Genomic DNA, 141,792 nt, shown 5'->3' on the forward strand with positions numbered 1-141,792 from the left:
GCCCCCTGCCCTGCCCTTAGAAAGCCCATCATTAATTCCTGCGGGAGCTGCCACCGCCCCCGTCTCTCCTTTGGCATGGTGTTGGCAATCTCTTAAGGAGAAAGGAATAATTTTGTCTCCTGTCACGTAGCAAAATCAAAGCGTTTGGCAAGCACGAAGCTGGGAGGCCTTTACTGCCACACGTATAATTAGAACTTTGGGCTAAACCCATCCCCGAGGAGCAAAACATTACATTTTAAGGCACATGCTTTTGGATTTATTTATTTTTACATTTTTTTTTTTTTCCAAAAAAGCCGTTCCCTTCATTCCCTCGGATGACATCACGACTGAACACAGCACACAGTTCTGCACCGCTTTAGAGGGGGAGCATTTTGCATGCCGTCTTTCACTTCAAACCCTTGTGAACCAGACCTTCACCAGGAGCCCGGGATGGGTATTCTCCTTCAGGGGCAAGGATCATTACAAGGCAAGCATTCTTAAACCGGGTCTGCTCCCAGCACAGCATTTCCACATATGGATATTAATTTATGTGATCACTTGAATACAAACGCTCAGCTGTCTCCATAAGTTATAGAAGCAATCATCCCAGGGAGCATGGGAGATACCGAGAGTCAATTCCTGTGTAATAATTTCATATTCGAGCCAGGGATGCCAAATCACGGCCCCTTTGGATAAAATGTGAGCCTGTGGAAACACTCCCCTCCCCCTTTTTATTATTGTGCATTTTATTTCTCCATAAAATACGTTTATGCCCTGGAAAAACAAACCAACCCAGGGGGCCAGGCTGACAGCGTGATGCAGGAGGTGCCTGCTTGGGGCTGCCCGAAGCTTCTGACTCAGCCACTAGCAGGCACCGTGATGAGGGAGTGTGTGCCGGAGCTGCTGAGAAAGCCCTCCTGGGGCCGGACCTCAAGGGGGCAGGTGGCTGAAGATCGCCAAACCCTTGGAATAGAAATCACCCAGCCTCGGAGTGGAAGGAGGTCATCCAGCCCCAGTTCCAGCTCAGTTCCCATCTTGGGAATCCCTCTTTTTTTTTTTTTTTTTTTTTTTAAGATTTATTTATGTATTTGAGAGAGGGCAGGGGGAGAAGCAGAGAGAGAGAACCTCAAGCAGACTCCCTGCTGAGTGTGGAGCCTGATTCGGGGCTTGATTCCATGACCTGGGCTGAAACCAAGAGCTGGGTGCTTGACCCACTGAGCCACCCAGGCACCCTGCCTCTATTCCTTTTTTTTTTTCTAAAAAAGCTTTATTGAGAGATAATTCACATGCCATACAATCCACCCATTTAAAGTGTACAATTCAGTGATTTTTAGTACATTCACACAGAAATGCAACCATCATCACTTTTTATCATCCCCCAAAGAAACCCCATATCCATTAGCAGTCACTCCCCATCTCCCTCTAACCACTCCCCGGTCCCAGGCAAGCGCTCATCTACTTTCCGTTTCTATAGACGTGCCTGTTCTGGAGATTTCATACACACAAAATCATGCAGTGTATGTCTTTTGTGACTGGCTTCTTTTACGTTGTATGATGTTTCCAGGGTTTCTCCGTTGTGTGTCAGTTCTTCCTTTCTTTTTATAGCCAAATAATATTCCACTGTGTAGATTCACCACATTTTGTTCATCCATTCCTCAGTTGGTGGCCATTTGGCTTGTTTCCACCTTTTAACTATTGTGAATAGTGCTGCTCTGAACATTTGTGGACATATGTTTTCATTTCTCTAGGCTGTATACCTAGGAGCAGGATTGCTGGGTCATATGGTAACTCTATGTTTAACTTTATTGAGAAACTGCCAGACTGTTCTCCACAGTGGTTGCACCATCCATATCCCCACTGGCAGTGTATGTGGGCTCTGATTTCCTTTTTAAAATTTTTTAATAAATTGTGGTAAAGTACATATAACATAAAATTTACCATTTTAACTATATTTAAGTGTACAGTTCACTGGCATTAGTAGATTGACAATGTTGTGTCAACATCACCACTGTCTGTTTCTTTCCTTTTTTTGTTTTAAAGATTTTATTTATCTATTCATGAGAGACACAGAAAGAGAGGCAGAGACATGGGCAGAGGGTGAAGCAGGCTCCCCGTGGGGAGCCCAATGTGGGAGTCGATCCCAGGACCCCGGGATCACGACCTGAGCTGAAAGCAGATGCTCAACCACTGAACCACCCAGGTGCCCGCCCCCCACTGTCTGTTTCTAGAACTTTTCCATCATCCTAAAGAGAAGCCACATCCATTAAGCGCCACTCCTCATCCCCCCCGCCCCCGCCTCCTGGTAACCTTTGTTCTACTTTCTATCTCTATGAATTTACCTGTTCTAGGGTTCCAATTCCTTTTATAGTTCTCCTGACAGATGTTTGTCTGGGTTCAACTTAAATACCCCCAGCGGCAGCAGGCTCACTCCTTTGCCGGGCATCCCATTCTGGTCTCAAAAATATCTGTTGAAACATCTTTTATGCTTCTGTCCCCATCAGCTCCCATCAGATCCATCGACTGATGTTTGTGTCAGCCTCTGGATATAAGACATGTTGGACAAGTTGACCTCCCCATCCACAAGATAAGCCCGTCCTTTTCCAAACAAAACCAAGGGCTTGTAGGATCTAGCTCTGGAAAGAGTCTTCGCAGGATAAGAAGTGAGCAGCTCTGACCTTGGGCCCCCCAGAGCCCCCTTCCTCTGGGGGATCCTCACTCTGAGATCCACTGATACCACCAACCAGTGTTGCCCCCTCCCCAGGTTACGCTTGGGGCCCCTGCATGGAGAACGCTCTCTCCAGCCTGGCTCCTCTTGAGACTTCTAAACACTAAGGGAGGTCCGAGGGACATTGACCCAGAGGCCACAAAACATAAAAGCAACCTGGCTTACATAGCCAGTCCCACAGAGGCTGCCTCTTGCAGCACCGTCCTCAGCCACAAGGATTGGGATGGTTTGCAGGCTCTTTCCCTCGTCTTCGCTAGGCTTTCTTTCTGAAGACCCCGCTAGTCCTCCCGTGTTGCACCTCCCGGACAATTGTGTATGTCTCTTACCTTCTCTCACGCTTTCTTTCATCGTGCTCTGTGTTCTGGAATAATCTCTTGATTTTTTTCTTTCAGGCCATCAATCAAGTTCTCTCACTCTGTCCCCCTATTTTATTTTAGATTTTAGATTTTATTTATTTGAGAGAGAGAGAATGTGCAGTGGGGAGGAGCAGGGGGAGAGGGAGAAGCAGACTCCCCGCTGAGCAGGGAGCCCGACATGGGGCTCGATCCCGGGACCCCGAGATCATGATCTGAGCAGACACCCAACCGACTGAGCCACCCAGGTGCCCCTGTCCCAGTATTTTAAATTTCCAAGGGTTCTTACCTTCTCTGATTGTTAGGCTTGCTTTGTGGATGCAATAGCTTCTCACATCTGAGGGTAAAGCTTTCCTTCTCCCTCTCCTCTTCCTCCTGCTCCCCACCCCCCGCCTCCTCTTGCTCATCTTCCTTTAAATTCTCCCCTGTTTACCAAATTATCTGTTTCCTCCAGGATCAGTCTGCCTCATGTTCTTCCCTGTCTTTGTCTTTGAAGTTGCAGGCTTTCCTCAGACGAACAGCCGGGGAGGGCGTCTCTCCCTGTGTAGCAGGAGGAACGTGGACCAGAAGTGTGGCGTTGCCTAGGTTGGGGATTGGTGGTTGGGGAACTCCACTTAGGTGAGCCTGTGGGGAGCTGGGGTCTCCCAGATGATGGATTGTGGGGGGCTTTCGTCCAATCCCCTTATGTGCACATGAGCCACTCCAGTTCTCCTCAGAAAATGTGTCCCCTTTCTTTGGAAGAAAGTCTTTCCTGCTGTGGCATGAATACCAATGTCAACTCTAAGGAACCAGGAAGTTTGCTCATGGCTGTCCTACCCCCGAAGGCGGGGACGGTGGTGGTGGTGTGGTGGTGGTGGTGGGCGGCGGCGGGGGGGAGGTAGCGTGTGACAGCAGGTCTGCCTGTGGACCCTCAGTCCATCCTGTTTCCAGTCCTAGTTCCTACTCCTGCCCTTGGGGACCCCCATAGGCTCAGCCTGGAGCCTCTTCCTTTTGCTTCCCTGCCTGGGAGGATTCCAGCTGGGGCTCTCTCTGCTCTGTGTCACCTGTCACCACCCTTCCTTCTGCTCTCTGTCTTCCAGAAATGTGTTGAAATCCCTCATCTGGCGACACCCTGCCCCCCCTTCCTTATTGTGGGTTTATACCGTTTTTGTTCCTTCGCGATTATATTAAAGGGAGCTTGGGAGGGAGGGGAGATAAATACATGTGCTCTAAGTATGTAAAACAGATAATCTGTGCAAAGCACTCTGCACGGTATCTGCTCAACAAATGTGAGCTCCTCTTAAAATTATCACCTGGTGTTGTGCTGTCTTGGGGTGTGCGGGGAGAGGTATCAGGGCCAGGGGGACAGTGGGTTCTCGAGTCAGGGTGAGCACATAGGTGGCTAAATGGTGGTCTCTCTCTGTGAGTCTCCTGTGGCTTCTAGCTATAGTTTTTGCTCTTAAAAATTTATTATTTAAAATAGATTTTTAATTGCATTAAGAATAAAGGAGTACGTGCCTTTGTAAAAAGTGTAAAACCTCGAAATAGCTTCACACCAGTTCCAATCCCCTTCTGCCTTCTGTCTCAGCTCCGATCCCGGAAGCATGCCCTGACACAGGAGTTTGAGGGCCAGCCCTTTATGCGGGTGGTAGTCCCCAGGAAGCCCCAGTAGAGGGGTATGGAGATGAGCCATGAAAGGGAAGGAAATAAAAACCAATAAAGGCATGGTTACCAAGCAAGTTAAGCTGTGGGCAGCTGGAGCTCAGTCCCGCTGGGGATCTGTGGCCATCAGCAGAGAGCAGCCCACCCAAGGAGCCAGGGCGCTGGGGGATTTACCTGCCATGCTTGCTTCTTGGCCCTGCTCCACAGGGCGGGGGTCCTGGCCATGGCTTCTGAGGCCGCAGCTTGTGTGGTTCACTTCACTCCCACCTCCCACCGCCCCGACATTCCTCTTAGAGGTAAGAGGCTGCCAGTCACTTCCACTCCTGGAGCACATATCATGCTGCCCCCTCCACAGTCTTGGGGGATGGGAGTGGGGGAGCTCTTCAAGTCTTTCTCCAGATAGCCTGCTTCCCTCTTCCCCTCCAAAAACCTTATCCCATCCATCAAGCAGTGGCTGCTGGAACTGGTTTGAGCTGGCAGATGGTGTGCATCTCTTTCTAACTCTGAATTCAGGGATGTCACATTGGTAGCTTGAAAGCAGCCAGGGGGGAAGTATTTATACCACAGAGATTGGCCGACGCCCCAGGTGTTAAACATTTGCCACCACACGAGTGTGTGACTTCCAATGGGGAGCAAATACAGGGGATAGACAAACAAGCTAAATGGCATCACAAGGAACCTCCTGATATATCTAGAAGGTGGGACATTTTGCAGAACAACCTCTCTTATTCTCTTTGGAGCATTAAGTTCATTTAAAAAAGGAACTGGCCTGGGGCGCCTGGGTGGCTCAGTCTTTTAAGCATCTGCCTTCAACTCAGGTCATGATCAACTCAGGTCCTGGGATTGAGCCCTGCATTGGGCTCTGTTCAGCGAAGAGTCCGCTTCTCCCTCTCTGTGCTTATGTTCTCTCTCTCGATCTTTCAAATAAATAAATAAAATCTTAAAAATAAAAAATAAAAGAGGACCTGGCCAGACAGAAAAAGACTTAAGTGACATAACCAGATGCAATCCAAATTGGATTGGATACTGGTTTGCAAAAACATTTTGGGGTCCATTGAGAAGCTCTGAATATGTTCTGGGTATTAGCTGAGATGAATATTTACTGAAGTGGAAAGGTAGAGGGAGAGAACAAGGGAAAGGGCAGAGGGGGGGAGAGAGAGGGAGAGAGAGGGAGAGAGAGAGAGAGAGAGAGAAAGAAAGAAAGAAAGAAAGAAAGAAAGAAAGAAAGAAAGAAAGAAAGAGAATCTCGAGCTGAAACCAAGAGTCGGATGCTTAACCGACTGAGCCACCCAGGCTCCTTACAAATATGTCTTTACAAATATACTCGTGCAGAGAAAAATGTAGACAGATACGGTGGTGGGCAGAACCCATACCCTGGTCCCGGCACCTGTGCAAGTAAGGAGATTTCACTGCCGTGATTGTGTGGTGGGATAAGGCACAGTTGACCCCAGGCCCAGGATTATCCCGGTGGGCCTGACCTAATCACAAGAGCTGTTTAAGAGCAGAGCATTCTCTCTGGCAGGCAGAAGGAGAAGTCAGAGAGATTTGAAGCATGAGAAGGGCTCAGATGGGCTCTTTCTGGCTTGAAGGTGTGCAAGAACCAGAGGACAGCCAGAAAGGCAAGAGGGAGGCCCTCAATCATGCTGCCGAAAAGACCTGAATTCTGGTGATGACCTGGACGAACTCGATAGTGGATTCTTCCCCCAGACCTCTGCAAATAAAAGTCCAGCCTGGCTGACACCCTGACTTTGGCCTTCTGAGGCTCAGAGCAATCTACCCGAACTTCTGACCTGCAGCAGTGACAGGTAGTAAATGGATGGTATTTTAAGCTGCCAAAGTTGTGGTAATTTGCTACACAGCCGTAGACAACTAAGACAGACGTGCACTTAGGTGTTAATGGTAGTGATATCGGGGAGGTGAGAGTGTGAGGTTTTGATTTTAACCTCTCTGATGGTCTGTAGGTTCTAATGTTCTACAGTATGCCTGTTCTCCCATTATATCAAAAGGGTATATTTTTGTAAAACCCTTTTAGATTGCTGGAAGGGTGAGGGGGAAGCGCGTCCCTTCATCCCCTCCCCATCCAAGACAGCCTATTACAGCATTATTCTGTACCTCCTCCGTGACAGTTGCTGTATTTTGTGCTGCTTATGTTCTTAGTAACACCGTATTTTTAATTTAGATCATCTTTTCTTTTTAAAAAGACCAAACCAAACCACCCAAAATACTTTAGCCTCCCCCTGAGCAGTAATATTCATGAAGTCATGGGTTGATTGTACCAGTTCTCTTTTTCCCAGCACATCAAAATACATAACCATAATTATTTAAAAAAAAATACGAGTCTGTGTACCTCCAGTGGTATACAAAACAGGCTCCGGGAACGGCTGATCCCATATAATCCTTTTGCAGCTTCGGCTGCAGTTGAAAACAAAAGCCTGGGAGGGGTTGGCTCCTGGGTGCCTGGCAACTTCAGCCGTGACCCTGCCCACAAAAGCCCAAAGGCTGGGGACGCCAAGGTCTGGCCACTGTCTGGGTCACGGAGGGGGAAAGAACCTATGGCAGGAGGAGATAAATCCAGATTTGTGTTTCTGGAAACTGCCCTACCCACGGCTGGGTGTCAGAGCCCGAGGTTCAGCTGAGCCAGGCCATCTGACTCCTCAACCCTGGACTCATGCCACTTTTCCTCCCAAGGAAAAGACCAGAAGCATGAGAAGTCCCAGAAGGAATCAGGCATCAAGCAAAGACTAGTAGACACAGGGCTTTTTGTCCAGTTTTTGGTTTTACCCAGAGGAAGGAGAGAGCAGGAGATAGAGTGTCAGATAAATTTTTTTTAAAGATTTTATTTGTATATTCATGAGAGACACACAGAGAGAGAGGCAGAGACACAGGCAGAGGGAGAAGCAGGATCCTAGGACCCCAGGATCACATGCCTCTGATGAGGCCGTGGGTGACCTGAGCCGATCCCGCAGCCAGCGGTGCTGGGGTGGCGGCAGGTGGTCCTCTTCTTCCCAACTTGATCATTGGCCTGGTGATGAGAGAAGTGAATTTCTTTCTTTCTTTTTTTTCTTTTTAAAGATTATTTATTTATTTATTCATTCATGAGAGACACAGAGAGAGAGAGGCAGAGACACAGGCAGAGGGAGAAGCAGGCTCCGTTCAGGGAGCCCGATGTGGGACTCGATCCCGGGACTCTAGGATTACACCCTGGGCCGAAGGCAGGCGCTAAACCACTGAGCCACCCGGGCTGCCCTCTTTTTTTTTTTTTTTTTTTTTAAGATTTTATTTATTCATGAGGGACACACAGAGAGGCAGAGACACAGGCAGAGGGAGAAGCAGGCTCCCTGGGGGCAGCCTGATGTGCGACTTAATCCCAGGACCCCGGGATCACGCCCTAGGCCAAAAGCAGACACTCAACCACTGAGCCACTCAGGCGTCCTGATAAATTTGGTTTTAATCTGGGTAGGGCTCCTGGGGAAATCTGTGCCAGATTTTTCCTGGTCAAAGAGTTTACAAACGTGGCAAATTCAGAGTGAGTCACTTAACTTCTCTGTTTCTTTATCTTTGAAGTGGGAATAATGGAAAAGGTGGGTTTTGCCACATACTGGTGACGAAGGTGAAAACACTTCCTACTGAAATAATATTTAGTGGTACATTTGTGGTTCTCGGTGTCCGGATATGGATCATGTAACCTCTTCATGGGTGTGCTCCCCTTCTGCCCTCACCCCTCCACAGTTTGCTCTAAAACAACAGCCAGTGGGGTCCCCTAAAACCCGAGTCAGCTTCTGGTGCTTTTAGCTTAGAATCCTCCAGAGCCTTCCTATGTCACTTGAGTAAAAGTTGAGGGTGGTAGGAAGGCCCTGACCCGACTTCTCTGAGCACCTGGCCTGTTACCTCTTCTCCTTTTCTTTGGCCACACTAGCCTCTTCGCAGTTCCTGGAATACACTGGGCCATCTCCACCTCAGGATCTTTGCACTGGCTGTCCCCTCAGCCTGCTCTTTCTCCTTTACCCACATAGGGCCCTCTCATACCTCCTCGAGGCCTTTGCTGAAGCATCAACTTCCCCCCCCCCCGTCCTCAGCCCCTTACCCGTGTTCTCTATTCTCTTCCCTACGCTGTTTTTTTCCTTCCCGCTTCCCACCAGAAAACATGCCGCATGTTTTGCTTATTTATTTGTTTTCTACCTTTCTCCCCTGCAAGAACGTAAGCTCCATGACTACAGGGATTTTTAAAAAATCTGTTTTACTCACAACAGTTTTCCACAGCCTAGAACAGCGAGTGACATATTGCAAGTGCTTAGTGATTACTCGTTGCATAACGAACGAACGAGCAAGGGGCAGAGTGGGTGCACAGTGGCCTAATTTTCAGAGGGTACCGCCTCGGGCTTGTGCGGGCCTTGGCCCGGGGAGCCTGTTTCTCTCCCAGGACCCCTTGCAATTTGAACGCCAGTGGCCACGCTGTCTGCTTTTCAGCAACCATCCGGGGCAGTCCTCAGTTGGCTCCGCTTTTGCTGGATTCTCAATACGTGATTTCCCCCCATGGACAGAACAGGAATCATTTAAAATCATTCATGAGAAACTCATGGCTGTGCTTTCTGCAGGCAGCTTTGCAGGCCACGGCAGGTGAAAAGCAGAGAGGGGAAACATTGTGCCCATTTTCTCATCCCCTGTACTCTACCCTCCCAGGTTTCCCCAGGCCTGGGATGCGGGTGGGCAAACCTGCAGCGCGAAGTGCTTCAGCCGGCTCAGCGGCGGGCACGGTCATGGTGGGCTCCTCTCCCCACCGCCGCCCCCTGCGTCCCAGGCCTGCAAGCTGCAAGTTCCCCAGGGCTCGGCCTGGAGCCTCGAGCCTGCCCCGATCCTGGCCGAGGCTGCAGGCTGGGCCCCTCTTCGGCCCAGTGGCAGATCTGTCCCCAACCTGGCCTCCCGTGGCTCAGCGCAGAGGAGTCCATGTTATGCCCTCACTGGCTCCTCTTGGTCTGATTCAAATGGTTAGGGGCAGCCCCTGGGGTTCATCTGTGTAGACTCATGTGCCCTGCAGCCCTTTGCTAGTGGCTTAATCCGTGGGGTTGGGATTTTGCCACGCAGGCGGGCGGCCCTGCTCCTCCGGCTGGCTTGCCTTGACCCGCCCTTTGCAGCAGACACTTTCGGGGGGGGGGGTGCCCACCCACCTGCTGGTAGCCTTGGCCTTCGTGCTGAGGAGATTGTTTACTGCAAATGCCTGTGACTCCCTGCCCGAGCGGGTTTTCTGGCAACACACTCTTCCTGTGTGCGGGGGCACAGGGCAGGCTAGAGCACCCATGAAGGCGGGGTGGGGTCAGCGGACGAATCCCACAGTTCGCTTAGGGGAACTTTAGGGACATGTTCTATACTGTCTCCCTGAGGTCCCCAGTGGGACCCAGCCCCACCTAGTTGGCTGTACTAACCGCCTTTCCCTTCTGTGCCCTCATTTCCCTTCCTGTTATCTCTCAGGTCGTGGTAGGTGAAGACAGCCGCAAGCTCCTCGTCATTCTCCTAGCAGGAGGCAGGGTGCACACATCAGCAAAGGCACACTGAAGTCCCAACCCCCAGGGCCTGTGGATGTGATCTTGTTTGGAACCGGGGTGGTGGGAGATGTCATCAAGTTAAGACGAGGCCGTACTGGAGTAGGTGGTCCCTAAGTCCGCTGGCAGGTATCCTTTCAAGAAGAAGGAACGAAGACACAGGGACACACACGTCCACCCGCCACGTCACAGCAGAAGCAGAGATCAGGGTGGCTCGGCAGAAGACAAGGGATACCTCGGAGTATGGGCGAGCCCCAGGAGCCAGGAGGGAGGCCGGGAACACACTCTCTGAGGCCTCAAGAAGGAACCTACCTCGCTGCCGCTTGAATTTTGGACGCGTGGCCTCTGGACCTGTGAGAGAATGCATTTCTGGGCTGGCAGCCGGCAGCCTGCATCGACTTGCTGGCTCTTTAGGAAATGGGTCTTCCAGCCCAGCTGATGCTCAAATGGTAAAATTGTGAGCAAGTAAGTGATTGTTATTTATTTTAAGCCGCCAAGCGTGGGGGTGGTTGGTTGCCTGGCAATAGACAACTGAAACACACATGAACTTCTGGCCCTGAGATCCTTGTTTTAGAGCCCTACATCTTCCACGTTTCGTCTTGCAAATTGGCTGCACTTCAAACCCAGTCTGCTTCTCGCGGCCCCTTTCCAGGCCTGGTCCCCCGGGGACGGTGCTCCCACCCTCAGCCACCTGCCGACCCACACCCGGCTCCCCTGCCTCTACTGGGTGTCCCCTGCACGTCTTCCCCAGACGTAGAACCGGGACTGGTGCCCCGGCCCTGCTCCCCTCAGCATGTACACTGTCCTTAGCCCTGCAGGCTGCCTTCGGGAAGCAGCCTCCTGGAACTGGCAGGGGTGCCCCTGGGGGAAGTTAGTCTCTGCCGGTTCCTGGTTTGCAGCCCTTCTCAGCATGTGTCCCACCCCCACAGCTCAGCATTCTCACGGGGTGGCCGTCCCAGGTCCCTGTCCTTTGCCACATTAAACCGTCACCTCTGCTACAAACCCCATGAGATCCATTTTGTGGTTCTTGGCTGGCATCCACAGCGAAGTCCTGCCCTTGTGGGCTTGTGGAGGGCATGGTGGCTCAGTCCCTGATATGTATCACTCTGCTGGGTGGCCGATCTATTTATCTGGCTAGGGATCGGGTCAGGAATGGACCTGTGGCTGAGTCTTAACCAATGAGACATGATGCGGCAGGGAGGGGTGTCTACTAGGGGCTTCTGAGGAATATTGACTTAGTATTGACTTGCTCCTAAGAAAGGTACTCAGAGTCTGGCCTGCCTGTTTTTTTTTTTTTTTTTTTTTTTTAAGATCCATTTATTTATTTGAGAGAGAGAGAGAGAGAGTGAGCGAGCAGGGGGAGGGGCAGAAGGAGACAGAGACACGCAGATTCCCTGCTGAGCAAGGAGTCTGACTTGAGGCTCGGTCCCAGGACCCCGAGATCATGAGCCAAGTCAGCCGCTTAACCGACTGAGCCACCCAGGCGCCCCTTGCCTGTGTGTTTTGCTTCTGGACTTGTGTCTGTCCAAATGTCTCGTCTGGGATGGCCAGGAGCACCATATGACCTCCAGAGAACACAGGCTGAATGTGAGGCTGACAGGAGGCCAGCTGAGTGGGCAGAGGGGGCCACTCAGGTCCTTGTGGATATAACTGAGCTGATGAATGTCCCTTATCTGGAGCCAGCTGCACCTTGATACTGGAGTCATCCATTCTTTTTGTGTTTAAGCCAGCATTTTCCCACCTGTGGATCAGAACCCATTAGAGGGCCATGAAATCAATTGGGTGGGTCACAACCAACAATGAAGACAAAATGAGTTAGAAAAAGGAAGAAGAGGGGCGCCTGGGTGGCTCAGTCTGTTAGGTGTCTGCCTTCAGCTCAGGTCATGATCCCAGGGTCCCTGGATAGAGTCCTGAATCTGGGTCCCTGCTCAGTGGGGAGCCTGCTTCTCCCTCTCTGTCTGCCCCTCCCCCTGCTCCTTCTCTCTCTCTCTCTCAAATAAATAAAATCTTAAAAAAAAAAGGAAAAAAGAAACAGGAAGAAAGGAAGTGAAGATATCAGAGCATAGCCCATCCTCTAGTGCTTTGTAAAGAAACTTTTGTCTGGTGATGAGGATGAGCATGTACAGAGCCAAAATGGAGAGTATTTCTCACCGTGGACTGTGGTCAGAGTTCTAAAGCCATTGGCCAGAGACAAGTTGAGTCGAGGTTTTCCATAATTGCAGTCAAAATTGTCCCTGACACCCTCTTTTTCCATCTCCCACTCGACGCCAGCTCTTTTCTTCCTGTCCTTCCTAACCGGCCACGTGGCCTTCATTTCTGACTTAAGTCTTGGTTCTTATTCTCACCCCCATCTGCTAAAGCCCTTTGGCTCTCTCCCCTCTCTCCCTACCCGCCCGGTCTGATCTGGTCCTTCAAGTCCTGGCTCGAGCCCCACCGAGTCTGTACGTCCTGCAACTCCTCACCCCGGGTCTTATCTGCACGGTTACACATGGGCTGTGCAGCCCACTGCCTGGATTCGAATTTCGATTCTGCTGCCTATGGACTCTGTGAACTCGGATGAGTCAATGAACTTATCTGAGCCTCTGTTGAATCAGCTGTGAAATGGGGCTCATTACAGTGTGCGTTGAGTAGGGTCATAACGAGGACTAAATGAATAAACATGAACACTGTTTGCCAAGTGCTAGGACAGTGCCCGGCACAGCCATGATGCTTTATAAATGTCCGGGAGGTAAATGGCAGAACTGAAAGTTGTCATCCAGCATTTGCAATCGTATGTGTCTGCTCATGTGGCTCTTGCCTCTCCCCAGGATTGGCCTTGGGTCTCGTTCTTCCTGGATGTTGAACTTCCTTCCAGGTTCCTGGCTGGCCCTGTCCTCAGCTGTCTACCCCACATCCTCCCATCTGGCTGCTCTCACACCGGGTGACTGTGTCCATCCCCTGGCAGCACAGTGCTCAGACCTGCTTCTTCCAGCCTCAGCCTCAGCCTCAGCCCAGGAGCCTTTCTTGTCAATCTGGATGGGAACCCCGGAGGTGCCTGTCATGGGCAAATTTGATATGGAACTCCGATCTTCATTCACCAGGGGAGAAAGGGGCTTAAGAGCACTCGAGTAGAATTTCATGGCTAGACAGGTGGCATGAGGGATCCCTTCGACTGCCTAAGGTTTGAGAAGCATGGCAGTCATACTCCTGGTGGTAAGAAGACAATAATGGGACCTCTGAGCAGCCACTGAGCGTGGCGTGTGTGGCCCTGACCTGCCAGCTCAGGCTGGATGCTCCATTCAGAGCTGCCTCACTGAAGCCCGCCACCGTCCTGGCAAAGGAGGGACCACTCTCCTTGCTTTAAAGATGATGGAACTGAGGCCCAGAGAGCAGGGCCTCAAGATGGCACAGCCAGGAAGAGGCTGGGAGTGGAGAGCAGGGGACGGGAAGCCGGGAGGAAGCTCAAAACAGCTTTGGGAAGCTGGTTCCCAAAGCACACTCTGCCCTCCTCCTCCTCTGGCCACCTTCCTTGTGCACTGGCCTGAATTGTCTTGAAAGCCCGGAGCCCACCAAGCTGCTCGGGTGCCTCCTCACCCGTTCTCGGCCTGGGCTGTCCCTCCCCAGGCCAGCTGGGTTTTGCTCGAGGAAATGTGATTAAAGTTGGTCTCTCCAGAGAGGGTCTGTTTGAAAGAATCAAAGGCTCGGAGCAAGCAGAATGTTCATAATGTTGGAATAAACCCTTTGCTTGGGCGGCTGCGGAAATATTAGACCTCCCAGCAAAACCTGCAGGGTTGTCAATTCTGAGATGGGGAAGGGGAAGAGGGGAAAAAAAAAAAAAAAGCGCAAAGCCCCATCGCCAGCAAATGCTAGAATTCCAACGGCACCGGGTCCCTGGAATCCTCACGGTGTGAATTCAGGAGGAAGAAAATATCTATCTGGGAGAGCAGGCGGTTCTCCATCTCACTTTTAATTGCACCTGGAAAGGGGCTTAATATCTCAGCCAATTTCTGCATCATCTTTTGCAAATCTTGGGCTGCTCAGGTCCCCGGGGGGTTTGTGTAATAAAACGGGATGGTTAAAGGGCATGTTTCTGCATTAACGAATCTTTCCGCACTGGCTGGGCCCGAGCATTATGTAAATGTTTATTGTAATTAAGAGATGAAGTTGTCACGGTGTAGTATTTTGGTTGCTGGTGTGGGGTTCTTGCCGTGCCCCAGCCGTGAAGAGTCACCCGGGGAAGGAGGAGGACCAGAAGCAGCAAAGAGAGGAAAAGGCAGGGCACTTGGCTATCCCTGGGAATAATCCTGTGGTGGTAACGGGCCATCCAGCCCCAGCTGCAGGGGGAGCCGGGTCGCCTGCATCCCTCGGGAGGACGGGTCTGGGCTCGGTCGCGTGGACTCGCCTTCCTGCCACTGCTGTGGTGGGGTGGCCACGCTTGTGTCATGCGGCCCTGAGCCTAAAGGTAGGATTTCTCATGCTCCATCCCAAAGATAAGCAGATACTTGGAGTTCCAGGGCCTCTACTTGTTGTACGGGTTTGTTTGTTTTTGGAGGGGGAAGTGGCAGAGAATTCTGGCATTAAAAAAAAAAAATTGAAGTATAATTTTCGTAGGGTGAAACACACATCTTAAAACAAAAATATAGCTTTTTTGAGGTATAATTGACATACGATAAACTGCACATATTTAAATGATACAATTTGATCTGTTTTGACGTTTGCGTCCACCCGTGAAACCATCACCCTAATCAAGACCATGAATATACCCAGTGCCTTGTGAGGTTTCCCCATGCCCCCCTGTAATCCCTCCCGCCTGCCTCTCCCTGTTCCCCATCCCCAGGCAACCGCTGATCTGCTTCCTGTCACTGCAGACTAGCTTGCATTTTCTAGAATTTAATATAAATGGAAACATGCAGTATGTGCTCTCTGGCTTCTTTCACTCAGCATGATTATTCTGAGATTCATCCATGTTGCGTGTTTGTTCCCTTTATTGATGAGTTGTATTCCACTGCACGGATATACCACAATTTGTTTATCCATTCATCTGTTAGTGGATATTTGGGTTGTTTCCAGTTTTGGGTTCTCACAAATGAAACTGCTGTTTGTGTGCATATACTTTCATTTTTCTTGAGTAAATATCCAAGAGTGGATTGGCTAGATCACCCGGCAGGTATATGTTTAACTTTGTTAAAAAAAAAAATTTTCCAAAGTGGTTGTACCATTTTTCACTCCTAGCAGAGATGTGTGGCTGGGGTGGGGTGGGGGTTGTCCCATTGCTCCACCTCCTTTGCCAACAGCTGGTGTCATCATTCTTTTTAATTTTAGCTATCCAAGCTTGTGTCTGTGTGTGTGTTTTAATTAAAATCTCATTTTTATGTGCCTTAAAACTCTGTAAGCTACCTGAGTGTGTGCATTTGTAAAAATTCGTCAAGGTGTACACCAAAGATTTCTGCATTTTCCTGGGTGTAAATCATTTCTCAATAAAATACTATAAACAACACTGTAGGGAGAAGAGTCCCTTGAAATGAAATCATCTTCTATTTCTGTCCTTCGAAATGGTTTTCCCGACTGAGGCAGGGCCCCAGCTCTGGTAATAGGACCTTTAAAAAAGCCTGCTAGTTGTTGGTGGCAAGGTGAGGTGTGGGCCTGGGAGGTGTGGTTCAAGCTGAGGAAGGCACAGGTGACTCATCCAGTTTCTTGGATCCTGGAAAATTGTGCCCTGGGCTTTTTTTCGAGGCTCTTCTTTGAAATCTCAGAGATGAAAGCTTTGTAAGCTGTGGCCACTCCTGGCCGCTGATGGTGGTGGCAGCCCACTCCTGGCCAAGAAGCAGGGAGGCCGCTGCCCTGGGGTCGGGGTGGTGAGGTGGGCACAGGGGAGGGGCAAGATACCTCTGCAGCCCCAGACCCTGTCGCCTTCCCCAACACCTCGGTGTGAGGATGGCCTGGCTCTGCTGGCCCAGTCTGGTGGCTTAGTCATTGTTGACTTAAAATGCCACAAATGGCCCAGTGTACCCAGATCAGGGGTTCCCAACCTGGGGGTGCACTGCCCACCACCCAGGGGGTGTTTAGAAATGGTGTTTTTGTTGATCACGATGTCAGGGTGCCATATGGGTGAGTGGGCAGGGATAGTGTGTGGGACAACCCTGTGCAATGAATGACTGTCCTTCCCCAAACGCTGACGGTGTGCCCTAGGTTGAGAAACAAGCTGGTTGTTTTTTTTTGTTTTTTTTTTTAATTTTTATTTATTTATGATAGTCACACACACACAGAGAGAGAGGCAGAGACACAGGCAGAGGGAGAAGCAGGCTCCATGCACTGGGAGCCCGATGTGGGACTCGATCCCGGGTCTCCAGGATCGCGCCCTGGGCCAAAGGCAGGCGCTAAACCGCTGCGCCACCCAGGGATCCCTGTTGTTGTTGTTGTTTTTTTTTTTAAGTAGGCTCCATGCCCAGTGTGGAGCCCAATGTGGGGTTGAAATTGAGCTAAGATTGAGTCAAATGCTTAACCAACCAAGCCTCCCAGGCACCCCAGAAATAAGCTGGTTTTGGTAGGTAAGAGTTAATTGATTGCTTCAGTGGCAGATATTCCTGTTCTTTAATACCTTGAATTCATCATCATCTTTTTCTTCTTTTTTTTAGAGTAAGCTCTACGCTCAACGTGGGGCTTGAACTCTTGACCTTGAGATCAAGAGTCGCGTGTTCTACTGATGGAGCCAGTCAGGCGCCCCATCCTTTTTTTTTTTTTCAGGCGCCCCATCCTTGAATTCACCTCAGGATGTCCACTGGAGCCTTCAAATCTTGCTGGCTGCACCCATACTGCATGGCCGCTACTGATTAAGAAATACATCTGGAATATCGACAGCACAAAAACCCTCCGCAGATCAAAACCTTTCTCATCTTAAAGGTTACGAGTAAGCCTGGCCCCATCTCTAAACTTTCTGGCCCTGGAACACATAGTTTTAGGGATGTTTAAAGAGCCAGGTTGATTTCCAAAGCCATGAAATAAGTTCTCGGTCTTATTTCATTTTAATTTTATTTTTTTTAGAATTTGTTTTGCACCTAGTATTTGAAGTCAACCTAAACTGCTCTGCTGGTCTTGGTGCTGGAAGAGTTCTGGTTGGCGTGACCCATGCAGAGAAGGGAGTTGCAGTTTTCTGACATTAAATATTAACATGGGGGATTAATAATGAAGGCTGACAGTTCCTTTCTCGGTGTTCCTGAGCGTGTCTCTTCCCAGCCTGCCAGGCCCTTCCCCTGCCCGAGCAATGTGGCTGGAGCCCCCCGCTTTCCAAGGTCAGGAGAGGTAAGGACAACAGCCCTCATGTCACCCAGAGAGGCAGGAGTGCCTACCTGGACCACTGTGCACAGCTCCAGGCTAGTCCTCACCCTCTCTGGCGGCAGGAAAGCAGCTGGTGGCAAAGGAAAGAACAGGAGGTAGATGTGGGGCAGGGGGTGGGGTGAAGATGGCCTCCAGGGGGCCCAAGGTGGCTGGAGGTGGAGAGGGGCCTCTGGCTGAGAGACAAGGGGGGCTGGGGTTCCTTCCCCAAGGATGTGTCACCCTGAGGAGTGCTCACATACACCCAACGCCTCCTAGGCTTGGCCCCCACTCCCGAAGCCTTAGAGCTTCGTTATGAGCTCAAACAGCATCCCCTTCTTTTGGGCCAGGAGGCCGCAGACTGGTTGGGGGTGGGGGTGGCAATGTCAGTGCCATGTAGACCTGGGGGCCACACAGATGCTGATCTTGCTGCTCCTGGCCTTGCGCGGGCACCCCAGCTCCCCTGGACGCCCTGGTGTTCTGCCGCGCGAACTGCCAGGCCTCCTGAGCTCCGGCGACTCGGGGACGAAGGAAGGCAAGGCCAGCCTCGAACTTCCACACAGGGAGCTGGGCTGGCTGAAGTCTGTGCCGGGAGCTGGAAAATTAGGTGCCCAGTCATCTCTTACAAACATAATAGAAGTGCAAGGAATCAGATGTGAAATAGTCCCTATTTCCCACATTCCATTTATGGATGATTGTGTCTTCTCTTGGCTTTAATAAAACCTCGCCTCCCTCCATGTACGTTTTCTAGAACTTTCTGTTCTGGGCCTCCCCTTGAGCGGTGATGGTGGAAGGCGTAGGAGAAAAATAGAAGGCTAGGGGCAGAGGGAAAGCGTCCGTGTCAGGATTTGCCTTTCTTTACCTGTGGCGAGGGTCAGCGCGGCCGCCGGGCCGTAGGCCTCTGCAGACATTTGCGGGAGACCCAGGCCACTTAGAGCAGGGGCTGGAGTTTTAGGTCAGTGTCCCACCGGCTTGGCGCTAGGACCTCCCTCTGACGGAAAAGGAATGTAATCTGAGGAAGGAGCCAGCCGAGGCGCTCGGAGGAAGACAGCCATTTTCTCTGAGGAAAACTGTCCCATCAGAAAACCTCCAGGGACGCCGAGGGCTCACGGCCCTGCAGCCTGGGGAGCCAAGGCCCGGACGGGGAGCCTCTCCCGGCCTTGTGGTGGCCCTGTCACCGCTTGCCTGACTTTGCCCCGAGATAGGGCAAGGCGGCGGCTGGAAAGAAAGAGGGAGGGGGGTGGGCCGGAAGCCTCCGTCAGTGGTGCTAATTAATTGGGCTTGTGGTCGCCTCGCACCTCTCATCTGAGGCTGTACAGGTGTTCCACAGACGTTAATTAATTAGGGCCGCCGCGCTTCCTGTGGGGTTTGGACAGATGTCTGATTCCAGAGGCCCCGTCTTCCCAGTAGTAGGGCAGAGCGCAAGGGGTTTGGTTGGATGGTGAGGAGGGCACCAAGCCACCTGACCTGTCGCCGTCAGGAAAGCTGGAGCAGGTGTGGAATTCCCTCTGAGGGGTTGATTGGAAGAGATTTCTGGAAACACAGTTGATCGGTATTCCCAGGTCCAGGCTCTATTCTCAGCATCCTCCTCTGTGGAGCATGACAACTAGGCCCCAGCCGGTGACCGTCTGGTTTTGGCATCAGAATGGGGATCACTGAGAAAAAAAAAAAAGAATGGGGATCACTGCCTTCCTGCTCGCTGACTCACCAGTGTGGTGCCAGCAGGGACGGTTGAGTCCTTCTTTCGGTGGAAAGCCACACAGGGGAAGGAAAAGGTTATTTTCATGGGCAAAAAAGTTCCTGAGTAATGGTTTCTAGAATCTCTCCTCAGCGAATATAACCTCGTCAGCTCTAGGCTTCTGGCTTCTGAATAATTGTTCTCGGTAATAATACAGAATACCTTCATAATAATACATCCTTCTGTGTGTTCAGGAAAGTAGCAATTTATTCCAGGCAAGACTGAAAAAAAAAGAAAAAAGGAAAAAAAAGTTGCCTTTATTCATCTTGAGACCTGCCCACCCCAGAGATCAAGCGGTGAGGAGGCTGGCTTTTTGGAGGTCTTTAATGAGCGCCTATGGCATGCTCAGTAGTGGGGAGAGGTGCCGTGAGGGAAACAGGAAAAATAAGCCAGAAGAGCTAAGAATATTTCTGGGAAGGTCAGCCCAAACTACGTACTAAATTTGTTTTCCTTAAGTGCCCCCTTCCTTGGGGAAGATACGGTGGGTTGATGTTTAACATCCATCCCAGCCTGTGCTAAACAGTACCTTTCTCACACTCCTTTGCGGCTGGGGTTCCAGGTACGGTGAAGGTCAGCCTATCACATGCTCTGGGGCAACACTTGACTTTGGATCTTGGTTCTCAGTGACAGAGGGAGAGAAGCATGCATTTTGCTTCTGTGGCTCGTGGCTGAGGCCACAGTGTTCTCAAGCTGGTACTGGTGGCTTCCAATTACGTAATGGCTCCCTGATGGTGACAGCTCAGTTCACCCAGTGGTGTGGCTTTGGAGCACTCTTCTGGAAGCTCGACACTGGGTGGGTCTTGTCCCCCCTCCAAATGATCCTGTAAAGCCTCTTAATACCCTACGAGGAATCCCCTTCTGTTTAAACTGCCTGGAGTGGATCTTAGTCTCTGCACTGACCCCTGACCCCTGACTGACACAGCTCTGCTCTGGCACGCTTGCTCCCACACTGCCTCTGGGTCACCTGCCCCATGCCTCCACCCCCTCCTGTCCCCCCATCCCCCGAGGTCATCTTCCTTATGTAGGTAACTCCTACTCATTCCTCAAGACTCAGTTCACATGTCACCTCCTCTGGGAAGGTTGCCCTGATAAGTATGTCACCTCTGCATCCCTCGAACCTGATAGCACCCAACGCTTCCCTTCACAGCACTTTTCCCATTGGATTATCAGCATCTTTTTCTGAGCCTTCCTCCTCCACTAGACTGTGAACTGCTTTAAGATAAGGACTGTGTCTTTTCTTGGTGATTCTGGTGCTAGGCTTGGCTTTCACCAAGAAAACATTGCTATGTTGTTTGCACCTAGTAGGTCCTCAATAAAACTTTCTCATTGAATTAGAAAACAACATATGGCAAATACTCGCATGTGTGGTTCAGACCTCAATTCGGTAAAGGGAGAGGCCACCGTTGCCTAGAGCAAGTGGCAACCTCCCCTAGGAGAAGAATTGGTGACCCAGAAGCCAGGACAGCCTCCTTTCCTGGGTCTGGTTTCCTCATCTATAGAATGAGAGGTGGGCCTTCATTCGTGTTTCCTGCTGCAGATCTCTCGGAACGTTGCTTCTGTAAGGTGTTTCTTTGGACACAAGCGTTCCAGGAGCAAATGAGTTTGGGGGAATGTTGGATTCAGCAAAAATTCAACAGGTTTCTCTACTACAGAACTTCCCAGGGCCTTTACTGTACTAACGGGCATTGTGACCTTCCCGTGGAGAGTTCTAGTATGCAATGCTGTATCAGTTGTCTTTTGCTTCAACAATGCTACCAAACCTCACTGTCCTACCACATTCCAGATTTATGGCTCATGTGTCTAGAATCGCCTGGGGATTGGCCGGCCTGCTCCTGTGTCTGGTGGTGGCTAGCTGGAAGGCCACCTAAGCTGGTCCTGCTTGGGATGACTCCGGCCGGTCTCCTCTGTCCCACCTGTGTGACATCCTCCAGTGTGCTACCTGGACATGTTCTCGTGATGGCGAAGGCTGAAGAGAGCAAGCCTCAAAGTCCCAGCTCGCTGCAAGTCTGCTTCCCTCAGGCTTGCTAGCATGATCATTGGCCAACTGGTCGAGGGCTGGGCAGGTCGCCTGGCCTGCAATGGGAGGGCACTGCAAAGCTTCCTGGCATTGGGCATGGATTCCTGGAGGGGCAAAGAATTGGGGTCACCGTGACACTCTGCCTCACGGTGTTTCCCAGAGTCAGCTGACTGAGGAACTCCTCTTTACGCGTGACTGGCTCTTACAACATACCCTTTGCTGTCACAGCAAGGCTTAAAATCTTTCCCAGTTCTGATGCCCAGATTCTGCGCTCGGAGTAGCTTCAAGGAGCCGGTAGCAAATCTGGATCATGCCGGTTGGATGGGGTTGGACCAGAGGCGTGGCTGGAGGTGAGTGCCTGAGCGCCATACCATCCGGGAAGTCTCCTTCAAGATGGTTCCCTGCAGGCCATTCCCATGATGCTCCTCTTCTTCACCTCCTGTCACCACCAGACTTTTTGCCCAACCACTGTTGGGGAGGGGGGTGAGCAGAGCCCTCCCGGAAGCATCACTTCCTGAGAGGCGTAGTTCTAGGAACCGTGTGGCAGGCCGGGAAATTCATTTTTCCTGTGTTCTCTTGCTCCAGGAAGGCATTTCCCGGAGGCTTGAGTTTGGGGTGGCCTTCCTCCTCACGACCGTGATGCCTTCAGCTAGTCTTCCCTGGGGCTCCAGCCTGGGGGCTGTGTTCCTGCCATTGAAGACTCAGCCTGAACTTTCAAGGTTCGGGTTACCTGCACCCCCGTTCCCACCAGATCTGGAGGCCTGCACTGCCCACTTACCTCCCCTGGTTGGGGGGCAATCGGCCTGACCCCCTTTCCACCCGCTGGCAGAGCTGTCATGACCCCCCTGACTTCACCCGGACTTTGCCACGTCCAGGTAGAAATGACAACCGGAAGCCCCGCAGGGGACAGTGCCAGTGACGGACCACGGAGGTGGCCCTGAGCACTCACCCAGCGCTTCTAGATTTTGCAGACTTGAATCCATCCAGCAGCCCCGCCTGCCTTCCACTAGGCGCGGTGGAAATGCTTCCTGTTTATGACTCCCTGTCTTGTGTCCCCAGAACTCAGAGAGAGGTGGAGTTTCCGACCAGACATCAGGGACTGCTTGGGTTTTATCAAAGCCCACCCGACCCCCTTGTGAATGCCCTGTGGCTCTGGTGCGGGGAGGGGGGTGATGGTGGTGGGTGGGCTCTGCTCTGGGGAGGAGGACAGCTCGACAGCTCGGGTTCCCTTTGGGGTACATAAATTTGGCCTTGTTAAGGAAACCTGCAGGGACTCAGGGATGAAGGTGATCAGGTTACAAAAACACACCAGGCCTCTGTGGCTTCGCGGGAGGCCCGGGGCACACAAAAGGCCCTGGGGCCTGGGGCAGGTGGGGGTGGGGGTGGTGGCAAGCCACCTCCCACTAGGCCCCCATGGAGCTGGCCCCCAGGCCTCCCTCACTTTCAGCAGCTTAGAGGGGGTGAGGGTGGAGGTGCTGGTCCCGCCAGAAACATCCCTTTCCCCCTCCTGGGTGGAGAGCGCCTGGAAGTGTGGTGGTGTGATTTTATCAGAAATCAACACAACGAAGTATGTGCATAGAAACAATACTGAAAGGGAGCCCGGGGCTCTGGTATGGGTGGAAAATCCTCACTTGCAATTAGAGGTCATTTACATTTCTTTTTTTTACACTTTTTTGGTAGTTTCCAAATTTTCTACAGTGGTCACATGGTATTGTTAAATTAGACCAAAAAAAAAGTGAGGAAAAAATAGAATGGTGCCTTCACGTTTTTGGAGAAGTGGTTGTTTTATAATACTTTGTGCTGTATATTCAATAGAATCTCAGTTTAGTAAAAAAAAAAAAAAAGGATAAAAGGTACATAGGAAAGGCATAATATTGTTATCGGTGCTTATGTCTTGGAAATATGGTTGATTTAATTTTCTTTATTTGTTTTTATATTTTCTAAAGGAATGTATGACTTCATAAAATTAGGGAAAAGTAACAGAAGAAAATGAATGTATTTTTATTTTTACCTCTATTCCCTCAGTAAATTTGGATGGGGCATATCCAGGGACCCTGTGCCTGGGCTCCTGGAAATAACCACCGAGGGAAACCCAATCACCCGGTGACCCCCCAGGGTGTACACTTGCCATCTGCCACTGGGCCCAGACATCCAGGTGTCTGACAGGGTATAAAGGTCCTGACCGAGTCTGAGGCATCCAAGAGTCTGTCCTGCAGAAACCACGTTTGAATGGAAACTGGAAGAGTAATAAGGGGTTAACTAGATGATTGCTTAGGGAAAGGGTTTTCCAGGCTGGAAGGCTGGTACAGGAGGCCTGAGGTTGGAGGGAGAGTTCTGGAGAAAGACACAGGAGGGGGTCTTGGGGTCCTTTTCAGTTTAGAGCTTTATCAGTGGGATGCCGCCAAAAAGATTTAAGCAAGGAGGTGAGGTGGTAAATTGCATATTTAAAAACAACTGCAGGAGAACTGTCTAGGAAAGGAAGACTGATAGCAAGCATGGGGAGGCCTGTTGGGAGGCCTGTTAGGAGGCCGATCGGAGGCCAGTGAGGCCCAGACCAGGATGGGGAGAGGAGGTGGAAGGAATCACTGGAGTCTTGAGATCCAGGTGCATTTCAAGGTGCAAAGGGGCTTCTGGGTGGAGGATGGGTACAGGCCCCGGGGGTTTCTTGGAGCCCGAGTGCTTACCTGGTTCTCTCTTGCCGGCTCAATGGCCAGGGCCAAGTTGGGTCAGGCTGATCTGAGCAGAAGGAGAAGCAGCCAGCCCCCTGTAGCATGGAAGCTTGTCGGAGCTGTGGGCCCCAGAGAACGGCCAAATCTAGAGAGGAGAGAAGCAAATACGATCCCAGCTTCCAAAGCCCAAAAGAGACAGAGGTGGTAGCAGTGGACACGCTGTCCTTCTCAGAGTTGTCGCCTTACACTGCACAGTTTGGAAGGGTTGACTTGCCCCTGCCACCCCAGGGATCCAGAAAAGGTAAAGGCGCGGGGGAGGGAAATGGGCAGAATGTGTTTGAGAAGGGGTTGCTCATTAATCAAGCGGCCACAAAATGCAGCATGCCACAGCCTCCTGATGTGGTCTCTGACCTTTTTTGACATATTAAGTGCAATCTCCCACCTCTCCCGAGAGGGCTTTTGGAGGACATTTACTCCGACGGGCGTGACCCCTCCCCGCAGCCTCCGGACAGGACCTGGCTTCTCTCGGGGAGTGAGTCTGTCTGTCTGGGCCTTCTCTCCCTCCCTCAGCCGCTGGCATTCCGTGGCATCCGGCTTCTGCTCAAGGCCTAGGCGGTCCTATGTAGCCAGGGGGTCCTCCAGGCCGCATCTGGGCCGGGCCTTCTGCACGGATACAGGCTGAATAAATATTCCATCTCACACCTAGAAATACGACCGTTTTCCAAATGTCTGCAGTGCTGCTGTGTTGAGTAAAACACAGCATTTGCAAGACTCACAGAATTCCGACTTGCCTCATGTCGTTTCGTATTGTTTGTAACAGATACTGAGAGCGCAGCGAGGGGGAGAACTTTGGGGACCTTATAATGAGCGGGCCCTGTGTGTGAGAAGGCTGGGGAGCACTGTTTGCAGAGCTGACCCCTTTTGTCAGGGGACCGTGCCATGTCCATGGGCCTGCCTATTAGGCCAGCCAAGCTGTGGTCTGGGAGGGCGTTCAGAGGTGCCACCTGCCTCTCTGCGGCCGGGGCCCCTGCTGCCACAGCCCGGCACCGCACAACACCTCTGGCTCTTGGTTGGCAATGGCAGAGTTTGGATGCTGCCCCAGGGTGCTGGGATGGGTTTCACCACAACCCCTATAGGATCCGCCACCGCTGCTGGTGAAAGAGAGCAGGGCATGGAATCAGGTTCAAGGGTGCTCCCACTGTCTCTTGGACTCTCCAGTCTAATGAGTGGTGGGGGAATTCTGGTGTAGGTTTGAGAGCAATCACAGTGGCTCGGGTGGGTGGGGATATGCATGGGATCCCACGCTTTGTCTGGAATGTTTCTTTCACAAAATGAACTTTGGCAAACACTAGAGACCTGTTTTTTACTGTTAGTGTGCTCGAAGTTTTGGCCTATCTGGCATGCTAGACACCGTGGGCTGGCTCTACACACTGCTTTCTTCCTTGCCTTCCTCTATCACAGAGGCTGGAAAGCACAATTCTACGATCTCCCAGGCTCCCTTGCAGCTGGTGGTGCCCATGTGACTCAGATCCAGCCAATTGTATATAGGAGGAAGTTTTTTGTGAAGGGCCATCTCAGCTGGCATGTCCCCATAGCCCTTTGTCCACCCCCCCCCCCCGCTCCATCTTCCTGTATGGAATGCAGGCTCATGCCTGGAGGTATAGCAGCTATATTGTGCCCATGAGGACAAAAGCCACATGCTAAAGAAACCAGAGAAGAAGATAGAACATCCTTGGCCTTCAGAGATGTTGTTGGGCTGCCATACTAGTCCTGGAAAGCCACCCTCTTCATTTTTTTCTGTATGAAGCAAACAAAACTCCTACCTGTTTAAGCCATCGTTCATTAGGTTTTCCATAACTCAGCCAAATTCAAATCCAAATAACACACATGATTTTATCTTCAGAACAACTCAGTGGCACAGAACTGACATCTTTGTTTTACAGATGAGAACACTGAGGTTCAGTGGGTTCAAATAATCAAGGTCAGACTGCTAGTTGCAGATTTAAGATTTGCATGCAGGAGTGTCTGACTCCAAACCCTTTCTTTATTTTTTTTAAAGACTATTTTTTTTTGAGAGAGAGAGAGAGAGAGAGAGAGAGAGAGAGCATGCACCCGTGAGTGGGGAGAGGGAGAAGCAGACTTCTCACTGTGTAGGGAGCACGAGGTGGGGCTCAATCCCAGGACCCCGAGATCACAACCCAAGCCAAAGGCAGATGCCTAGCTGACTGAGCCACCCAGGTACTCCATGACTCCAAAGCCTCTCTATACTCTTTCTACAACACCCCCTTCCATGCAGTAGAGAACCAGCCGTATTTGCCTAGTGGTGGAAACCCATCCAGGGTATCATACATGTTGGGTTTGAGGTTCATGGGTAGCAACGAGAATTTTCCCTGTTATTGATTGGTGCTTTTGCCATGATCACAAACATGCTCTCTGTTATGAGTGGAATTGTGTCCCATCAAAATTCATATGTTGAAGTCCTAAGCCCAAGTACCCACATTTTAATACAAATGTGACCTTATGGGAGGCCTGGGTGGCTCAGTGGTTGAGCATCTGCCTTTGGCTCAGGGTTTGGTCCCGGGGTTCTGGGATCGAGTCTCACATCGGGCTTCCTGCATGGAGTCTGCTTCTCCCTCTCTCTATGTCTCTGCCTCTCTCTCTCTGTCTCTCATGAATAAATAAATAAAATCTTAAAAAAAAAGAATGTGACCTTATTTGGAAATAGGGTCTTTATAGAGGTTATCAAGTTAAAGTGAGGTTGTTAGGGTGGGCTCTAATCCCATATGACTGGTGTCCTGATAGAAAGGGGAAATTTGGGTAGAGACAGACAGACAGACACAGAGGGATGAGGACATGAACACTCAGGGAGAAGATGGCCATCTATAGGCTGAGGAAAGAGGCCTGGAACAGATTCCCTCACAGCCCTCAGAAGGAACCAACCCTGCTGATACCATGATCTTGAACTTCCAGCTTCCAGAACTGTAAGACAATAAATTTCTGTTGTTTAAGCCACATAGTTTGTGGTACTTTGTTACAGCAGCCCTAGCAAAGTAATCTACCCTCCTAGGTGAATTTCTCCTGTTCTTCCAGGCCCTTCCTCTTGCCTTACATATCAGTCAGCTATCTTTGTAATCCTGCTGTGTAACAAACCACCCCAGGATCCACAGAATTCAGATTGGATTCAGATCTGCTCCTTGTGTCTCTTGTTTTCTTTGGGCCATTGGGCTACCTGGAGCACCTTTTTCTCATGGTGATGAGAAGTGTAAGAGGCCAAGCTTGGCCCCACCAGCACATTTTAAGCCCTTTCTCATATCAGAGTCTGCTAACATCTCATTGGCCAAACAAGATCGTGTGTTCCAGCACAACAACTGGGGAGAGGCAGCAGTGTACTCTAACCCACAAATGGAGAGGGAAGGCAGTGAATATTTACTAAACTATAATTCAAATTTCCACCCTTCCCAGAGGTGCTCTGGGCTTGGAATGAACCCACATATTCTTTTTCCTCTTTGCCTTGATCAAAGGCTCCTCACATCTTCCCATCCTATGGACACTTTTGTGGCATTCCTTCTCCTTCCTGAAGGCCATTTCCTTCTTAGTCTTCTGTACCAGTTAGAATGATTTCGACTAGAGGGACAGAAAATCCAGCTGAACCTGGCTTAGACAATAAAGGGATATAAGGCTTCAGTAACTGACAAATTTGACAGTTGGATGAGCTTCAGGGGTGGTGTGATCAGGGCTCCGACTCCACTTATCTGCCAATCTCTTGGCTCTTTTCTGCTGTGTGTCAGCCTGCTCCTCCAGAAGGCTTCCTTTAGAGTCAATCTATGATTACAGCAACACAGTGGTGAGGTGAAGGGAGAAGCTGCTCACCTGGCCTACAGGTGAGGAAAGAGGAAGGGGAGAAGGAGTAAGGGAAGGTGGGAAGATGAGGAAAAGGCAGACCTCTCGGCCCCACTGGTGGGCTGGAGGGGACATCTGGAGATTTTGAGGGGAGCAAGAGAGGCACTGGGAGCACTAGGACGGGAGTGAGGGAGTAGCCGGGGATGGTAGCCTGCCCCTCACAGCCAGGGTCTCCTGGTGACCATGTGAGAGAAACAACACTGAACTATTTACCTGACCCCAAAATGGTATTTCTTTCTTACAAAATTTAGGCTCCCATCAGCAGCAGATGAAAGTTCCTGTTGCTCTATATGTTGTCAACGCTTGGTATGGTTGTAGGATCTTTTTATCTTTTTTTAATGATTTTATTTATTTATTCATGAGAGACACAGAGAGAGGAGGCAGAGACACAGGCAGAGAGAGAAGCAGGCTCCATGCAGGGAGCCTGATGTGGGGCTAGATCCCGGGACTCCATGACCACACCCTGGGCCAAGGCAGGCGCTAAACCGCTGAGCTATCCAGAGATCCCCATTTGTAGGATCTTTTTAAAGCATAAATCAGGATGTGTTTCTGTCTTACTCAACCACCTCCCCCTGCCCCATGCCTTCCTGTAACATAACAAAATCAAATCCTAACTCTTTACGTGGCCTGTGACAAGGTGCAACCTATTTCTCAAGAGGCCAAGCTTGGCCTCACCTCAGGACATTTGCATTTGCTATGCTCTTCACCCCTGCCCTTTGCCTGTTTTCCTCTTCTCATCCTTCACATCTGTATGTTTTTGGTACTCCTGCTGCATAACAAACCACTCCAAAAGTTAGGGGCACGAAACAAGAATTTTATTATGCTCATGGGCTCTAGGAGTTAAGAGTGCAGACAGGACACAAAAAGCTTGCTTCTGCTCCACCGTGGCTGGAGTCTCAGCTGACAAGACATAAAGGCTGGGGATGACCAGCAGCTGGGCCCCAGACATTTCTGGAGGCTTCTGGCACCTGTGCTGGGATGACTCAAACTCTTAGTCCATCTGAGACAGCTGGTCACAGCAGGTACATGTGGCTTCTCTTGCTGTTTGAGCTTCCTCACAGCATGGCGGCCTCAGGCTAGGCAAGCTCCTCACGCAACAGCTCAGAGCTCCAGCATGAGCATTTGTGGGAACCAAACAGAAGCTCTGTGGCCTTTTGTCACGTACTTTGGAATTCTCTTGGTGTCACTTCTGCTCTACTCTCCTGGCTGAAGCAGCTGCAGCATGCCTGGATTCAAGGGATGGGATATACTTATTTATATGTTTTTTCCTATCACCTTTGTATCACTAGTGGCTGGCACCATACCTAAAACACAGTAGAAGATCTGTTAATATTTGTTGAAAGGAGATGATTTAGTGATAAGCAATACAGGGTGCTCTGGGAGCACAGAGGCTGGCTTTTATTGGGGAGTCCAGTAAAGGGCTGCTTGGGGGAGGTGACAAGAGCCGAGCTTTATTTTTTTATTGTTTTAAAGATTATTTATTTATTTATTTATTTATTTATTTATTTATTTGAGATACAGGGAGAAGCAGAGACATAGGCAGAGGGAGAAGTTGGCTCCCGGCGGGGAGCCTGATGTGGGACTTGATCCCAGGACCCCGGGATCACAACCTGAGCTGAAGGCAGACGCTCAGCCACTGAGCCACCCAGGTGCTCAAGAGCTGAGCTTTAAAGGACTGCCAGGTGTATGGCTGGTAGGATGGGATTTGCTTATTCCACATGAAGAGATCGCTGGGGACCTGGCGCATGGGACCCAGCCGGGGCACCTCCCCTTCAGTGTGTGTGTGTGTGTGTGTGTGTGTGTGTGTGTGTGTGTGAGGAGGGTGGAGGGGTGGTGTGGGGGACAGACTGGCAGAGCTGGAGCACACAAGGCAAGTCTGGCCTTGCTCCTGAGGGCCGCAGAAAGCCCCGTGAATAATTTTAAGCTGATATTAAATGATGGGATCAGATGAGCTCTTTTCCAAAGGTCATGTCTTACAGATGGAGTGTTTTTCCCACGGGCAGCAGGGATCCAGGCGGGCACTTGAGCGGGGCCTTGCATGCAACCTTCCATCCCTGCTCCCGTCTTGGGTTCTCATTATGCCGCAGACACACCTTCTATTCAGGCTGCTGCAGGGTCCAGGTGGCCCGAGGTCTGGAAACTGATGGTTGTCCCAGGCCTCCTGGGGATGTGTTGGGCTGAAGTTCGTCTCGGTTTCACCACAGTAAAGAGGGACAGCTATGGGCAGAGGTCTTACTCCTTGACAATAATCTACCACATTATTAACAAAACCCAGGATCAGGCGGGTGAAGTCTGTGGTGTGTGTGTGGGGGGCGCTGAGATGACACAGGGTGGGTGGGACAGGACTGGCCCCGGGGGTTGCAGGCTGTTGAGGCTGATGATGCTTCTCAACAGTTCCTTATAGAATTCTCTCGATTTTTGTTTGGAATTCCCCATAATAAAAAGGTTAAAAAGACATCACAGCCACCCCAATAAAATCATAGTCTCCCCTTCTCCATCTTCCCTTTCAGAAAACCATCATGTTGGGCACATTCTGTCCCAATAATTTTAAAAGCAATAGCTTTTGACCATAATGTCAGGATAACAGCAAGATTATTAGCAACTCGCACAGGATGTGAAAGCAGTAATCTTGTTTTTCAACTTATTGGAGTGACTTAATGGTCATATATTTTATCCTGAAGCGTGGAGAATGCATATTGAAAGTGTGTACTCCAACACAAAAGCTATTATTTTTAACGCTCAACTTTATGTCGAGTACAAAAGTGTCAACTTTCATAAGGCAAGCAGGGAGACTAAACTTTATTGTTTTGGAGGATCTAGCGACAGATTCTAAAGCTAAAGGCAGCATCTTTCATACTCAGCCAAGTACACCTGGGCTCTCTGAGACTGAGAGTTTGGGGCTGTGAGGACAGAGAGCAGTAGCCCCAATTCTACAAGGAGCTCCAGGTCCACAGTGGAGCTCTCAGTGTCTGTTTTCAGACCTACCCTTTCTGACAAGGCCGCCAGTTCCAACATGGCTGCCAGTTACTGCTGTTGAGTACCCCTACTAGGCACTGCTGCTGTTCTCAGAGATCTGAGGGGGAACTGCTGTCTCAGGTTGTGAGGAGCCACTCCTCTAAAGGAGGGATCTACTAGGTTTGTGTACATGAGCACAGAGATATGCACTTCTGTGGATGCCCAAAGAGACTGGGGGATGAGGTTAAGGTGAAGCTCTAGAGTGAAACACAGCCAATCGAGGCTACAAGGTTGACTTCCCTGGCTCTGTGGGTTCCATTGCTAGCCAGAGGTTTGTAGAAGGCACAGTCAGGGCCTTCCCAGAGGCAGGCCATCTTAGAAGTGAGGGGTGACAGGTTTTTCCATTGAGGCCCACCACAAATGCTAGTAGATGGATATATAGGGGAAGAGGATGGCTCCTGGGGCAGGGCCAAGCTGTGGGTACTGCATCAAGGTTGCCCCGGTCTGCAGGTGGCCTCTCTGACAGGCCAGCAGGAGGCTGGAGACCTAGGGGTGGGTGTGAGGGCAGGCCTCATCTCAGTGCAGGGGGTTAGGGAGCAGAGGAGTCAGAGGGCTGGAGGCTCACAGTTCCCACCCTGTCAAGTGGACACTGAGGAGGAACAGTAAAGACCTCTGCTCAAGGCTTCTGGGGAAGGGAGAGGTCTTCAGGAGGTTCATAAATACTTTGTACTGTGGAACTGTGAGCATGGAACTTAAGGACTGTTCCTGGGGTGGGAAGCTCCTATGATGTGCTGGCAAATCCCAGTGCACTGGCATACCGTGACCGCAGTCATAGCAAAGGCCCGAGATAATCCTGGGCCCTGTCCCCATCCCACTTGCCCGCAGGGAAGCCTTGTCTCTTCCAGGACCTATGCCCCAGCTTGGCCTCAGGGGCACTCCTTCCCATAGGAAGGCAGCTCGCCACTGTAGCTTCCCGGTCTTCAGATGGCTCACCTCCCTTCCTCTCAGTCTGAACACATCACATTTTGCTCCAGGTCTTGCTCTGATTGACAAGGCCTCTGACCCCTTCTCCCTACCTCCCTGACCTCTATCCTGTTACCCACACCCCTCCCCCCACCCTGCTCCAGGAACACATCAGGTACACTCCTACCTCAGGACCTTTCCATGGACTATTTCCTCCTCCTGGCATGCTCTTCCTCCAGATATCTTAATGTCTTGTTTCCTCACCTCCTTACATCTCCTTCCCAGCGACCCCTTCCTTAACACACTATTGAAATGCCAACAGCCCTCCCTCAGTTCCTATTTCCTGTACTTCCCCACTCCATAGCCTTTATCATCATCTGCAGGGAGACACATTTGAAGTGTCATCTATTTCCCCTCATTCACATAGAAGCTCGGAGCAGGAAGGGACTTTTCACCTCTTTCATTCAATGCTCCATCCCCAGAGCTTAAAACAGTGCTCGGCATGTACAGGCACATGGTAAACAGTTGTTCAGGGAATGAATGACTCTACTCACTGTGGCACCTTTGGGTCCCTGCTCTTCACTTGGTCCTTTCCCACAGGCTCAAATCCACCTTGGCCCCCAGCAAACCTTCTGTCTTCTCCCTCTGCCAAGCTGCTTGTCCCTGACCCTTCTGTGCTCACTGCCCCCACATTGTGACCTCCAGTGTGCTCTTGACGCTGCTTCCTGCAGGCCCCGACAGCCCATGCGCTCAGTCCTCCTGTTCTCTTCACCGTGTCCCTCTGGCCCCTGCCCAGCACACAAGCCCTCCACCCCCCATGGGCCTCTCCATGCTCCTGTGCATCTCCTCCCCACTTTCCTTTGTGTCCACTCCCCACTATGGCTCAGCTCTCCTCCTGGCCCGAAGGTGTCCTCTGCCTCCTGCTTTTGTCTCCGGGGGCTCTCTCCCTTTAGAGGTCTACTCCATCAATCTCCTCAATCCAAAATCAATGAGGAAAAGCCCAACAGCCAAGTGCATGGATTAGCTAAAGAAAAAAAAAGCAATAAAAAAGGAGAAAAAGAATAAAGAAAAGTCTAGCTCATCAGCTTCTTTTCAGCTCAGCTTCTCCCCCGTTCCTCCCATCTCTGTTGGTAGCCTGACCATTCCCCTGGGTGCTGGAACAGAGGATCAGTATCACCTTCGGGGGGGCCCCCATCACATGCCTCTGGGAGGTCCTGCTGCGTTACCTCTTCTGAGGGCTCTTTGAGCATCTTTTCTCTTTGTCTATTTTCCTGCCACTGCCCCACTTCAGGTCGCAAAAGCTGTTAAGTGGGGTCCTCTGTAGCCGACGTGTCTTCTGAAGCCAAATTGGATCCAATTACCCTGTATTAGTGAGGGTCTAGCCAAGAAAACAGAAACCACTCTAGGTATTTAAACATAGGGAATTTAATCCAGGAAACTGGCTTCACAGACACTGGAGAAACCAAGGAGCCAAACGGGGCACAGTGAGGTAACACAGAAGTTAGCAACCCAGAAATTAGTAGCAGCAGGAAGCTGCTGGCACCCCTAGGGCTAGAGGGACAAAGGGAAAGGGGGCGTGGTAGGAGCCTGGAAGCCAGAGTCAGCTAACAGGAGCTGGAACCACGGAGAAGATGCTGGAGAAGCAACTGACGCTGGCATTGACTGGGGAGAAATACCCTGGCTTCTCCCTCTTGCTTCCCACCTAATCTCCCACCGGAATCTCCTATTGGCTAAACTGAGCTAGGGGCCAGGCACAAAGCAGCCTGGGAAATGTAGTTCCCTGCTGTACTGAGCAGGAAAAGAGAAGGGTGGAGGATGGATCTGAGGAAAGAGACAAGTGACTGTCCATGCTCCTTAGCAAAGAAGCCTTCTGTAGTTCCCGTCTCCCTATCAGATAAACTCCATCTCCTGAGTCTTTCTACATGCTCTGGGTCCCCTTCTTCTTCTTTTAAAGATTTTATTTATTTATTCATGAGAGACACAGAGAGAGGAGAGACACAGGCAGAGGGAGAAGCAGGCTCCCCACAGGGAGCCCGGTGCAGGACTCCATCCCGGACCCGGGATCACGCCCTGAACTGAAGGCAGACACCCAACTGCTGAGCCACCTGGGAGTCCCTCTATGGGTCCTCTTCTGTCCATTTTTCTGGCCTTATCTGCCATGGCCCCTGCATGCTCACATTGAATGTGAATGATATTGAGACCCCTGCCACTAGCATCTGCCGCCTCTGTCCCTGTCGTCACCCAGTATCCTCTGTCCAGGAGGCTTGCCCTTCCAGCAATGCTTGTGCAACCTCACTGAGACTTTAATGGCCAAGTGAAGTGCCACCTCCTCTGTGAAGCCTTCCTGCCCATCACTTCCAGCCCCAAACACACACAAACCTATATATTTTTTTCTTCCCCAGCACTTCCTGCATTTATTCCTTGCCTCTCTTCTCCCTGTATCATAGTTATTAATGGGCTTGTCTAAGCTCCTCCATTAGACTGTAGGCTTCCTTAAAGGCTTGTTCAAAATGAAGCCTCCACAGCCCCCAGCATGCAGCACCCTGCATCTAGGGAGGGTGTACCGCATTCTAGTGTAATAAATGAACAAGTAAGTAGCAAGCAACCCATCAGCAGGTAGCAATGCCCAGTCAACACAGGTGAATTAATTTGGACTTTTTGGCAATCCGTGCCTGGGGCGGGGGAGTGGTGACAAGGCTGGGGAGAAGTGAGCTGGGGAGTCGTTCAGGGCGGGGAGCAGATGTCCACATTCTGCCTTGTTATTACTTCAGCTTATTGTTCCAGGTTTTTTCTTTTAGAGAGAAAAGAATCCGCCCATGTTTTCATGTTGTTCTCATTGAAATCCACCCACAGGCTTTGAAACGAACCCACTGGTGAAGTGTGAGGAGAGAGGGTGGCAGGTTTGTTTCTTTAGCGTGGTTGGTGCAGCAGCTCGTGGGCCGGGGCTCCCCCAGGCTCCCTGGGGCTCCCCAGGGCTCTAGCATGGGAAGCAGAGGGTGGACTGCCCCAGCGGGCTGGAGAAACCCCTGGGCTGGCAAGCATGGCCTTGGGTAGGTGCTCCAGGTTGGGAGGTGGGTAGGGAGGAGGCTCAGACGCTGGAGCATTGAAGATGTGTCTGAAGTCATGTTCGTAGGAAGCATTTTTCAAGTGCTTACCTCTCCTGGAATGAAAGACTCTGGGATGAGAAGGGATGTGGGTGTGAAGCTGAGCACAGGGCAGAGGTGGCCCTGGGGCTTGGGGGTCCCCGTTGTAGGCCAATTATTCATGAATTGTGGTTGCCCATTCATTTATTTCATGAACACGAATTGAGGAGCCACCAACATGATCAGACTTCTGAAGCTAGCCTAATCCCCCTATCTGAAGTTGAAGGCCCAGAAAGGTTAAGGGACTTGCTCAAAGTCACACTGCCGGTTACCTGCAGTGTAAGATTTTAACCTGAGTCTCCTGCCTCCCAGTCCGGTGCTCCCAAGGATTGCCGGGCCGCCAAGAGGAGTCCAGCCTGCCCTTGCCTTGAGGCCTTATAATCCGGTGGACATTGGGTCTAAGGGTCACTTTTGGAGTGGCTTTCCAGAGTCGTGACTGGCTCTCCTGGCTGGCTGTGACACTGGGGAGGGACGGCTGTGTCTGGCACACTTTGCATCCAGCCGAGGGTCCTGCCAGCCAGTGGAGAAATGTATCTGTCTCTGAGCAGATCTTGTTAGACCCCTCACACCCCAACCTGTCCACAGCGCTGTGCCCTGCCCCCCCCCCCCCCCCCAGCGTGTATCTCTGCCTCGGGTTAGTACAGACTGCATTCTGTGCTGTGTGTTTATAAAGCCCCGTCAGCTTGGGGTGTGGACAGAAATGACCTGCACTGTCTAAACAAACCACGAGCTTCTGGCAGCCTGCCTGCCAGGGTGCTTGTGACATCCTCTGGCCCGGCAAGGTGGGTTGGGTTGGGAGTCCTGGCTTTGCTCATTTTGAGATCTCGCCAGTATAAACGCAGGTCTGAGCCCTTGGCTTCCCCGGAGTGAGTGGTGGAAGCTGGCGCTAATCTACGATGCAAAGGTGTGTGTGGGGGGCCCCCCAGGATGTTACTGCCACTCCCTCCGCCTCCCCCACGCTGCCATGCCTCCCCGACCCCACCCTTCTCTTAATCACCAAGGCACAAAGAGAAGACCCAGCGGCAGCGGAAAGAAGAAAAAAAAAATCCCAAGCAGATTTTACCAATGAGAAACCACAGGAACAGGTACATTTTAGTAAAATGAAGGCCTATCTGCTTCTTTCAGAGATTGTGCCTGAAATCATAACTTCAGTTTCTTCTCCTGGATGCATATTTGAAAAATGAGGCTTAAGTCTGTCATTTTAAACAGCTTTTCAAATGACACAGAAATTATACTATTTTTAGGTCAAACACTCTGCAAAGTTGACATTTGAAGGTTCGGCTATGTGTGAAAACATCCAAAAGGAAACGTGTGATTTCTCTCTCTCTCTCTCTCTCTCTCTCTCTTTTTTCCCCCCAGAAACAATAAACAGGAGTGGCTTTGGTTTATTTGTGTCCGTTCTAATCCCCCTTACATTTGCATCTCCAGTGTTTATTGGTGTAATTCTTCAGGCGCACACTCTACATGGCAGATGTCACCTGAAGGCCGCCCTTGGAGATGTGGTCCCTACAAATAAAAGCAGGTCGTTAGACTAGAACCGTCTTTGTTCCCTTAACTATGGCGGTTTCTCCCTCTGCACAGAGCACGCTCTATATAAAGCCATAACCATTCAGAGTCACACGTAGACTATATAAAGGCGCTGCTGAGAGATGAAAGATGTTTTTAACCCCTTCCTCTCGGGCGGCGGTGGCAGCTGCCGCTGCTCAGTTCCAGAGCGTGCAGAGTTCTGTTCTGGGCCCATGCGGGGCTGGGGGAGGGGGAGAGAAGGGGGGTGTGAGTGCAGCAGCAAGGTGGGAGAAGTCCCCACCCTCCCCCTTGCCTCGCCTTTCCTGCCTCGGTGTAGAGCGGTGGGGAGGGGGGGACCCCAAGATGGAGCCGGGCTCATATGCTGGGAGTAGGAGGAGAAGCAACCTGTTGGGGGCTTTCATCTGTGATCTTATTTGGGGATCAGTGCACTCTGCCGTCTCTGCAGGGGTGCCAGGACCCTGGGGACAGAGGGGTCAAGGTGGCAGTGCTTCCTGGAGGATCAACTGTATTTGATTTTAAGTGACTGTCAATGTCGCGTTTATGTGAAAACAAGCCCAGGGGTGTCTGATGGGACAGAAAGCAGATGGGCATGAATGTCAAAGCTAAACATGGAACACCAGAGAAGTGCCCGGGCTCGCTGAGGTGCTACTTTGAGCTCTAGCTTGAGACCCTCGGGAAGCTGTTTCGGTCCCTTTGGGGACAAAGTTTAAGCTGTATCCAAAGGGCCCCCACCCCAGGCTGGATGGCTCTGTACGTTAAGCAGCTGCCTTTGGCTCAGGTCACGATCTCAGGGCCTCGGCTCAGCGGGGAGCCTGCTTCTCCCTCTCCCTGCCCCTCCCTCTCTGCTCGTGCCCTCTCTTCTCTGTCTCTCAAGTAAATAAATCAAAAATCTAAAAAAAAAAAAAAAAAAAAAAAAGAAGCCATACTTTACCAGCACATATAATCATCTGCTAAATGCAATGCAGAAGTGGTTTAGTGCAAGGGACGTGGTGGGGGTTCAAGGCCTGGCTCTGCTACTTGCTCGCTGTGCGATTTGGGGTGAGTTTTTTTTACCCTGAGTCTCGGTTCTTTCCTTTGTAAAATGAGACAGGTCCTGGCTCCTTCCTTAAGGGACCAGGCCTGCCTACTCTTGGAGCCTCAGGGTCTTGTGCGGCCCCCCTTCGAGCTGACATTCCTGTGAGGTTGCCCTTGCATAGAAACAATCCAGTCTGAGCCCAGCTGCTGGCAGGGCCACGGTGGCCACCAGGCAGGGCAGCAGCCTTTGTCCTGTGAGAGCACAACTGTGAGCGCTGAAAGCAGGGAGGACACCCCCCCCGCCGCCACCCCGAGGTGCAGTGCAAAGTGCAGTCACAACGTGCCCTGGGTTATTAGACATCCGAGGGCTCCCCGCCCTGGGCCACCACCCGCGCCCCACGGCACTTGGCTTTTCTCACTTGTTCCGCCTGACCTACGTGGTCGCTTCTGAAACAAGCCACGTCTGCTTCTGAAACTTGCTTTCATGGATAACGTGACCCATGTTCGGTGGGAGAGGGGTCGTGAGCCCAGCTGGACAGGCAGGCGTGGGGAGAGGAGGAAACAGCTGGTGGAAACTCCACCCTGGAGTGGACACTGTGGTGCTTTGAAAGATATGTCCACACATTCTTTGACACTCTTCCCCTCGAGAGGGAGGCCAGCTGCCACGTGGTGAGGACCGAAGCCTCCTGCCCACAGAAACCCTGAGATGATAAACGTGCGCTGTTTTAAGCCACTGGGTCTCGGGGTCATTGGTTCTGTAGGAATAGATACGGACATCTCCCCTTGTCCTTCAGAGTGCCTTTTGAAAGCTGCCAAGACTTCATGGATGCCTTTCTTTTTCCTCCTGGCTTATGAGAATGTTGGAAGCTGGAAAAAGAAGGGACGTGGTTTTGGCATAGGGCAGTCATACTGGGGGGATACGTGCTGAGTGTTTTCCGTCCGCCGTCGAATCATCTCAACCATCCTGAGGGCCAGGGTTATTAGTCCCATTTTATAGATGAGAACACGAGGCTCAGATAGGCTAAGACTTTTGGTTGAGATTACACAGGAAGCTTGGCTGATGGGACATCCAAACTGTGTTTCTTCATCAGTAATGGGCTGCCTCTGCTTGGGAATAAAGCAGCTAGCCCAAGGTCCTGGCCTTGCGTCTGATGAATTACATAGCCTTTGGCAAGTTACTCTTCTGTGGGGGCCTTTTTTCTTTGTGAAATGGCCCATGTCCCATTCCTTGTAGCACAAGGGGCTGTCAATCAGAGTGGCCCACTCTCCTGTGGCAACAGGCGTGGAACATGTGTTCCTGGTCTGGCCTATCAGAGTATCTTATTCCCCTGGCCACAGTGATTAGGTAAGAAATATGCACGGGATTCTAGCCAGGCCAATCAAAAGCTCCCTCAGGGCATCTTGGCCAGAGTTACTGGTGGGGGCAGCTCTTTCTTTCTGCTGGGCTTGCTAAGCCACAAGGCTGTGGATCTGGTGCTGTGGGGCTGGTGGGCCCGCCCCTCTGCAGAGTCAGGTCAAGGCAAGCCATGAAGGGAGGCAGAACTGTGGAGCCACTTGAACTCCTGGATCCAGCTATGCCTGAAGCCACCCCTCTTTCTGGACTCCTCAGTTATGTCAGTAAATTCCCACTTTTTTGTTTGTTTGTTTCAGCTGATTTGACATGGGTTTGCATTGTTTGCGGTGTAGTGAGCAAACTTGGGAGTTGCTTTTGGCATATCAGAGCAGTAGAGCATAGGTCCTCTATATGGTGACCAAACATAGCAGGTGCTAATGGTGCCCTGCTGGCCCATGCTAGAGGTCATAGTAGACTGTTTCCTTACAGGCCAGTGGTCTCCTGTATCTTTCTGCTTGAGGTGTTCTCTGGCTTTAGGACCACGTATGGGCCGTGTGTGTGTGTGTGTGTGTGTGTGTGTGTACGCACATATACATGTGTCGGGGGGGAGGCTGTTCTAAAATGGCAGGGAGTTAATGCCTCAGGAGTGACCCTCTTCCAATGACAGATGGAGGTGGATGGATACATACTCTGGCTCTCTTGCCCCTTGAGAGGACAATTTACAGGTGTCTTCTACAGTCTCCCTGAGGGTCCCCAGCAGGACTGCACCCCAGTAGCCTGAGGTGGGACTCCCCCCACAGTAAAGCAAAGCACCCTTCACTGGTTCTCTCCCTACCTACTTTCTCCATTCTTTCACTTGTGATTCCTGGGATCACTTCCCAGATAAACTACCTGTACCCAAACCCTAGTCCCCGGGTCTGCTTTGGGGGGAAAATCTAAAGCTAGCACATCGATGAATGGGATTTTGATTTTTTCCTGGAGTTGACAGATCTGGAGATACTTCTCATCGTTGGGAAGCCTGAAACTGCAAGGTTCCTAGTCATAGCAATTTTGTGGGCTAAACAGTCCCATATGGGACCAGTGAGGACTGCCCCAAGACTGGGGCGGGGGGGGGGGGGGGGGAAGAGGCAAGACAGCAGGGGGTGAATGACAGGCTTCGGAGATTCCATCAACTTGGGGGAGCCACCCTGAAATTAAAGTTGAGGGGACAGATGAGGGCCGGAGCATTTGGGCAATTGGGGGTTGCGTCAGTCTGGCACTTTGTGGGGTGCCTGCCTTCTCCCTTGCCCCCGCCGCCTAGAAGTGTCTCTGGACAGACGGCTCTGGAGCCCTCCCGATGACAGCAAGAGAAGGGCTTGCTTTCCAGCCCTTGGGCTTGTTTGCCTTCCTCCACTGCCCCCCCCAGCCCTGCCTTTGTTCTCTCTTTCCTTTCACTGCTCTGGTTTATTTATGTTTAAACACGTCTTGTCCTGTGTCGCTGCCTCAGCGGAGTGGCAGGAGAGCAGACGACAGCGGGGTTCCCACCTCGCCCTCCCCCCGCGAGGCTGGGGCTCCTCTGTGCTCAGGCCGTTTCCCTGGGCTGGGGACAGAGGCGCGTCTGCTGGCCTGGGGATGTTTGGCTGGCGAGGCCGGCTCTGACTCCCGTCTGCTGTCGCTGCTCCCGGAGGGCGGGCCCCCTCCCCCGCTGCTCCCCCTGGTCACTTCCGCGGTGGCATCTGGGCCGCACGCACGCATTGTTTTCCTCTAATTGCATTGCAGCCAAGGAGAGCCACGCTAATAGACGGAGCGCAGGAGAGGGGCCTGGCAGGGCTCGGGCCCAGTGGCTGCGGCTTCTGCGCGGGGCTTGGATCAAGAGGGAAATAGAAAGGTTCGCTTGGGGTATTGGCCCCCCTCCCCCCCTCAGAGGGGATTTCCACTCCGTTTTGTATTTCATCTTTTCCCTTGAAGGATGCCGTGGACAAAGAGCGTCCAGTGCACTAGGCGAGCACCTTGATGGAGTTTTACATATGCCTACAGCACGCCACCCCCATCCAGGTCAAGATACAGAACCTCCCCATTGATCCAGAATCTGGTCCTGCAACGCCCCTCCCAGTTAGCATCCTGCACCCACTCTCCTGACCTTTCTCACTGGAGATGGATTGCCTATTTTGTAACTGCAAGATTGAATCATCCAGCTTTGTCCCCTTCTTCTTCTTCTTTTTTTATGTTAAAAGATTTTATTTTGGGGCACCTGGGTGGCTCAGTCTATTGGACATCTGCCTTTGGCTTGAGTCATGATCTCAGGGTCCAGGGATTGAGCCCCATGTCCGGCTCCCTGCCCAGCAGAGTGTCTGCTTCTCCCTCTCTCTCTGTGGTCTCATGCTCCCTCTCTCTCAAACAAATAAATAAAAATCTTAAAAAAAAAAGATTTCATTTCACTCAAATTCACAACCCCAAGATCAATAGTCGCATGCTCTGCCAGTCAGGCACAGGCATTGTCCCCTTCTGTGGCTTCTTTCGACCAACATTATGTCTATGAGCCTGTGTAAAAATGATCTCCTTTTTTTTTTTTTTTTTTGTTGCTGTGTTTTCTTTGATTCCTCACCACGGAGGGTACTGAAAGTTCAGACCCTGCAGAGTGTAAAGCTAGGAGCTCCAGGTTCAGATTTGGCCCCATCGGCAGTCCCAGTGGTGGCTTTCCCTGTGGGCACCTTCCCTCCCAACTGTGGGACGGTGATGTGCCGATTCTGCCAGACGCCAGCTCAGGAGGCTAATGCAGCCTTGGGCATCAGGTTCTCTGATGATTCAGGCTGCTGGGCCAGTAACCTCAGGTTGGCAACCTCACTGGCTCTTTGGGATGCTGGAGGACACTGGAGCAGCCCCAGATGTGGGGTGGGTCTCAGAAATACTAAGTTGCAAAGAGAGAGAGAGAGAGACACTAAGTTGCGATTTGCAAACATACAGACCATATGGGACTCTGCGCAGGGATCCTGCTAGCTGGTGGAAACTTCTCTCTCTGTTCCTCCTGGTCTATGGATCTTAGGAGACATTCCTTTCTATTCCATCTCCCCAGGGAGGTTCCCAGCCAACCCAGTCTACCCTGGAGAGCCTTGGTTCCTGGGGTCACTTCATGCACCAAGATGCCTGCTTCAGCTCCTGCCATCATGACTGCATTCCAGCCAGTAAGGAGGAAAGGCAAGGAAAAGGGTTCCATTTTCCTTTACAGTTCGTAATAATAATAATCATAGCAGCAGACACTTACACATCATTTACCATGTACCAACCCCTGTTCTAAGTACAATATCATCCTATAAAGTACTATTATTTGCCTCATTTCACAAATGAGGAAATGGAGACACAGAGAGGTTAAGCGATTTGTGCAAGGTCATATAGCTAGGAAGTGACCAAATCAAGATTTGAACTCAGGCAGTCTCATTTCAGCATCTGGGTTCAGAAGCCCTCTGTTTTTGTGCTTTTCTCTTCCAGATCTTCGTAGACCCTCCCCCCTCTTACAACCCATTGGTCAGAATTTAGGCACATGGCCATACCTACCTGCAAGGGAGGCTGGGAAATGTAGTCTTTGTTCTAGGTGATCACCTGCGTAGGAAAAATCTGGGGGTTTGATTGCTGGGGAAGAGGAGAGGACAGATCCAGGAGGGTGGCAAGAAGTCCCTGCCCGAGGTGGTAATTGCCATTCTAACTCTATGGCTCTGTTATGTGACTTGTTGGTGGGTACTCGGCTTGCAAGAAAGGCTCTCGCCCCGGCCCTGCGTAGGAAATGGCAGTCTTTGTCTTGCTGTGGACTTTAGGTCTAGAGAAGCTCCTTTTAGGATCCAGAATAACGCTATGCAAAGAGTGGTCCCTAATACGTCAAGTGATCCAATGCCTTTCTAGGGAAAGGTCCCATTCTCTGTTCTCTGGATGTCAGGAGGATGCACCTGGCCTAGTTGACCACCCTCTCTGTTCTGAAATGGTCTTTGGCTTGGCTTCCAGGGCACCACGGTCTGGAATCTCCTTGGACCCTCCAGGGCTCCCTCTCAGTCTCTTTTCCAGGGGCCTCCTCCTTGGCTGGCCCTGTAGGTGCTGGCTGGATCTGGGCTCAGTCCCTGGGCCCTCCTCTACATTTCCTTCAGCCTCTCTCCCTGGATGATCTTGTTTCCTTCCCTGTTTTTTTTTTTTTTAAATGCCCTCCATGTGCTGATCACTTGAGACTTGTCTCTTCTCAGAGCTCCAGATGTCCACAGCACCCCTGCCTGCTGGCATCCCATGTGGCAAGGTCATCGGTACCTCAAAACTAATGTATCCTTTTTTAAAAAAGATTTTATTTATTTTTTTCATGAGAGACACACAGAGAGAGGCAGAGGGAGAAGCAGGCTCCCTGCAGGGAGCCCGATGTGGGACTCCATCCGGGGACCCCAGGATCATGCCCTGGGCCGAAAGCAGAGGCTCAACCGCCGAGCCACCCGTGCGTCCCAAACCTGTTGCTCCTTGAGTGTTTGTTTCCCACCTTAGTCAATGGCTCTTCCAGCCCTCCAGTGGCTCCTTCCAGAAACCCGGGAGCCATCCTTGGTACTCCATGCCTCATATTCAGCTCGGGGTCTGGCCCTGGCCACCTTACCTCCAGCATGTCCCCTGAGTCCATCCACTTGTACCCAGGGCCACTGGACCCTCAGCTAATCCCCCTCCTCCCTCCTAGACCATGGAGATGCTTCCCACCTGTTCTCCCACATCCATCCCTCCAGCCCCTTCTTCACGTTGCAGACTGAGAAATCTGATCATCCATCCTCCTGCTCTTGGTCCTTCAATGACTCCCGAGAGCCTGCGCACAGCGCTCCCAACCCTGGATGTGGCCCGTAACCTAGATGCTCTGGTTCTCAACGCCTCTTCAGTCTCACTTCCAGCTGTGGTCCAGTTACTATAGCTGCAGAGCAAACCGCCCCAAACTTAGAGCCATAAAACAACCTCCATTTATTACGCTCACAGATTCTACGGGTTAGGAATTTGAAAAAGGCACAGCAGGGACGGCTTATTGCTGCTCCTCGGTGTCTGGGGACTCAGCTGGAAACCTGGAAGGCTGCGGGGTGGGACCGTCTGAAGGCTTGTGCTTGCACCTGTCACCGCCCCACCCGGTGGCTGCCGGGTAAGACTGCTGCGTGGAGCACCTGCCCTGGCCCCTGCCTGAGGCTCAGGCTTCTTCACAGCATGGCAGCTTCAGGATGGTTACATCTCCCATGTGGCCGCCCAGGGACCCACTGGGCCAATCACCAAGGTGCCAGCTGATTCCCCTTCTCTGACCCAGCCTCCAAAGTCACGTGGTGTCACTTTGGCCACACGTTGATTGCGGGCCAGACAGAAGCTCACCCAGATTCAAGACAAGGGGACATAGATCCCATCTCTCCATGCTTTGGAAAATGCTCTCTGCCCCGTGGCCCTCCCTTCATTGCCTGGACCTCTGGCGCATTGACGCTCTCTCTCTCTCTCTCTTTTAAGTTCCTTAAAAGCTCCAAATCCTTTCCCTCGGCTCACTTGCACACACTGCTCTCTCTTTGCTTCCTCTGGCTCACTCCAGCTCGAGGCTTATGTGTCACTGCCGCCCCCAATCTGAAACAGGTCCCTATTATATTCTTTCCTGGTTTCCGCCGCTGGGCCTGCATCATCCTTCCTGCAGCTTTTAATTATAGGCACTTTGGTTTGTCGAGATGTTTAGTTTTCGTCTCCCCCATTGTAAGTGAAGCTTCCCGAGCCAGGAGGGGGGACACCAAGGAGACTGCTTGGCTTGCTGCAGTGTCTCCGGAGCAGAGCCAGGACAGGACAGGCCTGCAAAAGAACGTTAGAGTTTTCAAGCCAGTTTCAGGGAAGAGCTGTCTACAGGCTAGCAATGGCTATGAGGATAGGTCAACGATGGTCTATCTCAGAGAAGGTGGAGTGTTTTTTAGGAGTGGTTGTGAGCCAGGTGGGCCAAGATGGAAATGACTACAAGAAAGACAATTTCTGTACCAGTTCTAGTGGCTCTCTTAGGGGTGGGCATGCCAACACCAGCTGCTTGCCTTGCCCCCCACCCCCCCGACCCCGCTCCCCAGCCTCACTGCACTTTCTATCAGACTTGGTTACTCTGGCTACTCTGGCACACCACGACTTTGCATTGATCAGCTCTTCTCCTAGGCACACCCCTCCTCACTTCCCTGACTGGCAAACTCCAGACCACCTCTTCCAGAACCTTCTCTGACTTCTGAGGCCACTCTGTTCCTCCCTTCCCTAACTCTTCCTGCACGTCCTCATCATGAGAGTGTATACCACTCTTACCAGCAGGGTCCTAGTCACACCACCCCTCTCCTCCCCTGCAGCCTGAGGGCTTCTTAAAGACAAGGCCCAGGCCCTCGGGGGGGCTCTATAAATTGTGGGTGACAGGCCACATTGCCTGCTGGTGTTAAGGCTGTCGCAAGGCCCCCTCTGTCTGGAAATTGGCCCTGAGCCCCCTGCAGGCTGTGGGTGGGCTAGGTGGGGGCTGAAGGCAAGTTGCTCCTCCACTGGGGCTGCCTCTCCTGCCTCGGGGGGGCCCAGCCTTCTTAGGATGCTTTCTTCATCCTGACTCTGACCGGAAGTTCCTCATTCCTGTGTAATTACATTGAACTTTTATGATGGGGATCTGGGCGGCCAGCAGCATTACTTTGCAGGGGCAGATTGCATTCCTGGTGTCTGGGTTTACCTTCCTTCTCAGTCTGTGCCCTGGAATGCCAGTCTGTGGACAGGTCCTCCTGCCAAGCCTGGGTCTAGTTGTGGGGTCTGCTGGCAGCATGCTGGCAGCAGGATAAAGAGTCAGAAGTATGTTCCCAAATCCCAATCCCAATCCCTCCTGCAGGGCAGGAGGAGGGAGCTGAGGCCAGAAAGATGGCCCAAGCCCCCTTTCCTAGCTGACACCTGCTTGCTGTGGCTTCAGAAGCCTCATAGTTGTCTGCCTCACACACATAGCTGGTCCGTGAGCGTGTGTGTCCATGTTCAGGGACTTTCTGCTTTTTTTTTGGTTTAAAGATTTATTGATTTATTTTAAAGTGAGAGAGAGCATGAGCAGGGGGAGGGGCAAAGGCAGAGAGAGAATCTCAAGTAGACTCTGGTTGAGTGTAGAACGGTTTTTTTTTTGTTTTTTTTTTGAGTGTAGAACTTGACGTGGGGCTCCATCTCACGACCCTGAGACCATGACCTGAGCCGAAATCAAGAGTCAGATGCTCAACTGATTGAACCACCCAGGCGCCCCAGGGCCTTTCTTCTTAAATCGCTTCTTCTTCTTCTTTTTTTTTAATACTTTATTTATTTATTCATGAGAGACAGAGAGAGAGAGAGGCAGAGACACAGGCAGAGGGAGAAGCAGGCTCCATGCAGGGAGCCCGACGTGGGACTCGATCCCCGGTCTCCAGGATCACGTCCTGGGCCAAAGGCAGTGCTAAACCTCTGAGCCACCCGGGCTGCCCTAAATTGCTTTTTCTTTAAAAAATTTTTTGTAAGCAGCTCTAGCGTATAAGGTTAGGACCCAATCTCACCACCCTGCACAAAGATAAATACCAGGTAGATTAAAAATCCTGATAAAAACCTGAGATGAAATCTCACAGTAGGGATCCCTGGGTGGGGCAGGGGTTTAGCGCCTGCCTTTGGCCCAGGGCGCGATCCTGGAGTCCCGGGATCGAGTCCCGCGTTGGGATCCCCGCATGGAGCCTGCTTCTCTCTCTGCCTGTGTCTCTGCTTCTCTCTCTCTCTCTGTGTGACTATCATAAATAAATAAAAAATTAAAAAAAAAGAAATCTCACAGTGGACTACTTAATAATCGTGAGGTAGGAGGGCGTTCCCAACACAAATAACCAACAACATATGAGAAGATGCTTATATGCAGTATAATTGAGAAGGGTATTGGAGACGGTGGAAGGGGAAAGGCGCTCTCATATGCTGTTGGTGGGGATTAAAATTGGGATAGCTTTTCCTGGGGAACAGTTTGGCCTATCTATGCAGATTCTTTCAAGCCTATGTGAGCAGGTGGACATATATCCGGGGAGGTTCACAGCATCGTTGTCTTATGGCACAAATTTGAGAACAACCTAAATGTCCAACAGAAGGGGAAGGTTAAGTGAATGAGGAGCATCTCTGCCATGAAATGCTATACATCACTTAGAAAGAATAACAAGCTCTGACATGGAATGTTTTCAAGAAATATGAAGTAAGGAAAGAAATTTGCAAATCCCTGTGCCTAACCTGAGTTCCTTTATATCCAACAATCTGTGTGTGGATTTATAAATGCAGAGAGAAAGGGGCTTCGAGCTATATGGCCAGGATGGAGGTGGTGGTCCTTCTACAGAGGTGAGCAGTATCACGAAGGATGGTAAAAGGGGAGTTTCACCTTTTTACCTGGGAACTGGTTGAATTTTTATAAGCATCTATTACTTCCTTGAATTCAAACTGTTTTTTTTTTTTTTTTTAAATCTCAAAGGCAACACCTGCCCCTTGTAAAAGGCTCAGGAAATCGAGAAAAATGATTAAATTGTGATGTATCTATTTTTTTTAAAGATTTTATTTATTTATTCATGAGAGACACACAGAGAGAGAGAGAGAGACAGGCAGAGGGAGAGCCCGATGTGGGACTTGATCCCAGGACCCCAGGATCAGGCCCTGAGCCAAAGGCAGGCGCTAAACTGCTGAACCACCCAGGGATCCCATGATCTATCTATTTTATTTATTTTTCTTTTTAAAAAAATTTTTTTGTGATGTCTATTTTAAAGATTATTTATTTATTTATTTATTTGAGAAAGAGCGAGAGCGAGAGCGAGAGAGAGAGAGAGAGAGAGAGAGAGAATGAGAGGGAGGAGCAGAGGGAGAGGGAGAGAGGGTTAGGCTGAGTTGAACTTTGTAGCCAGTTTATTTTTTTTTGTATTTTTTAATTAGAGTTCGATTTGCCAACATATAGCATAACTCCCAGTGCTCATCCCGTCAAGTGCCCCCCCTCACTGCCCATCACCCAGTGTAACCAGTTTTTTAAAAAGGGTGTGGGCAGTGTAGGAGAAGATGTGCTGGATACAGAAGGCCGCTTTGAGGAGGGCTGGCCAGGAGTTGGCCTTCAGCAGAGCGCTGCTCCGAGGTGCCAGAGCAACCAAGCCCATGTCCTCACCAGCACCCACGCCCCCCCCCCACCCCCTTGGCCCTTCCACCTTCCACAGCTGCCCAGGGCTCATTGTTCCGGAACAAAAGCAGTTGAGATCTTGAGAAAGGAGAAAAAAAAAAAAACCTCAGCTGAACTCATCTTGCTTGTAAGTGAGCAGTTGGCTCTGGCCACTGAGTGGGGAGTCCTGCAGGGCGGGTGGTGGCAGGAGGGCCCTGGGGACAGTTTGACTGGAAGGGAGCAGGGGCAGGGAGGTGCGGCGGGACTTGAATGGTTGGTTGGTGATTTATGGCACCAATAAGCACAACGGCTGTCTTGCAGTTTTCCCTGAAGATGTGTCTGAACGCGGTCCCCTTGGAGCATCACCTGTGTGTGCTGTGGCTTCAGGTGCGGCCTTTCTGGGCACAAAAGCCCGGCTCCTCTGCGCCCTGCTGATGGGTGCCCCTCTCCGCTGGAGGCCCAGGGGGAGCCCCGCCCCGCCCAACTGAAGGCAGTGGGAAGATGTACCAGGAGGACCTAAAACGTACTGTGATAGGGACGGTGCCGGGTGATGAGGTGGTGAGCAGGGAGTCTGGCTTCCTCTTTGGGGCAGCGTGTAGGATGCATAGATTTAGGGAGCCTTCTGGAAAATCAGCCAGTGAGGAACATTCACTTTGGCAGCTGTGTCACTGCTTCGAGCTTTGGCGAGCAGGCCCCGAGCTGTCCTTGGCTAGGATTCTGGGGAGTTAGAGGTAGGAAGTGTTTCTCAAGGGCCTACTATGTGCCAGGCACTGGGCTAAATTTTGAGCATTTTCTTAATGCTCTTTAAACTTCACGATGCCACCCTGACATCAGTATTATTATTGTTAGTTTCATTTTGCAGAGGAGGAAAGTCATGCTTGGAGAGCTCAACTAACTTACCCAAAGACCACAGCTAGGAGGTGGAAGAATGGGGATTCAAGCCTAGCTTCAGAACCAAGGAACCTTAACATACTTCGATGCCTAGGGGTTGAATTTGCTGAGGGGCAGGCCCAGAGGTACCCCGAGTAGGATAGGGCAGCTGGGCCCCCAGAAGCCCTCCAGAATGAACCTAGACAACTCTCTAACAGCAGATTGCTTCTAAAATCTGTGAAATCTGGGGTCCACTATGGCCTCTGGATCTTTTGCTGTTAAGCAATCTGCAGATGCACCTCGAGGACTGAGTTTTTCTTTTGGAAAATCTGACTTCCAGACTAATTCCATCTGGCTTGTTGGCTTCTAGTGCTATTGCTGACTGCAGAGGAAGAGAGCAAGAGACAGCAGGAGAGAGAGCACAACACTGACCTGTAAGCTACTGAGGGTCAGAGTGTTGGCTTCCCACCATGGACTTTGGCCTTGGTTGCTCTCAGCTGTTGGGGTCACTCAGAAGCTCATCTTTGTTTGGTCATTTGTTGGGCTAAGAGTGAACAGGCAGATGGTTCTCCTGGTCATGGGTGGCCATCCTGCCCCCTGCCCCCACCAGTCGACTCCTGCGCGTCCCATCCCTCCCTCCAAAGGCAGGCACTCAACAGAGATGTTTCTCTTTCCTGTAGGAGCTTGGGTACTGGAACCTGCACGATTTTAGCTTGAGGAAAAGACAAAACCGGCCCAATTTGAGATATTATCGAAAATTCCGATGACCTTTCCTTTTCCTGTGGGGAAGAGTCCCCTGCCAGCGCAGGGCCACCAGCTCCTGGCAGGCCACAGGAGACCTGGCATTGCTTGCAGGCTGCCTGGCCTCCTGGGAAGGCTATCTCCTGGCTGTGTGGGCCCCTCAATAGAGTATCAGCAAACTCCTGCGGGCCCAGTGAGGTCCACTCTGTGTGTGTGTGTGTGTGTGTTTGTGTGCGTGTGTGTGTGGTGCAGGCAGGGGCTGATGACCGGGCATCTCCTTCCCCTCTTAGCCTGCTGTTTTCTGCACCCCAAATCTGCATCAAGTGAAACAGTGGCAAGATGATAAGGGGGTAGGGGACAGAGGATTGCATGGCTATAGGTCTTTCTTGGGAGGGCCCGGCTGAGGACAAGTTGCCAGACTCTCGGCACTTTCATCCTTGCGGAGTTGTGAGTTTTCTTCCAGGAATTCTGGAATGTTCTCGAGCCAGGCTAGAGGGGGAAAGGAAACACAGCCTGGAGTCCCTTCCTCCCACCCCCGCACACTCCTCGCGCGCCAAGATTGATTTTCTATCAGAGCTCAGTGATTTCCAAATGGTCAGCAGCCTCCAGGCAGCTGAGAGGGAGAAGGAGAGGGAGCGAGCTGCGTGTGGAAGAGGTCCCCCGCCTGCCAGGTGATGGCTCCGAGGAGGAGCGCTCCCAGGGCCCGGCCATCGCCAACCGCAGGGGCCCAGAGCAGAGATTTGTTTTCCGTCTGTGACTGAGAGGTTTTCAGGCCCCTATGGCATGAAGATGGCCCTGGCGCTTGGTGGACAGGCAGAGACAGCCGGCATACCCGAAGCAGGGGCTACACAGGGCCACCTGGAGGCCCACCGGCAGGTGGCCCGGGGGGCTGGTTGATGGCGGCCAGTCTGGGAGTCAGATGGACCCAGGTTCAAATCCCGGCTCCATGACAAGAACCCCACTGAGTTCTTTTCCCTCCCTGATCCCTAGCTTCCTGGTCTGTAAACTGGGGACAGCGACAGCTTCCTCCAGAGGTGAGCACTGCGCGCAACGCCCGCCACACAGCAGGTGCACGGTGGCGAGGTAGCTGCTCTTCTTATTCATCAGTGTTTTCTCTTCCTTCCCCGGCGAGCACCGTCTGTCCTGGTGTGCCTGCCGTCTTTTTTTGGGTGCTGGACTAGGTGTTCTCAGGCAGCCAGAGGGGCCTTGGTGAGAAGTTATCCGAGTAACTGGCTCCTGCCTGGCAACAGGGCCTGAAAGTGTCCATGTCAGGAGGACTTGCATTTTGGCTCATCTCTGTCTCAGGGGGTGAATTAATTTTTTCAATAGACATTGATTGAGACACTGGCCTCCACTATAATCAGTGTTATCACCGTACGCCCACCATGTGCCAGGCACATTGATCTCACTTCGCACCAGCATTATGAAGAAGGTTTTAGCATCTTTCCCATTTTACAGATGAGGAAAGAGGTTCTGAGAGGTTAAGTCACCTGCCTGAGGTCCCGCAGCCGTGCCCCTGGCTCGACTGGCTCTGACATTCACTTTATTGATTGATTGATTGATTTTTTATTTGAAAGAGAGCGCAAGGGAGCCTAAGCAAGAGGAGCAGCAGGCAGAGGGAGAGGGAGAAGCAGGTTCCCCGCTGAGCAGGGAGCCCATCGGGGCTCGATACCAGGACCCTGAGATCATGACCTGAGCCGAAGGCAGACGCTTAAACACTGAGCCTCCCAGGCGCCTCTACCATCCACTTTGAAAGGGTAGGCACCATGCTGGTCCCTGGGGCCACAGACAGGAATACACTTCGTCCTCAGTTGCAAGGACCCCCTGTCCTGCGGTGGGGCCTGGCAGAGAAAACGGGTGGCCAACTTTCAGGAGTGGCAGTGGGCACAAGGTATGGCGGGCCCAGACTAGGGGCATGTGAGGCATTTGGGAGCAGGAACCAGCGTTAATTCTTTCCTGTGGGGAACCCGAAGCCACACAGAGCAGCATAAAGTTTATACTCCCACTTTCTGAGGACGAGGTCCACCTGCCCGGGATCAGCCCCTCTCCAGCCTGGGAGGACGGCCTCTTGACCACGTGAAATGACTTCAAGGGCGTTTGTTGGAATCAAGAGCCGTTCCTCTGTGCCGCCCTCCTCCCAGCTTCCGATGTATCCTTCGGGGGATACAAGAGGATATACGTATTCGATTGTATATAAATATATCCTTTGCAAAAACCACAAAGGAGAGTGCACTATAAGCCAGTAGCGCAATAGGACATCTACATCACGTATATTTATATATAAGAGCAAGTCAGCTTCCAACTCTCTTCCCCTTCCTGAAGGCCACCCCTGCTGCCAACATCTAATACAAGGTGATACATATATATCCTTTTAAGAAAGACAAATGATGCCATATCATAAACATATGATAAAGTTCTATATATCTTGTTTTTTTTTAACCCAACACTATGTCTCACAGAGCGTTCTGCAGCAACACCTAGAACTCTATTGCTCTTCTTTTTAATGGCAGCATAACATTCTATTATGAGGCCGTGCCAGACTTTATTTAACCAGTTTCCTATTAATGGATAATCATTCAGGATGTTTCTGGCCCTTTACAGCTCCAAAATACCCGGCTATGAATATCCCTTTACATAGGTTTTTACTCACATGTGGTATGTCTGTATACTTTTGCTGGATAAAGACATATGCATTTCAAAATGAAAAACCATTAAGGCATACCTAACTATGTAAAATCCGTGCCTAAAAGCTAATCCAAAGAAATGAATCACTAAGTGTGGAATTCTGACCATCAGCAAGCAACACCTTTTGCCTGAGTAGAGACTGCCTGCTCACCCTGGGAGTGGCCCTCCCTCTCTCCAGCTCCCAAGCCTGAGTGCCATCGGAGCGGAGATGGCTGGGGTACCCTGGCTCTTGAACCCTTTGGGGGGGGGGCACAGAGTGGGCTGGTGGTGTATTCTCTGTGGACAGAAGTTCCCTCTCTAATCAGTTTTCCCACTGCATTTCATTGGCGGCCAAGAGAGACTTTCCTAACTCTTGCTATCTTTACAATATGTCGTTCAAATTTAAAACATGCTAAAAGGGAGAAAATATTTATAGAATTTTTCTCTGGAAGTAAAAAAAAAAAAAAAAAAAACCCTACTTTTAAGCCTAGCCAATGACATTTCTGGAAACCACGGAGAGAAAACAGCAACAACTCGCAGAAGATAAAATGGGCTAATTACACAACAGATCTCTAATTTAAGAAACTAGCTGCATTCTTCTGGGCTTTTTTTTTTCTCTTAAAGATGACAGAGAATAAAAATACTGGCTTAGCAGCTTATTAAAAAAATAGTCCAATGACTCCTAACCTCCTCTTCTGTGAGATGACGTGTGTTTGTGCATGCGTCCACATGGCAGGCCTGCTGGCCTTGGTAAAGGCCGTAGAGAGGGGTCCTGCTGGTGGCGTTTCTTGGCCTATGGGCTAGTTTCCCATGGGAAGGAACAGGAATTCTGCTGCCTGAGTTATTTAAATCCTGCCGTATTCTTTCCTTTTCCAAAGCTCTGGGAGTGTCTGCATGGCCCTAGCTGTAGTGGACGCTCGGCCTGGCTTTGGGGTGGCCGAGGTAGGCCTGTGGTCACCTGTGATTTGCCCTGTCATGAACCCAGCCCCTGGAGCCGCCACCGGAACCCCGGCTGGCCACCTTGAACAAGGACCCTGCGTTTCTAGAACAATTCCTCAGCTGCAGGGTGGTCAGCAAAGACACGGGGAGCCCCTCGCCCCTCCATTGTTTCTGCGAATCCGAGTCAGAGCGCTTCCAAATGGGCCACCAAGGGAATCTTTCCCTGGCTAGAATTTCCAGAAGCCAAAAAAGTGACTGCAGCCAAAACCTCCCCGTGAACTTCGTTTCTGTTTGGATTTTTATGGAAACTGTTTCTCCCAGACACACATCCTGTGGGACTGCGCTCCTTCCCCTTCCCTTATTTTTATGTATGAGTGGATTATGTCGGCTGTTTAATGGGTTTGCAGCAAACCCAGGCCACCGAGCGGTTTTAATGAAGCCTTGGGGCTGGCTGGCCTGTGGCTTTCGGAGGCCTTTCGAGACCTGAGAGAGGGGTTCCCTGGTGCCCGGATGGGATTTGCTCTGTGCTCCCTGCCTGGGAATCGTGGCTACCCTAGCACTGCTCTGATTTGCTGGGGGATTTGGGGAAAGGTCTTTAATCCCCAAGCCTGCAGTGTAGACCAGAGCTCACACCAGCAAGCACCGCGGCCCTCTCGCTGAACCAGGATGAGGAATCCTAGTGGAGAACAAAGAGTAACAGTGAGAAAGGAGTGATGGGGGCCCTGAGGAGGGGGTGTGCCCGGTGGGAGGGGGTGGTTCTGCTGAGGGCCAGGGTCTAGATGGGGATTCTCATCGTGAGTTCAGTTGGGGTGGCTAGGCCTCCATTGACCTGGTTTGCCTTCTTTTACCCAGTAGGCTCTGGTCTGTTGATTTGGGAATGTATTATCCATCTTTAAAGCGCACAGATCCAGGAGGCGACTTGGGGTGAGGGGGTGCTCACCTGGGGGCCGCTCTGGACAGCCCTTCACCCCTTGGGGAGAACAAGGATTCTGCGGGGAATCAAGGCGTGCTCTCTCCCCAGTGATGGGCTCCTGCCACTAACTCACCCTCCACCCCACGGCCACCAAGATCTCGTTTCCTCAGGCTGGCCAGAGGCAGACCTGAGAGGCAGGGCACCTTCCCTCCTCGCCTTTCAGCCTCCTGCCCGGCCTGGGGACCCCTCGTCGCCAGCGTTCCCAAGGGGCCCGCTGTCAGCAGCTGCCGGCAGGGCTGACGGATGAGGCTACCCCACAGAAGGTTCCCGCCCCTCTCTCCCAGAGCTCCTTTTATGATATCCTTCCCAGGGCTCCCAGGTTGACAGTAGGCTCCGTGGGGAAGGCTGGCGCTTCCCGACCCATTGGATTGGGCGGGGAGGGGGGTGGCAGGGCGGGGCGAAGCTCTGACTGGGTCAGAGCATCCCACCCCCACCCCGACTCCCACCCGCAGGCCCCTGGGCTGCCTGGCCCACGCTCTTCACATCTGTTCTCTGCACAACTGGCTGAACGATCTGTTGAAAACGCACACTGGGCTCTGTTAGTCCTTCCTGAAAACCCTTGGAGCCGCTTCCAGGGCCTGGAGATGGAGGGTGGTTTAGGCCTCCCGGTCCCTGCTCTCTGGCTTCCATCCTCAGCCTGCAAGTGGCCACGCGCCTCTCCGCGCCGCCCCCAGCCACTGGGAGCCCCAGCCCGCCCTGCCACCGCCACCAGGCAGCCAGCCGGACTTCGTTTTCCCTCTTTCTGGAAGAATTCTCTCCAGTCTCTCTGGATCACCCCTATTCTGCTGTCAGGAGGCAGCTTGGGCATCACCTTCAGAGTCTCTCTGCAAATCTTTAAGCCATGGATTCCTTCATTTTGTTTTCCGTCGATCGAGACATATGTAACTGGCCATTACGGCTCCGGATGGGCTGCCAGCAGCCTGTCCTAGAGCTCATGCCTCGCCCGGAGCCAGCCAGTCGTGATACGAGAAAGGGGTCCTTTGAACCAGGGGCCCGGCTCATCCCTCACCACCCTGCTGTGTGCGCACCAACGGATTGCTCACCCCTCTGCCTCTCGGGCCCAAGGCCTTCTGTTTGCCTGGTTGCCCAGAATTGCTGAAGGAGGAAATTCACAGAGGCCTCTCTCTGACCTGTTGTCTCTTCCTCCAGGCTTGGTCTCCTGGACTTTAAGTCCATCCACTTCTGCGGTCCGGGGTTCCTTGAGAGAGGCCGAGAGGTCTCAGACTGCCACTTTCTCAAAGCCTGTGGCCACCAGCTACATATGGCTCACAGCAGGCCTTTGTGAGGCCCTTGTATGCGTCCTTCACTCCCCGGGCAGCCTCTACTCTCCCTTACCTGGGTGACTGAGGCACCCCCACCCCACTGGTCTCCCTGCTTCCCCTTCCACTGCCTCTTCCTTCTACTTTCCACACAACAGCCAGGTGATCCTGTTAAAACGTGAGTCAGATCATGGCAATCCTACCTCAGAACTCTCTGGTGGTTTTGCATCATGCTCCAGGTGGCCTCAAGGCCTCCCCATGGCCCACGACCTTCTACAGAATGGTCCCTGTCACCTCTCTGATCTCATCACCTCTCACTCCCCGTCACTTACCCCACTCCAGGTAATTGGCTCCTTGCCATCCCTCGCACTCCCTGGAAACATCTGGCCCCAGGCCCTTTGCACTTGCTGTTCCCTCTATCTGGAATGCTTCTCCCCCAGTCCTCTCCCTTCCTTCAAATGTCCCGATCAGTGACACCTTCTCCCACCACTCTATGGAGAATTGAACTCCTCTCCCCAGCACGCCTTACCCCCTCCCTGCTTTCTTCCCCTTTCCTAGCACTTACCACCTAAAAGATTATACATCTTTCTTATTGATCTTGATTATTGTCTATTCCTTCCGTGTGGGACTGTAGGCCTCTGTTAGAGCAGAGATTTTGTTTGTTTGGTCTCCTTAGTGCCTAGAACAATGCTTGGCACAAAGTCGGCTCTGATTAAATATTTGTTGGGTGAGGGAAGAACGGACAAATGGATGGATGGAGTGGCAGTTGGGTAAATGTTCCACTGTCTCATGGGCAACGTCTGAAAACCAAGAACGTTGGTTGGCTACTGGAGGGACACTTGCTCATGATTCATAGGTCTAGGAGTGAAGGGACTCTGAAAAACTCGATGGTCATCGGTCCTGGAATTCGATTTCTTCCTCCTCCGCTGACTTTAGATTCTCCTAACGTGGATCGTAGAGTGATCATCCACTATCTTCCTTCTCCGCAGGCTGCAAGAGAGTGTTCATGGCTTTCCTCTTGCTCTGCTGTAGCTCATCCCTGGCAGCAGTTCTGTATGACTTCCTGCTGGGCTGTTGCTCTTGGAACATTCGAGAAACCTCATGAGCCCCAGCAAGAGGAGCATGAGCTTTAACGTCACTGCTGGTGCCAATGGCCCTTGGTGCACCTAACGATGGAAATGAGAGAGCTTCACTTTGCCATCAGCTCTCACAGGCTGCTTAGAGGGGGAAACTTGCCTCCCGGAGCGAGGGAGCCTTCCACTTTCAAGATGAAGTGCTTACTTTGCCTGGAGGCATGGTCTTAGATGACATTCACTGGGCCAGGGTGTTCGGTTTGCACATCTCTAAAATGGGGCCAGTGATACTGACCCCGCCTGGTTGTCATGTGAGGAATAAATAAGCGACATAAATTAGGCAACCTATAGAAGTGTCTGGTGTTCTTGTTACCGGTGGGGCCCGCTCCTTGGGGCAAGCTCGCTGCTCTGCGGGATGGGGGACCTCTGTGGGGCCCTAGAAGAATTCGGTACCTTTTGGCAAGGTCCTGTAGCTCACGTAGCCTCTTCTGCTCACGTATGGGGTTTGGGTATGGCTCTGTGTGCAGCTTCCTGCGACTGGAGGGTGGCCTGGCTCCCGGGCTGCTGGTGGCCAGATGGAAACGGTGTGTGTGTGTCAGGAAGGGAATGACCGCTGACCTTTCTTAGATATTCTGTGTCATTCATTTGCATTTTCCAGTCAGCTGAGAGTTTATTAGCCAGCAAAGGGACTCTCAGCTCCAAGCCCCCAGTTGCTCAGCGCTGAAGAAAGCCAGGCAAGGAGGCAGCCTGATGGCACAGGGAAGGTGCGAGCCCCGGGAGTCTGGGGATTAGGGTCTCCTCCTCATTTCATTCTTCCAGTCGGTCAACTTTGGGCCTGTCAGGTCGTCTTGCTGGGCCCCAGCTGCCTGTCTGTGTCCCAGGGGGCTTAAAGTAGACCGGTCCTGTTCTGAGCTGGTGTCATTTTATTCTTGTGACTTTTCAATGACAATCACTTCAAACCTGGAAATGAAAACCCTGTTGATGTTCCCTCTTCTTCTCCAGGTGTCTGCCCGTTATTCTGAATTTCTGGGGAGTCTTGCCTGAGGCCCGCTCTGGTTTGGTGGCTCTGTCTAAGGAGATTCTCCACTCCCAGAGGTAAACTCCTAACTGGCTGACACCATTGGGATCCATTGGTCTCGCGGGTGCCCTGGCTCCCCTCATGCTTCGATGGCACAATTTTGTGGCGTGCTCGACATGCTCTCTCGAGGTCCTCTGAGGGCCTGGACCCCAGTCACCCACAACAAAGCATTGCTTGTTCCTCATTCATCCTCTGCCGGCACCCTCCCTTTCTGCTCTCACTTCCCCCACCCTTGCCATTCTTCCTGGATCTCCTGCTGTTAGGAGCCACATTGTGTTCCCTGCAAATTCAGATGTTGGAGCCCAAACCCGCCATACATGAGAATGGGACTGCATCTGGAGCTAGGGCCTGGGAAGAGGTGAGTCACTTAAAATGAGGCTGTTAGGATGGGACCTGATCCCACTGGTGCCCTTATAAGAGGAGGAAATTTGTTCTTGTTTTTTTGTAAAAGGATTTTATTTATTTATTCATGAGAGACACACAGAGAGGGGCAGAGACACAGGCAGAGGGAGAAGAAGCAGGCTCCCTGTGGGGAGCCCAATGCGGGACTCGATCCCAGGACCCTGGGATCATGCCCAAGCCAAAGGCAGATGCCCAACCACTGAGCCACCCAGGTTCCCCAAGAGGAGGAAATTTGGACATGAAAGGGGACACCAGGGGCCCCACAGACAAAGGCATGATTGTATGAAGTGGAAGCAAGACAATGACCATCTGCAGGTTAAGGAGAGAACCTCAGAGGAATCCCACCCTGCTGGAGCCTTGATCTTGAACTTCCAGCCTCCAGAACTATGAGAGAAGATCTCCATTCCTGAAGCTACGCTGCCTCTGGGATTTTGTTATGGTGGCCACAGCAGACAAATAAACTACCTGCACCCACATCTCCAGCGTGGAGTGTGCTTTTTTGGGGAGTGAAAGAGATTTAAGAAATCATCATCCAGGGACAGAAGATCAGTGCTACATTTTGGGTGCTGTGGTCTTATCTGGGGTGTCACAGACCGGGTCTCCATGGTGGGGTCTAAGAGCGGTTTGTCAAGATGCCGGCTCATCCCTCTCAGGTAGAGAGGGAAACAAAGATCTAGAGAGCTGGAATAAGTCAAAAACATCTTCATAGTCACCTTCTTGTATTCAGATTTGGGCCTGGTTCACGGAAAAGAGCCGGAATCCTGTGGTGAAGTCTACACTGGGAGTCCGGGCTGAGATAATGCGCATTACGCAGTGCATGAATACAAATGCTTTTATTCACGTGAAATTGCTTCAGAATGAAGGGCTGCTTGAAAACTGACCGCCAAATGGAGCATTTTGTGTTACAAAATAAAATTGCATCCCTTCGGCTCCGAGAAAAATGCATATTGCCCTCATCTGAAATGTGGTGATAATTATATGCCACATTATTCATCCCGTGTCATTTCTGGTCACATTCAGCATTTGGCACAGTGGCAATTTAGGGTGTGCTGGAAACAAAGGCAGTCACGCAAAAGGCACAGGGGACAGAGTGCGGGCAGCCAAGGTAATGGGGATGGCCCGTGGTACCTCAAGGCTCCCACTCTCTGGGGATGATGCACCTCCAATTTCGAATGTTCTCCGTGGAGAAGGACCAATGTTGACATGCTTTTCAGGGAAAAGGGGAAGAGAGAAGAATAGGAAAAGGAAACCAAGTCAAATAGCGCAAAGATGTCAGAGGAGGGTGTGTGTGTGTGTGTGTGTGTGTGTAGCAGGCCAGGGAAGTCAGAGCCATGTGCTCTGGCCTGAGCAGTCTTGGGGCTGAGGGAGGATTAGTTATTAGTGCATAGTATTAGGCTCTCAGCTAGGAGCTGTGTTATTTATCTGTTGCTGAAAGAGCTAATTACCTCAAAACTTAACAGCTTAAAAACAGCAAACAGTTTCCTCCGGTCAGGACGCCGGGTCGGCTTAGCTGGTGCTTCTGGCCTGGGTCTGCTTGGGGCTTGCAGTCAGCTCAAGGCTTGCCCGGGCCTGGAGGCCCAGCTTCCAAAATGGCTCAGGCACATGGCTGTTGGCAGGAAGGTTCAAAGGGTCGGTTTCTAAGCTCACTCACGTGGTTGCTTTGTTCCTCCCCATGAGGGTCCTCTATAGGCTGCCAGCGCATCGTCAGGACAAGTCAGCTGGCCACCTGGGGGGCAGAGAGTGAGTGCCCCGGGAGAGTCGGGGACTGAAGTCACAGTCTTTTTGGGACCTAATCTCCAAAGTGACTGCCTGTCCCTTCTGCTCTGTCCTGTCCCTCAGCCTGGCCCACCCGCAGGGCATGTGAACACCAGGAGGAGGGGGTCACCGGGAGCCATCTTAGAGGCCGCCTGCCACCGAGGTCAGGCCCTCGACCACCCCCGGCATCCGAGAAGGTTCTCGGGCCTGAGAAAGTTGCCATCATTACGAACAAGTGCTGGAGAAGAGAGCTTCAAACGTGAGATTTGCAAGAGCCTGGTTCTTGCCCCGACTCCCGACTCTCTTTCCTTATTTATTTATTTATTTTTAAATTTTTATTTATTTATGATAGTCACAGAGAGAGAGAGAGAGGCACAGAGACACAGGCAGAGGGAGAAGCAGGCTCCATGCACCGGGAGCCCGACGTGGGATTCGATCCCGGGTCTCCAGGATCGCGCCCTGGGCCAAAGGCAGGCGCCAAACCGCTGCGCCACCCAGGGATCCCCCGACTCTCTTTCCTGTCTGGGTCTCTCAGAACAAAGACAAAAGTCTGTCAGAGTGGGTTTCCGCGTCTGTCACATAGGGACAGCAACACCGAGCTCACGGAAGTGGGGCTAGTTGAGTGACATGAGCAGCAAAATGCTCTCAGATGGAAGGAGCCACACTGGCGGTCTCGGGAACATTCCCCGGTGTGCTGCTACCCGGCCAGGACTGGGGGACCTGGGGCTTACGTGGGTGACAATTTCTACTGTGGTGGGCTTTCCTGGCCACTCTATTCTAGGGGCTTAAGACCAAGACTGACAAGAGCCTGAACAGTCATTAAGTAAGTGACCGTTGCCAGGTGGCGTTCTCTGTCCAAGGAGATGGCAGAGGGTGACGGGCAGGCCACAGCCCCTTGGAGCCCAGGTCTCGCCTTTCCCCTTCTTTCCACTGTCCTTGGGTCTCCCCAACTCTGATTTAGACCTCTCTCCACCCACCTCTTGACTGGCTCGAATGGGTAAGAAAAATCTTTTAATAGTCTGGTACTTTCCAAACAGTATTCTTGTTTCTGGTCCTGAGTGTTTTATATTTCCTCTGGTCAAAAATAAAAACATTGACGTTTCCCTTTTGTGTGAGGTCCTGGGGACCAGAAGCCTTCAGGAGAGGAGGGGGAGAGGCCTGGCATTCCTCTGTAGGAATGGCAGGCCGGAGGGCGCTGGGCAGCCTGGTGCCCTGTGGAGGAGCAGCCTCTGGCCTCTGGGGCAGCTGCCGCCACCTCCCGGGAGCTCCCATCATGCTCTGGGGTGTGCTGTCCCCAGCCACGCCAAGCAAGCCTGGTAGTGACTTGGGAGCAGGGAGGATGTCAGGTCGCCTCCAGCTCTGTCACTTATTAGCTCTGGGGCCAGACAGAGGGTCCCTCTGGACGGGCCTCTGCCTGCCCTGTGCACTATCATATCTCCTGCTCCTGGCACAAGCCCTGCCTGAGATTCTTTTTAATTTAATTTTTTAATTAAAGCCTAATTTGCATGCATTGAAATGCACAGAAGGTGTACACCGTGATGCGTTTGGGCAAATATATGCATCTGTGGAGCTACCCGCGCGAGATATAGAACATTTCCATCACCCTCAAAAGTTCCCTTGTCCCCTACCCAGTCAATCGCATCGGTCACCAGAGACAGCCACCCCCCCACCCCCCCAGTCTGATTTCTGTCACCGTGCATTAGTTTTTGTCTCTTCCTAGATTGGATATAAATGGATCATACAGCATGTGTTCTCTTGTGTTTGGCTTCTTTTGCTCGACATCACATCTGCGAGATTCATTCACATTGTTGTGAGTCCTGTGAGTACCTTCCCTTGTATCACCGAGTACTGTTCCGTTAGACGGTTAGGCCGCACTTTGTTTATCCCTTCACCAGTTGATGGATATTTGAGTCGACTCCAGTTTTGGAGCTATTATGAATAAAGTTTCCGCGAGCATGCCCGTGCAACTGTGTTTCTGAACATACGCTCTTATTTCTCCTGGGTAAATACCTAGGAGTGGAATTGTTGAATTCTAGGGCAGCTGTATGTTTAACCTTGTGAGAAGCTGCCAGACTATTGTCCGAGGGGCCCTGCCATTTTATACTCCTGGCTGGCATTCGAATCTTTGAGCAGAAGGGTAGAGGTTGTTTGTCTCTGGGTCTGCCTTGGCCCCTGCCAGTGCCAAGCTTTCTTATCCAGACATCCAATCTACGATGCCAATCTCCGATCGTCTTCCAGTAAATTTCCTTTTTTTCCCCCTCATTTTTTAAAAAAGATTTTATTTATTTATTCATGAGAGACACACAGAGAGAGGCAGAGACACAGGCAGAGGGAGAAGCAGGCTCCATGCAGGGAGCCCGACATGGGACTCGATCCCGGGTCTCTAGGATCACACCCTGGGCCGAAGGCAGGGGCTCAACGGCTGAGCCACCCATGCGTCCCTAAATTTCCTTTTGTAGAAACAGATTTTATTAATTTATTTGAGAGAGAGAGAAAGAGAGAGAGAGAGCGAGAGAACACGATTTGAGAGGGAGGGGCAGAGGTAGAAGGAGAAACAGACTGCCTGCTGAGCAGGGAGCCCAATGCGGGGCCCAATCCCAGGACCCCAGGATCAAGACCTGAGCCGAAGGCAGATGTTTAACCCACTGAGCCACTCAGGGGCCCCCAGTAAATTCCCTTCTGCCCAAGTTAGTCAGACTCTGTTTCTATTGTTTGCAATCCAGGAACTCTAGCTAACTGATGCAGCACGGTGCACACAGTAGGTGCTCAGTGAAACGGCGGCTGCTCTGGTATTTGTGGTGTTCAGTCCAGACAGTCACAGGGAGAGGCAGAGGGAGCAGGGCGAGGCTGCTAGATTGGGTGTGTGTAGGAGGGAGGTGGGTGCAGCTACAAAAGGGGAGTGGAGGAGGAGGAGATTGTTCTAAGATGCTTGGACACGGAAATGTCGTTTTGTCACTTGTCTGGGGAAAAGGTCCTTTTCATGTAGCTTTTTAGTCCTTTGTAGTATGGACTGTGGAGCTTCAAGAGGCACCTGCCTTTCGGGAAGGCAAAAGGGTTCATGAGGCTCCCGGGACACCGGCTTGGCAGGGCCCCCTGCCCCTCAGGATCTCGTTTCCCTCTTCTGCAAGGAGGCAGCTGACCGGGAGGTCCTCGAGGAGCCGACGTCGACATCGGCAGCATCTACACTCACTCCATCCTGGTCATGCTGGTGATCTTTTTGAGGCTGAGGGAGATGGATAGGCCATGCTAGGGTGGTGGTCCTAGCCTGAACACCCGTGCATTTTGGGGAGCCACTTGCTTCACACAGAGGGATCACAGCAGAAGTTGGGCAGGCAGGATCTCAGGCTGCTCTGTTCCTGTTGTTCCTACTTGCATGTGGACATGCGGGGGGCTGTCTCCGAGAGGCCCCCCCCGGGTAGCCCTCTTCCCAGACCTTGATGGTTTCCAGTTTGCACTGCCATGGCTGACCCAGTGCTGAGCTTGGTCTTGCATGAAGGGCAGGTAACTAGCTGCAGTTGGGTCCACGGGGTGCCACCTCCTGCATTTTCACCTGATGCCGCTTTTTTTTTTCTTTGTTTAAGTTCAGGTGCAGCTTCCATACAGGGAAATGCACCAATCTTCAGTGCTAATGTTCGAGGAGTTTTGGCAAAACTCAACCCTTGCGTAACCTATCCTCCTATCAAGATACAGCTCATTTCCATCATCCCCAGAGCACTCTCGTGCTCCTTCCTTTTTCTGACTTTCATTACCATAGTTTAATTTTGCTTGTTCTCGAATTTCACATAAATGGAATCATAAAGTGTCTCCTCTTTCACGCTTGACTCTTTTCAGGGAGCAGATGCATTTGAGATCACCCAAGTTGTTGTATTTAGGAAGAGTTTTCCTCCTTTTGATTGCTGAGTACTTACCACTGTATGGATGTACCATAGTTTTTGTATTTATTGACCCACTGTTGGACCTTTGGGGTTGTTTCTGGTTTGGGCTGCTATGAGCAGTGTCACTGTGAACACTGACATTCAAATCTTTTTGTGGATAAATGCCTTCATCCCTCTTGAATGGGTACTCAGGAGTGAAATAGCTGGGTCTTATGGCAACTGCATGTGTAATTATTTTTTTAAAAATGTTGTATTTATTTATTTATTTATTCATGAGTGACACAGACATAGGCAGAGGGAGAAGCAGGCTCCCCACGGTAAGCCCGATGTGAGACTCAATCCCAGGACCCCAGGATCATGCCCTGAGCCAAAGGCAGATGGTCAACCACTCAGCCACCCAGGCACCCCTGAATGTGTAATTCTTCTTTTTAAAAGATTTTATTTATTTATTCATGAGAGACACACAGAGAGATAGGGAGAGACATAGGCAGAGGAAGAAGCAGGCCCCATGCAGGGAGCCCAATGTGGGACTCAATCTAGGGACTCCAGGATCATGCCCTGGGCTGAAGGCAGACACTCAACCGCTGAGCCACCCAGGCATCTCTGAATGTGTAATTCTATAGGAAATTGCCAAACTGTTTTCCAAAGTGGCCTTATCATTTTACACACCCATCCACAAGGTCTGACAGCTCCAGCTGCATCTCACCCCTGCCCGCACTTGGTGTTGTCGAGTGTTTTTAGTTTAGCCATCCCAGTGGATGTGAAGTGTTTTCACATTGTGGTTTTAACCTTGGGCCGTTTTTCAGTTCTGGGAGAAGTATGATTATTTTGAGGAGTGTTGAGAATGGCTCTGTGCCTGTGTGATTATAACCTGGCATTTGAAATATCAACAGAGAAAAGCTGATTTGGAATTCCAGTGAGTACTATTTGCTGATCCTTGTACACACCAATAGGGTGTCTCTCGATATAATACATGACAGCAATCCATTTCAGTGCCCTCCTTACCATCCTTGTTTTGCATTGAGAGAGAGTAAGTTCCGCACTCTGCCGGAAGCTGGCACAGCCCCTCCTGGGGTAGAATATCCTGCTGGATAGGATGGCGCTGCTCATGCACTGTTGAGGAAATGTGTTGGAGCTGTCTTGGGGTGCTCCCTGCCCTCTCATGGGATCCTGATCAAAATAGCTGAATCGCTACTGTTCACACACGAGAATAGGGTGAGGTCCTGGCCAGTGCTGCAGAGGTCCTGCACGCAACGTCCATGAACTGAGACCACAGGCAACTGCAATCCCTCTGACGTTGTATGCACAGTTTTGCATATACATGATTTCTGTTTTTCTGTGAAAGGGTTCATAGCTTTCATTGGGTTATCAAAGACAAAGATTGCTAGTTGATTCCCAACATTTATTTTGTTCCCCTTTTTTCCAAGTAATGGAGTCCCTGAATTCTTTCCGGACACATAGGCTATGTGAAATAAGGACTACATTTCCCAGCCTCCTTTGCAAGCTAGAGGTGACCTGTGATTAATTGTTGGCCAAGAAGATGTAAGTAGACATGTCATGTGCAAGTTCCAGGAGGTGAAGGGACCCTTTTTCTTGGCTGGCTGGACTGTGGATGTGCTGGCTAGAGCATGAGCAGCCATCTTGGACTAAGAGGGGGCAAAGAAACAAGATGGAAGAGGTCTGGGTCCATCAGGAGCATGGAACATTATACCAACTTGGGTATAGACTTTGTGAGAAAGGGAAATACATTTTTCTCTTGTGTAAGCCACTACTCTTGGGTTTTGTGGTAGGCAGCTGTTAAGAAAGACTTCAACGAACCTGCCTCCCACACTGTTCCAGGGTTGGTTTGTATGACCAATAGCATATGGTGGAAGTGATGGTGTGTCACTTCTGAGATTTGGTTATAAAAATACTGCTGCTTCTTTCTTGGGTTCTCTCTCTCTCTCTCTCTCTCTCTCTCTCTCTCATGGATCACTGGTTCTGGGGGAAGCTACGTCATGAACACCCCCACGAAGAGGCCCATGTAGCAAGAAACAGAGGCCTCCGCCAATGGCCACATGAGTGTGCTTGGAAGCGGATCCTCCTGCCCCAGTGAAGCCCTAAAAGACTGCAGCCCCAGACAACAGCTTGACTGTAGCCTGAGCCAGAACCTCCCCCAGCCAGGCTGCTCCTGGATTCCTGACCCTCAGAAACCGTGTGAGATAATAAATGTTTGCTGTTCTAAGCTGCTAAGTTTGGAGCAATTTGTTACCAAGCAATAGATAATGAATACAGGCTTCCTGTCACTGAAACAGACAAAGACCATCCTGCAGATTAGACCCACAGAATATTAAGAACTTCTGTGCTAAGTAACATCTAGGCATCTCTGTCCCTGGGTTCTAGCCCCAAATTTCCAGAAACGTGCTCCACGGCATTGGACAAATCATGTCGCCAATCTGGGCCTCGGTGTCTCCAGCATCAGCTAAAGCAACTGCTTTTTCCAGCTAGAGTCTCAAATTGCAGAGAGTAAGGAAGGCAGGAGAGGGTGGCATGGGCCGAGACCAGACCAATTTGGCCGGCATAAAACTATTGCAACACTTTGGTGAGGCTCCTTGGGCATTTCCCCAGTCCAGGGGGGTGGTGGGTAAGGCTAAGTGAGGACTGAATTGCTCTGCCTAATAAATTAAGAAAAACTGTCCAGGGGAGCTGTGTGCAAGTGGGGGGGAGGAGCAGGCAGGGGACGAGAGGGACCAAAGGAGAGAAGCCTGTGAACACGGCCATGGATAGGAGCCAGGGAGGAATTCCCTGATGCCAGGAGCTGCTGATGAATTTTTAAACTAGTGAAAGTATCATCTAAATTGTTTCTTGTATTGTGCTGAAATCTATTTCGAAGACTCCAAGCTCTCTCTCTGTCACACACACACACACACACACACACACGTGCGCACACTCAGGCACATCCACACACACACACACCTACTGTGCCTTCTTACCCCGGCAGCCTAGCACTGGGGAAAATTTAAGAGCGCAGAAGCAGCCCCGGACAGGCCTGGCTTTTTGAATCTGGGCTCTGTTTCTTACCAGCTGTGTGACCATGAATCTGCCGCCTCCTGTCTCTGAGCCTCAGGTTGACCTGATACAGTGAGGCTAAAATAAAGCGTCCTTGATGGGAGTTGCTGAGGGGGACACCGGATTCTGTCCTCCAGGCCCTCGGCCAGGGCTGAGCTCCTTGCCAGAGCGCAGGAGCCACTGCTGTGAGCTCTCGGGGTTGTCTTTCCTCTGCTTCTACCCGCCGCAGGCCAGTCATGCTTCTGGAAAGGGCAAGCTGAAACCTCCTCCTCTGCTGGGTGCCCACCAGCCCAATGTCCCTCCTCTCCCCTCCCCTCCCCTCCCCCAGCCACAGAAAGAGACTGCGCTGTGTGACATCGTCTCTGAGTGCCCTCTTCCCCTAGCCTGGGAGCCCAGGCCACCCTGGGTGGGTGGGTGTGCAGGTGGCTTCTGGTGAAAGCATAAGGTCCAGGCTGGTGGCTCAGGGGCTGCAGTCCTGCTCTCTCAGAGGCAGGGCTGCCAGCAGGGCTGTCACCTTTTTCTAGGTGTCCTGCTTGCTTTTCTGGGTACAGAAAACTTCAACCAAGTGGCCCAAGTCCAGCAGATGCCACTGGGGCCCGTCGACTGGGAGTTAGCCCTAGCAGGAGTAGGCCGGATGTGCTGGGCCCGGGGTGAGCATGGCTGCCTTGCAGAGGTGCCACTGCTGGCAATGGCAACCCTAATGATCATCGCCTCCCATGCGCTCCCCTCCCGCTCCTGAGAAGCCAAGGTGTCCGTGGATACTATATCTCGGAGGCCATCCCTGGGGGCTGGACAGCATCAGTCCATGTGAGAGGGGAAACTGTGGCACAGAGCTACGTAGGAGGCCGTGGAAGGTGCCAAGGGGACAGAAGCCATAGAGGAGCCCGCTGTGATCCTGGTGACAAACATCTGTTACCCCTGCTGATGCTGCCAGTCAGATTGGATTAAGCCCACTCTAAGGGCTCATTTTAACTTGATTCACCTCTTTAAAGGTCCTGTCTCCAAAGGGAGTCACTTCTGAGGTCCTGGGCATTAGAGCTTCAAACTATGAATCTGGGTGGGGGAGGGGAACATGATTCAGCCCTTAACAAGCTCAATTTAGTATGAGGCATGTGACTGCCCCTGGGCACATTTCTGCCAGGCGGGCACACAGACTGACCCAGGAACCCCAGCCTTGGGTCCAAAGGTCACTTGGCTCATGAATGCTTTGACGCTTCTCCCGCTGAGTGGCAGGGTCCATCTCACCCCTTCCAAGTCCAAGCTGGGCCCCGGCAGAAGTGATACGTGCCACTGTCAGGCTTAGTTGGCCCTTCTGAGCGCCGGCACCTTCTGCCCTGGTCTCTTGGGGGCCCTGAGACCACTTCAGAAGTTGAACCACCCTCCTAAGAGACCCCACGGAGAAGTCATGATGCCCTATGGCCAGAGGGACAGGCCCAGCTGAGCCAGCCCCCTGCCTTCCTCTGTCAAGGCACCAGGCATAGGAATGAAACTGTCTTGGGTCCTCTAGACACCACAGTCACTGGAAGAAGGCCACCAAGTGACCCTAGTCAATGCCAGGTCCTGCTGAGGATTTGTCCAGTTGAGCCCTGCCTGCGTTCCCGACCCCCTACCTCATGAGAGATAATAAAACGGTGGTTTTTATGCCACTAAGTTCTTTTTTTTTAAGGTTTTATTTATTTATTCATGAGAGACACACAGAGAGGTGGAGACACAGGCAGAGGGAGAAGCAGGCTCCCTGTGGGAAGCCCAATGCAGGACTTGATCCCAGGACTTCGGGATCACGACCTGAGCCAAAGGCAGATGCTTAACCACTGGGCCACCCAGGTGTCCCTATTCCACTAAGTTCTGGGGTCATTTGTTATGTAGCGAGAGATAGTGGACTATTTGGTGACTCTCGAGGTGGTGTGGTGGGAAGGGAGTTCAGTGATGTGGAGGGACGTTCTTGCCAGGCTGGGGTGGGTCATTCTCCCCTCCATGGCTGAGCAGGCTGGACTCGGCTACCTTCCCTGGCCACGGTTGAGAGGGCAGGCATCCTCTTCCCTCTGAAAGTCCATTTTCTGGAATCTAGGAAAGCCTTGGGCTGCGGGCTGTGGCCACCCCTGAGGCCATAGGGGTTCAGGAAAAGAGGGAGAAGAGGAACTGCTATCTTTTTTAACGATTTATTTATTTGAGGGCGGGGGAGGGACAGAGAGAAAATCTTCAAGCAGACTCCCCACTGAGCAAGGAGCCTGACTTGGGGCTCGATCCCCTAAACCTGAGATCATGACCTGAGCTGACACTGAGTCAGATGCTCAACCAACTGAGCCACCCAGGCGCCCTGAGGAACTGCTATTTTTGAACACCTCCAATGAGCTGATGAGTCCTCCAGGGAGGGACATTCCATCCCATCCGCCCTGTTTGTCTGACAGGAGGCCTCATTTCCTGGGTCATACCAACCTGAGCCTATGTTTGGATGGAGGCGGGTCAGATTCCCCAGCCAGTGTTCTGACCCTGACCCCACACTGTCTGGGCCGAGTTGGGAGGAGGGTGGGGGGAGGAGTCTGACAGTCAAGCAGCTCTGGATGGGCTGACACGTGAAGGTTTGAGAAGGTTGACCAACAGGCCAGAGGGTAGGCTTCTGCAGCAGCCAGGCCATGGTGGGTGGAGGCAGGCCTTGGCCACTGTCCCCAGCCTGTCCCACACGTGGGGATGCAGGCAGGGACTGGGCCACAGATGTGGTGAAGACCAGGCCTGAGAAGCAGGGTGCAAGGATGGGGCTGGTGTGCCCCCAAATACTCTGATGGCCCTGGCTTGGGGGACTAGGGAGACCCAAGGCCTCAGGTGAACATCAAGGGGCCTCCCTCTCCCACCACGAGGAGAAGTGGGACTCAGAGACCGGATCTTACTGAACTGGATCTGTGCCCTTGGGCAGGTGTGTACACTTCTGAACCTCAGTTATCTTATCTGTAAAATGGGTAAGTTAGACTAGGTGATCCCCTCCAGTAACGCCTGGCTCGAAAAAGTCTGTACTTTTGTTATAAAATCCCTCCTTCTCTCTCACTCTCCCTCCTTCCTTCACACCCTCCTGTCCTCTGTAAGCCTTGGTTTTGTTTTGTTTCATTTCTTAGCACCACCCAGTGCTGCCTGTCTTCATGGATCATACAGTCTGCTAGCAGAGAATGGAAGATTGCACTTTCCAATCGACATACGCCATCCCACATGCCCGTCTTCCAGGTAGCCATTGACTCGTCTCTACTGAAGTGTCTACATTTCCTCCTGGGGCATCGGAGGGCCTGTGATTATGGCAGGAGTGATGCTGTGCCACATTTGAGGTGGAGCCATAAAACGCACTCGAGTTCCTGCCTCGCCTTGGGGTGCTCTCTCAGAATCTGCAGCCATACTGGGAAGGACCCTGAAGCCACGTGTAGGGGTGACGACCCCAGTCCCAGCCGATGGCCCTTGTGAACTCCCAGACATGAGAGGGGCCGTCGGATGAGCCAGCCCTGGCCTTCCAGCTGCCCTGGCTGACGTGGGATGGAGCAGAGATGAGCTGTCCCTGCCATGCCTGCTGAAATCACAGATTGATGAGCAAAATAAATGTCACTGTTTTAAACCATTAAGTTGTGGGTTATTTGTTATGAAGCAATAGATAGCCAGAACTGGGCGAAGACAGGTTGGAGAAAAAAAATGTAACACCGGATGACACCGTCTTCAACGAAGGTATATATATGTCACAACCTGGGCGCAAGGGAAGAAAGATAAACTTTAACCAATGTGTGTCCATGTATGTGTTTGTGGTGGGGGGGAGGGTTGCACCTGCCATGGTGGAGATGGGGATGGAAATGGATTTTTCCAGGCAAACAAAATGGGGTGGGGACCATGCTCCGCAAAGGAAGAGCCAGTGCAAGGTCACGGTCCTGCCAGGTCCCAGAGCTGCCGGGTCACAGAGCCTGGAGATTACAGAGGAGCAAGGTCACAGAGCAGCCAGGTCACAGCGCTGACAGGTCACGGGGCCACCAGGTCACAGAGTTGCAGGTTACAGAGCTGCCGGGTCACCGAGCCTGGAGATTACAGAGGAGCAAGGTCACGGAGCAGCCAGGTCACGGCGCTGCCAGGTCATGGGGCCACCAGGTCACAGAGCTGCCGGGTCACAGAAGTGGGTGGCAGCCCAGGGCTGAAGCTGAGGAGGTCATGCTTGCACCCAGCCACCGGCCACCACCGCAGTACAAGGCTCCAGCTCCGGTTTATGTATTATTTTCCCTTAATTGCCTCTGAGGCTGGTGGATGCCAGCCAGGGAGGGTCTTAGATCACATCAGGGAGCCATCTGCAAATCTTCGTGCAGGGGGTGGTGGCCTGAGGGCAGCTTTCCTGAGGGGAGCTAATCCCAGGCAGGCTCTGTAGCTCCTCAGGGGAGCTGGGTGGGGGTGGAGTGCCTCCCCCCATCCCCAGCCTGTCTTAGATTCGGGCCTTTAATTTGGATGGTGGTTGGCTAGAGGCCCGAAACCTTGAATGCTGGAGGCTGCTGAGTCTTGTCCACCCCCCTCACGTAGGGAAGTGATCCCTGACTTAGCGTGATGGCTCTGGAGTCCGTGACGGGGAGGTGAAGCCAGGGTAGCTGGCTTTTGGGGAGCCACTCTGGTGACCTGGTTATTCTATGTGACAGAGGCAAGCCTAAGCCATTCCTAAAGCCCTCACCTTTCCGAGAGCCCTGGGGCCAGGCCCCCACAGCTCTCACCTGGCTTCCCTCAGTCAAGGTCAAGTTGAATGAAAGAACATGGAAGGGCTTTGAGGTCCTTAAAGGCCCAGGCAAATCCAGGTGTCTGCTGGGGCCCTGTACTAGGCCCTGTACTAGGGGGCCCACACCTGGCTGCTCATCTACTGCCCCCTGCGGCCACCCCTTAGCGCGGTGGTGAGGAAACTACAGCTTAGGGTGCCAAGGCCACTCGGAGTGACACAGGCCTACCCAGCTCCAGGCTTCCCACTCTCCACCGGACGCCAATACTGCTGTGAAGACCAGAGAGACACCCTTATTCCCTTGGTCTGGCCTGTTGTTCCAGGATGGGGACTCTGGAGCTAGGCCCCGGGGGACAAACCGCGCTCTCTTCGTGTGACCTCAAGCAAGTTACTCAACAGTCCTGGCCTTGGCCTCATCACTTGTGACTGATCGAGCAGCAGCACCTGCCTCCGAGCGGTGGGGGGGCGGACGGGCTGAGTGGGGTGCCACGGCCTCCCAGTGGGTCTACCAGGCCACTGAGCTGAGATGGCCTTTGTCGGTCGGAGCCACGGCACGGGGCGGGGGGCGGGGTGGGGTGGTGACTAGCTCTGTCTGCCCACCACACCGGGAACTCCTGGAGGGCACGGCCGCCAAGAACTTACAGGAGCAGGTGGGGACGCACGCCCTCCACTCCGCCCCATTTGGGATGAGTCCTCTGCCTGCAGAAGGACACGGAAAGGAAAGAAAGGTGGCTCCTTCGGCTATGGGGTCTTAGAAAGCCAGGGAAGAGGGTATCAGGCAGAAAGGACACTGGGTGGGGTGTCAAGGGGCATAGTGCCCATCCCTGGGAGCCAGGACTCCTTGCCCTGCCTTCTCAGGCAGCCCGGGCCTGCCCCCAGGGCCCTGCAGCCTCCACCTGTTCCCAGAACCCCGACAAGCGTCTCCTTGTCTTCCCGGGCCTCCTGGTTCTGGGTTCCTTGTCCGGCCCTGTTCCCTGCAGCTCTGCACACGGCTTTGGGCCAGAGCAGCCCGGGGCCCGGAGGGAGGTTTGTGAGAGTGCACTGCCTCCTAACGAGGCGAGGCGGTGTCCCTCTGCAGCGCCCACGCCAGGGGAGGGGGGTAGGCAGGGCTGAGCCATGAGCCGGGTGGGGGGACGGCCCAAGCTTAAGGGATCCTGTGCCCACCTAGCTCTGCCCCCGGCTCCCCCGTGGCTTCTCCCCGGCCCATCATAACCGTGCTGTCTTTGCTGTCCTGCTCTGTCCTCTTGCCCCGTCTGCCAGCTCCGGGCATCTCAGGGCCTGGCCACGTGATGGGCCCAGTGGGAATGGCTCTGGGTGTTCCCGAGCCTGGCACACAGACAGGCCCTGTCCCTGCTGCTTACTCTGCCATCTTTCCTGATAGTTTCCGTCAAGGGGAGTTGACCGGCCCTACTTTTCCTCTCCATGTCCCACAGCTGTCCCTGTCTTTGCCGGAGACTTCTAGAACTTCCAGATTGAAGGGAATGCTCAATGGCTCCATACTGCCCTCAGGAGAAAGTATGAGTTCCTTAGCTGAGCTCCCAGAAGCTTGCTGTGATGAAGTCCCCCAACTTCTCCAGCCTTGTCCTGCGTCTACACCCCCACCCCCATCATCCCATGTCTTAGTTATTTGCAGCAGCCGCCAGGCCCTTGGTGGGCTAGACTGTGGCCCTATCTTCTCCCCCTGCCTTCCTTTTCAAGTCCCTTCTCTCCCCTGCATCCTCCTCATGCACCTGGGCCTCCTCTGTGAAGCCTTCCCTTACCACTCCCCACATGCAACAGATCACCTGCTTCGTCGTGCTCCATGGTGGGCTGAGTAGCCTTCCATCACGGCATCTATAATGCTGGAGCTTGTCTGGCATTCTCCGTCATGCTGCTTCTCCCACCAGGCCAGTGGCTCCTGAAGGGCAGGGCGCATGTCTTTCTTGATTTCGCTTCCCTAGACCCTAACATGGTATCTTAGATAAGAATTCTCTAGAAGTACAAGGAATCGTGTGCATGTGATTTATGGAGAGTGTGCTCTCTGGAGAGGCCAGTGAAGGTGTGAGGAAGCAGGAAGAGCAGAGGAGGGGGAGAGGGCAAGGATGTGGTTTCAGGGGGTGTCCGGCCCCAGCCTAGCCCGGAAGGGGAGCTCCCGGTGTCAGTTGCGGTGGAGAGCGTGAGAGTCAGAAAGTGAGGTCTAGAAAGAAAAGAAGAGGAAAGATGAATGAACCAGTGAGAGAGGAAGGGGAGGACAGAGAGAGGATAGGCGGGAGAGAGCTGGAAGGGCAAGGTGGGGTAGAGGGAAGAGAGAGAGAGAGAGAGAGCATTGGAGGAGGAGGGTAGAATTTGTGCTGGCTAGCATAACCCAAGCCTCGAGGTCCCGGGGTCCCTGGCTGCCCCAGGCTCTCTGGACAGAGCCAGGAGTCATGGCCTGGGTGCGTACCATGGAGGGACAGAGCAGGGCCTCTCTGGCAGGCTCCACCTGCCATGCCCCTGACAATCTTCCTGAGGAGGCCCGAGGGGAGAGCAGGCCCTGGTAACCACCCCTCCGCTAGCATTTCTGTACAGACGTGCATTCTCTAATCCCACAGCTCCTGGAGGACAGGGCAGCCTTGTTAGTGTTTCCATGTCACCACGGCGGAATCTGAGGCCCAGGAGACTTGACAGGGCTCCCAGGTGAGTCACCAAGGAGAATCCATCCCCAGATTCCCTCTCCTCTGGGAGGAGAGATGCAACTCGGGGTGGGGCGTGCACCCACCACAGCGCCCTCCTCTGCAGCAGGGCTTGTCCAGGTGCAAACATCAGGGCTAGGAAGGGGGTGGGAGAGCCATCCCCTGTGCCTCCAGCCCTCAGGGACCTTGCCCAGCTCCTGCTGGGGGTGGAGCAGGGCATCCCTTTTTTCTACCTGCTCAGAACTAATCAGAGCAGCAAGGGCGGGTACAGGGCCTGGGGCCTGGTAGGGAGGGAGCAGCACCCGTGTTCTAGTCTCAGCTCTGCCACCAAACATCATATGACCTTGAGCACGATACTTAATTCCTGGGAGCCTCCAGTTCCTAGTCACTAACAGGCCCAAAGCCTGTCTTACCCATCACTTCAGAAGCTTGTTGTAAGGGCCCATCCAGGTAAGACAGCCAGGTCCCAGCATGTAGCACAGTCTCTTAGAAGCCTCTTGGTGGCCCCAGGGAAAGGCCTTAGTAGTCTAGTGTCAATGCTATAACAGATGACTGCCTGCTCAGTGGCTTAGAATAACAGAAGTTTGTTGTCTCATGGTTCTGGAGGCCAGAAGCCTGCCATTGGTTTCACTGGGCTGGGAGGTGTCAGCAGAGCCACACTTGTTCTGGGGAATTGAAGGGACAATTGGTTCCTCGCCTCTTCCAGCTTCTGGTGGCCACCGGCATCCCTCGGCAGGTGGCCACATCATTCCAAACTTTAAGAACAGCGGCTTCAAATCCTGGTCTGCTTCGTCCTCACATGCCTTTTCCTTTTATCAATGCGTACACCAGGATCAGGGATGTTACACAGTATCCCAAGGTCACAGCCAGTGAGGGAACCAGAATTTGAACTCAGCCTGTGGAGACTCAATCCTGTGATCTCTGCTCCATCTCAGCTATGACCTGCCTGAGCTGGGCCTGCCCTCCTGAAGCCTCTTTCTGGGAGCCATCTGGAGCTGGCCTGTGGCCATCCCCAGCTTGTCTCCAGCCAGTGGATCTGGGACTTGGAGACCAGCTGTACTATGGTGTCTAAATAAAGGGCATCCTCGAGAGTACAGCAGAAGTAGGGGAGGATGCTGGCTGTGGCTGACTGACCATTCAGGGTGGCCTTGGTGGCCCATCACAGGGCTGGGCAGGGCGATCCAATCTGGATCTTCAGGGCTGGGGTCGGCCCCGGGGTCAATGCCGACATGAAAGCCAGCCAACTTAAGCAAGACCACCTACGTATTTAAACAGTTCTTTGAGACTGAAGGGGCCATGTCATCGCTTGGGCCTAGAGAGACAAGATGGGCCTCAGGCTGGGGATTAGGGCCTTTTTTTGGTTTGAGAATTTTTCCTGATGCCTGACAGGGCCTTTTCTGCCTCTTCCTTCTCTTGTCCTGTTGCGGGGAATAGCAGGGTCTGTCCTGTTTAGTATTTAGTTCTGGGGAAAAGACAAAATGAACCTGTGTGCATGTGTGTGCAAGTGCCTGTGTGTGTATGTGTGTGTGCACATGCATGGGCGTGTGCAGGCCTGAGTGTGTGTTGAGGGTGAAGGGATGGAGCTATTTAATTTTTTTAAGCCAGCTAGGCCTGCAGAACTCAACACTGCTTACTCTATTCCACGTTTCAGACCCAGAAAAAGGGAGCCAGAACAAGAGATCCCAGAACACGGGAAAGACGGCTGTGGCTGAAGTCGTATCTGGGTTAAAACCCCAGGAGTGCTCCTCTTTAATTTTTTGGTACAGCAGGATCAAGGAATCGATTCACTCTGGTTATGCTTCCTCCCATTGTTTCTGTGGGCCGTGTTTGATCTGTGTTTCACGTGTAGATCTGCTATCCACGCTCTGAAAGAAATAATATATTCTGCGTTGCACTGGGTCAGGCTCAACCATGAAAGCCCCTTTTATTTTATTTTTTTTTATTTTTTGGATGATTTCAAAGACACACACACACACGCACACATACACACGAGCACACAGGCGTATATACATGCGCGGGCGCACACACACACACTGTTTGCGTAAAGGATTAAGAAAGAATGAAAGGCCCAGTTCCAGAACATGAACAGGGTCCGGGACACGGACGGGCCTGCAGGAGTGGCCCAGGCTGTGGCCTTCATCTGCGAACCTGGGCCAGCTGTGTCCCCTCTGAGCCTTGTGTGCCTGACCCCTGCGGGCAGGGGGGTATACCAGCGGACCCTTTGACGCTGCGCCTGGTGAGGCTGAGTGACAACGGCTTTCAGTGAAAGAGAGTCATTCTCCCAATGGGGAAGTCTTCCCCTTCCTTCGGGTCAAAAGCTGAACGGGGATGCCAAGGACACCCCCCAGTGCTGGGTCCTGGGGGTGGGGGGAGCGGGGCGGTGTCCGGGGTGTCAGGGGGATCGTGTACGTGAAAGATGTGAGGCCAGACAGGGAGGGCAAACAAATAAATAACCTGGCGCTGGCAACCAGAGCCGAGCCTGACGTTTCGGCGCGGGGGTGTAAAAGTTCAGGGGAGCCGCTTGGACCGCAAAGGCCCCAGGTGGGTATTGCTACCAGACTCTGCCAAGCACCCGGCTGGTGAACATGACAAAACTGAATCGATAAAAAAGAGAAACAACAGCCACCACAGGAAACACAAAGACGCAACACAACACAGCGACAACATGGCAATCGCAACACGAACCCACCCACGCAGCGTCCACCCAGCCCGTCCCGGGCCAGCCTCCTGTGCGCCCGTGACGACATTGCACTCCGCGTCCTCTCCCTTTATTTAGATAAGGTGCCTGTCGCCGCCGCTGGCCACCAGCCAGCTTTCTGTCTCCGAACTTGGGGCTTCAGCGCCACACAGGAACGCGACTCTGATGCCGCGGGCCTGAGTGTCAGCAGCACCCCGAGGGTCCCCGCGGCTTTGTGTTCCCAGAAGGATGATTTGTTTGACAACGGGCTTGCCTTCCAGACCGTCCTTCCAGGCTGGCACGGCGCGGGGGTCCCCCGAGACACGACGGGGCCGTGGAGCGCCGGAGCAGGCACCTCGGGCCCCGGCCGGCCACTGCCTAATTATGACGGCCACATAAAGGAAACGCAGACACAGTGGAAGGCCAGGGAGGGTCTTTGGTTTCACGGACTAACTGAAGCGTTTGTGTTCATCAGGCCTGAAAAAGTTAAGCGCTGGGGGAGCGGGGCAGACAAGACTGGACTCATTCTGTGGCACACAAAAGATTTTTAATAAGCTCCGAGAAAGGTCCCCACCCCCACCGCTCGTGTCTTTCTCTCCCTGTCTCATTCCAAAGCTCCTGTGTTAGCCAAAGAGACAGCTCGGAAAAGCCGCCCGGGAGGTGGGCGAGGAGGCGGTGGGGGAGCCGTTCTACCAGGCTGGTCCCCGCTGGGTGGCTCCCACAAAGTCAAGGCCAAAGTCATCCTGGCCAGGCCTGGGGCGAGACAGCCGTGAACAGTGGGGGCAGGGCTGGTGTCCGGTGGAGACCACCACACCGTCTCTGCTCCCATCTCCTTTCAGGCTTGCTCCGGGGATCTCGGATCTTAAAGCAGCTTGACCATTAGCCACTGGGCTCCTGGAAGCTGGTGGCGAAGGCTGGAGGGATTGATTTTACAAGCGACACTTGGAGTCAGTTTATAGGGGCCTTTGGTGAGGAACCACAGAACCACAGGAGTTGGGCAATAAGAATCCCTCTGCAGGCCGGGGTCCCCCTCCTCACTGTCCCAAGCCCTTTCCCTTCATATTCACTGAGGAGTAGGCCCCGGGAATAGCTGGGACAGCCTGCCCGCCCCCCGCCCCCCCCCCCCCCACGACATCTGGTTGTTGTCTTAGGGACATCAAGGGAAGATCTTGCCTAGCTGTCATATTGGGACCAGTTTGGTGGACTGTGTTAAAGGCAGGGAGTGGTCAGCATGGGGTCGAGAGGTCTAAAGCGACCTCCAGCAGGAATTATCTAGTGCTGCCCAGGCAGAGACGCTGACCGCACCTCTGCTTCTCCTTTCCATGGTCCACCTGTAGCACTCTGACTCTGATTCCCAGGAACCTCAAAGAGGATAGTTCAGAGGTGAACATGGGCTTTCCTGCCCCCGGGGAAAGAAATCTGCCTGTTGCCAGTGGCTGTGTTGGCATCGATTTTTCTGAGTTTGGCTTGGCTGCCCCTGGTCTGCTCCAGGTACACTGACCAAATTCTGTTTCCGAGTCAGTCCTCAAATATGGTCTGCCAGGGTTAGCCTCCCCTGCTCCCTGTCTGAAAGTTTCCCTCCCCCTGGAACTGTAGCAAGCCTTATTCGCGAGGCCAATCTCTTATTTCGGGCCAGGGCTCCTCTTGCCCTTTTTTTTTTTTTAAATATTTATTTAATTTAGAGAGAGAGAGAGAGCAGGGTGAGGGGCAGAGGGAGAGGAGGAGATTCCTCAAGCAGATTCCCTATTGAACGCAGAGCCTGATATGGCGCTCGATCCCAGGATCCTGAGATCAAGATCTGAGCTGAAACCAAGAGTTGGATGCTTAACCTACTGAGCCACCCAGACACCCCCCGCACCCCTGCCTTGGTTTTGACTGGTGCACGAGGCAGGTGAGGCTGTGGGTGGGGTAGGGGTGGAGGGGTGCTCTCAGAGAGGAAGAAAAGAAGAGGGGAAGGAGACAGGAGGAGGCCTGATCCTCATTTCGCATCCCTCCTCATCCGGCAGCTGCCTTTTCCACTTAGTCTTGGATCTTTGGGGGATTATGTGATGGGGGGCTGAGAAGAGGAGAGAAGTCAAGAGCTCCCATTAAGCCTCTGAATTATAACCTGTTTCTGGAATGAAACAAAACTGATGGCTTGAATAAAAGGAGACAAACTATAAATGGCTACACTTTGCTTATCTAGAAGTCATTTGACTTAGCAACCTCAAGTATCTGGAACAATCTGGAAGAGCCAAAATGTGTTAGGAATTCCCTGCTCTAAAGTCCATTGACGGTGCATGGGAGCCTGTTTACTCTTATTTCACAAACTATTTTAACGACCTAGCCGACTCCGAAATTCCATCTAACTCCTGCTTTTGTTTTCGTTTTTGTTTTGACTTTGATGGCTGGGTGAGCACAGGGGCCATTCACCAGGCTCAGAAATACAAGAGGAGAAGGAGCAAGCTGGAGGGAAACGTAGTGAGTTCCCGTGGGGGTATAGACTGAGATGCTTCTGGGGTATCAGAAGCATCAGGAAGGGGTTATTGTCCACATCTGAGCAAAAGAGAAGCCGAGAACAAGCGAAAAGGAAGAGCTCCAGGGGACAGCAGGGTGGAACCATCTAGTGAAGGGGCGCATTGACGCAGAAGGCTGCCCCGTCTTTCAGCATGACAGTTGTCCATGTCCCAAGGGAGCAGGCCACCACGACAACTTCAACTGTGTCAGTGCCCTCAAAGGAAACAGGGAAATGTATAATGCAGTTTAGATGTGGTTTACTTAAAAACAGGTACACTTTTGTTTTTAAATCTTCGAGTTTCCAGGGGGTGAGCTTAGCCTGCACGTTCATGTCTTTAAAACAAACCCATTCTTCCCTGGTGCTCGGTTAGGGAGGGGTTAGTGTTTTCCCTACGCGTTACATCTTAAAGATGAAAAAAAAATTCTGCTGGCTGCCCGAGAAAATTCAGTATATCTCACTTGACATAGGAAGCTTGGCATTCCTTTGAATGCAAAATGCGAGAAGCATGCCCATCAGAGCATCCCTTAGTTTGAAAACAATTGATTTGTAGCCCTGTTCCCTGGCTTCCAGGAGGGAGGATTGAACAATAGGAAGCAGGGTGCTCCCGCTCTCTTTCTGTTCCTGACAAAGAAGGGGACCCTCAGGCTGGCGGAGCCCACACTGGAGGCTCCATGGGTGCAGCAGGACTAGCCCAAGAGCTCCCTCCTTGGTTAGGCCGGGGGCTGAGCCTAGGCTTTCGTTGCTACGCATCTTTCTTCTCTAGGTGATTATCTGTGGGACACACACACACACACACACACAAGCTTGAGAACCACTGCTTTAGAGGGAAGGAAGCTCATTTATTGAACATCAGTGCTCTGCCTGGCATTTCATAGGCGCTCAATGCAGATTTGTTGGAAGGAAGGAAAGTAAGAGGAAGGAAGGTCACTATAGTAGTCCAAAGCCTTGGATCTCAACCCTGACTGACCACACACTGGAATCACCTTGGGGGCTTTAAAAAGTGCTGATGCCTCCATCCCAGCCCCAGAAATTCAGACTTGTTGAGTCCAGAGCGTGGCATGGGCATGAGGGTTTCTGGAAGCTCTTGGAGATTCTGGTGTGCGGCCCAGGGTAAGGACCACAGATCTAAAGGGTCTGGCTTCAGCGTCAGAAAGAACAGGCCTCCATTGACTCTTGGAGCTTCCTCAGCTCTATGCCTTTGAGCAGATGGCCAGGGTCTCAGTCTCCCTATCTGTCGAGTGGGCAGAGGTCCCGCCCGGCTCCTGGTGTCTGCTCCCTGGAGGACCGAGTGGAACGGTGTCTGTGAAGCTGGAGCGCAGAGCAAGGTGCTCTGGAACAACGGGTAACAACCCGTGATTCCTGGCAATCCTGTGCTGGAAAACAGCCCATGGAAAGATCTAAAATCACCTTCCCATCCTCCGGGTCTTGAGGTTGGCTGTTTCCTATCCTCGTTAGCTCCAACTCTGTTGCTCGCATGTGGTCGAGGTTCTCGAAATATTGGCGGGTTGACAGAGAACCTGCAAGGAGAGCCCGGCAGAGTTCGGCAGACCCCAGGAGTTTGGTTTTTCCTTTTAAACCTTGCGGAGGAAGGATGGAAAAGAAATTCCAGATGCAGGTTTTATGATGCCCTTAGTGAATGCTGTGAAAACAGCTGAGCGGTGGAGACTCCCGCTGCCTGCCCTGGGCCATCCCGGGGCACGTATGGTGACAGGGCACCCCAGCCGAGCGCTCTTGACTTGCGGCCACCCCACCCCGCCCGCCCCCCAGCCTTTGATGAGAGACACGGAGCTAGTGAGTGGCTCGCAGGGAAAGAGAACGCTCTTTCCTCAGCCCTGGGGACTTGTTCAGCTGTTCGGCATTTAGCAAAATCTGGCATGCATTCTGCACAGCCCTGCACCCCTTCCCTTCCAGCTCAGCCTCAGCAGCATTTCCCAGGGGAGCTTCAACTGCCACTGACTGCAAACCCTCTCAGGACAGGGGAGCTGCCCCCCGGGGCTCTGGCCACCCAGCCCGGCTTCGGGTGACCTCTACCCATGCTCTGGTCTAGCGATGGGGAGTGAGCTCCCCCCAGCTGGAACCCAAGCTGGCAGGCGCACCAGGGGGCTCTCTGGATCGGGGGTGCTGTGCCTGGGCTCCAATGTTCCGGTGATGATAATGACTACCGTGCTTCGCCTGTAATTACGCAGTCTCTAAGTCCCCGGGGCTGGGATGGTGTATTTGCCTGTGCTGTTTGGGGGTTGATCCTGCTGTCAGCGCTTAGCAAGAATTAACAGTGACGCTCTGCGCACCCCAGTCATAACACTAAATCTGATCTGCATGTTTATGATTCATTAAAAAAAAAAAAACCCACCGTCGCTGAAACCCCTCCAAGCCCATCATTGAAAGAAATTATGCTCAGTTGAAAGAGCGATTTGACGTCACGGAAGACCTACGTGCCTTTTCATGAGCGGCTGGAATTAGAAGCCCGCGCTTCGGTAAGTGTAAACGGGATCCAGACTTGGAAACCTCTGTGCAGCCAGCAACCTGTTTTCCAGGTGCGGGTTGCTCACTTTCCGGATCCTCTGAAGCAGAGTACTTTGAGAACCCATGGCAGGCTCGCTTATCATGTCCTTCTGGGCCACGCCAAGCTCCTTCAAGGCAGGTAGCTTCTGGGAAGGCCAGCCGGTCTTTCTTTTTCTTTTCTGCCTCTTTTCCTCTTCTCCTTCTCCTCCTCCTCCTCCTCCTTCTTCTCTCTCTCACTTGCTTGCTTTTTTTTTTTTTGGATTGTAGGAGAGGCCCACACTTCAAGCGGGAAGGACAACCTGTTCCTATAACACAGCTTCCAGTAATTCTTTGACATGAGGTCAGAAGCCGTGAGGATAGCCTTTCCCTTTGAGGTCCTGGCAGCTCTGTCCTGTGGAGGAGCAGGAGTCTGGGCAGTAGGACTCCTGTTCAAGCCTTACATTGTACCACGGACGCTTGGGCAGTTTGTACTTCCGTATCCACAAAGATGGGTCATAAGAAATTCCACCTCACCCTGTCTCTTAGAGTCAGATAGGGATAAGGAAACAAAGCAAGAGTCAGGGAGGATGTGATCTCTTGGGAGAACTTACTACTGCTGTGTAAAATATGACCTCAAACTTAATGTTATAAAATCACAAACATTTTATTATGCTTGCCGATCTGTGGGTCAGAATTTAGGCTGGGCTCAGCTGGCCGATTCTTTCACTCTTTGTGGAGTCCAGTGATGCATGGGCTGGGTCTAGATGCTTCTATCACGTGTTTGGTGACTTGAAGGGCATGAGCTGTGGCCCGGAGCATCTGTGCATGCCCCTACAGGGCAGCCTTAGGTTGGACTTCCTATGGGTTCCCCTGCAGTGAGTACCTCAAGATACCTAGGTGGGAGGCTTTTTCTGACTTAGCCCAGAAGTCACACAGTATCCCACATGCCATGCTCTATTGATTGAAGCAGTCACAATCCCACTGGGATTCAGTGGGAAGGGAAAAGGAACCCAATTCTTTTTTTAGGGCCTGATTCTTTATGGGGAGAGAATCAGAGGACTTGGAGACTAGGACTTGGCTAGACTTTACAACAGCTCCAGTTTCCACTCTTTTTTTTCTTTTTAAGATTTTATTTATTTATATGAGAGAGAGAGAGAAAGAGAGAGAGAGAGAGAATGAATGAGCAGGAGGAGGGGCAGAGGGAGAGGGAGAAGCAGCCTCCCTGCTGAGCAGAGAGCTCAATGCGGGGCTCTATCCCAGGACCCTGGGATCAAGACTTGAGCCAAAGGCAGATGCTTAACCATCTGAACCACCCAGGCACCCCACCAGTTTTCACTCTTACACAACTTTTCATTTAGGGCCTCATATTTTACAGTGTTGTCACTGCCAGTATTTCTTTTGGCTTTTGCAAAAACCTTCTGATGGGGGTAATGTTATCATCCCCATTGTGCTGATAAGGAAACTGAGGTTTGGAGAGATGACCTGATTTGCTCAAGTTTGTAATGGCAAATAAACAATGAAATGAGGGGTGCCTGGCTGGCTCAGTGGGTGAAGTGTGTGACTCTTGATCTCAGCATCACAATTTTGAGCCTCAGTAGAGATTACTTTAAAAAATGGGAAATTAAAAACAAATAAGATGAATTTTATTTGTTATTTTTTAAAATTTTTATTTATTTATGATAGTCACACAGAGAGAGAGAGAGAGAGAGAGGCAGAGACACAGGCAGAGGGAGAAGCAGGCTCCATGCACCGGGAGCCCGACGTGGGATTCGATCCCAGGTCTCCAGGATTGCGCCCTGGGCCAAAGGCAGGAGCTAAACCGCTGCGCCACCCAGGGTTCCCTATTTTGTTATTTTTTATTTTGTTATTTTTTATTGGAGTTCAATTTGCCAACATATAGCATAACACCCAGTGCTCATCCCGCTAAATGCCCCCTCATTGCCCATCACCCAGTCACCCCAACCCCCTGCCCGCTTCCCCTTCCACTACCCCTTGTTCATTTCCCAGAGTTACGTGTCTCATGTTTTGTCACCCTCACTGATATTTTCACTCATTTTCTCTCCTTTCCCTTTATTCCCTTTCACTAATTTTTATATTCCCCAAATGAATGAGACCATATAATGTTTGTCCTTTTCTGATTGACTTATTTCACTCAGCATAATACCCTCCAGTTCCATCCACGTTGAAGCAAATGGCGGGTATTTGTCGTTTCTAATGGCTGAGGAATATTCCATTGTATACATAGACCACATCTTCTTTATCCATTCCAAGATGAACTTTAAAAAAATATTTATTTAAATAAATAAAATAAAATAAAATAAAATAAAATAAAATAAAATAAAATAAATTCATGAGAGACATACAGAGAGAGACAGAGACATAGGCAGAGGGGGAGAAGTGGGCTCCCCACTGGGAGCCCGATTAGAGACTTGATCCCAGGACCCTGGGATCATGACCCAAAGGAAGATGTTCAACCACTGAGCCACCCAGACATCCTAACGAGATGAACCTTGAATGCACTTTCCCAGGTAACAAATTTTAAAGAGGTATGTCGTACAGATGAGAAGTACAGAAAGATGTTCTTTAGAAACTGCATCTCTATCTTCCCAAACAAGATTTTTAAACATCTGAGGAGTTGTCTGGGAGATGTGACTTCCTCTAAGACACAGATGGAATTGAACCCGTTCTCTGTGGAGAATCTTCTGGGCTGCTACCTCTTGTCTTCCTCCTCTCACCTTTGAGTCAGAAATCAGTGGCCCAACAATAAAATGTGAATTCATCTAAAATGAAATGTGGAGAATTAAAAAAAAATTGGGGAGAATTGTAGAAGTCAAGCCCAGCAGACGGGCAGCTCACAGGGTAAATATTTGATCAGTGAGTAAAAATTCAAATTTGCACTATTTGCTGAAGATGAAAAGTATATTAGGGAATGAATGTAATGGAGGTTAAGTGGGTCTAGAGAGGGCCTCCTCCAGGAATCCTCCTGCCAGGATTCCGCCTCCAGAAGCCCCCTGCCTCTTGGTGACCCAAGTTATAAGCAAGAGGAGGCTGGGTGCCTCCAACCAAGGCCACCCTCCTGGCAGGAGCATGGGGGACCATGGGGGTAGAGCTGGAGTTGGCTGGATCCGTTCGTGTGCTTGTATGTGCTTGTGTGCACTACACCCTCCCCTTCTGTTGTCCCAGCTCCTATTAGAGTGCACCTTTCTTCCCACTACCAGGTAAGCTGGAAGCTGCTCCTGGCTTTGCCTGTCAACCCCCAGTACTCTCATCTTCTGCCATCATTTGTGTCACCTTGGCTGGGCTTTAGACCTGCTAAACAGAGGGGTTAGGACAAAGGTCAGGAAGGGAAATGAGGGCTAGGGTTTGCCCAGAATGTTTAGCTCCGTTCCCACGTCCCCAGATCTATCCTGTATCTCTTCCAGGCCCTTTGCATTTCATCCGGAGAAAGCAACGATACTTTGGAACAGCCTAGGCCAGTGTGGAAGCTGGCAGGTCTCTGGAGAATGTGTCAGTCACTCCAATAACAAGGCTCAAAAGCAGGGCCGGGGCTCCGGATTCTTGAGAGGCCAAGCTCCATGGCTGAGTGACAGCTGGTTACTGGCAAGCCGTGGAAAGCAGGGGACAGAGCTGGAGGCCGGTGAGGACCACGCTTGCCATGGCTGATGAGCCGAGCCGTGGAAGGCTTGTGGTCCCGGTTGGCTTGTCCTATTTAACGGAGGTTGACTTCCTCCGAGGCTTGTCCTGGGCCGCCCAGTGCCCGGTGGGCGGCACAACGGAGCCTAATGACCAGCCCTGGAGAACCAACGCTAAAGCCCAGACAAGCCGTGGCCTTGGGTCCCCTGCGGTGGCCAGCTGTGAGGCCGCTGGTTACCAGGAGCAGAGCCTGAACGTAGCAGGAAACCGCCGTGAAGGAATAAGACCAGAATTTTCATCCATAGGCCCCGGGAGAAGTGAGCAAATCAAAAACACCCAGCTGGGCTAGAGTCAGACTGGCTTCCAGACACGCATCAGCCTCTGGAGGAACAGTGAGGGGGGCAACGGGCCCAGGGGAAACGAAAGCGATTTATGCATCCAGATGTGTCAGGAGCTTGGAAATTAAGGCAGGGGCGAGGATGCAGCACACACAGAGACCCCTTTGAGGAGGGTCTCTCTGTTCTGGCTGGGGGCTGAGGGGTCCCCCGGACAGCCTCCAGCTGTCGGCTCCTTTGGGGTTGGCCTCAGCCACCTAGAGCACTGTACCCCAAGCCACGCCTTCCTGGGCAGCCTGTATCTGGTGGGGGGTCCGTCCTTATAAAGGCCTGGCCACTCTGGCTGCAGGCCAGACACAGTGCGGGACGCCCCGACACCAGAGCTCTCTCCGTCAGGTTCCTTGAAACTCTGCATTTCAACTTGTCTCCCCACTCTCCCCCCACCCCCAGTCCTGCTTTCCCCTCCTTCCTCTGAGGAATTGATCTCTCCCCAACATCCTGCCCCCTAAACTCCATCTCAGAGTGTTCTCAGGGAGCCCTGTGTGCAACAGATGGTCACCTCCACCTTTGGGTCATGGATTCCATGCCAGGGACCGTCAAGCCCCCAGATGCCATTCTCTTATAGTCCCTGGGGGGTTTTGTCCCATTTCCTTTAAATTGTTTTGGAAATTCCCTCCACCGATTGTACTTTATCTCTTCTTGCGTTGAGAGATTACCCTGAATGTAATAGAGTTCTTCATTAGGGGCAACCCGCCCCCTCCACCCTGGCCCTCAGTGTGAATTTTATTCTACCCCATTTTATCCGGCCCTCTGCCCTCCCTCTCTCCGCAGACACCCCCAACCCAGGGTCCAGCCCGTGCTCCTGTAAAGGGCTCCTGTGGCCCCTCAGGTCTGCTCTCCTCCCGAGCTCCTTCCTGATGATCGTGGCTCTCTGCCAGGGTCATTCGGAAGGTGTCCCTCCGCACGCAAAAACCTCGTCTCCTGCCAGACACCGGGCCTTTATTATTGGCGTGGGGACAAGCCAAATAGCTTGGCAAGCCACACGCCTGCTCTTAGTCACTGTCTCGTCACTGTGGACATTGTTGCTGCCTTAGTGCCCCCCCTTGGGATCTCAGTCATCATGGTATTCGTTGGCTTCTCCTGCGGGCCTGGAAGGGACCAGCCTGGGAACCCTGGGATGTCACCTCCCATGGGCCCCAGGGAGGTCCAGCTTAAGGCTCAGATCCTTGACTCATCAGCCGGGAACTTCTCTGACCTGCTTGGCAGCCACCTCTCCCCTAACACCAGATGCCTAATTAGTAGCTCAGGATCTCCTCTTCCTCCTTCCTCCTTCCTCCTTTCTCGTCCCCCCCCCCCCCCCCCCCCCGCCTTGGGCCCCACCTTTACCCTTATGGGATGATCCTTGAAATCAGGGGTATATTTTCAGGTATTGCACGGCAAGGGTGTGAGAAGAGATGTTTCCAGACTGTGCCCTTGGTTTCAGCCAGTTCAATTCAACACTCCATCTATTATGCGCGGTGGCAGCGGGTCCCTGTCCCTGGCTGGTGTGAGGCCTGCCAGGGGGCAGCTGGCTAGCAGGGAGTGCCTCTTATGGCCCACCGAGCTGAGGGCACTGCTAAAGGACAGAGCGACCTGTTTTGAGGCTCCCCCTTCATCAGCAAGATAAGAACCTGCTCTGGCAGACCTGAAGGCAAGGGGCAGGCCACCCCTGAGCCAGCTGCACATCCCTGGGGGGCACCCGAGGGGATTGCTCCCCCCACCCAGGCCTCAGACAGGCTCCCGGGAATCCTCCTCTCGGCTTCATTTACACAAACAATCCAAAAAGCCAACCCAACCCAAATGAAATGCCCACATTTTATTGCTTGCAGTGTTTTAGTTCTAATTTGGCTTCATTTGGAAAAGAGGTTTTACTAAGTGGCATAAATTGAGCCTAACAAATTTTAAAACTAAAACAGCAACACCCTAAATGTTTAAAACTGTAATTGGAGAGAGAGAAAAAGTGAGTCGTCTGGGAGGGGCGGCGCGGGAGGCAGAGGAAGGGGGAGGGGAAGAAATCCAATTTCCGTCCTACTTGGCAGGAGGGTCATTTCCTGCTCCCCCTCCCCTGCACCCCAGCCCTGTCCCCTCCCTCCCTCAGAGAATGCACCCAGAAGCCTCCAGAACTGGTGCCTGTGCCCTGCAAGGTGACTTGTACATGGTAGGCACTTACGAGAGACTGGGTGAGCGAATTCTTTTCCTCCATGTGGCCATGGACAGACGGACAAAGTGGATTCCTTTCAGGGGATCCATTTGCCCCCACAGGGGAGGTCTGCAATTTCTTGGCTGGGGGGTTGGGGGGGGATACAGGGAAGTCCTCCTTGCAGGAGGCTGTTCCAGCCTCCCTGTGGCCTCTCCCCACCGACCTACTAGCCTAGCCCCCTCCCCATCAAGTCAGGATCCTACCAGGGAGGGAAATATCTTGAGACCTCTGGGCCCCTCTGCTGATCTGAGAGAAAGAAGGTACAGGTGGGAGAGGGCAGTGGCCAACCAGGTGGCTCAGTGTCCCACTTTCCCCACTTCTACTGTGAAATATCATCAGGGATGATGGGTAGGTGGGGAGAGCCATCCCTGCGTGCAGTGCATGGCCACATGCATCCCTGCAGAGGTGGCCTTCCTCCGTAGGGGCCTGGCAGGAGGCCCTGCAGGCCAAGCATATGTCTTTAGGGAACCAGTTCCCTGATTTGCCTTTAGTGAGCTGGCTGTCCCCTCAGGAAGGGCAGCATATACATAAATAAGCATAGGTGACCTTGGGAAGTATCCTCAAATGCTGGACAGGAAGAGTAGGGAGGGAGCCAAAGAGGTGGTCTGGGGCTGGGCCACAGTCCCTGGCTATGCTAGCCTGTACCCTCTCCAGGGAACCGTTCAGCACTTAGAGCCTTAGCCCGGTGCCTTAGCCTGTGTTTATAGAATGCTTCAACCAGGAGGCAGCAAGATGGGGGTGGAGTGGGGTGGGGCAAGCCCATTGGCAGGAGACTCCTCCTGCTCATGGCCGGCCTCCATCCTTCGTGGTCGAGGTGAACTTGGCCAAGCCCCTGGGTTGTCCAGTTCTACTTTCTCTAGCTATAAAGTGAGAAGTGATGGCAACCGCAAAACTCTTTAAAGCAGGAATATGCCATGTGCGACGAATCTGCTTTCTTCTTTTTTGCAGCTGATAGGAAAATTCTTTGTCTTAGGACGTTTGTAATACCAAGAATAAGAACATTGCTTAACTTAGTTCCAGGAAATAGGAGATTTAGTAACAGGATACCAAGGTCTCCTATAGAACCCGACTACGGGAAAACTGTTGGGGCCCTGGAGACTGGAGCAGAGCTCCTGGAAATGGGGCTGCGGTCCATCTCTCCCTCAGATGGGGTCTGTGGCTGCTCCTCCCTGCAGGTCTCTGGGTGATTGCTGTGTTCTGTCTCTGTATCCTGGTTCTTCTTGGTTTGTTCGTCTGATTGTACGTGGTTCCATGTGGCCACCCTAAATGGCAGCCTCCAGCTCGGCAAAGTGGTCTAATGGCTCCAGAGTCCACCATTCTCTGATTGATTTTGTGTCTCCGAGTTCGAGATCTCAAAAGAGAACCTAACTGGTTTAGTTCAGGTTATTAATTGGGTCAACCTTAGCTCAGGCAGATTGCCTTGTCCAATCAGCAGTGACCAGGGAGGTTGGGCCACGAGGAATATATCTGGTCCCCTAAGCTACCCCTTAGGCAGAGACCATGGGTAGAAAAATGTGGAGATTTAACCCTAGTCATTCCTAGGACATTCCCTGAGTACCATGTCATATATATTTTTTTCTGAATATAATGAGTCTTTCTGACTCAGAGCCCTGAAAGCAAGAAAGTGCCCAAGACATAGTTGCTGATTGTTTGAGGGAAGGTTATCTTCTGCTCAGTCTCTGCTGTCTGTGTTTCCTTCCTTTGTCATTAGGCTTCTCATCTGGAGTGTATGGTTTCAAGGAAGGGTGATCACAGGCAGAAAGCTAATCATCTCGCCAGTATATAAAAAGTTCCTAGAAGTCAATAAGAAAGCTATCAGTGATCCAATAGGAAATACATACAAAAGATATCAACACACAAGTTACTGAAAAGGAGGTACAAATGGTTTTTAAACACATGAAGTGTTGCTCACTGTCACTCAAAATAGGGAAACACAAATAAAAGTACACCAAGAGGGCAGCCCGGGGGGCTCAGCGGTTTAGCGCCGCCTTCAGCCCACGGTGTGATCCTGGAGACCCGGGATCGAGTCCCATGTCGGGCTCCCTGCATGGAGTCTGCTTCTCCCTCTGCCTGTGTCTCTGCCTCCCTCTCTCCCTCTCTGTGTCTCTTATGAATAAATAAAAATAAAATCTTTTAAAAAATAAATAAAAGTACACCAAGATATTCTTTTTCACCTAGTGGATTGATAAAAATCTAAAAACGTGATAACATACTATGACAGTAGAGCTGTGTATAAACAGGTGTTCTCATACATTGCTTGCAGGAGGATAAGCTAGTCCAACATTTATGCAGAGAAAATTGGCAATATCCATCAAAATGTCAAATGCCCATACCCTTTGATCCGGCACTTCCTTGTCTGGGAGTTTGTCTTACTTGCACAAATATTCCATAGTGTATCAGTTAGCTAGCGCTGTGTAACAAACCGTTCCAAATTTTAGAGCCTTAAAACCACAGCTCCTTATTATTTCTCACCACTTGATTGGCTGGGTAGTTCTGCTGATTAGACTCTGCTCATCTTGGTTAAGTTCTTTCATGTATCTGTGATCAGCTGGTGAACTGGCTAGGGGATGGCCTGTCCAGGACAGTCTCAGCTGGGCCATTTGCCCCTGCTTCATGCAGGCTCTCAGCCTGTAGCAGGCTAGTCTGAGCTTGTTCTCAGGCTGGCCTGGTCATGTTTTATGTCAATTGCAGAGAAGCAAAAGAGGAAGTGGAAATCTCTATTGCATTTTTAAAGTTTCTGTTTGCATCAAGTCTGCTAAGCGAGTTAGGTGGTGAAGTCCAGATTAAGCGTCAAGGAAGCACACTGTGCCTCTTTAGCAAGAGAAGCAATAGAGTCAAGGGCCAAATGGCAGGGCTACAAGAAGAGGTAAAGGCTTGGAGCCATCAATGCAATCAGTCTTCCGTGTGTGCGTTGACATTTGTGCACGGGTACTTACTGCAGCATTGATTGTGATAGAGACAACCGAAATGGCCATCAGTACGGGACGGGCTAAATAAACTGTGGCATCCACGTGCCGGAATAATCTGCAGCTGAACAAAGGATGAAGAATCCCCCTGTGTACGGTTGGAGAAAATCCTGAAGGTAGATTAAGTGAAAAAAGCCAGGTGCAGGATGGTGTGGATAGTACGTTACCTTTTATGTAAAAAGGGGAGAGAAATAAGAATATATGTATTTGTATTTGCTTGCATTTGCATATATTAGCTCGAGAAAGAGAAACAAGAAATGAATAGTGTGGGGGTGGGGGAGCACTAGGGAGACAGGGGGCAGAGCTGGGTGGAGATGCTGCACTGTATAAATAAAAATAAGTCCCATGCTAATAGGATAATACAGATTCAAAAAAATTAACATAAAATAGCCACACACGTGTAATAGTGATATAAAAAATGAGAGAGGAATAAACAAAGAAAGGGAAAGTCACAGGTCTGCTTGGCTTTTAGAAGCCTAGACAGAAGGCTTTGTGGATCTAAATTAGACCTTGGTACCTAACCTGCTTTGCCCTTTGCAGATCCCTTTTGGGAAACACCCGTGGTCCAAAGGCTGGTGTTTCTACTCCTGGGCTGTGCCGTCCCCGAGGAATGTCAGAACACTCCCCATCCTTGCTTATGACCAGGAGCTGACATTTCTAAAAGATGCCATGTGCATTTTCCAGACACATTTGTGGGTTGATTTGAGCTGGGATATATTCCGTGGCTCTTCAAATGTCAGCATGCTGGTCTGGGGGAATAGGAGCCCATTTCTCTATCAGTGCCCAGAGCCACGTGATAATGGGTTTCCTTCCCTGTGGTACGTCCTCATCAGTAGGCTCTGGAAAAGAAAGAGCCTCTGCAGAGCAGCAGATGCACACCTGAGCCTATGGTGATAGTCAGCCAGACCCCTGCTGGGGCATAACCCAACGTGTCCCTACACTGGGCCCAAAGCAACCTAGGAATGTCACTCAAGCTGTTGGATGCCCTTTCTAGGCTCCTAAGGCACCAAACTGGACGGAGTCACAGTGCCCGTGCCCCAGCATCCCCCTCTGCCTGCCTGTAGGACACAAGAAGGGATGCAGGAGAGGCCGAGTTTGGCAGCACCTGGAGAGATGAAATGACCAATCTGTCCCTGTGCCCGATCTGCAGCAACGAGGAGCCACCAGGCTCACTGTCACCACCAGCACCACCACCACTGCGCCTGCACAAGCCAAGCACCTACACGTGCCAGGCATTGCCCTGAGTACCCCGATTCCTCAGGAAGAGAAGCTAGGGACCGAAGCTTGTTGGCTTGAGGGAGGCCAATCAATAGGGTCTGATGTTTGCTTCATAGTTGAATAAATCTCTTCTGTTGCAAGGACAAAACTCAATTCAAATTAGCCTAAAGGAAAATGGACTTAAAGTTTTGCCATCATATATGTGGAAAGGAATGTCTCATAGATCTCAAGGCAGTCATGTGTCCAGGCTCGGGACACTAGGAACTCAGGAACCTCTTCTCTCCATCTCCTTTCTGCTCGTCAGGATCTCTCTTCTCTCTCATGCAGACTAGTTTCTTCATATATAATGCCTGATGCTTTGGGGACATGATATCTCACAGCTTCGACCACCTAGTCAGAGATTCATTTACTGCTCTCCATTCCAGGTGTAAATGTTCCGGAGAAGGGTCTCACAGGCGCTGCGTGGTCAGGTGTCCAGCTCTGGAAGGGTGCGAGGTCTCAGGGTAGGAGTGGCCCTGCAACCACGTGGAAGACCAGATTTCAGGGACGCCTGGGTGGCTCAGTGGTCGGGTGTCTGCCTTCGGCCCAGGGTGTGATCCCTGGGTCCTGGGATCGAGTCCCACATCAGGCTCCCTGCATGGAGCCTGCTTCTCCCTCTGCCTGTGTCTCTGCCTCTCTCTCTCTCTCTCTCTCTCTCTCTGTCTCTCATGAATAAATAAATAAAATCTTTAAAAAACACTAGATTTCAGCTTAAGGAAGCAGGGAGAACCCCCCCACACATACACCGCAAGCCTATAGCAGCAGGACCCTCAGGATCTCCTAGGGAAGGGATGGAGGGGTCAAGACAGGAAGCGATGAGCCTCGGTAGGAGGTGTTTCAGTAATCCAGGCAGAACGTGACAGAGAGAGAGAGAGAGAGAGAGAGAGAGAAGATTCCAGAGACATGGAGGGGATAGAGCAAGGGGAATTTGGTGGATGGGATGTGGGGGAGAGAGAGAGAATGGGGTCCAGGTCTAGGTGGCTTCTAAGGTTTCCAGCATGGGCAGCGGGAGAAATGGCAGTGTCATTCACTGAGAAGACTTGCTTTGGGTCTTACGTTGGATAACCCTGAAGCAAGATCCTGAGCCCAGGACATATTTGAAAGTGATTCATTAGGACCTGCTTTCAAGGATACCAAACAGGGGTGTGGGGAACTGGGATGAGGAAGGGAAGGGGCCCGAGCCAGGGTGTGTTCCCACACCAAGTCCGATGGAGGGTACCTGAGCTCAGTCCTGTAGAGGCCTTTTGGCGACAGGGCAGGTCACTTCTCAGAGTTGACCCTTGTCTGGGACCAAGGGGGCCACAATGTCTACTGCCTCCCCAGAGCTCCAATTATTAGTTAAGGGCTCATTTCAAATTGCCAGACACTCCTAACTGTGTGCATGGGCAAAGTGGGTCTGGCAGCCTGAGGATAGTCCCCGGCCACAGGACACTGTGTCAGCCTCTGGGCAGGCGCAAAAATGATAAAAGGATTCGAGGGATACGGGGCATGTGTGGTCCCGGATGGTGTCAGAACAGGGGCACCCCCTTGGTCTCTAATTGTGCCTGTGTCCTGGTATTTATGCCAACAAGTGGGCTCCTTTCACCTTTCCCCTTTCTCCCTAAATTTCCACTTGGTATTTGATTCCTATGATCCTGTATTCTTTTTTTTTTTAAATTTTAAAAAAGATTCATTTATTTGTTCATGAGAGACACACACAGAGAGGCAGAGACATAGGCAGAGGGGAGGCTGGCTCCCTGTGGGGAGTCCGATGTGGGACTCGATCCCAGGACCCCAAGATCACGCCCTGAGCCAAAGACAGACTCTCAATCACTGAGCCACGAGGCGTCCCTGATCCTATATTCTTGTCCGAGGTCATTCCTGTCATCTGTTCGCTCCTTCAGTATATTCCTCGGCCTTTGCGCGCTTGTGCCTTCCGCCCCATCCTGTACACGCACAGCTGTACATCGCCGCAGCTGGTCCCGATGTCTGCTTCATGGCCTTTCTCTGCGGCCAGGCCTTCTCCTCGGGGGCCTCAGCGGCCTCAAGGGCCTCAAGGGCTTCCTCGTTCCACCCCCTGAGGTCCCCAAGGTCAGGCCCCAGGCAGCAGCCCTGGGGAGTTTCAGGACAGTCCCTGGCACCACAGCACCAGTGTTGGTCGCTCCAGTTTGCTGCCCTGTCGCTGAGCAGATCCTGTGGATGAGGATTTTGCTTTCAGCCCTCGGGCCTCTGCCATAGGGGGGATGGCTTTGCTGGAGTCTAGCCCAGTGGCGCCCGGGGGCCAGGAGGGGAGCCTGGGAGCTACTGCTCTGTCCAGTGCCTCTTTTATACCAGCTCCTCGCCCAGTGGGCTTGTGCTGCCCCATCGTACCCCACACCCCCAGGAACGTGGGCTCTTGCCCTGATTTCTGCCATGGAGAGGCAGGACATGATGGCCCCGGGCCTCAGGTGGATGGGTAGACGCAAGAGCCACATTTGGAAAGCTTCTCTTTCCCTTTTTGTTTCATTTCTGCTTCTAGCCACCCCCCATCCGACAGACACTTCAAAGGCACCTTTGGTTATCCTTGGGGTTTCTCATGGCTCTTTGGTTGTCTTCTGGAATATGTGCTGCCCTTTCATTTCTTGGGCATTTCCAGGCTTGGGAGAGGGAGCCACTGGTTCAGAAAAGGCTGCCTCTTGCCTGGCTGGCCTTGGCCTCACACTTAGCCTAGAACCTGGTCCCTTCCAGGCGGCCTGCTCAGGTCTGGCTCCCGCTGAATCCAGTCCAGCCCCATCCTGGCTTTCAGTGGCTTCACAGACCGGGCTTTGGCCTCATGTCTCCTCTCTAGGCATCTGGTCCCCAACTGCCCCTGGTGAGTGGCTTCACCTCTCCTCTCATCATGGTCAGCTCATAGCACCCATTCCCAGTCTGGTTGGCACGGGACCTACACATCTGCTAAAGGCTGCAGCCATTGGATCCGCATCGATGCCCGAGGGGAGGGACAGGCTGCTGGAGTCACTGCTCTGCAGCTCGGAGAAGAGAAGGGTGGGGGTGCCATGACTGGGCACCCACCATTCAGAGCTGTGTCGGAGATCTGGGCTTCTGGAGGATCTCTGTGCTTTGGGAGTCCCAGGGGAGCAGCCGAGAGTGGGCAGGGTGGCAGGTGGGGCCATGCAGGGGGCCTGGAGCAGTGGCTATTTACTATATGGTACGGAAGCATTTCAATATTTTAACAACCAGTACAGCTGTTGCAGCCATGCCTTTCAGCTGAATGCCGGTCCAGGTTGTAGGTGGTGGTGAGCAGCTGGGCTGTCACGCAGACGATAAGAGCAGATGGAGTGGTTATAAACTGCGACAGGAGAAATTTAGGCTAGTCACTGAAGAATCTGTATCACTACTTTTTGCCGAGGAGGGCTTGGAGGAAGTTCTGTCTGAAACTTTGGGGGCGATAAGAGGCGGGTCTTCGGAACAGGCTAGAGGCAGCTTTTTGTGAGGCTGGCCTGGCGTTAGAGGGTTGGCACAAGTGATTTCTTTGGGCCTCCTCCTTCTCCTTTTCAAGCTAAGGTCCCCAGATTATATGCAGTAACGATGAATCAGAAACCTTTTTTGAGCATTTGCTGTATGCCAGGCATGGTGCTATGTCATGGGCTTACCAAGGTGAGTAAGTCAGACTTTCCGCTCTTCTGGAATTCATGTTGGGGTCATGGGGGAGCCTGGGGTAGATGGGACACTTACCCAAAAGATGACCACAGAAGCAGGCAGTAGGTGTGATGTGCTGGATGAATCATAAGAGGAAATGACGTTGAAGCTTGTATGGGGTGCGAGGCTGGCAAGGCTGAGGAGAGACCTTCATTTCAGGTCTGGAACAGGGATGGAACCAGCCTCTGAAAGGGTTTCCTTCACCTCTAGAAACAGTGAGGTGGTACTACTTGGTTCTGATTTTCACCTCCAGATAGCAGGACACATTTCGTCCTTGAAAGCACTCAAATCGGCTCGCCTCGCCAATGTGAAGTCACTGCTTGTTAGCTATGCACAACTGAGATCAGAATCTGTCCTCCTGCCAGCCAGCCAGCCAATACTGAGGCCAAGTGTCTCACAAGCTGCTCTGAAGGGCTGCTCGGGCACCTTCCTTCTAAGATTTCTCCAGCCTGAGGAGGGGGCAGAGGGCTGTGTGGATCTCACCTTCTCCCTCCTATAAAAAACAATGCCTAGGAGACTGGGGATGTCCCTCTGTGAGATCACCATCCCCAGAGAGAAGGCTAGTCTCTCTAGTGGATCTCACAGCGTGCCCTGGTGGGTATCTAGGCCAGTCGTTTCGTCTCTGGGGATGGTGTCTGGGAAGACGTGTTTTGGCCGCAGTCCAGAGCTGGAATGAGTGCTGTGCTCCATGAAATCCTTGGGGGCCTGGGATCCTTCAAGCTCCATGCTTTGCCTTTAGCCCTGTGGTCCAAGATGGCGGCCATGATGGCCACGCTTAAGGATAGGATAGAGGAAGCGACTAAAAAGAAAGGGATGAAAAGGCACGGACCAGCTGTCTTTTAAGGAAAATTCCTGGAAGCTGGAACGTCATGTATTCATTTATGCCCTATTGGCCAGGACTTAGTCACATGACCACACCTCATTGGGAAATGAATCTTTCTCCTGGGCAGTCGGGACTCAGGAGATATTTGGGTTAGCTTGAAAGGATTCTGAAAAATGGCTCAACCTCATCCAAATATTGGGGTACTTCAATGTAAATGCTCTGTAAAGATCTATTAGGAAAAGAAAGCTATAAGTGAAACAGAGCCTTGATTTTAATTTTAGCTATTGAGTGTTTTGGCCCTTCTATGGCTGATCCTTTCAACTCTGAAAGCAAAGCATTTTTACAAATGTTTTTCCTCTCTTGTTCTCTAAGGACTTCTTTTTTTACATCTTTGATTTAAAAAAATCTTGTTGGGCAGCCCCGGTGGCGCAGTGGTTTAGCGCCGCCTGCAGCCCGGGGCGTGATCCTGGAGACCCTGGATCGAGTCCCGTGTCAGGCTCCCTGCATGGAGCCTGCTTCTCCCTCTGCCTCTCTCTCTCTCTGTGTCTCTATGAATGAATAAATAAAATCTTAAAAAAAATAAAAAAATAAAAAAATCTTGTTACTTGCAGCCCAAAGCATTTCTGACTGATACAGGTCCTTTCTTCCATGGCCAAACTCTCTCTCTCTCTCTCTCTCTCTTTTTTAAAAGTAAACCCTAGGGCAGCCCAGGTGGCTCAGCGGTTTAAGCACCGCCTTCTGTCCAGGGCCTGATCCTGGAGACCTGGGATCAAGTCCCACGTCGGGCTCCCTACATGGAGCCTGCTTCTCCCTCTGCCTCTCTCTCTCTCTCTTTCTGTGTCTCGAATGAATAAATTAAATTTTTTTTTTAAAATAAAGTAAACGCTATGCCCAACATGGGGCTCAAACTCATGACCATGAGATCAAGAGTCACATGCTCTACCAACTGAGCCAGTCAGGACCCCTAATGTAGCCAAACTCTTTATGGGGGAGGTCTAAACTGGTTGGGTCCCACCTCTCAGATGCCTCATTCCTCTTAATCTCTTGCCACTAACTTGCTTCTACTATGACCAGGTCATAGTCATTTTATTCTTGTAAATTCTAATGGCTGTTTATATCACCTGTGTCCACTTCGAGCTTAAGCCTTCTTACAGAAACTCTTTTTCCCTTTGGTTTCTAGGATCCTGGATTTCATAGTCTACATTCTATCTTCTGAGTATGACTTCTACATTTTACATAGTGGGATCCTATTCTTTCTTTTGCCCCCTAATTCTAGATATTTTATTCCCCAAAGTTTTCATCTCAGTCCCTTTATGGTTTACCAGCACCATTACTCCTCTACAATTTCTGCTATCATCACCATCTCCTGTCAACTACAAACATGATCATTAGTCTTCCAATCTTCACAATAGCTATATAAAATTAAGTGATATTATTATCTCATGTTGCAGATAAGAACACTGAAGCTCTAAGATTTTCTGTCTTTTGTCCAAGTTCAAAAAGCTAGTAAGTGTCAGAGGTGGAATTTGAATCTTGGTATGTCTGATGTCAAAGCATGGGCTCCCAATATACCATACTTTGTCTTCCTTAAGATGTCACAGGATTTGCTCCTCATGTCTCCTGACAACAATGGGTGTGAAGCCCTTATCACCACAAGCCTAGGTTAATACAACAATCTCCCAGCAAACCTCCTTGAGTATAGGCATCCAGTCCTCACCCCACCTTCATTGGCCCCTGTATACCCATATGTCCAGCATTGGACTGCTGATCTAATTATGCTTAAGTCAACCTTTTTCATGTCCTGTCCTGCTTATATGCCTACAGTGACTCCCTGATATTTCATGGGCCATATTCTGGCTCTCCAAAGCCTTTCTCCTCTGTGCCGCCCACCCATACTCTCCATACCTCCAACTGCCCACAGCTTATCAGCATTCTGAAGCCAAATGTGGAGGTTATCATTAGTGTTTACCAACAGCCGATTCTTCTCTTCTTCCTGGGCATGGGGGAGCTCACACTTCCTAGTCCCTTTGCAGTTAAGCAGAGCTGGTCACCAGTACAGGTAAATAAAATATATGTGGAAGTGATGTATAATATACTTTTACATTGAGGCAATGGGAAGGCCCTGTAGGAACCTCTAGCTCCTCTCAATCCTTGCTTGGTGAATAATGGCAATGTTCCAGATGGTGGAACCTCTATTGGCCTGAGTCCCTGAGTGACTATGTGGAGCAGAGCACCTTTCCTCCTTCATCCATTGCCTTGCAGTGAACCTTGCAAGGATGTGAAATTTATTTGTTGAGCCACTGAGATCTGAAGGTTGTTTGTTACAGCAACATAACATAGCATGTTGGTAGGCTGGGTATGCTGTAGTAACAGTTCTAAAGTCTCAGTACATCACAATACAACAATACAGGTTTGTTTCTTGCTCACGCTACATGTTTTATGTAGGTTGGCAGGGAGAGAGGCTTTTGTCATAGTCATTCAGGTATCCAAGTGGATGGACAGTCCATCTTTTTTATGTATATTTTTAATGTATATTTTTAAATTGGAGTTCGACTTGCCAACATATAATATAACACCCAGTGCTCATCCTGTCAACATCCCATCCCCCTACCCACCTCCCCTTCCACCACCCCTTGTTCATTTCCCAGAGTTAGGAGTCTCTCATGTTCTGTCACCCTCTCTGATTTTTCCCACTCATTTTCTCTCCTCTCTCCTATAATCCCTTTCACTATTTTTTATATTCCCCGTATGAGTCAAACCATATAATGATTGTCCTTCTCCAATTGACTTACTTCACTCAACATAATACCCTCCAGTTCCATCCATGTCAAAGCAAATGGTGGGTATTCATTGTTTCTAATGGCTGAGGAATATTCCATTGTATACATAGACCACAGCTTCTTTATCCATTCATCTTTCAATGGACACCGAGGCTCCTTCCACAGTTTGGCTATTGTGGACATTGCTGCTATAAACATTGGGGGGCAGGTGTCTCGGCTTTTCACTGCATCTGTATCTTTGGGGTGAATCCCCAGCAGTGCAATTGTTGGGTCATAGGGTAGCTCTATTTTTAACTCTTTGAGGAACCTCCACACAGTTTTCCAGAGTGGCTGCACCAGTTCACATTCCCACCAACAGGGCAAGAGGGTTCCCCTTTCTCCACATCCTCTCCAACATGTGTTGTTTCCTGTCTTGTTACTTTTCCCCATTCTCACTGGTGTGAGGTGGTATCTCATTGTGGTTTTGATTTGTATTTCCCTGATGACAAGTGATGCGGAGCATTTTCTCATGTGCTTGTTGGCCATGTCTATGTCTTCTTTGGTGAAATTTCTGTTCATGTCTTTTGCCCATTTCATGATTGGATTGTTTCTTTGCTGTTGAGTTTAATAGGTTCTTTATAGATCTTGGATACTAGCCCTTTATCTGATAGGTCATTTGCAAATATCTTCTCCCATTCTGTAGGTTGTCTTTTAGTTTTGTTGACTGTTTTTTTTTGCTGTGCAGAAGCTTTTTATCTTGATGAAGTCCCAATAGTTCATTTTTGCTTTTGTTTCTCTTGCCTTCATTGATGTATCTTGCAAGAAGTTGCTGTGGACAAGTTCAAAAAGGGGGTTGCCTGTGTTCTCCTTTAGGACTTTGATGGAATCTTGTCTCACATTTAGATCTTTCATCCATTTTGAGTTTATCTTTGTATGTGGTGTAAGAGAATGGTCTAGTTTCATTCTTCTGCACGTGACTGTGCAATTTTCCCAGCACGGTTTATTGAAGACACTGTCCCTTTTCCAGTGGATAGTCGTTCTTGCTTTGTCGAATATTAGTTGAACATAGAGTTGGCCCATTTCTGGGTTCTCTATTCTGTTCCATTGATCTATGTGTCTGTTTTTGTGCCAGTACCACACTGTCTTGATGGTCACAGCTTTGTAGTACAACTTGAAATCCGGCATTGTGATGCCCCCGGCTCTGGTTTTCTTTTTCAATATTCCCCTGGCCATTTGGGGTCTTGAGAGTCCATCTTAAATTTGTGCTCTGTGATCACCTCCAAGGGAGGGGAGAACATGGTGAATCATGCCCTACTCTGAAATTTTCCACTTAGAAGGGACACAAGTAACTTCTGCAAACATCTCATTGGTCAAATCAAGTCAAATAGCCACATATAAGTTAAAAGGAGAGTAAGACGATATAATTCTACCATATGTCATGGTATCAGAAAGGTGGAAATACTTGGTGAATGGTACTATGGACATCTTAACAGATATGTCAGGTGAACTGAGCCCTCCATGCCCTACTCCATCCTGCCTCTAGGACTTATTTCATGCTGGCTCCTGACCTTTCAGCTATAGCTCTGGGCCCATCTTTCCCAAAAAACCTTCCTCAGAATTTCCAGTACATGCTTTCCCTGCTTCTAAAACTCTATGGCCTTTAGGTTGATCAAAATTTAGTTGGTTATTCACTGATTCGTGCAGACACGATGAGACTATTTTTGCTTTTAATGAACACACCCAAGTGCATTTGCATATACATCTATTTATATATATACATATTAATGTACCTTATTTACTTCAGACTATCACCTGTTTATTTCAATGATGGGTTCACTGCTCCAAGACGTCTGTGGAATTGCCTTGAAGTTTGTGGCAGTCCATTTCCTTATCTGTCAAGTGAGATACTAATGGTGCCCATTTTATATAGATGTGTGAGAAAGAGAAGGGTTGGTGCATATAGAGTGCTTAGAACGGCAGCTGGCACGCAACGGGCACCAAATACACTTTCGCCATTATTATTACTCCCCTAAAGATCTCTGCTGATAGCAATCTTACCTTCTGAAGGTGGATTTGATCTCTTGCTGACGGTTCAAAAGTCATCCCGATCTGTAGCAGGTGCCCTCCCCAGAGGCCCCTGCTGACAGTTCTTGTACCTGCAGATGGCTTCCTGCATGTCTCTGCCAGAAGGGGCTGTCTGGCCTTGGAAGGGATGAAGACCCTTCCATGTGGCTTGCAGGCAGGATACCAGCAGTGTGAGTGTTGGGGAATGAATATCCTCCCAGGCAGGGGAGGCAGTCGATCAATGTCTCTGTTTCATTGCTATTTGGTGGGCCAATCCCGAGATGTGTTCTGCATAGTCTCTGGGAGGCTCCCAAATGGGTCAGTTGCCCACAGTAGAAATCAGCTTGGTAATGGATTCTCCTCCACCTACTTCTTCTTTAAAAGATTTTATTTTATTTATTATTGAGTGTGAGTGAGGGAAGGGCAGAGGGAGAGGGAGATAAGCCGACTCCATGCTGAGTGTAGAGCCCCATGTGGGGCTCAATCCCATGACCCCGATGTCACGACCTGAGCCAAAACTAAGAGTTGAACACTTAACCAACTGAGCCACCCAGATTCGGCAACCTTCCTCCCCATCTTCCCCTCTTCTTTTCTCACTTTCTCCACTCTCTCCATTGCATTTCTTGGGATTGCCTCCCAGATATGTTTGCTGCCTGTACTCTGGGGCTAATACTTGAAGGGAGGAGGGCAAACATGAGACTAAGTTTAAGGCAATGAAATGGAGTTTGTCATGAGTCTGTCCATTACCTTTGGCAGTGGTTTTTAAAATGGAGTTTCTAAAGGGTTGAGTGATGACTGCATCATCAAAGTAAGTTTGTGGCCTCATAAGGTATCAAGAGTGAGGGAGATGAGACACCTGTGGGGTATTGGTTAGGAGACTGATTAGTCCCCTAGCTCTGTAACTCTACTCTTTTAATGACTTCACCTAGAAAGGCTCTGCTCTGGGGCATCTGGGTGGCTCAGTTGGTTAGGAATCTGATTTTTGGTTTCGGCTTGGGTCGTGATCTCAGGCTTGTAGGATGGAGCCCTGCATCAGGCTCCATGCTCTGTGCAGAATCTGGCTGGGATTCTCTCTCCCTCTGACTCTCCAAAAAAGAGGCTCTGCTCTGCTTGGTGAGGACAGCACACTGTTGCCTGCTGGGGTGGTGGGGTTTGTGAGTTCTGTGGAGTCCAGTGCAGAGATGTTCAACGAATGCCTTGCTTTTTTTTTTTTTTTAAGATTTATTTTTATTTATTTATGAGAGAGAGGGAGAGAGAGAGAGAGAGAGAGAGAGAGAGAGAGAGAGAGAGAGGCAGAGACACAGGCAGAGGGAGAAACAGGCTCCATGCCGGGAGCCTGACGCGGGACTCGATCCCGGGACTCCAGGATCGCGCCCTGGGCCAAAGGCAGGCGCGAAACCGCTGAGCCACCCAGGGATCCCCCCGAATGCCTTGCTTGATTGCCATTCTGTCCCCTGTGGTGGGCAGTGGACATCAGCTTCTCCAGGCTCCATGACAACCTCCTCCCCAATTTCTGAAAACCTACAGGATGAGTGCCAGGAAATATTCAGGACAGTCTGGCTGTTGATAATGTTTTGCAACCAAGGAGAAAGATATTAACCAACTTGTGTGTGTGTACAGTGGTGTCAGGAAGCAACTTCCAATGAGGGACAGATAGCCAAAAGAAAGAAAGGAAGGAAAAAAGGAAGGAAGGAAGGAAGGAAGGAAGGAAGGAAGGAAGGAAGGAAGGAAGGAAGGAAGGAAGAGAGAAGAAAAGACAAAACAGTGCTTCCCTGATCGGTGAGGAGGTGAGTACGGACAGCTGCGAGGGGCCCCTGGGGGACAGCTCTCTGCCCAAGTTCACCCCAGAAGGCAGCCTTCTATCTCGTCCACCCCTTCCCATCAGGTAGGCATCTGGGAAGATGGACCTCTTCCTGCACCGTTTTCTGAAGACCATGATCAAAATTGTAAGGATTATTATTTAGGATTGCATGTGTTTTAGAAACACGTAGGCCTAGAGAAGGGAGCATCTGCAATTGCAGAAAAAAATTAACTCACCGAAGGATTTTTCCAGATCTCTGAAATGAAACTGGTGATTGTAATATCTGCATTACTTGTTGTGAGGATTAGCTGAGGTAATGTATGCAAAAGCACCTGGCATTGCTCCCATGCCTAGCAGGCACTCAGAATTTGAGAGTTATTATTCTAATAAATGTAGTTCTATATAATACATTGGTTAACTTTCTCCGATGCCATTTTGATTTTTTTTTTTCCTAGCCCGATAGGAGCCTTATTATATATTGGATATCTTGAGAGCTACCTGGAGTTAAGTACAGTCCAGTGAATTGTGCCCATTTCTTTGGGCTCTGTTGCACAACGATGGCTAGCGTTGAATGACCTCTGTCCTCTCTCTGCTCTTGCAGATGTTTATGGCCTTGCCCACAACCCCGTTGCACATGCCTGGCATGAAGTAACAAGCCACAAGGGGAAGCCCCATAGTCAGCTCACCCCATGGGGGCCCCGAGGCCTGCGGACGGCCAACAGGAATGAACAGAACCCAGGACAGCCAGTTCCTATTGTCAGCAAGGACACTGGCCAGGCATTCTGGTGCTCCAGCTAGACGCAGCAGTGGGGCCTCTGCTCCAGCCAGTCAATGGGAAAAGACGGTTGGACCTAGAACCAGATTCTGGGCTGGTTATATTTTGGGTCGGGAAATATATCCAGACCCCTTCTTCCTAGTATGTGTGAACTTTGGGGAGCAATAATTATGCTTCTGCAGGAGCCAGTAGAGAGCCTAACGTCTCCACACAACCAAGGCAGCTGTCTCAAACATACACGTTATTAGGCTGATTGAAATAATCAGAAAACAGCTCCAGAATGCTGGCTTGGAGGAAGGCAGGCAATTTCTGCTTGGCAGACAGTGGTGTCAGCTGCCAGCGGGGGGAAATGGAATGTTGTCTTTCTTGCTCTCTTTCTTCTTCTCCCTTCTAAAAACTTCCCCGCATCATTTCATTTCCCATCAGTTTGGCCAGAAGGGTTGTTGGCGGATCTCCCGTGATGCGCTCTGCAGCCTTCCAGCGTGTTAGGGCACCAGGTGACAGGAGAGATGCATAAGGACACCCCTAGACACGTGTTGCTTTCGGACTGTGGGAAACTGCCTTATACCCAGAGCCCATGTCTTCTCCGACTCTCCCTCCTGGCCTCTCCTCACTCAGGTTGTCATTGAGTAAGAAAAGGCCAAAAAGCCTGAGAATCTGACCTCATGAGGCAGAACCAACCATCCCCATCCAAGCAGATAGAAAGGGCTAGAGAAAAATCATTCTTGTCTGCCTGTGACGAAATTGAGTTAGTGCTGGTCACATCTGTGCCCACTTACAGTGCAGAAGGGGCCAACGCTGTTTGGGGCTGAGGGGGGTGGGGGGTGGGGCTGGGGTGGCCCCACCCTTACCCTGGGGTCCCCCTTCCTGGGGTCCCCCTTCCAGGTGCTCGATGTTTTGCAAGTGTTGGGGCAGGCACCTGGACCAGGTGAGTGCCAGCATTTCATCACTCACAGCCTCCTCCCCAGGGACTCTCTGTGTGCCACCCCCTTCCCCTCCCCCTCCCCTCTTCCCTCCTCCTTCCCCCAGAGTGAGTCTGCTTGGAGAAAACTGGGTTGAGGGGGGAGATGGAGGGGAACGTGGTGTGCTCTGGACAGTCTGCCCAGCGCGGAAAGCTTCAGCTGTAGGCATTAGTGGTGCAGACAGCCTTGGGAGAGGAGGGAGAGGTGGCAGGGGGATGGAGTGGGGGGAGGACCTTTCTGTGTGGTATTTGCACGCTGGTAGAGAGCGTGCCGCTTCCAGGTTTCCAGCAATAACAAGGCACATTTGCTACTGCAGGTTCATTAACGAGGCCTGCGGGAATGAGGATTGGCTTGTCCACCGTGCTAACTGGACTGGAGGAAAAAAAGAAAAGTCAGAAAAGAAAGAGCAATGTTCAGGTTTGGGTTCACCTTTCACTACTCCTCTGGACTGGGAACGACTCCCCCCCATGACTGCCTTGGCCTTGGGGAGCAGGGAGAGGGGCCAAGGAGGAGAGAGGATGGAGAGGTAGGGTGGAGGGTGTTGCTAGTTCTCTGGCTCTTCTCCTTTTTTCCTTTTTTAATTCATACGGGGCACAATTTTTGGTGCCCTTGGGTCACAATTGAACATTTTCCCCAAAGTAATGGCCACAGGACATTCTTTTGTAGCAGAACAGGCAGCTTTCCCAGCTTCTGCTGGCCCAGGTCTAGGGCCTGAGGGGTACACCCTGCCTACCCCCTCAAGAAGAAGAGCACTTAAGAATCCTTGATTGTGGGAGTGCCTGGGTGGCACAGGTGGTTAGGTGCTCGATTCTTGGTTTTGGCTCAGGTCGTGGTTTCAGGGTCATGAGATGGAGCCCCTGCATCGGGCTCTGTGCTCAGCATGGAGCCTGCTTGAGATTCCCTCTCTCCCTCTCCCTCTGCCCCTCCTGTTTGTGCTCTCTTTCTCTCTCTCAGATAAATCAATAAATCTTTAAAAACAAAAATAATCCTTGATTGTGGAAAAGTCAGGAAACGAGGAGCCCCCCAACCCCACCTCAGTGTTCCATATTTCCTCTACTTCTACTCACTCTGCAGGCTCTAACCTGCCTTCTGTCCCCCCACCCCCCACCAGCTGTCCATCCTGCCTCAGGTGTGGACAGGGAGGCCCTCGGATTTTCGGCCACGTGGTGGCCCACAGTAGCCCTTGTGGTCCCAGAAGCCCTCGCCCTGGAACCTGTTGTCTTCCCTTCCTGTCCTCCAAGGTGGCTTGAATTCGCAGCCAGCACTCCTGTTTGTTGGGCAAACAGTGAACAGTCCAGCGCCAGGAGGTTTAGAGCCTGGCAGCCATCTCCCAGGGATGAGGAAAGAGTATCCAGTCGAGCACCATTTAGGGCCCACTGGCATCTCCCCCTGCATCAACTGGGGGAGGGGGGCAGGGGGTAGTGGCAAGGGCAGGGATGAGGCAAAGACTGGGCATTGGGAATCTTTGTATCCTGCAACATGGGCCATCAGGAGTCCTGGCAAGAGGTTACTTGGGGAAGCTGGATGATGTTATCGACCAAATTGGGGTTTGGGGATTATCTATGGATTTCATTTATCTGTGTTTTCCCTCGTCTCTCTTGTTGTAGGTAATTAAGAGCTGATTGCTGGTAATTAAGAGTTGCCGAGAGAGGCAGCCGGATCCAAAAAGGAGACTCACACGGTTTGTCTTCTTTTGGATGGACTCCTGACATCCTGCCCCTCCTCCTCTGCTGCCCCCTCCTGCGGGGACGTGGACCCGGGAAAGCACGGCAGGGCTTGTCAGCAGGAGTCTATGTGTCCCCTCTGCTCTGACTTGGTGCCCTCCTGTTTTCCTCCAGGCTCGAGTAAAGCCTTGCGGAGCAAGGTGAAGTCCTCAGCTCCTGACACTCAGGTGTGCTAAGATGTAGCTTTTCTTTATTTCTCCCCAACTGCAGTCTTAACTGGGCCCCTGAGTCCCCGTTTGTGCTGATGGTGGACAACTTGAACTTGCCAAGTCAAAGTAACGGTTGCTTTGGTCTTAAATCATGGTCACTTGGAGGCCAATGCTGTTTCTTCAGGATTTTCTCTTGCCCTTTCTGCCCTGCTGTGAGTTGCAGGGTGGGGGGCAGGGGGGGCGGGGGGGGCGGGTGGGAGGGAGCCCTATGCCTGCCTGTTGTCCAGCCATTTAGCAAGGGATCCGGTCTGCTGCCCTGTGGCCTGGCCCCACCCACTGGGCTCGCTGGCCTTGGATGAGTCGTGCTCATCCCTCCTGGACTAGAACATGAACCCTGATGTCTCAGATGGCCGTGACCTTGGGCCCAGAGGCCCTGCGTGCTGCTTCCCTACAGGCCCCCTGTGGGCCTCTCCTGTCAGCACTTCTGGGTGCTGCGGGGGCTTGGGTGCTCTTGGCTGTTCTCTCTGCTGTGCTGGGGTGTGCAGGATCTGGGCCACCCTGGGGACCACCACCGAGGCCCCTTACTTACCATGGCTACTTTATCTCTGCAGTTGTGTGCTAAATGTGGGCTTCTCCCTCCGGTATGAAGATTTCCCTTGCTAGTTGCTATGGAGCAAGGCCCCTGGCCTCTCTCTTCTCCACCCTATAAACCTCTCTGGGGTTTCTGTGCCTCTCCCTTCCCTATACCATAAGAGCTTCAGGCCTGTCTGGGGCCCTCAGTTGGCAGAGACCTTTCCACTGGTCAGCTAAGCTCTCAAACTGGGGGAACCTTTATTCTCTTTCCATGTGGTGGGCAAACGGCCCTCATTCTCCCCCGTTTTATATATTATGGTGTAGAATCAATGTTCCAAGTCCAAGGCATCTAAAAAACCAAGTCTGTAGAATTCCAGAACACCCTGTTGGTCTCAGGCACCTGGAGCTTGCATTTGGACATCGTGGCTCTCAAGAGCAGTGAACTCGCTATAGATTTATGAGAGTCTCCTAGGGACTTTGGAAATGTTTTTGCTCCTAGTAGACTAACGTTTATTGTGCACTCCTCACGTGGCCCACGCTTTGTGTGGGTTATTGCATTAATTTCTCACAACTGCCCTGTTATGATCACCATTTTGCATATGAGGAGACTGAGCCAGAGGAGTTAAAAAATCTTGCTGGATCATTTGCTGCCTCTGGTGCCCTGGCTCAGTTTCCCACGGCCCGACCTCTACTTCCAGCTGTGGCTGTGGCAGACAGTTTGCTGAGAATGTCTATTCAACTTGCCCTGACAGCCTCTCACCCAAAGTGCAAACCGTGCGTCTGTGCCTTTCGTTTTCTTCTCAGGAGTCCTCTGCTGCTGCAGACACTGGGGGAGCCTGCTTGTCAGGAAGGAGGCTCACTCACTCAGATGTCTGGCAGTTGATGCTGGCTGTCAGCTAAGCCTTTAGCTGGGGCAGTTGGCCAAACACCTACATGTGACCTCTCCATGGGCTTGGGCTTCCTCACAGCATGGCAGCCAGATTCCAAGGGTGAGTGTCCCAAAAGAGAGAGAGAGCACACACTAGGTGGGAGCTGTTTGCATTTTATGACTTAGCATCGAGTCACATAGCATCACTTCCACTGTATTTTATTGGTCAGAACAGTCACTAACCCATTAAGATTCAAGGGGAGAGGGAAAAGATGCTCCCTCTTGATGGGAGTGGCAAGATTCTGGAAGAGCATATGGGACTGCAAAAACTGCTGTGGCCGTATTTGAAAAATATAATCTGTCATAACAGAAGTGTCCAGGGAAAGAGTGCAAAAGGCACTAGTCAAACAAAAACTCAAAATCCAAGGAACCAGCCCAAGGAACACCTAAGGCTCCTTGAACCCCAAACACAATATAGGGGCTACCCACTTGCCTTGATCTGAGAGATGCTAGGAAGAGACTCACCCCAGGTATTGCAACACAGGAGACACCCTCTTCTGGGTTAGTCTTTGCTGTAATCTAGGGAAGACTAAGCCTTTAGAGCCACTGCCACAGAGGTTCTGAAAGGCCTACCCTCAGTGGTTCTGCAATGGTTGATAGCACGCCATCCCTACAACTCTGCATGTCTCAGTGGAGACCAAGGCAGACTGTTCCAATCTGGTGGGATGAGCATCCTGACAAAGGTAAGCATGGGTTTCTTGAAGCACATGGGAAGGGCACCTTCCCCACTGGGCCTGCTGTATAGGCTTGCATAGGGACATTTCCTAGAGGAGACGTGCCATCTGAACTGGGTGGTGAGTGACCAGTAGGAGTTGACTGGAACAGGTAGGGGAGATGGGTATCTCTGTGGAAGGAACAGCATGTGCAAAGTCAAGGAGGGAACAGGAATGTGGTGAGGTGACAGGAGCAGGGGTTGAAGTGGTGAGGGGGAAGAAGGGTGGATGGAGCACTGGCCCCACATCTCTCAGACCTGCCAAGGAGTAGGGATGGATGGATTTTCACTTTCCTCTGTCTGGGGCATCAGAAAATTCCTGGTTTCCTTGGGGAGGGTGCAAAAATATGTGCTAGGTGGCTGTGGAAGGAGAGAGAAGTGAGGGGGATGGGGGATGGAGGAGGAGGAGGAAACAAAAAGAGAAGGATCCTAGGGCAAAGGACTTTTTCATGACATGGCCTAGAGCCATGCTGGGCACCTTGGCCATGTCTGAGAGCTTTTGCTTTGGGGAGCTTCTCTTGTCTCTTCGTGCCTGGAACTTATTCATTGATAGGTACTTACTGTTTGTACTCCACTTGCTTGTACTTATGTTGCCTTTGCATGTTTCCTCATTTTAACAAATAAATATTGGGACACAGCCTAACACACATAGGTGAACTTATGGGACAACGGAGTAGCGCATTTAAGATCTGAAGTCCAGCTTATCCCTGCCTCACACCCCTTTACCTCCCTCCCTCCCTCAGCCCATTCACTCTTACTTAGCCAGTCTTGGTTTGAGAACTTGCTCTGTGCCAGGAACGGGATATGGCAGTTAGAGATCTCTGTGTTAATTAGGATTAGGTTGGGCTGAGAGTAACTGAAAAACCCCAAATGACAGTGGCATGTCCACGACAGAATTTGATTTCTTCTTCTTCTTTTTTTTAAGATTTTATTTATTCATTCATGAGAGACAGAGAGTGGCAGACACATGGGCAGAGGGAGAAGCAGGCTTCCTGCAGGGAGCCTGATGTGGGACTCCATCCCAGAACCCCGGGATCACGACCTGAACTGAAGGCAGATGCTGATCACTGAGCCACCCAGGCATCCCAGAATTTGATTTCTCATATTTAGGAAATCCAGATTTGGGTGGTCCTGGACAGCTCTGGCATTGCTCAGGGTCGGAGACCTGGGCTCCTTGACTTTATTGCTCTGCCAAGCACGGCTGCTATGGTGGTTTAAAATCATGTTTGAACATTCTTCAATGGTCCTTCCAACCAGGTGGAGTCTAAGTCCCCTTTCCTTGATATGGGCCAGATTCTTCCAAAGAATAGAATGAGGCAGAGGTGACACTGTGACTTCCAAGGCTAGGTCACATATGGCTTCTGTCTGGTTCTTTCTCTCTTTCTCTCCACAGGTGTTTGGAGCCTCGAGCTGCCATGTAAGAAGGTTGGCTACCCTGAAGCTGCCATACTGGAGAGAGGTGCCTGGGGTCACCCAGGTATTCTGAGCCCCCTTCTCCCACACATTAGAGTCTTCCCAGTCCAGGCACCAGACCTGCAAGTAAGGAAGCCTTCCGATGATTCCAGCCCCAGCCACTGCCTGACCGCACACAAAAAAGCAAGAACCGCTGAGCTGAGCCCAGGCAAGCCCCAGGACCACAAGAAAACAAACACTTAAATGCTGTTGTTTTAAGCCACCAAGTTTTGGGGTGATTTGTTCCACAGCAGCGAATTACTGATTCAGCAACTGTTCCCAAAGTCATTTCATCGCCCACCATGGCTTCTGGAGCTTGAAGCTCATTTGCCCCCTCTGGGGACAGCAGCACAGAGGACTGATACGCCAACTGGTCTGGAAAATCCAAGGCATCTGACTGCTATGCAGGTGGCAGTAAGCACTTGTCCATGACTCTTCTGCTCCATGGGTCACATATTTCTGCCCCTATTAGAGGGCAAGCCCACCATTCCACTTGGGGACCGTCTTCCTGAGGGCAGAGGTCTCTTTGGAACATGTTCCTCTGAGGTCCTGGGGACACTGACATGCCTGCTGCTTGGGTTGGCAGCTGCTCCTCATCTCTGCACTAGTTTCTTGCTCACAGTCCCCAGGTGACTTGGCACATGTGGTTGACATGGAGCCACTCAATTTCCTGCCTTACCTCCTCTCTGGTCTCCTGGCTTGCAACTAAGTCTTCCTGTTTGGGGGGCTGAGGGCTCTGTGGCTTCTCACGGGCTTTCTCTGTCCCCCCTCCCCCAAGGACAAGGTTTGAGGCGGGCAGGACAGGAGGAACAATGGCCCTTCTGATTCAGTGGGGACAGCACTAGACTGCAGACCTGGGCTTTCATCCAGGCTCTGCTGCTAATTGGCCATGAGACTTGGTGAATCCCTTTTCCTCTGGTCCCAGTCTCCTCACCTACAAAGCCTTCACAGGTTGTGACTTTGTGATTCTGTAGTATTTATTGAGTGTCGTCTTTTCATGGGGCTAAGCTGTTTGGAACATCTCAAGGAAATCACATCAAATTAGTGATCTTTACATTGTAAACCCAACCCAAACTGATGTCAGCAAAAGGAGAAATCCATTGGTTTATGTTACTGAATGGTCCAGGGACAACCTACTTCAGGTATGGCTTGATCTAGGACCTAAATATGACACCAGCACCCATTATTTGCTTTGTTTCCTCTGAATGGGCTTTAGTAGCTGCACAAAGTGGTTGTTCCCTGCCCCCCATCCCTGGGGCTTCCGGGGCTCTCCTCCCTATCCTGCCTTAGTTGCAAGTGTTATACTCTAAGCCTTGCATTCTCCCATGACCACAGCCAGCCCAGAAGAAAGACTGTGTCCCAGCCATCCCAGCAAAAGTCTTGACGTTCATATTGTCTGAACTGATTTTGTCGTGTGTGTTGTTTGATTGAGCCAATCAGGCTGATCCCTGGAGCTGGGGGTGCAGCCAACCCCAATTCCCCAAACCGTGTGCCTGGGAAAAGAAGGAAATTGATGCTGGCAGTATGTGTATGTGGCGTGTATGTGTGTGTGTGTGTGTGTGTGTGTGTGTTGTCTATCCTCAAAGACCTCACTCAGAAAGCAGATTTAGGGGATCCTAAATCTGGGTGGCTCAGCAGTTTAGCTCCTGTCTTCAGCCCAGGGCGTGATCCTGGGGTCCCAGGATCAAGTCCCACGTCGGGCTCCCTGCAGGGAGCTTGCTTCTCCCTCTGTCTATGTCTCTGCCTCTCTCTCTCTGTGTCTCTCATGGATGAATGAATAGAATCTTTTTAAAAAAGCAAGCAAGCAAGCAAGCAGATTTATACTCAGGATGCAGAGAGCTGGACCCCAACAATTCTTCCTATAGTGTAGCAGTTTGACAATAGAAAGCTTCGTGTGAGCTCAGCTGTCTGGGAGGGCTTCTTGGAAGAGGCAGGACTGGGAAACAGGAGAATTTGCACTGGAAAAAGCCTGGGAGGAAAGGCAGACAAGGACTGTCTTATGTATGGTCTGCAGCCTGGCAGCCTCTCATAGTCCAGGAACCACACTGACTGGCATTTGAACAGGTTGTGATTGCAGAGATACAAGAGAAACCTTGTACTGGTGTTATGGGTAAATTGTGTCCCCCCGCCCCATTCATATGTTGAAGCCCTTGACCCTGCAGGACCTCAGAATGTGACTGGATTTGGAGTAGGGTCTTTAAATAGGTAATTAGGTTAAAATGAGGTCACGGGTTGGACCCTCATGCAACCTATGTCCCTATAAGGAGAGGAGGTTAGGGACACAGACACACCTGGAGGGAAGACCATGTGGGACACGGCCGCGAGAAGGCAGCCAGCTGCAAGCCACACAGAGAGGCCTTGGGAGAAGCTGACCTTAGAGACCCCTTGATGTGGGACTTCCAGCCTCCAGAAGTGTGAGACCATAAAGCTCTGTTATTTAAGCCCCTCCAAGTGTGGGTCTTTGTTATGGCGGCCCTGGAAAAACCAATACAACTGGTTTCAAAAATACCAGGAACCCCACCTCTCCTTGCCCCTTCCCGGGGGTGGGGGGTAGTGGTGGAGGTGGCTGGCTCCCCTGCTTGGAGCCTGGCTGGGCTCTCAGCTGCGACGCCATCCCAGGGACTCTCCGCTATCCACCCTTACCCCATAGCTGATAACTGAAGTGCAGGGGCTTCACCAGAAAGCCCTCCTAGACGCTGCCAAGTCCTCTTCGTCCTTACCTTCTTTCTGGCCACTTGTTCTGGACTGCCTTTTTTTAAAAATATTTTATTTATTTATTCATGAGAGACACAGGCAGAGGGAGAAGCAGGCTCCATGCAGGGAGCCTGATGTGGGACTCGATCCCAGGACCCCGGGATCACAGCCTGAGCGGAAGGCAGCTGCTCAACTGCTGAGCCACCCAGGCGCTCCCTGAACTGTCTTTAAGAGCAAAACCCTGGGCCTCTACCCAACAGTGTACACTTTTGCTGAAGATGAAGCCAGATTCAGCTGTGTTTGACCCAGGAGATGGAATTTTCCCCCAAGTGAAAATAATGGTGTCCAACTCTTGTGGGAGGTGGACAGGGCTGGAGCAGGCACCGCCAGCCTTTCGTTCCCTCAGAAATAGCCCCACAATGGCCTCATTTTCTAAAACCTGCAACTCAGCGAGTACTTAGCCTTTAGTAAGAAGAATCTACTTTGCTGGAGTTGAAAAGGGAGAGAAATCCATTTGTCAATGTGGGCAGCCACTCAAGTGGGGAGGGGACCGGGGAGCTCCCCGAATCAGCTTGCTCACCAGTCTTGGGTTTAAGGACTTGGGTGCCTGCAACCGACTCACAGTGGGAGACAGAGACGGATGAGTAGGTTTGGACTTTCCACACACACCTGATGAGTACGTCGGGGGAACAGAGTGGAGCACGGGGTTGGTGAGGGTAGGCGGTGTTGGCAGGCAGTGGGCTGGGAGCCTGGGCCCCCGTGAGAAGCTGGGGACAGCTGGCTGGGAACTGGGACACACAGGGTAGGGCGTGATGGGAAGGGGAGCTTTTTTCTCACTGGCCATGTACGAGGTCGTTGAAAGACACTAGTGTGAGCAGGTCTTAATGGACTTGACCTTCGCATGTGAGCCCTGATCCCCTGCCCCTGGAGATCTTGCACTGAAAGCCAGCGGAGGAGGCCCACAGTGCCTTTTGCCCCACTCCCCGAGGAAGCTGGAGGGATCCCTGAACACTTGTTTTTTAATGGAGTGATAAAAGCTCTACAAGTCTGGCCTGTTCAGGCAGAGTGGGGGGTGGGGAGAAAAAGGGAGGTGAGCATTTATGGGGGGGCCTATTGTTCCTTGTTCTCTGTACAAGGGGAACCAGAAAGATAATCTTTCTAGAGCATTTGGGCCTCCAGTTAGAATCTTCCTCCTCTGACAAAGCTTTTCCTTGCATTGTGTGGTTGTGCCGCCCTCCCCACGCAACCTGGGCTCCCGGGAAGAAGACTGTGTGGGTGGCGGCTTTGTGCCAAGGGTCCAAATGTCCAAGAGTCCAAGGGGCCACCCTGGCGGTGGCTACTTGGGCTTGGCAGCCATTTTGGGGGGCGGTGGAGGCTGTACGGCCTCTGAGAGGTATCCTTGAGGTTGGGGGTCTCCTACCCTTCCTGGTGGGGTGCGGGGCCCATGACTGAGCCCAGTAACCACGTCCAGCCCACAGCCACTCCCCAGGTAACTGGGCCTCCCTGCCTCTCCTCCCTTCCCCCTCCCCACCCCCCAGCTGGCTGGCTTGGCCCTGGTGCTTCCTGGTTTACTTAGCAGTCTGAGGAGGGGAGAGCTCGAGAAGGGCTGCCTGCTGCAGAAATAAGTCTCCTGGCAAATTAGCTGCAGGATTTAAAATCCATTTTTATTCTGCCCATTATTAATTATTGTTATTTCTGCTGTTCATTACCAGCTCGTTTCCTTGATCAACTCCCGGAACAAAGGCTTGTCAAAGCGCTCCCCTCCCCACGGAGGAGCCCACGGGACCACCATCACCACCAGGCCCCAGCCCCTAGTACCCCTCCTGGGCCCGGAGATGGGGACCCCTTCGGGGTTCAGCAAGCCCTTCTCCCTGCTGGCTTCAGAGATGGAGCTACCAGCCCCCTCCCTGGACCCCGCCTGGGCCTGCCGCCCTGTCCAGAGCAGCTGAACTAGGAAACCCGTGCTTCTCATTTTATACTTTGAAAACGGTGAAGATTTCACATATATGCGGGAAAGTCCACCAATCTTAAGCATATAGATCTATGGCTTTTTACGCAAGTAGGCATCCATGATACACCTGAATACAGGACGTTGCCAGTACCTATCCCGGGGGCTCGTGATAGCTCCTTCCAATTGACATTCTGCCAAAAGGTAACCATGATTCTGGCAGTATAGACTTGTTTTGTCTGGTTTTGAACCTCCACAAATAGCATCCTACAATATGTACTCTGGTGTGTCTGGCTCCTTTCGCTCAGCATGGCCCGGGATAGCCATCTGTGTTGTCGCATGGAGCGGTTGTTTTGTTCTTTTACCAATGCTCCATGGTGTCCCTCTGTATGAGTGCATGATGGTCAGTGATCTGGTCTACTCTTGGTGGGCATTTCGGCTCTTTCCAGTTAGGGGCAGTCAGGAAGAAAACTGCTACATGCATTTGTGCGCGTGGCTGTTATTGAACATCAGCACTCATTTCTCCTGATTGTCTATTACCTCGAAATGAAATTGCTGGATTACAGGATATGTAATAAAAACCACGCCTCGTTTTTAAAAGAGTGAGCTGGAAGAGGGCAATGCTTCAGCCAAAGGTCTAAAAGGTAGATGAGATGATGACCTTTCAGGCTTCATGTGGTGGAGAGAGGTTTTGCACATGTGTGCAGTGGGTTGTTAAAACGTGGCCCCCAGTGGATCGCACCTTGGAGTATCCACATCCATATGCAGTCCCCTTTCCACATTGACTTTGGGTTTAGATACATGACTTGCTTGCACCAATGGGACATGGCAAGCACCCTGCAAGCACAGTGTGATAATTGCTTGGGCATTGAGACAAAAAGACCACATGGAGAGAATGATCTAGATTTGGGGCACTGGGGAGTGAGATTTTCGGGGATTGCTAGGATAACCTAGCCTATAAGGAAACTGCTACCTGAAGGTGGGTTTGGCCATAACAAGAAACCTAAAATATACAGTCCTTGCTTAGGGTTGAGTGGCAGGTGCATGGAGGATGGAAAGACAGTGACCCATGCTAGGCAGTCACTTTCTTTCTTTTTTTTTTTTTAAGGTTTTATTTATTTATTTGAGAGAGAGAGAGCACGAGCATGGAGAGGGATAGGGGAAGAAGCAAGCTCCCCACTGAGCAGGGAGCCCAATGTGGGGCTCAATCCCAGGACCCCGGGACCATGACCTGAGCTGAAGACAGATGCTTAACCTACTGAGCCACTCAGGCACCCCAATTCCATCGGTTTCTTACCAGCATCAGTACGAGACTCCCTTCTACAGTTTTTCTTTGTCTTTTCTTCCTTTCTCTCCTCCTTTTCTGGCTGTCCTAACTCCAACACCCTGTATCTCCAGTTTGAAAGAGAGGAGACGGGGAAATACTTGGAGGCAGAGGAACAAGTTTAAATCTCAGGCTCCTGAGCATCAGTTCCAGAAGAGAATCTTTAGAGTTAATTCCTTTCATGACCTAACTGGGCTGCCGAAGCATGGGGAGCAGAACTTCAGGAATCTGGTTACCGAATCCGATTGTGGTGATAACACTTCTTGTTAGTTGATTATCCCATGATGGTGTAATGCCCCCCACCAGTTCCTATAAAATATTGGACTTGGGGGTCGGCTGACTCCAAGTTCTCCGTCTAGCCCTACCACTACCAACCAACTTGTCCTTTCAGGTATCACTTTAGCTGTTTGAACCCTCCTTTTCTGTTGTAATCTCAAAAAAGGGGCAATCACACCTGTTCTGCCTTCCTCACGGAGTGCTTGCAAAAGCTGATGGAGTAGTGCCCTTGAAAGCAGGGGGAGCTGTGCAGCAGTGTGCAAGGGGAAGGCATGCAGGGCTCTTAGCCTCAGGAATTGCCATCAGCATGAATTGTTACACTTTTGGGGCAATGGATTTTGAGTTTTTCTTTTCTTTTTTTTTTTTTTTAAATTTTTATTTATTTATGATAGTCACACAGAGAGAGAGAGAGAGAGGCAGAGACATAGGCAGAGGGAGAAGCAGGCTCCATGCACCGGGAGCCCGACGTGGGATTTGATCCCGGGTCTCCAGGATCGCGCCCTGGGCCAAAGGCAGGCGCTAAACCACTGCGCCACCCAGGGATCCCGATTTTGAGTTTTTCAAGGTCATTTTATTTTATGGCCTTCTTCCTTAGCAGTCCACATAAATTTGGTGTGTTCACGAGTGACAGTGGGCTCCAGAAGCTTTCTCTCATTATGACTGGCTGTATTTGCAAACCAGTGGAGCTAGCTATGGTGGCCATTGTCTTTATGAGGCTCTTGGCTCATTTCAGGAAGAACTGCTGGACAGTTGGTCTCCTTATTGGCGAGAACCAAATCATAGCTGTATGGGCCACCAGAGCTGCTTTTGCATCAGATTCCTTCTTGGGGTAAACCAGGGCTGTGTTCTCAACCCATGCCCTGTGGATGGGCTTTAGGAGGCTTCATGAGGAGGCATGCAAAATTCTGTGTGAGTGGGTGCACGCGTGTGGGCACACGCTACACGTTGGGTACATATTTTGTTCTGGGAAGAGAGGCTGTAGACTACAACAGCTCCACAAAAGTGCCTCCCCCGCCCCGAGACTAAAACTCCTTAAACTTTTAGGCCTATGCTGTCACCATGAGATTGAGATTCTAAGACTTTAGCAAGGAGCTACTGTATTAAGAACTGTTGTCCCAAGAAAGAAAACTGCTCAGGGTATCTGGACCTACTTCAGTGAAACCCACAGACGTGCCACTCTGTTGACGGGTATGTCAAAGCTATGTCCTTGTCAGATTGGATGTTTCCTCTCCTGCATGATCCAGGTGTTGGTACTTCATGCCAGGCTGGCAATGGGTTTTGGCAAAGAGGTAGCTCGAGAGTCAGGTGGAAGGTGCTAGCACTGCAATGTTATATTGAAAAGTAGATGTAGCCAGTAGACACTGTAGAGAGAGGATTATTTTATTTCTCTTTCTTTTTCTTTTTTTTAAGATTTATTTATTTGAGGTGGGGGGGGCAGAAGGAGAGAAAGAATCTCCAGCAGACTCCACGCTGAGTGTGAGAGTGCGGAGCCTGACGCTGGGCTCAATCTCACATCCCTGAGATCATGATCTGAGCTGAAATCAAGAGTTGGATGCCCAACTGACAGCCACTCAGGCACCCCTATTCCTCTTTCTTTAAAAGACTGTATTTCCCCTCCCTTTTTGAGGTGTGGACACCAAACTCACAGTAGAAACAGAGGAGCTGAGCATTCAGGGTTAAACTGGGAATTTTGATTCAATAGACCTTGAAGAACAAATAGTTCCAATGGAACTCTCCCGAGAGCATGGTTGCATTTTTATTTTTATTTTGTTAAGGTAATGCCAACAATGGAAGGGGAGGCACGGAATCATGCAAATGATTTGTCAGGAAGTGCTTTGCTGCAAATGATCTATCAGAAGCAACCCACACCTAAGCCTTGGTAAAGAGGAATGGAGTTAGGGATCCAGGATCTCCACCGCCTGTTTGGGGGCCCTCTTCCAAGTGTGTGCGTGTGAGGGCCCGACAGGGCAAGCAGTGGGTGTGCTGTGGGGGCAGTTCTGGCTGGAGTAACATGCAGGACTTTGTGCTGATCAAGTGTGCACAACGGATCCTTCGGAGAGATGCTGCTTGGTGATTGTCATGGAATAGAAAGAATCTTGTCCAGAGATGAACAGTGCTTTCCTATTCAGGGACCATCCTGGCTCCACTCCCTTTGGGGGAGGATTTGTAAATGGAGGTGCATTCTGAGTTGTCACAGTGACTAGGTGCTGCTACTGGCGTTTAGTGGGCAGGAGGCCAATGACAATATCCTACAATGGGGGGACACCTCAGTGGCTCAGTGGTTGAGCATCTGCCTTCAGCTCAGGGCGTGATCCTGGGGTCCTGGGATGGAGTAGCATTGGGTTCCCCGCGGGGAGCCTACTTCTCCCTTTGCCTATGTCTCTGTCTCTCTGTGTCTCTCATGAATAAATCAATAAAATATTTTAAAAAATATCCTACAATGAGGAGGACCGTCCCATACAATGCAGATATGTCCAGGATCAGATACCAATACTGCTCCCATTGGCAAAGCTAGTAGCTGCGAAGAAAGTTCTTTCTAAAGAATCCGCTGGTTCATTGGAAACTGAGGATCATTTTTCAAGGCGATCGAAGGATTAGGGCAAGGACTCTTCTAAGAGAGGTGGTGAACTCACCAAAGCCTGTGGTCATGCCCTGCAGCCCCAGGAGGCTGGGGGAGGGGATGCCTAAGGATCCACTGAAGTCCATCTGTGGCCACTAGGAGGGAGGAGCTTGGGGGGGGGCGTGTTGCTGGGTAGGGAAGCCAGTTACCATCAGGGAAGAGGGGGAAAGAAGACCTGTGGGTGTTTCACTCTGAGGTTGGGCCCCCCTGGAATAAGACACATGGAAAGTCAGAGAAGGATGGGTGCCCCAGACAGGGGATTTAGGGTGGGGTGGAATTGAGAGGTTGTCCCAGAGAAAAAGGCAGAGGGGACCCTTTGAGAGGCCAGGCAGGCCTTAGCTGGATAGAGAGGGTCCCTACTGCTGCCTTTATATGCCCTGCTCCCCTCCAGTTCTTAAGGGGAGTGGCCTGGCCTCTGCCTTTGCTGGTACCCACAGGGGACCCCCAGCTACACTGGACCCACCCTGGCATGGCCTGGTCTGCTGCATGCTACAAGACCCCCTCAGTGAGTGAGGTGGGTGCAGGAGGAGGCAGGTGCCCCAGGGCTTAACATTCACCCACCCCTCAAGAGGGTCTTGTAAGCCCAGCGAACTGTCGTCATCACTGTCTGCTCATCCTGTGCCCCACAGCTCTGTGGCTAGACCAGACCAGGGGACTTTAAAAACGGGTATCGAGGTCTGCTCTTAGCCAACGTTTTGTCTTCTGGTAATCAAAGGTTTGCAAGGCAAAGGAGCTAGATGGCAGTGGCAGAGAACAGAGCTCAAACACCGCAGGGGGAGGGGTGCCGACTCCCCACAAGGGCTGGGGGAAGGGCCTGGGACCCAGCTGCTGACATTTTGACAAAACAAATAAGTGTAGGGCAGAGCCAGTGACCTCAGTGTGATGGAAAAAGATGGTCAGCAGAGTGTCTGCCAGAAATGGCATGTTTCTCAGCCCACCTGTTAGGAAGCCGAAGGGGAGATGTTGACTAATATCACGGCAAGCAGTTATTGAGCATTTACTGCATGCCTGGCACGGTTCTGAGCACTTGATGTGGGTTATCACATTTCATCCTCAAAACCATCCCGTGGGGAGGGCTCGAGTACGGTTCCGTGTTCACAGATGAGGCGCCCGAGACTGGGGTGTTAATGTACTCCTCCAGGTCGTACGGCTAAGAAGTGCTGGTAAAGGAATTTAAAGCCCAGCAGCCTGGCCCCGGAGCCGGAGCCTGCGTAGTGAGCATCCATCCCTGCTGCCTGGAGCCTCCGAATGGACCCTGTGAAGTGGGACTTTGTGCATTTGCGTGTGTGTGTGTGTGTGTGTGTGTGTTGGCCTGTGTTCTGATTATCCATTGCTGCATAATGAATCACTCCAAAACATAGTGACTTAAAAATAACAGCTCTCATTTTATTATTAGCTCCTGCTGTTCTGGGGGTTGACTGCCCTCAGCTAGGCAATTCGTGTGCGCGCGCTCTCTCTTTGTCTGTCTTGTGCCATTGCCATCAGACAGCGCCTGGGGCTGAAGTCATATCGAAGGATCCCTTCCTTACTCACCTGTCTGGCCATTGATGCTGACTGCTAGCTGGGATCTTAGCTGAGGCTGTCAGCCAGAACATTCCACCAGGTCTCTCTGTGGTAGTCTGGGCTTCCCCACAGCATGGTGGCCTGCTCCTAAGAGTAAGGATCCTGAGGAGAAAGCCTTGGAAGTCACATCGTGACACTTGCACCGCTATCACAAAGCCATCCATATTCAAGGGAAGGGGCCATAGACTCTGGCTCTTGATGGAAGAGTGACATCGTTTTGTAAGAAGGGCATGTGGCATAGGACATGTTGTGGCCAGCTTGGAAAATACAATCTGCTGTAGTCCTCTTTTTCTTTATTTTTAATTAATTAATTATCATTATTATTTTTTTACCTTGAAAGAGCCTCTGTGAGTTAAGCCCAAATTCACTCTGGAGTCACTTCCATCAGTGACAAGATGCTAAATGAGTAGGGACTCAGAGCCTCTCCCCAACGCCTCTGTTCTGCTTCCCTCGTAGCTTCCCAGCTAGGAGCCAGGTTTTGAACTGGAAATGGGATTATAAAATCCCTGGTCCCTGGAAGGCAGCCACTATCAGCCGCCAGGAGAAGATCCCCCCAAACCCTTGTCCCAAAGAACTGTCGCCTTCGGTTTTTATAAACATACTTGGAGGCAGCCCTAAGCAGGAAGACAGAGGTGTTTGTGGGGTGCTGAGAACCTCATCCATCCTGAACTCCCCATCCCTACCCCTACCCCCACTGGCAGGACCTTGTGTAGGCTTGGCCTCGACTTTTCTCTGTTCTTTGTTCTTACGGGCTGAACGGTGCTCCCCCAGAACTCCTATCTTAAAGTCTCAACTCCTAAGTACTGAGAAAGTGACTGCATTGGGAAGCAGGACCGTTAAAGAAGGTGAATAAGGTCAAATCGGGCACCCTAATCCCCTCTGACTGATGTCCTTATAAGAAGAGGAGATGTTGGCACATGGAGAGATCCCAGGGATGCTCACCCAGGAAAGAAAGGCCCTGGGAGGACACATCTTTGTTGCTTAAGCCACCCAGTCTTAAATATCGTGTGGTGTGCTGTTATGCCAGCCTGTGTAGACCAATACATTCGTCCTGCAGCCCCCTTAGGGAAGACTTCTTCCGGTGACATTCTCAAGGTAGGCACAGGCTTCTAGAAGGCCTCTGCCAGGATATTACTAACTGGCAGGCATGGGAGCCCTGGGGTGGGGGCAGCTGTTTGTCCCCAGCCTGTCCTGGTTGCACATAAAGCTGCTTTGATTGGATTAGCTGGTGGCCGCCCGGGGACACTGCTCTTGCCAGTGAGGGGTCAGCTCGGGGTAGGCGGGAGGCTGAGGCACCCAGTCTGGAGGTGGGAGGGAGGAAGCAGCAGGTAGCAGGGCAGCCCCTACCTGGCCCGAGAGGGGTGGTGGGCTGCCGGTGCCCAACAGGCCTCTCCTGATGGGAGAACCTGGCTCCTCACATAGCTCCCTACGTAGCCTGGCCTGGCCCCTGGGGGTGTACGGATCAGCCCTGGCTGTGCCAGCCCTGGAAGTCTGGAATTAGCAGAAACGCGCCCCTCTTCCCCAAAGCCACCTGAAGCCCATCCCACTCCTGGGCACAGGGCAGGCAGCCCTTCTTCCTCCCAGGGCTGTTTCCACCACACATGAAGCCAGGGTGCGCCTGGCCCCGATGCATTTTTTATTTTGCTATATTCTTTCCATTGTCCCGACATGAATAATTTAAAGTGACACAGAAAGAAAGGGCAGCCCTTGCTACACGAGGGAGGCTGTCCCTCCCCTCCCTTACACACACACACACACACACACACACACACACACACGCTCGGCTCCTGTACCTCTGTTTGGTTTTCCCTCCCGTATGTCTCTGCCTCGTGTTTCTGTCTGTTCCGTTCTTGAACCTTCCTCTAGGGTTCCCTCTCATGCTCAGCCTGGACGGGTAAGGTGTTCGAGCATGCCTACAAGCACACCCCCCACCCCGCCACCCCTGCCCGGGTCTCAGTGGGCAGAGTGTGTGACATTCGTCTGGGATACAGTTTCTCCCTCTTGGTGTGAATGGTCTCATCTGCATTTCTCTGTTTCTCATTGTTTCTCATTTCCCTTCTTTCCTTTGATTGACTCTGCTGTTTGCATATGTGAGGGAAAGGGCCGCTTAGTTTGTGAAGTTGTTCTCCCCAGCTCTTTTTTTTTTTAAAGATTTTCTTTACTTATTCATCACACACACACACACACACACACACACACACACACACACACAGAAAGAGAGAGAGAGAGAGAGGCAGAGACATAGGCAGAGGGAGAAGCAGGCTCCCGGGGTGATGACCTGAGCCGAAGGCAGATGTGCAACCACTGAGCCACCCAGGTGCCCCTCTCCAGCTCTTTTTGCCATCGTGTAGCATTGAACACTCTTGGGGGGTAAGTGCAGGAAGGGAGAAGACAGGCCGAGATAGGCCGACTGCGTTCATCATTCTTCCTCTAAGAGGCTGTGAATTTTCCTAAGATGGGACGGGCAAGTTTGAGGTTCACAGACCCTCGGGGGGCTTTTATGTGTCACCTGGGCCTTCTGTGACCCATATGTGGAGCTGTGGCTGGCCACTGGCATTGTCTGGAGAGCAGCCTTGGCCTCCCTCAGCCTTGAACCAGGAAGCAGGCTTTATTTGTCAGGAGAGGGCATAGCCAGGATTTCCTGAAGCTTCTGGCCTCTAGCCTGTAACCCAGTGCTGTCCAATAGAAATATAATGCAAGCCACAAATGTGAGCCACATCTGTCATTTGGAATGTTCTAGTAGCCACATTAAAAAGGTAAAAAGGAACAGGTGAAATGAATGTTAACAATATATCCTATTTAACCCGGTTCATCCAAAATATTATCATTTCAACATGCCACCGAGAAAAAAAAATCAATGAGACACTCTACATTCTTTTTTTGGGAACGAAGTCTTTGAAATCCAGTGTGCATTTTATGTCATGCTTCCGGTACATCTCAGTTTGGGCCTGGCCACATTTCAGAGACTCAAGAGCCTCACGTGGTAGTGGCTACTGTGTTGGGGGGCGCCGGCCTGGCCAAACCAAGCCTGGGGTCTGGAGCCTTGGTTTGGGCTGCCTGAACCACCAGGATGGTAATTGGCCCTCTGGCCCAATACACAAGGGAAGAACGTGAGGTGGTGCCCAGGAAATTCTTGGAACAATTTTTTTTCTATGACCTTCACTAGCCGTCATCATCACCACTGTGCTGGCACAGCTTCCAGTTCAAGCGGCACTCTGTGTTGGAGCATCGCTGACCCACATTCCATTATTTGGATGAGCAGAGCATGCAGTCTCCAGGTGTTCTAGGCCCCCCCCCCAACCCAGTTGGGGCCTCACCTTCTAGATGCATGCTCCCCCTCCTTGCATTAGGTCCCAGGCACCCCTCTGGCCTTCCCCTTCTATATTTAGTGCGCTGTGGTGACAGCTGGTCATCTGATGACTCATCAGTCACTGTGGGCGTCTCCTGATTGGAACCCTGAACATTTATTCACAGGGCATTTTTGGCAGCCTCCGAGCTCCTCCTAGTAAGTGCAGGCTCTTGGAGGCTGTCTGAAAACACACACACACACACACACACACACACAGGAAGATTGGGGAGTTCGATTAACCAGCGGGCCCCCAGCTGAAGACCTCTGGGTGCTGGGCAAATCCAGCAGGGCTTTGGGGAACTGGTTCCCCATGGGCCTGGGAATGCAGAGGCATCATCCCCTACAATGAGGCTTTAAACGGAGCTTTCGCTCTCTCCTGGGTCAACGTGCTAGGTAGCCAGCTGGCCCTAGATGCCTCCTGGCAGCGGGGCCCAGAGATCCCCACGGGAGAGCCTGCAGCCCCACCTCCGGGCGGGGGCTAAACGTTGGCTGCCGAGCCAGCGACAGTTGGGTTCCATCTAGGCTGCTCTGCTCGCTCGCCCTGCCACCCGGGTAAGTCCCTTCGAGCGCCGCGGGCTTCCGCTTCCTCCTGCGTGTGCTGCGCCCGGGCAGGGCCAGCTGAGAACCGTGTGTAACGTGCGTACCCACTCGAACTGCTCTTCTTGCTCAGCTGCGGCCCCGTGACTTACGTTTCCCCAGAAGCAGACCCTGAGATGAGGATTTCCAGGGGAGTGATTTCTTCGAGCCGGGCTCCCCGGAAATACCCGGAAGGGGGTGGAGGTGTCAATTTCAGGGCAAGTGTCACTGCTCAGTGGGGTGGCAGGGGGCGGGGGCGGGGGTGGGGGTGCTCTGGAAGCTCAGTCCGGCCTCAGAGGCTGTCCTGCCCTCTGCAAGGGAGCTGCACTGTCAGGCTCCCTGGCTGGAGCTACTCTGGAGCAGGGCTAGAAGCGCCCAGACCCTTCTGGTTCAATGCTGGTGAGGTGCTCCAGGGCGGACCTCCGACAGTCACAGGTGCCCACTGTCAGAAGGTGGGGGAGGGGCGCTCGTCATCAGTAAAAGGGACCTGAGGGCTCTGTCCCTCTCCTCCCATCAGCAGTCAGCACCCCTGCAACCCCTGCACAGCCGGGATGGGGTCAGGGAGGGGGAAGGTGGTTGGGGTCGGGAGGAGTTGTGGCGCCCAGCCTTTTCCCTGGGGCATCTGGAGGCAGGGCTGCTGCTGCTTCTGGCCAAGCCGGAGCTCTGGGGGCACCAGACAGCAGGCATGGGGGGAAGGCTCCGCCCCAGGACTCCAGCGTGTCCCTCCCAGGCTCCTCCTCCTCCGAACGTGCAGGATCTCTGCCTCAGGCCACGTGCACCCACCCGGGCCCTTGGGGTTCTGCGTCCAGCTCCCGCCCTCCCTGCCCCAGGCCGCCTGCTCCCTTCTCCGTCCTCCCACTTCTGGCTTCCTCCTCACATCCTCCTGCCTCCTTTTCTCTGCCTCTCAGGACTATGTAGCAGCTTGGCCTGGAGGCTTCCATGGGTGCCTCATCCTGCAGCCCCCAAGGCCCTCTCTCCCTCCTTTTCAACCCACCAAACCTTCCGTGCCCTATACCCAGGACAGGGGATGTGGAGTCTGGAGTCCGGGACACCACCTTCCTGAAGTTTCCATTCACCAGCAATGATGAGTTTATTTTCCATTGTCAGCAGTTCTGAGTTTGAATGATTTTACCACCGCTCTGTGCTCGGTGCAGCTGGGATTCTATTTATCCCTGGGTTAGGAATTTGACTTCCTGGCTTTTCCATCCCAATGGACTTCTGTCCCTTCCTCCCCTCCTCCCTCTCTTCCTCCTCTCCTCTCCCTTCTTCTCTCCCCTCTCCTATCCCTTCTCCTGGGTCTGTCCCTCCTCCCCTTTTCTCTCTCTCTCTCTCTTTCTCTCTCTCTCTCTCACATACACACACACACACACACACACACACACACACACACGTGCACAGGGCTTGGCTGTCCTCAGGGTAGCAGTGACCCTGGCAAGACTGAAGGATGGGTCCCTGTGGGGGAGAGCACTCCAGAGCCCGCAGGTGAGCAGCACGGGTGGGGAGCACACAGCAGGCAGACAGCAGGCCCAGGGCATCGTTGTTCCTGGCTTCAGTTAACCACCCTGCCAAGCACTTCCATTACCATGATGGTCATTATTATTATTACTTTTTTTTCTTTTTTTTTTTTTTTTACTTAAAAATGTTGCTTAACTCAAGGCTTGGCATATACTTGATATTTGGTAACAGTGGAATTGGAAAAGGGTCATTAAGACAAATGCTGCTTGAAAATTCTACAGAAATTCGATTTAGCTATTTAAAAATAAAAATACATTTTCTTTCAGTTGCTCCCTTATTTTCCCTCCTGTTGCTCTAGCTTATTAAACGGCAGTTTTGTAGCATTACCTCCAGTTTGCTGCAGCCCCTCAATTCAGTGGAGCCTGGAGTGGTAAAGCTTTGCAGAGGAGCCACATGTGTTCTTTTGGAATCTCACTAAGGGGTACAGAGCCCAAGAGTCACCTGCCAGTCTTAACAGCAATTGTGCCCATGTCAAGGGCATGGTCTCAGGCTAATGTAGCCATCATTTGACAAAGGTGACACTTAGCAATTTTCCCTAGGAGTAAGTGCTTCCCTCCCGGGGAGCTGGCAAGGCAGACCGAGCCCCCCATGAGTGATGTTTTGGTAACTTAGGGCAGACCAGCCTCTCTGCTGCTAAGCTCCACTAAGGTCAATTGTAGGGGTGTGGCACCCACTCTTCCTGGCAGTGAACCTCACACAAAGAGAAAATGCTCTCCTGGGCTCAAACAGCCCCACCTTGCCTGCCCACGGGCAATTTGGTCACTGTTTTCCATTAGTCACAAAGGGGAGGGGAGGTTGGGGACAGGGAATTCAGTGCTGACAGTCACCATCACAAACTCAGAGGCAGAAAACCCAAAATGCATTGCCAACTGAGGCCTCCAGCTCAATGCTGGCATCGGGGTGGTGTTTGCTGGCACCCTACATATCTTTCAGGTAGATGGACCATCTATAAATCCTATGTTCTTGAAACTTGACCTCCTTCGAGAATATTGCTTGCCTAAGGAGGGCCACCTTTACTCCTGGGGTAAGCACCTCCAGAGCCAAGGGAGAGCTCTTTCCCTCGGCATTTAGGGCCCTTTGGCGTCCGGAGCTTCTCCCTGGCTACCACAGTGGCCTGGCCCCACAAGGAGGACAGCCCGCACTGGCGCCCTGCACTGTGACTGTTAGGATTTTCATGGGTGGATGTCCCAGCTTTCTTGTCCTTCGGGTGGGCCAATCCGAAGTGTGTTCCACACTGTCAGCCAGAGAAGTGTCCCATAGCACTGGGTGTTATTTACCCCTTGTGGTGGCCTACTTGTTTTTATTTGTTTAAGATTTTATTTATTTGACAGAGAGAGAGAGAGAGAGAGAGAAAGAGCACAAGCATGGGAAAGAGAGGGAGAAGAAGAAGCAGTCACCCTGCTGAGCAGGGAGCCTGATGCGGGGCTCGATCCCAGGACCCGGAGATCATGTCCTGAGCTGAAGGCAGACGCTTCACCCACTGAGCCACCCCGGTGCCCCTGAGGTAGCCTACTTATTAACATATCCTCCAGCTTCCCTACCCGCACTCGCAGGTCCTCATGGCTATACTGGTGCCCCCAGGAATCCCCTCTGAAGCAACTGCTTGTGCTCAAAACCTTGCTCAGGGCAGCCCGGGTGGCTGAGCGGTTTAGCGCCGCCTTCGGCCGGGGACCTGATCCTGGAGACCCGGGATCGAGTCCCATGTCAGGCACCCTGCATGGAGCCTGCTTCTCCCTCTGCCTGTATCTCTGCCTCTCTGCATCTCTCATGAATAAATAAATAAAATCTTAACAAAATAAAAAATAAAAAATAAACCCTTGCATCAGATTTTGCTCCCAGAGAAGCAAGATATTTCCCATCTAGATCGAGTCTTCCTGGTCTTTCTCAGGGCATTCCCCCCACCCCCACAGTGCTTATCATGACTGTAACTGCATTTGTTTGCATGTCTAAATGTGTAATGCCTACCTCCTTGAGTGGAGTGCAGGCTACGTGAGGGCACACTCCATGTCTATTTTGTCTACCTGCTAAATCCTTACACATGACCCAACCTGGGGCTTGAGAGATCATGCGCAAGATGTGTAAGATAAATTCTGTGGAAGGAATGAATGCAAAATCCTTAAGGGAGGCAGGGGTGATTGCTTTTTAACCACCCTTAGGGGTGGTTTTAAAATATGACACTCCTTCTTTTTTAAAAATTAAAAAAATTTTATTTAAATTCAGTTTGCCAACATATAGTACAACACCCAGTGCTCATCGAATCACATGCTCTCCTTAATGCCCATCACCTAGTTGCCCCATCCCCCCACCTCCCCTTCTGCAATCCTTTGTTTCCCAGAGTTAGGAGTCTCTCATGGTTTGTCTTCCTTTCTAATTCTTCCCCACTCAGTTTTCCCCCTTCCCTTATAATCCCTTTCACTATTTCTTATATTCCACACATGCGTGAAACCATATAATGTTTGTCCTTCTCCCACTGACTTATTTCACTCAGCATAATAGCTTCCAGTTCCATCCACATCGAAGTAAATGGTGGTATTTGTCTTTTCTGATGGCTGAAGAATATTCCATTGTATACATATAGACCACATCTTCTTTATCCATTTATCTGTCGAAGGGCATCATGGCTCCTTCCACAGGTTGGCTCTTGTGGACATTGCTGCTATAAACATTGAGGCGCAGGTGTCCTGGCGTTTCCCTGCATCAGTATCTTTGGGGTAAATCCCCAGTAGTGCAATTGCTGGGTCTTAGGGCAGATCTATTTTTAACTTCTTGAGGAACCTACACACTGTTTTCCAGAGTGGCCGCACCAGCTTATATTCCCACCAACGGTGCAAGAGGGTTCCCCTTTCTCCACATTTGTTGTTTCCTGACATGTTAATTTTAACCATTCTCATCCGTGTAAGGTGGTATCTCATTGTGGTTTGACTTGTATTTCCCTGATGCCAAGTGATCTTAAACTCCTTCTAATGAGAGATGGGGTCTGTTTCTCCTCACCTTGAATCTGGATGGGCTGGTGACAGCTTCAAACAAAAGGATGACACGGCTGGGTCCTACAACTCTCACAGAGGCCACATGGGGTTGCTCAGATGGACGGTCTCAGCAAGCCCAGACTTCTAGTCACTTCCACGTGAGTGCCAGGCCCATGAGTTGAGGATGATGACTCTGGCCCCCCAAAGCCTTCACATCTTTTCCGCTGAGACCTCAGATATCGTGGAGCAGAGACACGTGGCATCCCGGCTCTGTCCAGTCCAAATTCCCAGCCCATGGAAACCAAGAGCATACTAAAATAACCATTATTAAGCTGCTATATTTGGGGACTATTTGTTATGCAGAAATAACTGGAGCACCTTTATTACAAACGTATTAATTCTTCATCTGTTCCACCTTCATCTCCCAAACTCCTACTGTGTGCCAGGTGATGGTTAGTAGACATCTCTATCTTTTAGGAACTTACAGTTTAGGGGCTGCTGTCGTAACTGTGTCTTGCAAAAGCCTACGTGTTGCTTTTTAACAATAATGAGTAGATTTTTCAAAAACCACTTCCAGATGGTGCGGGGGGTGGGGGAGGGGTGCTTCCTGAGTGAGTTGCCAAGGGAAGCTCCAGAGGTAGGTGGATTAGATAACAGAGACCCAGAGAGCTCTATTATTTGCTGGCTGTCAACCACGGCTGTCCTGCAAATCATCCCCAGGCTAGCTGCGTCCTCATACCGTGGAGAGGAGACCAAGAAGGACCTGGGAGGTGCCATCTCCGAGGCAGAAGGACGGGAAAGCAACTCCCTGCAGGCCCTGGGACAGAGGCAGTGGCCCTGGCTCCCTCGCAGGCCGGGAGTAAGGAGATCTTGGCCAAGCTGGCGCCACTGGCTGGCACTCCAGCTCCCTCGTCTGACTCCAGGGCGTAGCTTGGGACCCAGTGGTGCTCCTGTGTGTCCAGGCATACTTACCTCTGCGAGTCTGGACTTGGGAAATGAGTGTGATTTTATGCTGCAAATGTTTCTGTTCCTCTTTCAAAAATTTTGAAATGTCTACCTGTCTTGACTCTGCTGAAATGAAAACAAAAGAAAGGACTCTGTCCTTCGTGGGACCGGTCATAAAGAATGTTTTTCCTGGGGGTGGCCCATAGCTTCAAGATGCAAACTGCAGGAGGTGGGATGTTCCGGGAGGGAAGTTTGGGGGTCTGGCCTCCCCTGGTCTGCCTAGAGCTTGTCCTTCCTGGAAGCTTGCTTGTGATCACGCCTCGAAGTTTGGGGTCCTAAGGGCCCCATTGAGCATAAGGCCCAGCACCCCCCAGAAACTGGTAATGGAGGTCAAATCAGCACCAAGGGGCTGAGAAGGTGGCTGGACCTGGAACCCTCAGAGAAGTCGCCTTCCCCTTGGGCTTTTTGCGTCGCTCACCCCTGAAACTCTCGTGCCAGGCTCATAGCTTCGTGATTCTCTGCTGCATCCTGAGTTGGCCTTCGTAGATCGCAAATACCTTGCCTTCCCAATGGCTGAGTAGCTCAGCTAACTCAAGGCCTGTCAGGGCTTCTCTATTCAGCTGTTCAGTGAAGATCTAGTGAGCTCTGTGCCAGGTACATCTGTAGTCACTCATGCAGCTCTGAGCAAAGCAGATGATCCCCTGCCCTCTCAGAGCTTGCATTTTAGTAGATATTGTAAAGGCGGGTGAAGGGAAAGTATCAAGAAAAACCTGAACCTGGAGTATTTGGTGTACAATCTTCAGCTTGAAGTCCATCCGACAGTGATTTCCTGGCTGGCTAGCATCTCTTCTCCCTAAGCAGATGCCAACTTCAAGTCTTGCCGCTGCTGGGGTAAGAATGTTTCAGCCCTAAGATATCTAGGAGCGATAGAGCTAGATCTAATGTCCCTGTCTGGGTCAACTAAGGTCCACATTCTGAATATCAGAAAAGCCACTTCCCAGTTCTAGCCATTTCTTTCCTGAGCCACTGACAGAACACGTGATGCTATCTCCAGGGGATCCCTGATCCCCTACCCCTGTCCCACAACCCCCTGTGCCCTTGACCTGACTACAGGATAATGTTGTCAGAGACCTGCGTGGCCCACCAGAGACCACACACTACAGCAGCAGACATAGCATGCTTCATTCCCAGGAGTTTCCTTATGAATCTCAAAATAATAGTTTTTTTTTTTGTGGGGGGTGGGGAGGAGAAACATTTCCCCAAGGTAAAGTTCTAGAGGAGTATTGCAGTTAAAGAGGCCTTTAGAAACAGCACCAAACAAAAGAGCATGTTAACACACATATTCTTGGGGTGCTGGGTGGTTCAGTCAGGCGTCTGCCTTCAGCTCGGGTGGTGATCTCGGCGTCCTGGGATTGAGCTTTGCATTGAGGGGAGTCTCTGCTCAGTGGGGAGTCTGCTTCTCCCTCTGCCTCTCCCTCTACCCCTTGTTTGTGCTCTCTCTCTCAAATAAGTGAATAAATAAGATCTTTTTAAAAAAAGACACATACTGTTATTCAGATGGTGCGGTGCTTCTTCTGTCTTGCGGTTAATCCCAGGCTCTCCTTTCCTGCAGATTTTGGACTTCTCTGCTAAGCTCCTCTGGATTCACCTGTCACACCTTGTCAGTCCCAACACAGGCAGCTCTTTGTGTCCAGGTCCTGGTGGCATTATATCATCTCCAACTTCTGAGCTGCACTGTTTATTTTCTGTGGAAAATTTGACCAGCAGCTGCACTGAGGTGGGGGTTGGAGCTGACTTTGGTGTGTGTCCCATCCTCCAGTGTCTAATTTAGAATCTTTACAGGCCGTGGCTTCCAGAAGTTGGCAAGCGCTTGGTCAACCTGTTTCGAACTCCCCAGGTGGCAGCCCAGCAGCTCCTCTTGTCTTCTTCTCTCTCCTCATTGACATCACTGCTCCGCTCATAAAGAACAGGTTGCTTTCACGTTTCTCGTGGAGGGCTGTGTGTGCACGGGTGTGTTGGAAGTGGGGTGGGGCAGGGCTTGAGGGTTTCCCATAGAACACATTTTACCTGCTATTCTCATTTGTGATGCAAACTCTGTTCTCCAGGAATTGCCTTCTTGTCTGGGATTTCTCTCCCCATGGCACATCTCCCCTCCTACCAGCCAAGGAGTGGAAAGAGAAATGGAGGGGAGGGGAGGGAGAAACCTGCCACACCCCCACTGTGGAGGCTCCACAGGCCCACCCAGCTCCTGGACTCGGAGCTCACCAAGGCTGAGGGAGGAGGGCTCCAAGACCCCTCTCAATGCTCATGCTTTTGTTAGTAGCTGCCCGTTGAATCTGGCTCCGTTGGGTGGGAGGCCACCCAGCCACCCTGTCACCCCCTGGAACGGCTAAAATGACAAAGACAGATGATGTCACTTGGCGGGTGCGGGTATGGAGAAACTGGAAGTCTCATCCGTTGCTGGTGGGTGTGCGGAACAGCATGGTGTAGAATGGAAGAGTTCCTGATGATGCTAAACACATACCCCACTGTGATTCTGCACTTTCACTCCGGGGCATTCCGCCAAGAGAAATGGCAACCTCTGTCCACCCAGAGCTCTGTTCATGAATGTCCACAGCCACTTAGCACACACTAGCCCCAAAGCAGGAACAACCCAGAAGTTTATCAACAGACAAGGGGAAACACAAACTGCTACGTCCAGGCAGTGGAATACCACCCCGCAGTACAAAGGAACGAGGCACCCGTGTTCGCCGCGGTCTAGCTGGATCTCACAGACACTGTGTTGAACAAAAGAAGCTGCACACAGCCTTCCACCAAGTCCAAGGGAGGCTACAACGAGATTAGTCTGCCCCCTGGAAGAGAACCCTCACCCTCCCACACTGGCACCCTGATCCAGACTTTCAGCCTTCGGAAGTGTGAGCAATACATTCCTACTGTGTGTTGATCTATCTATCTATCTATCTATCTATCTATCTATCTATCTATCTGCATACGATGTACACCACAGTATGATTTTGTGTATTCGAAGTTTAAAAAGAGGCAGAACCAAATCTAGGGCAGTGGTTTTCAACCAGCGGTGCATCTCCACCCTACCAGCCGGGGACATTTGGCTCCGTCTATAGACATTTTTGGTTGTCACAATCGGGGGTGGGTGCTATGGCTTCTAGGAGGTGGAGGCCTGGGGATCTGCTAAATATCTTCTGGTGCACCGCTCCGTGCTCATAATGATCTGGCTCCAAATGTTAATCAGGCCGAGGTGGAGAAACCCCAATCGGCCGTGGTTCAAGTCAGCAAAGCTATCACGTCTTGGGAAGTGCTGATTGGAAGGAGCACCAGGGAACTTGCTGGAAATGTTCTCTCTCTGTGCTGTCTAATATAGTAGCCACTAGCCACATCCCGAGAGCCTCGGTAGCTGCGTGTGATGCACATAGAACATTTTCAACTTTGCAGGAAGCTGTACCGGACAGCGATGCTCTATTTCTTGAGCTGGGCGGTGCAAAAGGTATATGGACGCTTAAAATGTGCACGGGTTCTGGCAGGCAAGTTAGGCCTCAAAACACAGAACCCAGTGGGGTGAGGAAAGTCTTTGCTGCAGGTGAGGAGTGGAGATGCTGGTGAAGCCACAGAACCCCTGCCGCCCTCCAGGCTGCCCCCCACGTGGGGCCAGGCCTGCCCAATGCATCCAGAAACTGGGCGGGCCTGTGAAGGGGAGGGGCTGCTGAGAGTCTCCAGGTGGGCCCCCCACCCCCACCCCGTGGCAGAAAGCACCAAGGCCATTTACCTTCCAGGGAATTCAAGGGCTGCCCTGGCCCTCAGTGGATTTACAAGTGGGTCAGGTGGACCTGAGCAAATGAAGGGTTCTGTTTCCCCCCCTATCACCACCACTTTTGCTACGTAGCCTCCCCCACCAGGTGTGCAGGCTCTCCCGGCAGAAATTGCTCTATTCTCGGGCACCGCTGCCTCTCTCACTCTTCTGGTGTGAGGGTTTTACAATAACAGCATTGTAACCACTTTGAGAAAACCAATAAAAAGGCGGTGACAAAAGAATAGCGAGCCGGCTGGAAATTGCACGCAGCAGCGAAGGCCTGAGCCTTTTGCCGCTGTGGGTTTAATAGTGCTCCCGGGCTGCAGGCTGCGAAGACGCGCGTGTTTATTTGGGGGATGTGCAGTCGCTTAAATAATGAATCTCACAGAAGCTTTAGGATGAATACAGGGAGCTCTGACTCCCACTGTCGCTCAAGCTTTCTCACCCAACTGGGCCCTGTAAACAGGTGCCCCACCCTGGTCAGACCTGTAGAGCCTGCTGCCCTGTAGTGTGTGATGTGGAAGGAGGAGCATATTCATTCATGCATTCATTCATTCATTCATTCATTCACTGGAAACCATACCAACCGACCACCTACTCAATGCTGAGCCCCATCCTGGGCACTGGGCCATAAAGAACACTTTCCCAGTCTGCCTCAGCGTATATACATATTGTGGAAAGTTCTAGAAGCCACTTTCTGCTGAGGTCAGCACTAGTGCTGGGCTCTGTCCCATTTTCTCTCTATTGGGTCATGGCCACCCTGTCCACCGACCCTTGGGGGATCCTCATGTTCACCAGGTTTGGCTCCAGCCCATTCCCCATCTCCCTTGTTCCTTGCTGCTCCAAAGAGAAACCCGAAGTCCTTTATGTATGTATTCATCTTAAGCTTAAAATAAATTTCAGACTCACAGAAAAGTTTCAGAAATAGTACAAAGAATGCTGATATACCCTTCACCCAGATTCTCCAAAGGTTGGCATTTTACTAATTTCCTTTATTCTCTCTCTGTCGACAGATACACAGTACATAGCTAGCTGGCCAGCTAGCTATAGATATAGATATTTCTGGGCTATTTGAGAATAAGATGCAGACATGATGACCCTTCACCTCTGACATTTTGGTATAGATTTCTTAAGAAACAAGGATATTCTCTTATATAACCACAATGCAATTATCAAAATCAGAAAATTAACATTGCTAGAATACAATTATCTGATCTACATTCACGTTTCTTCAATTGTCCCGCTACTGCCCTTCATAGCAAAAGAAAAAGAATTTTTTTTTCTGTTCCAAGAGCCAATCCAGAGTCATAGGTTGCATTCCATTGCCATGGGTTCCTAGTTTCCTTTAATCTGGGACAGTCCCTCAGTCTTTAGTTGAGTTTCCTGACCTTGATAATTTTTTTAAGACTATTTATTTGAGAGAGAGAGACAGAGAGACAGACAGGCAGAGAAAGCATGAGACATGGAGGAGCAGAGGGAGAGGGAGACAAGCAGACTCCCCGCTGAGTCGCAGAGCCCAACTCGGGTCTCCATCCTGGGACCCTGAGATCATGACCTGAGTGAGCCCAAGTCAGATGCTTAATGGACTGAGCCACCCCAGTGCCTGTGACCTTGACATTGACATTTTTAAAGCATCATAGGTTAGTTGTTTTGCAAAATAATCCTTCAACTTGGGTTTGTTGGATGTTTTTTCAAAATTTGATTCAGGTTCTGCATGTTTGGCAACAATACACAGAAGTGATGCTATGTCCTTCTCAGTGCTTTGTATCAAGAGGCACGTGATGGCAGTTCATCATTTGGACTGTCTGCTGGGTTTCTCCAATGTAAAGTGATGACTCTTCACTTTGTAATTAATAGGTATCTATGGCAAAGCCCTTTACTATTTTGAGGGTTTGGGTCACCAGGAGGAATGGCTGGCACAGTGCAGGCAAAATGACCCCTTGCCTGCATTTCCAATTCTTTCTAGAAGAGCTTGACCGGAAGCTTTTTCAAGACTTTGTGGTTTTATTAGTAACGACAGGGCTTTTGGAAACTTCCACCAGGACTCCTTCTCCACACTCCCACCCCAACAGCCTCTCTTCCCAACCCAGAGGTGGGAACAGTGAGCTGCAAAGCAGCAGGGGTTCTTGGTCTTCCAGGTGACCCCCTTCCCACCAGAACTGAGCTGTTGGTTACCCTGACTGGAAATAATCCCCTGTAGGCACATTTCCTTTAAATTCTATTCTCTTGCCTAATTCTGGCTCCCCCACTGACTGGTGGATCAGGTATTGTGAACATCACCAGGGTACCAAGCAGTCTGAGACCTGGAGAGGTTGAGCGATAACACTGGGGTTCTTTGTCTGTACTCCCCAGCCCACTTCAGAACCAGTATTTGCCTTTCTTTGAAGCCACACAGTGATGTGCTACATTTTATTTCCAAAATGGACGGTGCCGTAACCTGAGTGTGTCTCACTGCTGATGGTGTGGGAAGGAGCACCTTGACATTTCTGGCTGTGATTTCAAGTATACTCATGCAATAGTTAGAGCTTTCATCCCCTGGAGCACACAGACACTCAGAAAGAGGGTAGGGAATATAAAGAAAGAGGCCAGCATGAAGACAGCCAACGTAGGAAACAGTAGGACCCACTTTGGATGAGAGCAGGCCAAGAGTTTGGGTTTTTTATTTTTTTTTTTTTGCCAGACTGTACTTTGGGTGGCTAAACAAAAGATCCCAGTATCATACTATCTGTTGCAAGCCTCCAAACAATTTCAATTGAGTATTCTGGTAGACATGGTCCCATACATGTATGTGTGATACAGGTGCTTGTATGTGTCTGTGTGTGTGTGCGCACGCGCGTGACCGTGCACGTATGCCTCTGTGTGTTCAGACACGGAGAGATATTTATACACTCGGTGCTATGCGCAAGTATATGAATCATATGGGAACCTATTTAAAATATTGATATTCTCAGTTAAGTCAACACGGCACAGGAGCTCTATTTTGAAGCCGGAGAGGGGAAACAGAAACTCTTCCTCTCCCCCCTTCCCCCAAAACGAAGTGCTGCCTGGAACACCGGAATCGACAACTCGCTACAATAAGCTGGAACGCCCAGAAAGTACACTTGAACTAATGCCTAAAACCTGACGGAGACATACTTCATAGTTAATCTGGTTACTCGGGGGTTTATCTCACAGTCAGAGGTTCTTATGATGGAAGGGGCTCCTGCTGGCTTCTCCCACACACGTGACCGAATGAATGAATGAATGAATTCAACTTACCAGAGCAGCTTTAAACTGCTTACTGAAACAAAATCTGGTCATTTTTCTTCCTTCCGTTTTCTTTTAAAAGATAAATACGAGCCTCATATGGATGCTGTAAGAGTCATTAATCCTTGATAACCGACTGTTTTATCTTTTGATTAAAAAAAGGCAGGCTGACTGGCAGGGAGCTTACAACGGCAGGCTCATTAACAAGCCAGGTTCAGATGTGGCCTGGCAAATAAACACCTCGTGTTCCATTAACCAGGCAGCACCCAGGAGCTAAGGCCTCGAGCTCTGGGCTTAAAATGCAAGGGACAGGTAAACTGGCTTTGTCTTGCTGAACCAGCAGAACGCGCAAGTTTTTTTCAAAACGAGTGCTTTCTGCGCCACTACCTGGTTGTCAAATTTTAATGGGTGCTTGTTAACAGGGACTCTGAAATATTGTGATGTATTTGACCATCAGCAGCTTTCTGCCTGCTGTTGGGGCTGAGGACTTCCTGGGAGGGCTCTAACCCACGCCCCAGCTGCCGGGAGATAAGGGCCCGGGCCCTCCGAGCAGACACTGGGGACTGCCAGTGATAGCTCCCAGCTTGGGGGGATGCTGCCAATGAGGGTCCCATAGGCTAAACCCCGGAGAGCTTAGGGTTCAGCTCTGCCACTCCTCCGAGCTGATGCCCGGGAAACTCATCTCCTTTAAAGACAGTGGGGGTGGGGGTGGGAAGTGGCTCTCCTCTCTGTCCCTTCCCTCTTTTTCCTTTCTGTCCTTCCTTAGCTCATTTTTCTTTTCCTCCCCAACCTCTTTTCTTCCTCCACCCCTTTCCCCTCCTCTCTCCCCTTCCCCTCTTTTCTTTCTGTAACGCTCCTCTTCCCCTACTCCATCCCTCCTTTCCCTCCTCCCTCCCTCTTCTCTCCCCTCCTTCCCCCTTCTCTCCCTCCCCTTCCCCACCCCTTCTCCCCTTCCCCTCCCCCTTCTCCCCTTCCCCTCCCCCCTTTTCCCCAACCTTTCCCTCCCCTTCCCTTCCCTGTCCCTCCCTCCTTTCCTTGCCTCTCTCCTCCCCTCCCTTCCTTTCCACTCTTCTTCCTCCATCCTTTCCCCTTGTGCCTTTCTCTCTCCTTCCCTCTCATTCTCTCCTCTCCTTTCTCCCTTTCTCCTCCTCTTCCTCCCTCCTTCCTCCCCTTCCTTTCTCCTCCTCCTCTCCCTTTCTTTCCTAATGCTCAGTCCAAGGTTTCAGAGCACCTGAATGTCCTCTGTGTGTTGCTAGCAAGATGCCCCTTTTTAGACTGCAGCTTGCCCGCCCGCTTCTCCTGCCCCCTGGACACACAGTAAGCGAAGCTGGCTTGCCTGCCCGGCAAGGAAGAAGGGGAGATGACTTCTTGGCACTTTCATCTGTGGCTGGGTCACAAAACCAGGACTTGCTGGGCTTCAGGGAGGAAGCCTCTGAGTACCGGGGCGGGGGCAGCCCAGCTGCTGAGGGCACAGCCAGCCCCCGGGCCCCAGCTCGGGCAGTGGTGCCAGATGCTCTGCCATTCCCAGCCAGGATCTTCACCTGCTTAGTGCAGGGAAGGCCTCAAAGTCAAGTTCTCAGAGGGAGGCCACGTTCACCTGGCACAGCCTATGTGTGGTGTGTGTGTATGCCGTGTGCGGTATGTGTGTGCCCATCTGGTGGTGGTGTGTACATGTGTGCATGTGCTACGTGGTGTGTGTGTGTGCAGACGGCGGTAGTGGGTGTGTGTGCGTGTGTGCATATGGTGCTGGTGGGTGTGTGATGTGTGTGTGTGCGCGCACGCACGCACACCATGCTCTTGTGTCCCTGGAGAGAAGGAATGGATGTTTTGGCGGGGGAGGAAGGGGACGTTCTGCCTAGAGCGGCCCAGAGCCGCCAGGCACCATCGTGCGTTCAGAAGAGGCAGGAGCGCTTTGCCAGTGGAAAGCTTATTTTGCCCAGCAGGACCAAAAATCCAATTAAAGAAAGAATGAGGGAAATGCGAAGTCTGGGCCGAGCGCTGGCACCTCCCCGGCCGGCTTCCTTGGCAGGCATCTCGGCGGAGGGGAAGGCCCAATGCCGGCGATGGGGACGGCCGACCGGAGCGGCTCCCACGCGCCACAGCCAAACGCGGCGGCAGCTGCCAGCGGCCGGCCCGCCGGCCCCCGCCGGCCCCCGCCAGCCCCGGCCGCGGCCTCCCGCGAGGACCCGCTGGTGGTCCCCGGTGGGGTGCGGGGCGGGGGCCGCCCGGCGGCAGTGGGAGCGCCGCCCCGGCCGGGCTTTCGGGCCATTTCAGCCACCCACCCGCCCGCGCCTATTGACATCGGTGAGAATCGCACGGGCAGATTAAAGGCAGCATATGGCCCCCCAACTGGAAGCCAGCGGAGCTGAACCAACACTGGCAAATTGTGTTCAAACCGCATCGAGAATCCTGGCAGCTGCACCTGGCATGGCGAGCAGCCGGCGACCTGCGTACAAAGGGAGTTTTATACACAGGGGGCGGCGGCGGCGGCACTGCCACCCCCATCTCCCCCGCCCGCAGCCTGCTCTCTCCTCCCCCTCCCTCCGGATCTGGGCATCCACCCCCCACCCCGGGGGGGGGGGCATTTGACCAGGTTTCTGAACCTGGAGAAAGGAGGCCGCCAGGATAGCTCCTCTCTAGAGCTCCAGAGCCAGGACAGGTCTATCGGGTCTTCTCCTGCCTCTCCTCCCCAGGCCTAGGTGCCCCTTCCCCAGTGTAAAGGTGGCCGTGTCCCCCCTAGCCCAGAGGAGTCGGGGAGTCCGCCTGCGGAGGGGGGACAGCAGGAGGCCTACAGCTTTCCCAGCCCCACCCATAAGGAAAACGTGGCAGTTCATCCTTTCCAGCCTCTGGGGAAGAGCCCAAGTGTGGGAGCCTCCCAGTGTCCCCCAGCGCTAGGGTGACATGCAGACTGCTGCCCATGGCTTGTCTCCCTTCCTTCAGCCCTAAGTAAAAATTGGGAGGCAGAGAACATTTTCGTTACCTCCTAAAAGACATCACATCATGTAAGTGACATATAGAAGGAAAGAATCCAGCCTGGGGGTGGGGGTGGGGGTGGGGGTGGGGGTGGGGGTGGGGATCAATGAACTTGCAATAAACCAACCGAACCAGGTGGGGGCAGTGTTTGCCAAGTCAACATGCCAAACAAGCCCAGGTTCGAGCACCCTGGTGATCTGAGGTGCAAGGTGGGTCAGCCCAGAACGACTGAACAGGTGGAGTGCCGAAATCCAGTGAAACCAAGGGGATGTGGAATGAGATGTGTGTGTGGTGGTTTGGGGGTGGTCTGCCTCATGGAATAGAGACATAGAGACAAGAGAACATCATCTCCTGGCCTCACATTCTTTCTCCAGTCTATGAGAATCCTAATTCTGTTTTTTCCCCCCAAAGGATGCTCTGTCCTGCAGGACTGCTGCTACATGAAGTCATTAAAAATGCTCTCTTGTCTCTGTTTCCTACTGGCTGGCATTTTGGGTGGCAGGGAGGTCCAGAGAAGACAAAAATCAAAATTTTTCCACAGTGTGGTTTCCCCACTCTGGAGAGGCAGTGCTTGGGGGGTTGGGGGGCCCCCATTGGGCCTGCTTCCTTGAACCTGCCAGCAACCATGACTTGCAACCCCTTCCCCTGACCCCCGGAGGCCATACCTCCTTCAGGTCAGGGCTACTTCCCCTACCCTGCCCCAGCAAATGGGAAGTAGGGTTCCAAGGGACAGTTGGGACAACAATGTTCAGTGGAGACTTTGGGGTGGCCCCTGGGCAGAGGAGAGGAAGGAGGATCTCTGGAATCAGGGGCCTGGGAGCGCCGCTGCCAGAAAAGTCCTCCGAGGAACAGCAAGCCCAGGTCACAGAAGCTAGCTTGTCCTGGGGCTTGGGAGGGAGCCACTTTGCAAGGGCAGCCATGGTTGTTAAGCATCTTCTCTGTGGGGGCTTAGGATCCCCAGGACCGGCCCTGCAAAGGGCTTCATCTAGTCATTTTACTTATACAGAGAAACTGACCACAGGACCTCACCAGGCTAAGTACCTGGGTCCCTCAGCGGTGGTTGGCGTGCTGACCCCGGCTCTCCACCCCCCCTGTGCAGACGTTTGCTTGCGTGGGGCCGCTTTCCTGTCACCCAGGTAGCTTTGGTGGCCAGGCCTCCCCAGGTAACCCGGGACAGGATGACTCCCTTGGCTTCCTCCCAGAAGACCGCTGGTTCACCAGTAAAAGGGAAGCACAGTCAGCGATTCTGCTCAGGCCACTCTTTCCGGGGACAGGGCAGCAAGGAAAACTGTGGAAAGAGTCATTTCCTGCCTGCTTCTCACCACCCATCCCCCCTTCAAGCCCTGCTTTTCTTAGCAGTGCCAATGGGGAGCAGGATCCAGGAATCCCAATTGCCCCATCAGGGGTGAATGGGCTGGGAGAGGCTGGCACTTCCCCATCTAGGCTGGGAAAGAGCTGGGGACACCCTGCCTGCCCCCTACATCGTGTCAGACTTTGTGGAGATCCCCATGCTGACAATGTGGGCTCCATTCTAGCTCTCTGTGGGAAGACCTCATGCTAGAACGTTCACTCTGGTCTTCCGTT

The 141,792-nt window shown here is 51.6% G+C and overlaps 3 long non-coding RNA genes across 5 annotated transcripts; 2 read left to right on the forward strand and 1 right to left on the reverse strand.

Annotated features, from left to right (window-relative positions):
* Window positions 1–305: 305 nt before the first annotated feature.
* Window positions 306–5,210, reverse strand: LOC140627327 (uncharacterized). The gene is made up of 3 exons (XR_012026137.1): window positions 3,347–5,210; window positions 3,031–3,127; window positions 306–2,518 (listed from the first exon to the last, which is right to left on the reverse strand). It is a non-coding gene; the product is annotated as an uncharacterized lncRNA (long non-coding RNA).
* Window positions 5,211–9,910: 4,700 nt separating this feature from the next.
* Window positions 9,911–58,367, forward strand: LOC140627701 (uncharacterized). The gene is made up of 5 exons (XR_012026333.1): window positions 9,911–10,700; window positions 16,959–17,513; window positions 57,424–57,516; window positions 57,763–57,857; window positions 58,217–58,367. It is a non-coding gene; the product is annotated as an uncharacterized lncRNA (long non-coding RNA).
* Window positions 58,368–70,679: 12,312 nt separating this feature from the next.
* On the forward strand, window positions 70,680–75,736 carry LOC140627611 (uncharacterized). Of its 3 annotated transcripts, none has more exons than XR_012026269.1 (3): window positions 70,680–71,750; window positions 73,864–73,948; window positions 75,596–75,736. It is a non-coding gene; the product is annotated as an uncharacterized lncRNA (long non-coding RNA). The 3 variants fall into 3 exon arrangements; XR_012026268.1 differs by having other exon boundaries at window positions 70,680–71,676; XR_012026270.1 differs by lacking the exon at window positions 70,680–71,750 and adding an exon at window positions 71,794–72,021.
* Window positions 75,737–141,792: the final 66,056 nt, after the last annotated feature.

The sequence above is a fragment of the Canis lupus genome, chromosome X, assembly GCF_048164855.1.
Source record: "Canis lupus baileyi chromosome X, mCanLup2.hap1, whole genome shotgun sequence".
In the NCBI taxonomy this organism is placed as follows: Eukaryota; Metazoa; Chordata; class Mammalia; order Carnivora; family Canidae; genus Canis; species Canis lupus.